Source organism: Aulonocara sp. 'chitande type north' Nkhata Bay, linkage group LG22 (genome assembly GCF_057382095.1).
Source record: "Aulonocara sp. 'chitande type north' Nkhata Bay isolate Kocher_YH1m ecotype deep benthic linkage group LG22, A_spYH_male_GT1.1, whole genome shotgun sequence".
NCBI lineage: Eukaryota > Metazoa > Chordata > Actinopteri > Cichliformes > Cichlidae > Aulonocara > Aulonocara sp. 'chitande type north' Nkhata Bay.
Window position 1 is genome coordinate 26,512,738 of NC_141364.1, and position 116,083 is coordinate 26,628,820.

Genomic DNA, 116,083 nt, shown 5'->3' on the forward strand with positions numbered 1-116,083 from the left:
TTGAACGGTTTTGAAGGAGTAGGATTACAAAAAACGTACGGAATAGATAAAATATAATAACTAGAAAGTGCATTTTCTGAAGAAACTGCAGTGTGAATGCTTGAATCTGAATGTATGCACTGAAATGAATTAATTACTGAATTTTGAGTTAAAAATATTGAATGAGATAAAAAAAAAAAAACGAATTTAACCTGAAAACAAAAGTGCTGAACTGCTAAAAGCTGAAGGTTACACAGAAGAAGAAGTTGGAAAAAAGCTGAAAATGTTTTAATTGTAAATTAGAAAACCCTAAGAAATGAGAAAAGAACATTTAGAGTCAGAAAACATCTGAAAGAATATTAAAAGGTCATATTCTTTGAATCACTGAATGACTCAAATGTGATCCCTCCACTTTGATCCACACAGTTTAAAAAGTTTAAATGCCTGAGCTTTGAAAGACACGGTGTTGGAAAGAGAACAATAATGGCGACAATTTGAGGGTAAAATGATGGCTGTAACACTGTGGACACAGCAGCAGTTGAAAGAGAAGTGTTTAAGATGAATCTTGGCAGAGTGGCAGGCAGAGCTCGTTAAGCAGGCAGGTGTGAGCCTGGTTGCTATAGTGACTGCACCCAATGGCTCCATACACACGTACACAGACATGCGCCTCACTTTTGCTGCTTAAAATGAACAGAAAAGTCAGGCCCAAACAAATCGCTCCCAAATGAAAAGTATAGGTCGTATTGACGAAATTCTTTCACCGTGAGCGGCAGCAATGTCTAGTCTACCTAATTCTCAGTTTTCATGCCTGTGGAGTTTATTATATGGACGTGGTGACAGTGTAAAAACACCATGCTCTTCTGATTTTCAAACCAACCTTCTGAGCCGTTTTAACATTAGAGTCTATGGAAGAGTTGGAGGGAGGAGGCTGTGCATTGGTGACATTTATGAAAGAACCATAACACCTAGTACAATAGTAAACACATTGGATGAAAGAGGACAGCGATGGCTACGTTTTGAGGGTAAAATCATACCTGTAGAGCAAACGCTGCGGACACAGCAGCAGTTTTAAAAAAGATTTTAAGATTAATTTTTTTGCTCCTCTCACTCTAGCAGTTGAGCTGCCTCACTCTAGCCCCAACATTCCGTCCCATACACACCCATTATAAACTCTGAAACGGGTGAAAAAACATCATGAAACTTAAACTGGAACTGAAGAAAAAGTATAATAGATATTGAAAAGATAAATACAAGTTGAATAGTTGAATGTCTTGTCTTCGTTTTAAAGTTTGAATGGTGGCTCTATGTCAATGTATGTGGAAGTAGTAAGAGTTTAAAAATGAGTAAGTTGAATGAGAATTTGAAGGGTCTCCCCATTGAAATACATGGGAAATTTTTGTTGAATAAAGTTGAATAAAATTAAAAATATAAATGTTAAAAATATGAAAAATAGAAGCAGTCATGTCCAAAAGAATAGGAATCTAACGGTGTTTGAATGGTTTTTCTAAGTTGAACGGTTTTGAAGGAGTTAGATGCCAAAAAACGTACGGAATATATAATAATAATAAAGATTCGAATAACAATACTGTGAATGCTTTTCAAGCATTCACACTAATAATAATAAAGATTCGAATAACAATACTGTGAATGCTTTTCAAGCATTCACACTAATAATAATAAAGATTAGAAGAACAATACTGTGAATGCTTTTCAAGCATTCACACTAATAATAAAGATTAGAAGAACAATACTGTGAATGCTTTTCAAGCATTCACACTAATAATAATAATAATAATAATAAAGATTAGAAGAACAATACTGTGAATGCTTTTCAAGCATTCACACTAATTAGGTGATGTGCATGTCTGTAATGAGAAGGGGTGTGGTCTAATGACATCAACACCCTATATCAGGTGTGCATAATTATTAGGCAACGTCCTTTCCTTTGGCAAAATGGGTCAAAAGAAGGACTTGACAGGCTCAGAAAAGTCAAAAATAGTGAGATATCTTGCAGAGGGATGCAGCAGTCTCAAAATTGCAAAGCTTCTGAAGCGTGATCATCGAACAATCAAGCGTTTCATTCAAAATAGTCAACAGGGTCGCAAGAAGCGTGTGGAAAAACCAAGGCGCAAAATAACTGCCCATGAACTGAGAAAAGTCAAGCGTGCAGCTGCCAAGATGCCACTTGCCACCAGTTTGGCCATATTTCAGAGCTGCAACATCACTGGAGTGCCCAAAAGCACAAGGTGTGCAATACTCAGAGACATGGCCAAGGTAAGAAAGGCTGAAAGACGACCACCACTGAACAAGACACACAAGCTGAAACGTCAAGACTGGGCCAAGAAATATCTCAAGACTGGTTTTTTTAAGGTTTTATGGACTGATGACATGAGAGTGAGTCTTGATGGGCCAGATGGATGGGCCCGTGGCTGGATTGGTAAAGGGCAGAGAGCTCCAGTCAGACTCAGACGCCAGCAAGGTGGAGGTGGAGTACTGGTTTGGGCTGGTATCATCAAAGATGAGCTTGTGGGGCCTTTTCGGGTTGAGGATGGAGTCAAGCTCAACTCCCAGTCCTACTGCCAGTTTCTGGAAGACACCTTCTTCAAGCAGTGGTACAGGAAGAAGTCTGCATCCTTCAAGAAAAACATGATTTTCATGCAGGACAATGCTCCATCACACGCGTCCAAGTACTCCACAGCGTGGCTGGCAAGAAAGGGTATAAAAGAAGAAAAACTAATGACATGGCCACCTTGTTCACCTGATCTGAACCCCATTGAGAACCTGTGGTCCATCATCAAATGTGAGATTTACAAGGAGGGAAAACAGTATACCTCTCTGAACAGTGTCTGGGAGGCTGTGGTTGCTGCTGCACGCAATGTTGATGGTGAACAGATCAAAACACTGACAGAATCCATGGATGGCAGGCTTTTGAGTGTCCTTGCAAAGAAAGGTGGCTATATTGGTCGCTGATTTGTTTTTGTTTTGTTTTTGAATGTCAGAAATGTATATTTGTGAATGTGGAGATGTTATATTGGTTTCACTGGTAAAAATAAATAATTGAAATGGGTATATATTTGTTTTTTGTTAAGTTGCCTAATAATTATGCACAGTAATAGTCACCTGCACACACAGATATCCCCCTAAAATAGCTAAAACTAAAAACAAACTAAAAACTACTTCCAAAAACATTCAGCTTTGATATTAATGAGTTTTTTGGGTTCATTGAGAACATGGTTGTTGTTCAATAATAAAATTATTCCTCAAAAATATAACTTGCCCAATAATTCTGCACTCCCTGTAAACTCATTGACTCTAATCCTCATTCAATGTTTTTAACGGTGGTAGAAGAAAAGGAAATCATTGATATTGTTGGGAAATCACAAACAAAAAATTCTACAGACTCTGATGACATTGATATGGAAATCGTTAAGAAAGTGATCGATGGCATCTCCAAACCCTTAACATACATTTGCAATTTGTCTCTACAAACTGGTGCATTCCCAACACAAATGAAAACAGCTAAAGTAATACCACTGTTTAAAAATGGAGATAGACACCAATTCACAAATTACAGGCCTGTTTCTCTACTTTCACAATTTTCAAAAATACTGGAAAAAGTTTTCAATAATAGACTTGACAAATTTATAGATAAACACAAAATAATAATGGACAGTCAGTATGGTTTCAGACCAAATAGATCAACATCTATGGCATTAATTGAACTAATTGAAAATATCACCAACAATATAGATCAAAGACAATGCATAGTTTGTTAGGTTAGCTGGATTACACAGATGGATTACGTGGCAGAAACACACACGGACGCAGAATAGTTGGTGATGCAAGTTTTATATATACACAAGTAAGGGGGAATATTTACAAGGGAAAGGGGCTATATACAGTAATAAATAAAAATGTGCCAGCAGGAAAACACCGAGGCGATGAGATGGAGCCGAAGCATACAGGTAGGTAGCAGACGCACCGGAGTTACCTGACAACAGGGAACAAAACAGGGTTTATGGCATACCGTTGATAGCCGAACGTTAAACACAAGTGGACGGAGAGAGTTGGAGAGCTTACTTGACCACCCAAACCACAGCCGCTGCGGTGATCGCCGCCTGATGGTACGTAGCACTCCGTCGCGGATCCAGAATAGCCAACACAAAATCCTAGGTAGGCGGGCAGGCGATGGAACAGGCTAAGACAAAGAAAAGTAGGCGAAACGTGGATCCTTTAAAACATACAGCTCCACAGCGTAAAATCAACAGATGCAGCCTGTGCTAACTCGTTACCACTTGTGACAGCGATAATACTCCGACACCAGACGTCCGTGACTCTGCTCCCTAAAAGCGCTCACTGATGACGTCCGATGCGTCGCAGGTGTGTTGGAATGCCATCAAGCCCCGCCTCGCCTACCTATAACCAAAAGGAAAACAAAACCCAAACAACAACAGTACACCTACCCACCACCTCCTAACAGTATCCCCCCCTCAAGGAACGCCACCCGGCGGTCCTCCAGGCTTGTCAGGATGCCTCCTGTAAAAATCCACAATAAGCGCTGGGTCCACAATGAAGGCCCTCGAGACCCAAGAGCGCTCCTCCGGGCCATACCCCTCCCAGTCCACCAGAAACTGGAAACCTCGGCCACGACGGCGCACATCCAGCAGCCGCCGGACTGAATAGACAGGACCCCCGTCCACCACCCGGGCGGGCGGAGGAGGTTCCACGGGTGGGCACAGCGGGCTGTGAGAGACTGGCTGCAGTTGAGAAACATGGAACGTAGGATGAATCCTCATAGAAGCCGGTAGTTGCAGCCTCACAGAAACAGGATTGATGATGCGTTGGATGGTGAAAGGACCCAGGAAGCGAGGGGCAAGCTTCCTGGCCACGCACTTCAAAGGAACATTCGCAGAGGACAGCCAAACCTGTTGGCCCACGGTGTATGGAGGCGCAGGCGTTCTCCTCCGATCAGCAGCCCGGCGAGTGTGAGACACGGTCCGGAGCAGCGCCGCCTTGGTCCGGCGCCAAATCCTCCGACTGCGACGTAGATGATCCCGCACGGCCGGAACCGCAATCTCCGCCTCCTGAGAAGGAAACAACAGCGGCTGATATCCCAGACAGACCTCAAACGGAGAAAACCCCGTAGCTGCCGAGGTGAGAGAGTTATAAGCATACTCAATCCAAGCAAGATGACCACTCCAGGAAGTGGGGTCAGAGGAGGCCACACAGCGCAAGGCGGACTCCAGCTGCTGATTGGCCCTTTCAGTCTGTCCATTAGACTGTGGGTGATAGCCCGAGGAAAGGCTCACCCCCACTCCCAACGCGGTACAAAAAGCCTTCCACACCCGAGAAACAAACTGAGGCCCCCGGTCCGACACAATGTCCAAAGGAAGTCCATGTAACCGAAAAACATGATCCACGAGCACGCGAGCAGTCTCCAGGGCAGAAGGAAGTTTAGACAGAGGGACAAAATGCGCCGCCTTGGAGAACCTGTCCACAATGGTGAGGATCACCGAGTGACCAGCAGAACGTGGCAACCCGGTAACAAAGTCAACTGCAATATGCGACCAAGGTCGACCAGGGACAGGCAGGGGATGCAGCAACCCGGGGGGGGGCCAGGTGACGGCTCTTATTGCGCGCACAAGTGTCACAGGCCAGCACATACTCGCGGGCATCCCTCGCCAAAGCGGGCCACCAAAAGGAGCGCCGTAGCAGGGAAACCGTACGACGCACGCCAGGATGACAAGCAAAACGAGACGCGTGCGCCCAGTGCAAGACACGCGCGCGCACGGCCGCCGGAACAAACAGTTTACCCTGCGGGCCCGAACCCGGGTCCGGATCCTGCCGCTGTGCCTGGCGCACCAAGCTCTCGATCTCCCATGTCACGGCCCCCACCACGCAAGACGAGGGGATGATCGGAACCACCCCCGTAGACTCAGACGCGGGGGAAAACTGACGGGACAAAGCGTCCGGCTTAACATTGCGAGAACCCGGGCGAAACGAGATCGTAAAATGGAACCGGCTAAAAAACAGCTGCCACCTGGCCTGCCTGGAGTTAAGCCGCTTCGCACTCCGAATATAAGAGAGGTTCCTATGGTCCGTCCAAACCACAAACGGCTGTTCCGCCCCCTCCAACCAGTGACGCCACTCCTCCAAAGCCAGCTTAACCGCCAGCAGCTCACGATTACCCACGTCATAGTTCCGCTCAGCCGGAGAAAACCGCCACGAAAAAAAATGCGCACGGATGGAGACGGCCATCATCGGGCGAGCGCTGCGACAACACCGCCCCCGCACCCACATCAGAAGCATCCACCTCCACCACAAACTGTCTGGCACCATCCGGGTGGGCGAGAACGGGCGCGGAACAAAACAACTTCAACCGAGCAAACGCCTGCTCGGCCTCAGGAGACCAACAGAAAACTCGAGCCGAGGACGTAAGCCGGGTGAGCGGAAGGGTGATCTGACTGAAGTTCTTAATAAATCGGCGATAAAAATTAGCAAACCCCAAAAACCTCTGCAGGTGTTTGCGCGAGGAAGGAGTCGGCCAATCCGCAATCGCCCTGATTTTGCCAGGATCCGGCCCCACCCGCCCCTTAGCAAAGACATAGCCCAGGAACGACACAGAATGAGCATGAAACTCGCACTTCTCCGCTTTCACAAAAAGTTTGTTTTCCAGGAGGCGCTGCAAGACGCTGCGCACCTGCTGAACATGGTCCTCAAACGACCGCGAAAAAACAAGGATGTCATCCAAATAAACGAACACACACCGATTCAAAAAGTCCCGAAGCACATCATTAATCAACGCCTGAAACACTGCCGGTGCATTCGTCAGACCAAAAGGCATTACCAAGTATTCGTAATGTCCACGGTGAGTGTTAAAGGCCGTCTTCCACTCATCTCCCTGGCGCATGCGCACCAGATGGTACGCATTGCGAAGGTCCAGCTTCGTAAAAATGACCGCGTCCTGTAAAGGTTCAAAAGCAGAAGAGATCAGGGGAAGAGGATATTTGTTCTTCACAGTAATGTCATTAAGACCCCGAAAATCAATGCAGGGTCGGAGAGATCCATCTTTCTTATCCACAAAGAAAAAACCCGCCGCCAACGGCGAAGATGATGGACGAATCAGGCCCGCCTCCAGTGACTCCGTAATATACCTCTCCATGGCTGCCTTCTCTGGACCAGAGAGGTTATACAGCCGGCTGGTGGGCAAAGGAGCTCCAGGTAACAGTTCAATGCCACAATCATAAGGGCGATGGGGAGGAAGCGAGAGCGCACAGCGTTTACTGAAAACCGCCGACAGATCACGATATTGTTCGGGTACAGACGAAAGATCCACCTCCTCGGGCGCCAGCTTAGACGAGCAGACAGGCGAAGGCGGAAGAGCAGACTGTAAACAGTGAGACAAGCAGTGGCTACACCAACTCTCAATGCGACGGGAGGACCAATTGATATGAGGATTATGACGCTCGAACCACGGATAACCTAAAACGATGGGAGACTCCGGGGAGGAAAAAACAAAAAAACGAAGAACCTCACGATGATTACCAGAAAGAATCAACGAAACCTGTTCAGTCTCATGAGTGACGGAGGGCAGTAACTGACCGGTGAGAGCCACAACAGAGACGGGAACCCGCAAGGGTATAGTCTTAATCCCGAGGCGCCTCGTGAGACCGCCATCAATAAAATTCTGCTCAGCGCCAGAATCCAAAAGCGCGTTAGTAGAGAAAGCGCCAGACGCGGCATTCACGACAGCAGGAAGTTGCATGCGGGGAATTTGGGAAAGAGAGGAAGTGCCACCCACCAGTACCCCCACAGTTACTGGTGGGCACCGCCTTTTGACCGCAACGGGCAGGTGGACACAAAATGGCCCGACTGGCCACAATACAAACACAACCGTCCCTCAAACCGCCTCCGACGCTCCTCCAGCGTCAGCCGTGTACGACCCAACTGCATAGGCTCCTCAGCGGCGGACGCTGGAGGAGACCGTGCGTGGGCCGGACCGGGAGGAGGAGGACGGAATATTGTGCGCACCGCGGCGCGCTCAGCACTTCCAGCACAGACCCGGCCACCCCTCTCCCTCTCACGCTCGCGAAGGCGATTATCGATACGAATAGCCAGATTAACTAGAGCCTCGAAACTCTCCGGTTCGTCACGAGTGGCGAGCTCATCCTTCATGCGATCGTCCAATCCAATGACGAAAGCCCCGCGCAACGCGTCCTCACCCCACCCCGTCTCCGCGGCTTTAACCCGGAAATCAATAGAAAACTCCGCCACCGACCGGCCCCCTTGGCGGAGCCCGTGCAGTTGCCGCGCGGCCTCATCCGAGCGCAGGGGGTGGTGAAAAACCGCCTTAAAATCCTGAACAAACTGCTCATACGTGACAGTCTCCACGGGATGCAAAGCGAGATAAGCCTCGGCCCAGTCCAAAGCACGATCACGAAGGGCACCGATAACATGAGAAATCTTAACAGCATCATTGGAAAACGCTTGGGGATAACGCTGAAAAAGCAAAGAAACCTGAATCAAAAAAACCCCGCAACGGCCCAACTCTCCCGTAAAAGGCACCAGAGCCGGGGGAGCAGGAACAACGGGAGCAGTAGGAGGAACTAGCCGAGCCAAAGTCTCTTGAATGGCCGACAGGGTCTCATTAACTCGGCCTGCCCATTGCTCGGACGCCGCCAACTGCCGAGACAAACTAGACAAAGACTCCTCGTGTTTCTGGAGTAAATCGCCGGACGCGGGACCTGTGTGTTCTGCCGAATCCATCAAAAATGGTCGGAGTATTCTGTTAGGTTAGCTGGATTACACAGATGGATTACGTGGCAGAAACACACACGGACGCAGAATAGTTGGTGATGCAAGTTTTATATATACACAAGTAAGGGGGAAATATTTACAAGGGAAAGGGGCTATATACAGTAATAAATAAAAATGTGCCAGCAGGAAAACACCGAGGCGATGAGATGGAGCCGAAGCATACAGGTAGGTAGCAGACGCACCGGAGTTACCTGACAACAGGGAACAAAACAGGGTTTATGGCATACCGTTGATAGCCGAACGTTAAACACAAGTGGACGGAGAGAGTTGGAGAGCTTACTTGACCACCCAAACCACAGCCGCTGCGGTGATCGCCGCCTGATGGTACGTAGCACTCCGTCGCGGATCCAGAATAGCCAACACAAAATCCTAGGTAGGCGGGCAGGCGATGGAACAGGCTAAGACAAAGAAAAGTAGGCGAAACGTGGATCCTTTAAAACATACAGCTCCACAGCGTAAAATCAACAGATGCAGCCTGTGCTAACTCGTTACCACTTGTGACAGCGATAATACTCCGACACCAGACGTCCGTGACTCTGCTCCCTAAAAGCGCTCACTGATGACGTCCGATGCGTCGCAGGTGTGTTGGAATGCCATCAAGCCCCGCCTCGCCTACCTATAACCAAAAGGAAAACAAAACCCAAACAACAACAGTACACCTACCCACCACCTCCTAACATAGTTAGTGTTTTCATTGACCTAAAAAAAGCTTTTGACACAATTAATCATGACATATTACTTGATAAACTGGAGTATTATGGCATTAGAGGAGTGGTGTTAGAATGGGTAAAGAGTTATTTGAGAGACAGGCAGCAATTTGTGAAGATTGGTGAATATCAATCAGAGTGCCTGGACATTGTTTACGGAGTTCCACAGGGGTCAGTATTGGGACCAAAGCTGTTTATCCTCTACATCAATGATATATGTAAAACATCTGATATATTACAGTTTATTTTATTTGCAGATGATACAAATATTTTTTGTGCTGGAGAGAATTCACAGCAGCTTTTGGAAATTGCCATACAAGAAATGATTAAACTGAAAACATGGTTTGACAGAAACAAGTTATCACTAAATTTGAAAAAAAAAAAAAAAACTACATTTATGTTATTTGGAAATTGTAAAAAAGATGCCGGAGCAAAATTGTTAATAAACAATGTTGAAATAGAGCAAGTTTCTGATACAAAATTTCTGGGTGTGATAATAGATAACAAAATCTGCTGGAAACCTCACCTAAAGCATATACAAGCTAAACTGTCAAGAAGCATCTCTGTACTGAGTAAAGTTAAACATTTTTTGCCTAGCAAATCACTTCGGGTACTTTACTGTTCACTTATATTGCCATATTTGGAATACTGTGTGGAAATCTGGGGAAATACATAAAAAACTTCACTTTAACCACTATGTAAAATTCAGAAAAAAGCAATCAGGATGATTACTAAAGCAGGATTTAGAGACCATACTAACATCATGTTCTTGAAATTAAAAATTCTGAAGTTTATGGATCTTATAAAATATAAAACTGCAAAAATTATGTACAAAGCCAGATACAATATGTTACCAGGAAATGTACAGAGGATGTTTTTTGACAGAGAAGGGGACTATGAATTGAGGGGAAAATTAAATCTGAAGACTCTTAAAGCACGGACAAAGGTTAAAACCTTTTGTGTTACTATTTATGGGGGAACAGTTTTACTGTGGACCTACAGCAATGTTCAAGCATTAGTCAGTTTATAAAGATGTTTCAAAAACTGCTTTTGGAAGAATATGAAACTGATAAAGTTGATCACCCATTGTATATATAACTATGCTAAATTGTATCTAAATTATATCTATCACTGTAGCTATGTTTATACATGTTCTCCTTGTTTATTGTGTGGGGTAAGTGATGATGGGAATTAGGTGAATAGTGGGATTCAATAGAATGTTGAGCATGGGGTAGAGATTAATAAGTATGTTATACTTCTTCCTACTCCATTTCAGACCTAATAATTGTCATTTCGTGTCATTTAGACTCTGTTTTATTTTATTTATTTTATTTTTTTTGTTTTATCTGAGCACATACGTGTGTGTATTTACATATATATTCGTATTTGTAAATGCAAGTATGTGTACTTGTGTATATATTGTTTTTTTTTCTATATATGTCTGAAATAAAGATACAATACAAATACAAGTTTCATTGTAATGTGTGTAGGGTTAGTATAGTTAATGCATTTTCTGTTTGTGTGTGTTTTTGTGTACCTCTCTCATTTTGTGGTCCAGACTCCTTCTCAATTTCCCACTTAAACCAGTCAGTTTCCTTTTTCCCAGGATTGCTAACCCAAATTTTGATTTCCCACACTAAATAACAGCATTCCTCTGTGTTGTCACCTGCTTCCTCCACTCCGTTCTCCTCTCCCACTTTGCAGTCCAATGGCAGTCAGTTCTCTTCAGCTTTGTCCTGTATTCTTGCCATTTTACTCCAAAAGTGGCAAATGTCACTTAGACAGCCTCCTCAAAAGTCATGTTCACACACAGTGAAGTTGCAGCTTGCTGGAAACGCATCTCCATCCATCCAGGTGATGGGTTTTCTCTCTCTCTGATGCCGTTTGCACACACTGCTGCTGCTGGTTCTCTCACTCAGGACACTGCTGTTGACTCTTGGCTTTGGCCTGCTGTCAATTGTTGATGTTCATGCCTGTGCTTCTGGAACTGCACTCCTTGTCTTCAGGCAGAGGTTAGCTTCCATGGAGCTTGCTTTTTCAGGATGAGGAACACAGAAGCGAAGCTGTAAAACAATTCAGTGTTTCCTGAGTGTTTCCTGATGACGTTTAACCTATAATTTTCGTCCAACTGCTGCATGTGGAAAATTGATCCAGATCTGCTCTTCACCTGCAAGTGAAACACTGAGACATTTTCATCATTCTCATCACTGCTTAAGCAATATACATCTCCTCTCTCTCTGGTTTTTGAACTCTCCTTTCTTAAAAACAGAAAGTGAGATTGTAGTTGTTTTAGGCTGAGAAACACCAAACACTCTTCATATTATCGTCACTTTTCTCCATCCATCCATCCATCTTCATCCGCTTTATCCGAGGCCGGGTCGCGGGGGCAGCAGCCTAAGCAAAGAGGCCCAGACCTCCCTCTCCCCAGCCACCTCCTCCAGCTTATCCGGGGGAATACCAAGGCGTTCCCCGGCCAGCCGAGAGATATAATCTCTCCAGCGTGTCCTGGGTCTGCCCCGGGGCCTCCTCCCGGTGGGACATGCCTGGAACACCTCACCCAGGAGGCGCCCAGGGGGCATCCTTGTCAGATGCCCAAACCACCTCAGCTGGCTCCTTTCGATGTGGAGCAGCAGCTGCTCTACTCTGAGCCCCTCCCGGATGGCCGAACTTCTCACCCTATCTCTAAGGGAGAGGCCAGCCACCCTTCAGAGGAAGCTCATTTCTGCCGCTTGTATCCGCGCTCTCGTTCTTTCGGTCACTACACTCAGCTCATGGCCATAGGTGAGGGTAGGGACGTAGATCGACCGGTAAATTGAGAGCTTCGCTTTTACACTCAGCTCCCTCTTCACCACGACGGACCGGTGCAGCGTCTGCATTACTGCAGCTGCAGCCCCAATCCGTCTGTCGATCTCCGGCTCCCTTCTCCCATCACTCGCGAACAAGACCCCAAGATACTTGAACTCCTCCACTTGGGGCAGGAACTCATCCCCGACCCGGAGTGGGCACTCCACCCTTTTCCGGCTGAGAACCATGGCCTCAGATTTGGAGGTGCTGATCCTCATTCCCGCTGTTTCACACTCGGCTGCGAACCATTCCAGTGCGGGCTGGAGGCCATCTCCCGATGAAGCCAACAGAACCACATCATCCGCAAAAATCAGAGATGAGATTCTGAGGCCACCAAAGCGAAAGCCCTCCGCCACTTGGCTGCGCCTAGAAATCCTGTCCATAAAAATTATGAACAGAACCGGAGACCAAGGGCAGCCCTGGCGAAGCCCATCACCCACTGGGAACGAGTCCGACTTATTGCCGGCAATGCGAACCAAGCTCTTGCAACGGTTGTATAGGGATCGAATGGCCCGTAGCAATGGGCCAGACACCCCATATTCCCGCAACACCTCCCACAGGACACCCCGAGGGACACGGTCGAATGCCTTCTCCAAGTCCACAAAACACATGTAGACTGGTTGGGCAAACTCCCATGCACCCTCAAGTATCCTCTGCCACCAAGGAGTTGTTTAACTGCCTCAGTGACCTCGCCCCCGGAAATTGGCGGGTCATTCCCCTCATTCCCCTCACGTTCCCAGCAAACCCTCACTACGCATTTAGATGCACCAGGTTTGTCCAGCGTCCTCCCCCGCCACCTGATCCAACTCACCACCAGGTGGTGATCAGTTGACAGCTCAGCCCCTCTCTTTACCCGAGTGTCCAGAACATATGGTCGCAGGTCTGGTGATACGATTACAAAATCGATCATTGACCTACGGCCTAGAGCGTCCTGGTGCCACGTGCACTTATGGACACTCTTATGTTCGAACAGGGTGTTCGTCATTTTTCTTTTTTTCTTTTTTAATCAACAACGCAACTATTTTCTTTCTTTTGTGTCCACCGGGGTAGTTAGTGACGTGCAGAATCACCTCTTCCCCAGTTGGAGACTGCTTCGCACACACTGGCCATGGGAGGAGGTGTTGGCCGTCCCATTGGGATCTGACACATACAGTGACGTCAGACACATTCACACTGACTTTTTCTACTTTGAGCCTTTTTTCAATGATCTACATACTACGTGCTGCCCGGTGAATACTTTGCAATGTATTCCATCCTGTTTCAAGGCAGACTTATCCAGTTTATTCCCCATTACAAGACAACAATCAATTCAGTTCAATTCAATTTTATTTATATAGCGCCAAATCACAACAAAAGTCGCCTCAAGGCTAGATACAGAGAAAAACCCAACAATTATATGACCCCCTATGAGCAAGCACTTTGGCGACAGTGGGAAGGGAAAACTCCCTTTTAACAGGAAGAAACCTCCGGCAGAACCAGGGTCAGGGAGGGGCGGCCATCTGCTGCGACCGGTTGGGGTGAGAGAAGGAAGACAGGATAAAAGACATGCTGTGGAAGAGAGACAGAGGTTAATAACAGATATGATTCAATGCAGAGAGGTCTATTAACACATAGTGAGTGAGAAAGGTGACTGGAAAGGAAAAACTCAATGCATCATGGGAATCCCCCGGCAGCCTACGTCTATTGCAACATAACTAAGGGAGGATTCAGGGTCACCTGGTCCAGCCCTAACTATATGCTTTAGCAAAAAGGAAAGTTTTAGCCTAATCTTAAAAGTAGAGATAGTGTCTGTCTCCCGAATCCAAACTGGAAGCTGGTTCCACAGAAGAGGGGCCTGAAAACTGAAGGCTCTCCCTCCCATTCTACTTTTAAATATTCTAGGAACAACAAGTAGGCCTGCAGAGCGAGAGCGAAGTGCTCTAATAGGGTGGTATGGTACTACAAGGTCATTAAGATAAGATGGGGCCTGATTATTTAAGACCTTGTATGTGAGGAGCAGGATTTTGAATTCAATTCTGGATTTAACAGGAAGCCAATGAAGGGAAGCCAAAACAGGAGAAATCTGCTCTCTCTTTCTAGTCCCTGTCAGGACTCTTGCTGCAGCATTTTGGATTAGCTGAAGGCTTTTCAGTGAGTTTTTTGGACATCCTGATAATAATGAATTACAGTAGTCCAGTCTGGAAGTAATAAATGCATGAACTAGTTTTTCAGCGTCACTCTGAGACAGGATATTTCTAATTTTAGAGAAGTTGTGCAAATGGAAGAAAACAGTCTTACATATTTGTTTAATATGTGCGTTGAAGGACATGTCCTGGTCAAAAATGACTCCAAGGTTCCTCACAGCATTACTGGAGGCCAAGGTAATGCCACCCAGAGTAAGAGTCTGGTTAGATACCATATTTCTAAGCTTTTCAGGGCCGAGTACAATAACCTCAGTTTTATCTGAATTAAGAAGCAGAAAGTTAGCGGCCCTCCAGGTCTTTGTCTTTAAGACATTCCTGCAGTTTAACTAATTGGTGTGTGTTATCTGGCTTCATGGACAGATAGAGCTGGGTGTCATCTGCATAGCAGTGGAAATGTATACTATGTCTTCTAATGATGCTGCCTAAGGGAAGCATGTATAATATAAACAGAATTGGTCCTAGCACTGAACCCTGTGGAACTCCATAATTAACCTCAGTGTGTGAAGAGGACTCTCCATTTACATGTACAAACTGGAGTCTATTAGATAGATATGATACAAACCACTGCAGTACAGTACCTGTAATACCTACAGCATGTTCTAATCACTCTAATAGGATATTATGGTCGACAGTATCGAATGCTGCACTAAGGTCTAGCAGGACAAGCACAGAGACGAGTCCACTGTCAGAGGCCATAAGAAGATCATTTGTAACCTTCACTAAAGCTGTTTCTGTGCTGTGATGAGCTCTGAAACCTGACTGAAACTCTTCAAATAAACCATTCCTCTGCAGATGATCTGTTAGCTGTTTGACAACTACTCTTTCAAGGATTTTTGATATGAAAGGAAGGTTGGAGATTGGCCTATAATTAGCTAAGACTGCTGGGTCTAGAGATGGCATTTTGAGTAAAGGTTTAACTACAGCCAGCTTGAAGGCCTGTGGTACATAGCCAATTATTAGAGATAGGTTGATCATATTTAAGATCGAAGAATTAATTAATGGCAGGACTTCTTTGAGCAGTTTTGTAGGAATGGGGTCTAAAAGACACGTTGATGGTTTGGAGGAAGTAATTATTGAAGTGAACTCAGAAAGATCGATTGGAGAAAAAGACTCTAAGTGAATATCAGTGGTACTAAGAGTAGCTGTAGATAATATTACATCTGTGGGATGATTATTGGTAATTTTTTTCTCTAATGATAAAAATTTTATTTGTGAAGAAGTTCATGAAGTCATTACTAGTTAACGTTAAAGGGATGGTTGGCTCAAAAGAGCTCTGACTTTTTGTCAGCCTGGCTACAGTGCTGAAGAGAAACCTGGGGTTGTTCTTATTTTCTTCAATCAGTGATGAATAGTAAGATGTTCTGGCTTTGCGGAGGGCTTTCTTATAAAGCAGCAAACTATTTCTCCAGGCTAAATGATAATCCTCTAAATTTGTGACACGCCATTTCCTCTCTAGATTACGAGTCATCTGCTTTAGGGTACGTGTTTGAGAATTATACCACGGAGTCAGGTACTTCTGATTAGAGACCTTAGTTTTCACTGGAGCTACAGTATCCAGAGTCGTACGTAGTGAGGAGATGAAATTATTAACAAGATCGACCTCTGTTGGGGTAGCGTTCAGATAGCTGCTCTGCTCTGTGTTGGTACAGGGCATTGAAGATGATAACCGTGGGTGGATTATATTCTTAAACTTAGTTACAGCGCTTTCAGAAAGACATCTACTTTGATAAAGTCTACTCTCCACCGCTGTGTAATCAATTATTGTAAATGTAATTGTTATCAGGAAATGATCAGACAGGAGAGGGTTTTCAGGAAACACTGTTAAATGTTCAGTTTCTATGCCATATGTTAAAACAAGATCTAGAGTGTGATTAAAGTGGTGGGTGGGTTCTTTTACATTTTGAGAGAAACCAATTGAGTCTAATAACAGATTAAATGCCATGTTGAGGCTGTCATTTTTAGCATCTACATGGATGTTAAAATCACCCACAATAATTACAGTAGTTTGAACCAAGACTTACAAATTTAAGTACAATAATGGCAGCATTTAACAATTTGACTCCTACAAGTGCATTGAACACACCTCTGTATTTCTTATCTCCAGTAGAAAAGCATTATCTAAAATCATTCGTCATTATCTCTTTAATCACTCTAGAGATATTTCACCCCTTACTTTGTGCTTTCCAAGACCATATATCTTCTCTGGAGCAGTGTTTCTGAAGCAAGCACCTGTAAAGTGCAGCCATCAGTTAGAGGCAGAGAGTCAGTGAGTGAGTGGGAGTGAACACAGCTAATGGATTAAATGAGCAGTTGTGGGACGATCTAAAGATTCTTTTTTTTTTTTTTTTTTTTGCCTGTCCCATGTGGTTCTTTAGCCGTCAGAATTGTTGTCTGAAGACCAACAAGGATACCCAATGGATTTACTTTGCCAAATAGATCATCACGGCCTTGACGTATTGGTCCATTTGATCTACCTTTGTTGTTATTATTTATTTTATTTTATTTTCAGTTGTTACAGACGGGACAGACATGACTGAGGGATAGGAAAGGGAGAAAGAAAGATGAAGGAAAAGAAAAACAGAAGGGAAGAGGGACAGTGAGAAAGGGCACTTAAAAAGAGAAAGAAGAGAAAAAAAATCTCCTGCATCACCTGTTGAGAGAAAAAGAAGAGAAAACAAGCAAAAAAACAGAGCAACATACTAAACACAACACCATCACGTTAATCTAGCTAAGTGTAAACAGCAGTAAATACTAAATATTGAATGTTGTTGTGTAGCAAGCAGGACCGACAGCGCACAATGTGCTTGGAAATAGCAGCCAAGAAAGGTGTAGTTTATGTCTATGGACAGTGAACACCCGTGTGCACACCTGTGTGGATCAGCGCGCTTGTATTCAAAAGGTTTCCCCATTTAATGGTCTGATAGAGGATGTAGAGAGGCATAGCCCCGTCCCCCAGGGCATGAAGCAGGCATGGAGGAGATCCAGGCTCCAGACATCCAGAGGCCCCAGAGCGCGAGAGCCCAAGGAGGACCACCGGGGGGGCATCGTGCCACCCTCCTGGGAAGAGCTGAGGAGAGCCCCAGATGAGGGGTCACCCAGTAGCCACGGAGCAGAAGCCAGAGGGGGCTGCAGTGGCGTGCCCGCCGGCTCTGCCAGCAGCCAGCTGTGCCCGAGGGCCCCCTTTGCCCCGGAAGAGGCCTGACTGGGCAACGGGCACCAGGCCCCACCAAGTAGTCACTGGGAGTGAGCTGGTACATACCTGAGCGCCCAGCCCCGGACACCAAGAACCACCAACGCACCGACCCCTGAGGGCATCAGTTACCGGCAGGGAGTGTGGTGAGGGGAGATAGGCCTTTGGAGGGCCTGGGAGTTCCCAGAGAGGTGGAGTGTAAGACCCGACCTGACATATAGACACAGACAAACAGGCACACACAGATACAAACATGCATTCCCACCCTCATGCACACATATACAAATACTCAGCACTGACCCAACCTAGGGATAGACATACATGGACACTGTACACACAATCACACTCCCCAAACAAACTCTATACCCCGGGTCCAGGTACCCTTGCCCCTGGAGGGGGAAACGGCACCTACACCCAGGAGATGTTACGCAGACCGCCCCAGGCTCCGCAGCAGCAGGGAGGCCCCGCATCCCAGATCCCAATGGGACGGCCAACACCTCCTCCCAGCCCCCCCCCGCCCTGATGGCCAGCAGAAAACAGGGGTGTGTGAAGACCCCAAACCTCCCTCCTCTCGCTCATGTGTAGTGTTGCTGCGTGTTGTTCTAAGGTGCATTTAAAACACGGGAGAGCATGGTGCTGCTGCCAGAGAGTAGCAGGTGTTAGCACGGCCCCTCCCGAGAACCCTCAATGTCTACATGGATTTAAAATTGAGAGGTGGGCACCGGTGCCAGAGGTAGGGTTGAATACACAGACTGTCCACTGGACGCCGTTAACGTGCCCACCCTCAAATGTATGTGTTATGAGAGTGTCAGTAATGTGGAATAAAATTGAAGCACAGGTGGCCGGAAGGGGACGGGGGGGGGAATGCCTTCCCTGCACCCAGGTGACACACCCGCACCCCAAGGCCCTACTTGTGTGGGTGGGTGTGTTAGAGCGGGAAGAGGGAGGCAGCCAGGGATGGGGAGGAAAAGAAGGGAGGAGCAAGATGCCCCTCCCTGGGGACAGCTCCCCCAATGACCCCAGTAGGCTCCCCTGTCCTTCGGCACCCACCAAGGCAAGGGAGCCCAGGCCCATCCAGATCAGGGCCTGCGGCAGCAGGACCGCCCAGGCCCACAGGACCCGGGGCAGCCCACCCGACCCCACCACAGAGGAAACTGTATCCACCCTAACATTCAATCATCTCCCAGACTGCACAAGACAGTAGACACCCAGGTTAAGTTTATTCTCCACCTCTCCTATGACTCTCCCCCACCTGCAGAGTGGACTCCTGCAAGGATGGAACAAACTCCTGTCAGTTGAAGAGCCCCCTAGTTAGGCCAATGCGCCAGAGGTGACACACCAACAAGGACCTAAGGCCCCAAGGCCCAGCCAGAGCCCTAACACGGAGGCGAAGCACCCCCGAACCCCAAGCCCCCACGCATGCCCCGGATCCACTCAGGAGCAGCCAAGCTACCAGGCCAGTAACCTACGTCCGCCAACACAGACCGTCCCCCAGCCCTGCTGCACGCAGCCACATGGAGAACACCCTCTAAGAGCAACCAGAGCCACTAACCAGGTTATGACCACAACCCCTGAGTTGGGCCCTCCAGGGATCTAAAGATTCTACATGTCTTTAAAATGTTAAAATGATTATCTATGGATACATTCTCCAGGACTGTTAACTAGGGATGGGTATTGATAAGATTTTCACGATTCTGATTCCATTTTCGATTCTGTTTAACGATTCGATTCTTTATCCATTCTCTTATCGATTCTTTTTTTTTTAAAAAGGAGAACACTAAGGTCGATTAGCTTAGAACTTTGTTTTATATCTTCTCTTTGAACAAGATAGAAATTTAGGAGTAGCATGGCCTTACAAACCCAACAGTGAGATCTTAAGAGATCCTTAAGAGATCCAGCCTATGGCTCTTCAATAGGGTGTCACAGGGTCCCCCGGGGAAAAAAATTGTAAATGTAAAATAATAAAATAAATATTCTTCTGTAGCAATAAAAAGTATAACATAAATTATTCTGTAGCAATTACACAAGAATATCCAGTAATGTCCCTGCCTACAATTAAACACATTCACTTACTGAAAATCGAGGGCATCTACTGTGGCAAATGGGTGCAAACCTTTTACCACAAACTTAGTCACTGCTCGGTGACATTCGTCTATCCAGGCCTGAAAGGAGACGCTACCGGTAGACTGCAGCGAGAACTGCCAGCATCTGAGCCAGCCAGACTCTGTCTGTCTCTCTCATCATGGTCACCTAAATGCACAGTAATGGCAGGTTTTGTAATAAGGCAGATCGCGCTAACATAATATTGTTGCGATTCTGTGTTGTCAGTGTTTTGTTTTAGGCGTGACTGTTATGTGTTTCCTGCTTTACTTTGAAAGTCTGTTGTATCTCAGTGTGTTCAGTTCACCTTTTTTTGTCTCGTCAGGTCTGATTTGCCCCAGCTGTGTTTCCCTCCTGTGGTCCATTCCCTGATTGCTCCCTCTATGTATTTAAGCCTTGTGTTTCAGTTTGTGATGGTCGCGATCTTCCCCTCCCGGTTGTAAATAGTTTGGTGTTTTGATGTAAATAGCTGTCGATACTTTCGTTTTGGGATATTTTTGTGGAAAACCGTAGTAGTTGTTTTGTTTTTTTCCCCGTGTTGCACGCCGGTTGCCTAGGCCGGGGTGTAACATAATGGGGGCTCGTCCGGGATCCGCTGGAGGGTCCGAGGGACCGCTCCAGCCTTCGTCTACCTTCGCTGGAGGGTCCGAGGGACCGCTCCAGCCTTCGTCGTCTTCGCTGGAGGGACCGCTCCAGCCTTCATCTGCCTTCGCTAGAGGGTCCGAGGGACCGCTCCAGCCTTCGTCGTCTTCGCTGGAGGGTCCGAGGGACCGCTCCAGCCTTCGTTTGTCTTCGCTGGAGGGTCCGAGGGACTGCTCCAGCCTTCCGTTTCCACTGGAGGACCCAAGGGGCCCGTCCAGCCATCAGCGTCGCCTGCAGAACAGCAGCCGGTGCCGTATGCGCTGGGCATGAATCAAACATTTTCTTTGGGGTTACATGTTTTAAATGTTTGATTTTTGGGTGGGGGGAACTGTTACGATTCGGTGTTGTCAGTGTTTTGTTTTAGGCGTGACTGTTATGTGTTTCCTGCTTTACTTTGAAAGTCGGTTGTATCTCAGTGTGTTCAGTTCACCTTTTTTTGTCTCGTCAGGTCTGATTTGCCCCAGCTGTGTTTCCCTCCTGTGGTCCATTCCCTGATTGCTCCCTCTATGTATTTAAGCCTTGTGTTTCAGTTTGTGATGGTCGCGATCTTCCCCCCTGGTTGTAAATAGTTTGGTGTTTTGATGTAATTAGCTGTCGATACTTTCGTTTTGGGATATTTTTGTGGAAAACCGTAGTAGTTGTTTTGTTTTTTTTCCCCTTATTTTTATTTTTTCCTGTGTTGCCTAGGCCGGGGTGTAACAATATGCACTGTTAGTTGATTATTTACCTGCCGCATTAATGGGAGAGCACGTGCGAACGTTACCGCTGCTGCTGGGTTGAGATTCACGAGTCCGGAGCGGAATTAAAAACACGACATTCATCACGTGTTTTGTGAGCAAATGTTTTTGCATATTCGTAGTGTTTCCTCCCTTAAATGAAATCTCTACTTTGCAAGTATTGCAAGTTGCCCTGTTGTCATCCGTTCTTGTAAAGTATAACCAAGCTTTTGAGCGTTTGAGCCGCCATGTTTCCTGCCAGGTAAATGACGCTCCGCAACGTGGTGACGTCATTCGGGGCAACTGGAATCGATAAGGGAATTGTTTGCAAAAATGGCAAACAATTCCAAGGAATTGAAACAGTGGGAACCGGTTCTCAACAAGAAGGTAAGTATATTTTATTCCTTCCTGGCAATGGCGTGTCCAGCGGGGTGGCCTGGGGGGGCACAGGCCACCCCCCAAACCAGACTGGCCACCCCAGGTGCCACCCCAAAGGCAAAACAATAAAATTCAATCAAATATCAAATGTCCGATTATGTTTTCACGGTGACGCTCAGATATCCGAGTGTAAGTGAATGCAGCATCGCTTCTGCGCTATGCGCATCACGTTAGCAAAGGTAGGAGAGCCAAGCGCGAAAGACGGCACTGCAGGAAACAATTTTTCGGTGAAAGAAAATGAGGACAGAATAAATGTCCCGGTAAGTAATATCAAGTTTGTTGAGTTTAGTAAACTTCGGTGAAATTAGAATACCAAGGAAAAAAATAACACTTAAAGAATTATTGCAGCTGTGGAATATTTCAGACAGTATGCTACTGAGGGCAGCTAACATAAGAGTTATGCGTTATAAGATATAATCTAAGTCGTAACATTGCTGTATGGAGCTGCAGATTTGGTTGCAGGTTAACATAGCTGGACTGGCCATCGGGCATACCGGGCATATCCCCAGTGACTTATTTTTTATTTTTTTTGTAATGGCATGAACAATGAGAGGTGGTGGATTGGCCAGATGCAGGTCGATGTGTAGAAATAACTCCGTTGTTTGGTGGTGGCTATGACGGGGCTTCCACAGAGGCAACAGGTGGATGAGGGAAGGGGAGGCAGGAGGAGAGACCCGAAGCAGCCACCAGTCCGAGTGTCAGGTGAACTGAACTTCAGGTAAGAAGTTATGACCTGCAGTCTATCTGGGTCAGATATAAACCAAGTTTAGGTGGAGTTTATTTTCATGTTGCTGACTTTTTACTGTCAGTTGCAATAACTCATACTGCGTTCTAGCCAGTTTGATGGAGTTTTTATACAGCTGGGTGGGTGCTATGATGTTACTGATAGTGAACTTTATTTTATTCATAAGGTTAGTAGAGTTGCCAACGGCTCCTTAAAAAAATGGAATGGTCCCTCATTCAGAGAAAATATTACGCGTTTCGTATTGAGCTGAGAAGAGACGCAGTTTGTCCCGGACTTTAGCTAGAATGGAAAAAAGACACAAAGCTGGAGTTATTCTGTCGTTACACTGCACAGCTGCCTCTTCTCTCATTCTCTCCCCCTCCCTCTCCTGTTGCTACTTCAATCATGAAACTGATCAATGATCAGCTGATCGGCTTTTCTCTCTTGTTTATCGCCCACTTTGCGCCAGAAAGAGGAAACCAGCAGATGTTGCGCTAAACAACAGCAGCACGTTTAAGCTTGATCGGCTGTTGTTAGAATGTATTTAATATTAATTTCTAGTATCAGCTGATGTTTGCTGGAGCCACAGCTGTAAAGCTGCTGGTCATGATGTCTGTTTAGATATGTGGTGAGAGGGAAACATGAAGATGAAACCAGGAGATGTCCTTACTGAACCATCAGAGCTGAACAGGTGATGGAGAAACAGGTTTACCTTTTAGGTGACATGAGTGAGTTGAAGGGAAGTTATGAACTGTTTCTGAGAGACAAATAACACCAGGATCCTTTTTTATGTAGCTGACAGCTGGTAACTGTGCAGGGGCGGGTCTAGCAAAGTTTTGCCAGGGGGCCAGGTAGAGCATTAACAGGGAAAGGTGGGCACAAAGAAATACTTTTCTTTCTTATTCTCATTTAAAATACCTAGTTTTTATTAAATAATTATCTAAATCTTACAACCAAAGTTTTTATCTGACGTAAAATGTATAGAAATCATACATATACCAACAAGACTGTACATCACTGTCACAACAGGGTTTGTTTTCAGTCAAAGTCTTTATGGCTTTACTACCTGGTGGGTCGGTCTGTAGTAAAAATGCCCAATTTTTTTTGTCCCAGTCCAGCCCTGCAGGTTAATACTGGCAGTGTCACCATGCCAGCTGACTGTATTTTATCATCAGCCAGTGTTGTTCTTTATCAATATTACCAAAGTTTACCATAAGGCAGCATAGAAAGTATTTACTTGCTTTCAGGTTTTATTCAAATGTTAGTCTTTTCAGTTGTTTCCCCACTTTTTTCCTGTTTCAAAATCAAACACCAGTTTGTGAGAAGATTATCTTCTTTTTTTAACAGGCAGATAAAGTTTTGCATTGGCATTGGCTAATTTGTCAATTGTTTGTTACAAATGTTCGTATTTTAATTTTCAAAAATGTTTTTGCCCAAAACATATGTGCACTATATGTCAGTAAAAATACTATGCAAATATTGCTGTCCTTGACTGCTGAGTAAACACTGACAAAGCACTGATTGTATCTCTTGTACTTTATCAACGCAGTATCTAAAAACTTTGCACCGTAGTGGTTAAAATCTCATTCTAATAAGAGTTAAAAGTGCATTTGGTTATTAGGTTTATAGGATTATTGAATTATGGTTAAGGGTTGGTAGTTTTTTTTTTTTTTTTTTTTTTTTTTTTTTTTTTTTTTTTTTAAAACATTATCTGCCAATTAAATCTGCCACCCTTCTCCAAATCTGTGCCCCTACCTGGCCCCCCCAACAAAAATTTTCTAGACACGCCACTGCTTCCTGGTTAAATTTACCCTTTTTAATTTTTCATATTTATTTCCTATCTTATTCATAGCCTTTTCCTTTTTTGTTTTCTTTAGGTCACGAGCAGTTGTCCAAGCATTTCACTACATATCGTACTGTGTATGACTGTGTACGTGACAAATAAAATTTGAATTTGAAAGAACCGGTTTTCAATACCCATCCCTACTGTTAACAGGAATAGAGAATGTATGATTCACACGTGTGATTTGCTATTTTTACATTAATTTATTTTTCTGATTTCCTGATCGTCTGGAGAGGTTCAATCATTCTGGAGTAAAAAGCTCTCTCACTGCCTTTTAACAATGCTACAGATTTTATGAGCATGTGACTGTAAAAGCGCCTACCATCTGTTGTGTTTTCGCGGCTGGCCTTACGGCGTATGTATTTGTAAGCATTTCACCTTTGGGAGAAGAATATTTAAATGAATCACACAAATGTTAATTAAAGTCTGTGACTCACAATTTACTGCAGATTGTACGTGTCGGTGCAGTCATACTACGGGGAGGAATACTGGTCTAATAAACACATTTCACGGAGGAATAATAACATGTGGACTCTGTTGTTGGTGGAACACTGAAAAAGACGCCACTTTATTAGACACGTCCTCACTCAAAGTTGCTCGCTTTTTCTTGCCTTTTCTTGTAACACAATCCGTGTTTCATAGTTCCTTTTAAGCACCTCAACACACGTTTAGTTGTTATCCAGTGTTGTTCTTTTGGGTCAGATAGGTATTGTGATAGTTTGCTGACAATCTCACGATATTTCTTTGAATCAGCAGGTTTTGCATCACCATCAAAGTCTAGCTTTTGTTCACATGGAGCTGATCTACCCTTGCAGTCAGACATTTCAATCCTCTCCAGTATCATGGTTATGTACCACATAACCTTGCAGTCAACTGGAGCATGCAGATAAGCTGTTTTAATATCAGGTGGAGCTCCAAGTCATACTGGGCAGTCAGTTGCATTAAGCTCCATATTGACGTCCTATTCACATTGGGGAAAAAGTCTCCTTATACTCTGTTCTTGCCACTTGGCTGTAGCCTTTTGCAACATATCTAGCCTTATGTGTTTTAGTCCCATATGAGTTTTCTTTAATTGTATGAACCCACTTGGCCTCCACTGTGCGTTTGCCTTCTGGATGTGTGATCAGTGTGAATGTGTCGTTTACTCTAAGCAAATCCATTTTCCTGTGGTTTGAAATCTCTTGTGATATTGCAAGTTCAGGCAACTGCTACCACTCTTTTTGATCCATGCTCAATCATCCTGGTAAGTAAATCCCAAAGGTTGATTCTGTTCATCTGGACGTAGCGTTTTCAGTGGGAGAAACATTTTGTGAAGTGACTTCTCCAGGCTATGTTTACACTGGCCCAGATACAGTGTAAACATTACACTGGCTCCACGTCCACACTATCGTTTTCAGTTGTTTTACAGAGTTGTGTGTCGACATTGAAACAGCCAAAAACGCTTACGTTCCAGTACTGTGCATGCATTTACTTTCCAGCTCTTTGAGACATCGCAGCAAAATGTCGAGGAAAAGCACAGAGTTTTTTTTAAATGGACTAACAGTGAGGTGGAGTTGTTGCTGCGAGTAACACAAAAGTACAAAGTTGCAAAAGCGAGTGAGAATTAAAGAATTTGAAGAAAAGCTATCTGGAGCATGCACAGACTGATATTAATCTTTAATAGGGCTGTCAAAATTGAGTGCAAACAAAACATCTGCTATCTTAATTTAATTGGTGACAATACTGCATCACATGACTAAAATGTGTCAACGTTTTCAAAAAGGCTCTGGGTTCGCTCTCCACACTGCAACGCGAAAACAGCGTTTTCAAATGTATCCACTTTGGAGAGCGTTTTCAAAATGCTGCGTTTTCCTTGATGAAACGTTTCTCCCTCTGAAAACGCTACGTCCAGATGAACAGAATCAACTTTTGGGGATACTACCACTCTTGCTAGATTGTATCACGTCATCTCAACAACAATAAATTTAACAAGTGTTAAGTTGTTGAATTTAATGCAGATCGTACATGATTTAATTACAATCAATATAGAAACATCAAATTATTTTCTAAAAATTTAAAAGTTAGACTCTTGTAAATGTAACAACCATCCAGTTTCACTCTTTTGAGTGTAGATGAGTTAGCAAAATATAACATGAGAAGACAATGTCAGAAAATAATTGTACAAAGGCCCCGTAGTTACGGTTTATCGCTGTTCAGTTGGTAGTTTTTTAACGTGGCCAGTAGAGGTCAACCCACCGCTATGTATGAGAGAGACTACGGGCAGTGAAAAACGTGGGCAAGGCACCTGAGCTTTTCTGCTCCAGGTTATGGCAGAGAATTGGCCATTCCTTGAGCAGTGTTGTCAACTTAGCAACTTTGTCGCTATATTTAGCGAGTTTTCAGACCCCCTTTGCGACTTTTTTTTCTAAAAAGCGACTAGCGATAGTGATGGCCCGCTTGAAGCTGGCGCTCCGGTGCATGTGTCACAAAAATGAACACACTGCTTCAGAAGCACTGTGTCGAAGCTTGATTCGTTTGGCCAGAGTCACGTGATCAGTGACGTCCGAAGCTTCATTTAGAGCCTAACTGCTTCGGTGTCTGATTCAGTGGTTTATAAGGAAGCGGATCATTCGCAGGATTTGTGGAGTGTTTGGTGGTGACAGATAGCGAACCACTGATATTTCTACTGAAAGATTTGGAGCCAGTGAGGAATAGAGGGGGTTCTGTTGTGTGGGAGTATTTTGAGTTGATTTTGGTCGATCGGGTGGGTTTTACAGCTTTGTGTTCTGGCTGTTTGCTTTTGTTTTGTGCGTGTTTATTTTATCTGAAAACGGGAAAAACTTAAAATGTCAAAAATCTGATTTTCATATTATAAATATCATTAAATAACTTTAGAAAAACTTCCATTTGACTCTTTACATTTAATGTTATAAAAATATATCTTATTTTTTTAATTAATCTTAAAATGTTAGTCTGCAAAATGTGCAGCAATTTAATTTATTTATTCTCTTTAGCTGATAGTTTGTGGGGCCCAGGTAGACTGTATAACTGCATCTCTACCAGTTTTTCTGCACTGCAGCCTCCTCTGTGCCATGTGAAGGGATTTTCCTTAATGCAGGAGAAATTATCTCCACGAAAAGGAACAGGTTCGGCCATCGCACAGTAGAACAAATTCTCTTCTTAAATAAAAATGAAAAAGGGTTACCTTAAATGTATCATGTTTTTAATTTGCAAGTTAATAAGCATTTTTCCTTTCCATTTCACAATCAATTCTACCCCCAGGTCACAAATATGTATAGGAAAATGTCCCTAATATAATATTATTTATAAATATACCCGTCTAGCACTTGCACAAGTGCATGGTGGCAGGACCTCACAGCAGAAGCATACTCCATAATGTGTTGTACATTATTATATGTATATTATATGTAATGTGGTATTTTTCAATTATTGTAACCAACATCAACAAGCAAAGAAAGACCAAACCATGGTGCATGTTTAAACAAGGAGAGTTTACTGGTCAAAATTATTTATTAAACAAATAAACCACATTTTTTTCACCCCCAAAAATACATGTTTAAAGTAACACAACAGCGGCCCAATATCAGACAGAACTCCACTCTGTCGAGTGGGCAGTCATAATGAAGCAGTTGGTTTTATTTTGTGGATTCAAGCTGCTCTTCATATTTTTGGCCACCAGATGTCACCAGAGAGGACTGTGTTGAAAAGCTTCGAGTAATGAACCGTTTTTCAATACAAGCTTCAGTGTTTCAGAAAGCTTCATTTGGCCATCACTAACTAGCGACAAATCTGGCGACTTTTTCTGGTGTTATTGGAGACTTATTTATGACGACTTTTTGACGTGAAAACGCGGATCGCTCTTACTCTCACCAAGCAGCGGTGCTGCCGTGGGCACCTCACCCGTGCCAAAGCGCTCACAGGCGGAGGATAGTCCTCCCCCAGCTGCTATCAGAGCAGGAGACGTTCACACCTGTGCGTCCAAACGGCAAATGAATCGCGCAGGAACGAAGCCGCTGCTCCCACACTGACTGTAACGCAGTCAGTTCTTCTTTTACTGTTATGCTGTTTTGTGGATCACAAGGTTTAAAACTACTTATAAACACACACTCTCACACACAAAGTGACTCCACCAGAGTGCCAATTTCGGGTCACTTTTGCCGGTCCAGGCCTGGATAAAGGAGCAGGGTTGGAATTGTGACATTAAAAAACAATAATTGCTAAAAGAAATTTAATTTGTAGTTCTAAATAAATTCAAACTGCATTTAGGACGTTTTTTACTCACTTCATGTCTCTTCCACGATGTTATTTCTCTCTCCAGCAGCGTAGGTTACAATTACATTAGCATGACCAATTATGCAAATTAGGCGATGACGTCATTTGGAGACTTCTAGCGACTTTTAGGACAGCTCTCTCACTGCCTTTTAACAATGCTACAGACTTTATGAGCATGTGACTGTAAAAGCGCCTGACACTCATCTAAAGTTGTTAACCACTGCTTAATGTAGTAGTACAGAGCAATGTATTCTAGAGCAGGGGTGTCAAAACATAAGGCCCGGGGGGCCAAAATCGGCCTGCCAATGACTCCAATCTGGTTCACTGGATGGCTTTGGAAAAAATGAAGGAAGAGATACATATTGGACTTTTGACTGTGTTTGTTTTGTTTCTTCCTGATATAAACCTCCCTCATGGCCATTAATACTACACAGTAATATATAAAGTAACAGATAAGCAGGTAAAATCTTCTTTTTTTCATTTTTCACAACCTTAAAAAACAAAACAAAATCCCGTCTTTAAATTAAAAAAAAAAACTTGCTCCTTTATAATCACCGGGCAGTCTGGGTACTTGGAGCTGCCAGAAGTTATTCTGTGATTTTACACATGTATTTCTTCTAGTTTAAGCCCAAAGAGTCGTGCTGACAGGTTTCTTTCATTTACTACAGCAGCATTTGTTTATCATGTAGTAAAACTGGGAGTTCCTGTTGAAGTTGTGCTTCTTTTTTTTGTACTGAGGGATTAAATGTGCAGTGAAACCTCTTTACACTGAGTGAAATTATTTCCTCACTCTTTAGTTTTTTGCCTCTTTGCTACCACCTGCTGGAATATTTGTGGCTCATCCCATAAGGTGAAGCGTCACTAAGTTGAATCACTGAACTGCCTCAGCTTCTGCTACTTTGAAGTAAGATATCCTTGTTCATACCTCAAACCTACCTAAGCTGCTGTGTCAGAAAGGATTTGCTGGATCTCAGCACCAAACACAATAAACCTCAGCTTAAATAGTTTCTTCTTTATATCAAATATTGTTTTACCGTAAAACGTGTCACCTCAGTCTGTTTTAAAACTTCTAATTGTTAAAAACAGTGGATGGATGCTGTCAGGGTGAAGTGTTTCCTCACAGTCTACATTTTTGTCCCTTTTGTTCCGCCTACTGGAGTATTTGTCCAATGACAGGTTCTGTGAATGCAGCATGGAACCACAGTACAAGAACAAATCGGTTCAGTCTGGACTAACCCACAGAGAGATTGTTGATGGCTTCTTCATTAAAACTGACCACAACCGTGATGTGTTCAAAGTCATTTAAATCATCTTACTTCCTTATTCTGATGCTCAGGCTGAACTTTAGCAGGTCGTCTACAGGCCTAAATGCACTGGGCTGTTTCTATGTGATTAGCTGATTAGGTATTCGTGTTTGGACAGCTGTAACTAATGAATGTTCGATGAGCCTATAAATCACTGAACACTGCAGTGATACTTGTTGACTGATCACGTGTGCAGGGAGACAGCACGGCCAGTAGGGCGCAGTAAAGGTCTGTGTTGTGGTGATGGGCGTCTACTTCAGTTAATCAGAGACTATACAAGATAAACATCCTTCTCCAGATAGTCCAGACTAAAAGCAAATCAAAGGCCCACAAATAGTCATTAATAGGAAACAACCTATATGCAACGGACAACCCTAATACTGCAAAAAGTACACAAGTGTGCATTAATTTTGTGAATGTCACTGATATAATACCCGGGCAGATCCACTTTTTCCTCTTTTTCCTTTTCTATGTATTAAACAGGCATTCAGCTGACCACCGAATGGCTTACTCATGAACAGTGACCATATAGGCACCTATTTCTATAGATTCAGGGTCAGAGTCACATTTTAAGAAGATTTTATGTTAAATATAAAATTCAGCCCGAAACCAGGGCTGAAGTGTGAAAAGGTCGCCAAAAGTTCGTGAGATATTTTCATGGCTAAGCTTCTGTGTACAAGCATGTAAAGCAGTTCTTATTTATTAGGGTGATTTTAATCATTATTTATTTCATTAGTCTTTAACATAACTTAAAATTCTGGTGTGTTTTGATGTAAAGAATGTATTTTACAAGAATAAAATGGGCAAGATGTGATGAGTGTTGTTTTGGATCGCTCTTTAAGTACTTTTTTTGTTCATATTCAGGACAATATGGAGAATGATCTTGTTCATCTATCTTATTCCCAGCCTGCAAAGCAAATTATGTCTTTAAGACCTTGCTAAACTCCTTTGTCCTCCCTTAGTTATGCCGTGAAAGGCCCAGGCTACTGGGGGCTTCCCATGATGCACTGTGTTGCTTTTTCACTCACTATGTGTTCATACACCACTCCCCTCACCCGAGCCGGTCATGGCAGATGGCCACCCATCCCTGAGCCTGGTTCTACTGGAGATTTCTTCATTTAAAAGGGAGTTTTGTCTTCTCACTGTCACCACGTGCTTGCTCATAGGGGGTCTTGTGATTGTTGGGGTTTCTCTCCATTATTGTGGGGCATATACCTCATAATATAAAGTGCCTTGAGGTGTTGTTGTGATGAAGTGCTTTTTAATTAAAATTGAATTCAATATTGCAAAGTGAATCCAAGAGAAAGTACGTGCAACTTCTTCACGCACCACTGCAGAGGATTATTTTATCTGATCTCTTTTCATCGCTGAGCTGACCACCAGGCCTCACTGTGTTTCTTTTAGCAGAGGAGGGGAAGTATTGGATGATGTCACTGCTACCTGTCTGAGTGAGTGAGTGATTAATCACCAGGGGGCTCACAGTGGGTGGAGAGGGCGAGGGGGATCGGATTGGAATGAGAGAGGGAGGGGCGCGAGACTGATCAATCTCCATGATTGGCAGGCGTGATCTGAGGACCTGCCTCCCCGGAGGATACTACATCAACCAAAGTCAGGCGGGAGGCATAAACATGCAAACAGGGGCACACACTTGGGAACCTCGCATAGACATAAGCGAACAGTTACACACAGCCAGCACGCGCTGACTTAAAAACATGCAAAAGTGCACACAAAGAGACTCAGGCACATACAAGCAAACTGCTGTAATCTCACAGACCCACCCATGATTATCATTTCTACCTCCAACTCCTCGCTGAGAAAGTGTCAAGGCTGTAAAAAATATTCCCAGGTACAGGCTGGATGATAACAACCTGACCGTGGGTGGATTTACTGCCATCACACACACACACCATCACACACACACACACACACACACACACACACACACTTTATGTCAGCAACACAGTCTGACTGTAGTTGCTCCATGTAGGTAGAAGGGAGTGGAATTGCTAAAGAGAACTCAAGGGAAACCATGTAAACTGCAATGCTGGATTTACCATCACCACATCTAAACACGTGCACGGATAAAAATGATAGCCTCACACGTTTTTTAAATTTTATTTTAGAAAAGATACATTAAAATTTGCAACAACAATGACCCTCCCCCCTACACACTTTTCATCTCTCCTTCCTGTTGTAAACGCCCCTCCTCCTGCTGTTACAGTATCGCCTGATGTTTAGTGGCTTTAGTTTTCCTGTTTCAGAGACAGAGAGCAGCATCTGTCACTAGCTAGGACTGACACATGGAATCCCACCCAGAGCCCCGAGGCGAGAGCCTGCCACCTGAGAGCCCACCATCAGAGAGCCTCTCCCTGGGGGCCTGATGACCCCTTCCCCCGTTAGTCACTTTATCCAAACTCAGCACTTTTGATCCATCCTTGTCTCCTTTTTTCCGAGCTTGCTGAATTTCTTTATTGCCGCCTTTTCACTTGTTTCTGCTCATCAGTCACATTTTCACAGATATATATATATTTGGCCAGAAACTTTAGAATTTTTCTGTTTTTCCAGTTAAGATGTAACACATGCCTCCCACTTAATTAAACCTGATGAGTTTAATAAAAAGCATGCTTACAGAGGCTCGCACAGTCTCCACGCTTTCCACCGCTCGAGCTCAACAAAGTCAAGGCTGCTTTTTATGTTTTAGCCAGTAGATTTGAGCTAATGTTGTATTTATTAAAGCAAATTTCTGTGCATCTCTACGCCTATTGCAGCACATCATAGAACACATGATGCTTTATGTTAGCAAATAAAGAAAGCATCATGCAAAAATGTAATCACCTGATGTGTAATATGGTTGTGTCATGCACACACCTAAATGCTAGTTCCACCATAAGATAACAATTATTTTAACTCTCTTTCCCCCCATAAACACGACATTTGACGACCTCACTGCTACACTTAACAACAAATTCTGACACCTCAATAAAGACGTAGTTTGACAACCGTTAGTACACGTTCCTGGTTTTTCCAAAGGAGACCACTCTCAGTAACTTCTGATACAAAGCCAATCATTTTTCTCTATAGGCCGGTCTAAAACATGACAGGTTTTCAATGGGTAAAGAGTTAAACTCGTTGAATTGTGCAAAGATAAAGCTGGTGGTGTGGATAAAATTGTTGCCTCACATCAAGAAGGCTCCTGTTTGAGTCAGCTGGAGCCTGGAAACTCGGGCTATCTTGCGAAGACATGCGTGTTAGATTAATTGGTACTTCTCAACTGGCCGTGAATGTGAGGTAGATAAAGTGCCTGAAGTGTATAGAATAAAGTGAAGTATGAATGTATGGTTAGAAAATGTGACTTGCAGTTAAAAGCACCTTGAGTCATCAGCAGAAACCGGAAATGCGGCAAATAAAAGTGAGCACCATACATGTCCTTTTAAGCACTATTACCACGAAGCTGGCTCACAATAAATTCTACTAACGAAAGAAAATAAACATAAAACAGGGCCAAGTATAAAGTATCAGAAAATGGAAATAGCCTGTGTCTATGAGCTGTACTCAAAGCTGCAATGATTCAATTACTGGATGTAATTATCTAGATTATATTCTAACTTTAGGGTTTCCCACAGCCTGAGAGCATATTTCAGATTGACTTATATTTCATGTGTTTGTTTTGAATTTTAGTCATATTTAATCAGCCTCAGTGTCGCTCCTCTTATGTGTGATATTTCCAGTTTCCCGTGGTTGAGCTGCACAGATGTTAGATGGTACACATAGTGTAGCATTTCCAGCTGTTTTCTCATTTTACTGGAGAAAAAAACAAAGCTAAAAGAAGAGTGAGAACTGGGCAAGCATCATGACCCTAAACACTTCTGTAATCCAAGAGATTGAGGCTAACATGGCTAAAATCTGAGTGCATCAAACAATCCAAAAAGATCCCATCTGAATGAATGCCCTTGTGTGCCTGCGCTTTCAAGTACGGGCACTTTAAATTTGTTAAGGGAAAAAAGAAAAAAAGGAAGATTCCCAGAATGATTTGAATTCCTTTTAGGCACTGACCTTCTGCCTGTGATGTCAGAAGGCCATATGCTCCCCACACACAATGAGCCAAGGATACAAACACATTCACGCACAGACAAAGTGGCTGCCTGGTTACATTGTAGCAGGAGCTGCCTGAAGGAGGTATTGTTAATGTTAACTATTGTGTCTTCCTCAGCAGGGATAACGGGGGTGTGTGTGTGTGTAGGGGGGAGGAGGGGACAATTGCTACTTCTGGGGTTGCTTCTGGGGGAGTGGAGGAGGATTTGGGGGGGTTGAAGGATGAGCAGGCAAGTAAAGAGCCAAACAGATTAAATGAATATAAACAGAAGACTGAACAGTGTGTCATTCAGAAGATGCTTTAAGGCAAATTTTGGACAATGAAGAAAATCTCCCCAAATATAAGACTTTTTATCAAGAGTGGTATATTTTTTAAAAAGCATCACAAATATTACAGTATATACTGTTGCGTATATGCTACTGTTTCAACTACACGATGTTCTCGCCCTCAGCACACCTTCTCTGACTGACTGTGGGGACTACCATCACACTCACGCCACGGTTTTGTTGGCGAGAAGAGGAAGTAAAAAGGATTCTCCTCTCAATGATCAGCTGCCATTACTGAAAGAGAAAATTGGATTTTCCTCAGGCTGCTTGCTGAAAGAGATTGGAATTTTTTGATTTGAGCTGGCCTCTAGTCTTCCAGCGTATGAAAACGGGAACTCCGTCTGCTCTGTACTACTACCTCATATGGGGCGATCGTGGCTCAAGAGTTGGGAGTTCGCCTTGTAATCGGAAGGTTGCTGGTTCGAGCCCCGGCTTGGACAGTCTCGGTCGTTGTGTCCTTGGGCAAGACACTTCACCCGTTGCCTACTGGTGGTGGTCAGAGGGCCCGGTGGCGCCAGTGTCCGGCAGCCTCGCCTCTGTCATTGCGCCCCAGGGTGGCTGTGGCTACATTGTAGCTTACCATCACCAGTGTGTGAATGGGTGGATGACAGGTTGTGTAAAGCGCTTTGGGGTCCTTAGGGACTAGAAAAGCGCTATACAAATACAGGCCATTTACCATATGCATACTTGAGTTATCATGGACTCCGAGCAAATCATACAAAATAATAGACCTCTTTTCTGGGTAGTATTATGTTTTAGAAAAGTGCACCGGAGTTTTCTTGGTTTTTGGACCGTCTTTATGAAACCACTGAAGCAAGAAACGCAGGATTTTAAACTATTTTAAATATGTATTTTAATCCGATTAAAGGCTGTACCTAAAAGATGGCTATAGCTAGCGTGACATCACACATGGAAACTTCCAGTCAATAGGCAAAACTTTTTATTCCACAACTAGTTTGCAAGTGGTGCACCACAAACGTCCAAGACGCTGACCTGTCTGCAAACACTTATTAACTAACCACATAATGGCAGTGAAACTTGAAAACGTGCAACCTTCGAGTGAAAGTTTTCCTCACGGCTCAAACCAACATACTTAAACAGGAGCAAACTTTTACTTTGAAGGGGAACTCTCTCCATTTCCGGTCTGTGTCATAGTCCGCACAGTTTCATTAGTACTCAACGAGCAGTTAAGCAACTCACTGTCTTTCATACAAACTACTAGTAATCGCAACAGCCTGATATTTACCAGAGCAATCCCAAGGAGCACCACATACCTGTTTTCAGCCAATTTCACCTAGCAACAGCAGCCAACCTCTCACAACCACTTGTCAATTAGTTGGAGAATATTTTCCAACTGACTAATGGCTACAAGGGATCACTGATTGGTCTGTAGGCCAGTATAATCCAGGTTTTTAGCAGCTGATTTCACAGCAGCTGCCAGCCACCTACAGCAGCGACCCCCAACCTTTTTTGTGCCACAGACTGTTTTATGCCCGACAATATTTTCAGAGGCAGGCCTTTAAGGTGTCGCAGATAAATACAACCAAATAAAACCAGTACCGGTACCAAAAAAAAAGAAGATTTATTCATAACACATGGGAAAAGACCCAGGGAAACAATTAAAAAATAACGCTAACGACCGATAAAAACCCTTACAAACATGAAATTCACACCCGAGCCGCAACTCTTGCCGCCCGGTACCAAACGAGTCACGGATGGGTACCGGTCCGTGGCCTAGGGGTTGGGGACCACTGACCTGCAGCAAGCACTCACAACCAGTCTCTGTGTGAGTGGGGACTTAAAATAAAGACAGTGTAAACTTCATGTGAGTAAAAATTGCAGTTATGAGACCTAGCAGAGAGCACATTAGCCCCAAAGATTGCTGCTTGATCCCAGTGAGTACAATTCATACTTCAAAGAGGGCCGTCCAAACTCATATAATCTGGAATGACCTTTCAGACTAATAAAATGATCCTGATGATGTTGTCAGGGTTAAAGCCAAGTTATTGAAGCCTGCAGATCTGCCAGTTCAGTGAGCAAACAGTTGCTCTATTCATCCAGCAGACACAGAGAAAAGTCTGCATGCATCTGAATCATTTATGTGAGCCTACAGCGTCTGTAGGCTCACATAAATGCATCGGTCAAAAGCATATGGGGAAAAGCCTATATTGTTTAGCTACATCTAGTAGTCCCTGACTTAATTTCCCTGCATTTGATTAAGAATGTACATTAGCTTTTTTGCTTTTAAGAAAAAGCAGGGACATCTGTAAAGGAGGTAACTGAAAGAGTAAAGGTGTGGCAGCTGCAGCGCTGTACAGCTAAGCTTTTAAGACTCAAGCAGTATCCACTGGTAATATACAAATATTGATTATTAAATAAAACATTTGTGCCACTTGGTTGCTGCTTACCTTACATCTGTAAATATGCTTCCATTGAACGACTGCTAAAAAAAGACTTGCAGAGCTCAAATAAATTAGGCGGAGAAGTACGAGAAAACACGGAGGAGATTGGTGTTGACAGTCGTGTTTTATTTGGAATCATCGCTGTGTGGGAAAACACAGCTGCAGGGCAAATAGGCATCACCATTCCTCTCCAAAATGCAATTAGTCCTAATTAGAAATGATTACGAGGAGCGGTTCCTTTCTTCTCTGCCCATCTTCCTCTGCTGTGTAGCCAGCTCTGGTTATAGTTTCTGACATAACCTGTGGAAAAATCTCACTTGATCTGGTGATCTAGAAAATGAGATTTCAAGTGTTGCTACACTGCTGTTTAGAAGAAAAAAAACACGACGTTTACTGCTTCCAGTTAATTGAAAAAGCAGTGAAGAAGGTATTTTTTTATCCATCCATCCATCCATCTTCATCCGCTTTATCCGGGGCCGGGTCGCGGGGGCAGCAGCCTAAGCAAAGAGGCCCAGACCTCCCTCTCCCCAGCCACCTCCTCCAGCTTATCCGGGGGAATACCAAGGCGTTCCCAGGCCAGCCGAGAGATATAATCTCTCCAGCGTGTCCTGGGTCTGCCCCAGGGCCTCCTCCTGGTGGGACATGCCTGGAACACCTCACCCAGGAGGCACCCAGGGGGCATCCTTGTCAGACGCCTTCTCCCATCACTCGCGAACAAGACCCCGAGATACTTGAACTCCTCCACTTGGGGCAGGAACTCATCCCCAACCCGGAGTGGGCACTCCACCCTTTTCCGGCTGAGAACCATGGCCTCAGATTTGGAGGTGCTGATCCTCATTCCCGCTGTTTCACACTCGGCTGCGAACCATTCCAGTGCAAGCTGGAGGCCCTCACCCGATGAAGCCAACAGAACCACATCATCTGCAAAAATCAGAGATGAGATTCTGAGGCCACCAAAGCGAAAGCCCTCCGCCACTTGGCTGCGCCTAGAAATCCTGTCCATAAAAATTATGAACAGAACCGGAGACAAAGGGCAGCCCTGGCGGAGCCCATCACCCACCGGGAACGAGTCCGACTTATTGCCGGCAATGCGAACCAAGCTCTTGCAACGGTTGTATAGGGATCGAATGGCCCGTAGCAATGGGCCAGACACCCCATATTCCCGCAACACCTCCCACAGGACACCCCGAGGGACACGGTCGAATGCCTTCTCCAAGTCCACAAAACACATGTAGACTGGTTGGGCAAACTCCCATGCACCCTCAAGTATCCTCGAGAGGATAAAGAGCTGGTCCAGTGTTCCGCGACCAGGATGAAAACCGCATTGTTCCTCCTGTATCCGAGGTTCGACTAGCGTAGGAACTCTCCTTTCCAGCACCCTGGCATAGACTTTCCCAGGGAGGCTGAGGAGTGTGATCCCCCTGTAGTTGGAACACACCCTCCGGTCCCCCTTCTTAAAAATGGGGACCACCACCCCGGTCTGCCAGTCCACAGGTACTGCCCCTGATCTCCACGCAACATTGCAGAGGCGTGTCAACCAGGACAGCCCTACAACGTCCAGAGCCTTCAGGAACTCGGGGCGGACCTCATCAACACCAGGGGCTCTGCCACCAAGGAGTTGTTTAACTGCCTCAGTGACCTCGCCCCCGGAAATTGGCGGGTCATTCCCCTCATCCCCAGACTCTGCTTCCTCCTCGGAAGACGTGTCAGTGGGATTAAGGAGGTCCTCGAAGTATTCCTTCCACCGCCTGACAATTTTCTCAGTCGACGTCAGCAGCGCTCCGCCAGCACTATACACAGTGCAGGTAGAGCACCGCTTTCCCCTCCTGAGACGTCTCACGGTTTGCCAGAATCTCTTCGAGGTAGTCCGAAAGTCTTTTTCCATGGCCTCTCCGACATCCTCCCACACCCGAGTTTTTGCTTCAGCCACTGCCCGAGCCGCATTCCGCTTGGCCTGTCGATACCTGTCGGCTGCCTCCGGAGTCCCACAGGCTAACCAAGCCCGATAGGACTCCTTCTTCAGCCTGGTGGCTCCCTTCACCTCTGGTGTCCACCATTTGGTTCGGGGATTAGCACCACGGCAGGCACCAACCACCTTGCGGCCGCAGCTCAATGCAGCAGCTTCGGCAATGTAGACGCTGAACATGGTCCATTCGGACTCAATGTCCCCAGTCTCCCTCGGAATGCTGTTGAAGCTCTGCCGGAGGTGTGCGTTGAAGATCTCGCGGACTGGGGCCTCTGCTAGACGTTCCCAGCACACCCTCACTACGCGTTTAGGTGCACCAGGTTTGTCCAGCGTCCTCCCCCGCCACCTGATCCAACTCACCACCAGGTGGTGATCAGTTGACAGCTCAGCCCCTCTCTTTACCCGAGTGTCCAGAACATATGGTCGCAGGTCTAGTGATACGATTACAAAATCGATCATCGACCTACGGTCTAGAGCATCCTGGTGCCACGTGCACTTATGGACACTCTTATGTTCGAACAGGGTGTTCGTTATGGCCAAACTGTGATTAGCACAGAAGTCCAATAACAAAGCACCGCTTGGATTCCTCCCAATCACGCCCCTCCAGGTCTCGCTGTCGTTACCCACGTGAGCATTGAAGTCTCCCAGCAGGACAACAGAGTCTCCAGGTGGAGCACCCCCCCCCCCCCAGGGACTCTAAGGAGGCTGGGTACTCTGAACTGCCACTCGGCGCATAAGCGCAGATGACAGTCAGGACCCGTTCCCCGACCCTAAGGCGCAGGGAACAAACCCTCTCGTCCACCGGGAAAAACCCCAACGTACCGGCAGCAAGCCGAGGGGATATTAGGATACCCACCCCAGCCCGCCGCCTCTCACCAGGGGCAACTCCAGACTGAGACAGAGTCCAGCCCCTCTCCAGGAGACTGGTTCCAGAGCCCAAGCCATGCGTAGAGGTGAGCCCGACTATATCTAGCCGGTACCTCTCAACTATGTGGTATTTTTTTATATTCGACAGATATTTTTGTTTGTTTTTTGTCCTGGCTTTTGTTTTGACAGCTCCTTATCAGGTTGTCAAGGTTACATCTTCCATTGTGTTCAAAAGCCAGATGAAGTGCTTGTCCCCGTCAGTGAGCGGAGCGCAGGTTCAGCTTCAGTTTTCAGGCTTTTCTCTGTAAGTTCTTCAATAAAATTGTACTTGTGTTGCAGTGTGCGTAGGCTAATTCAATAGTTAAAACTGTGTTTTCTTTAGCCTTGACAGCAGTTTGGCCTTTTGTGGTTAGAGCTATCCATATTTTGTACACGGCTTATAAAACACAGAGCAATGGACGATAATGCAGCTGAATGCATTGGGGAGGGGGGGACATGTAGGCTAAACAGAATTGCTGTCTCTCTGCATTTTCAACTTCAAGGCCAGTGATCCAGTCAGGTAGTCACGAGTCAGAACATCAGTTCTCACCACAAGATGTCTGAGTGCTGAAAACTATGTGGTGAGTCGCTGCAGAGAGGAAACAAACCAAAGGACACATACAAAAAGCTGCAGTGGCACAGAAATGATATATATGACGTGTCTAAGTTTAACATGAACTCATTTTACCCATTTACTGTACTCTGCAAAAGTCTCGATCCACCCTTCGTTTCTTTATGTTTTGTTAGAGAAATGGAAATGAGGGCATACAGAAGATGATTTGTGTGTTACCACAAAGCTGACAGAAAAGTTGGTTGAAAACAGCTGATAGAGCATTTAGCAGAAAAACATTATTGTGACCGTGATTCTAGGTCAGGAAAAACCACGTGTAGAAATAAATGAAAGAAATAAAAACAGCTGCTTTGCCGGAGTTGACATACACACACACTTGAGTCTCATTCTGAGTCTGAGGATCTCCAGCTGCTAGCTTTATGTTAGCATTATGAACTGTGTACAAGTCTGGCATATTGTGTTCACTGTAGCTTTTAGTTTTTCTATAATGTTCATAGTGACTGTTTACTCTTTGCCAACACTTGTGATTACTTTGGAATGCATTACAACCCTGGTCACAGTAGACTGTATGTAAAAGATGGACATAACCAACAAAGTGACATCAGCCATTCATTCTTAGATGATGGATTTTCAAGCCTCAGTATTAGTATTTAGGCTGGCACCATGTTCGTTTTTTTGAATCAGTATTTATGTTTACTTGTCTGCAGAGAAATGAAAGATTATTCAGCTTCTGTGTTGCCTGAAGCTCTAGAGGTTGCCACTTGATTGCAGTGCACTTGTATTATTGACATAAGCAACTGACACTGAGCATTTCTGCATCTTAAAACTGATCTATCTGGTATGGTATATTAAAACAAGGTTGAGTTACTAAAGTAACTGTACAAGTTTTAGTTTGATATCTCTTTATCTTTCCTCTGCCTTTCTACTCTTTCTTTTTTTCGCTGTACGCAAATTCAAATTTTTGTTTCAAATTTGCATTAACCAGCTGTTATTTGAGAAAACCAGGCATTCATGTGATGAACAGGCAAAACCGTGATGGGCATCGGAGCAGAAGGCCAGAAACGTTCAAAACAATCAGCTGTGTTGATTAGAACACAGAAAGAACTTCACACTCACACACATTGACAAATTCCTGACAACAGTTACGTAGCACAGACACAAAAACAGAAGGTGATTTATCAGCAAAAACACTCGCAGGCTATTAGCGTGTATTTGTTTACTTCACTTTGTGTGCATCTATGCGATATAATCTGTCCTCTTGTATTGACTGACTGGGTGTGCAAGATCGTGCGCATGCCAGTGTTTGTGGTTGTGTGTGTAGTTGTGAGTGTGAGCAACGTTTCAAGAATGCTCAGAATCACAGCCCTGCCAAATCAGTTATGCAATTGCATTGTTTTCTCTTCCTGTGAACTGCTATCACATCGCATCCCTGATTTCTCATTTTCTCTCCCCTCTCTCCCTTTCCTCGCTCGCTTGATGGATAATAATTTTTTTACCCGATCGCTCATTTCACCCAGTCCTGTCTACATTCCTCCCACCCTCCTGCTAACTCTTTATTTTGCACAGCATCTTCCCCCTCCATCCCCCCACTCCTTTTATACTCTTCTCCTGCAGACCCTTGTTCATTCCCTTGCTTTCTGGCACATCCCGTATACCCCACTCTCTTTGTAACACTCATGCCTTCTCGCGTTTTTTCTGTGTGCGTATCTTTCCCGGGGTACAGTCTGTGCTGACAGGCTGTTCCTCCAGAATTGATTTTGACCAAGAATGCAATAAAAGTCACTGAAGAAAGAAGAGGAGCAGCTGAGTAACAACTGCTTGTCAATCAGTGCGGATGGCTTGCAGGGAACAGACGAATGTAAGGAGCAGAGTTCATTTATCTGTCCACGCGTTACACCTGAGAGTACCTTTGGTATTTGTATTATAGCCTCACAAGGTTGTATGGATTTGCTGTCACCTCCATACCTTTTCTGTAACTGATAATCATTAGCTGTGCTGCCATGTGATTAAAATCAATTTCTCATTTGTTTACGCAAAGTTGCTGTTTTTTTACACACTGCTGTGGTTATATGGTGACGGGCATGAGACACAAACAAGATGTTGTGTAATTTACTCTGTCAGTTAGTGAAAATATGATGCTTCGATTTTCTAGTTGAAAGGAATTCATTCTCGCAATCACTGCTGGAAAGTCCACAAATACACAGGCCATGTGAGTGTACCAAATCCTCGTTCAATGTAACTGTAGGTATTCACAACTGAATGAGCAACCTAAAAATAAAGGTCATAAAATAAAATCTTAATGGGCCTTTATGGAGTTTAACACTCAGAAACTATTCAAGATGAATGTGGTGGTAGATTGATAAGGAATGATAGACACATTGAGCAGTGTGAACAGGCAGCCCTGGAATTATAATCAGATTTTGATCTAGCAGCTAAAATAGTCCCATAACCTGATGCAGAAATGCTAAAACTGCAAAAAGTGACTCAAGACTCACACACTCCCATAGCGTTAAAAATATTTCTTTAACTCAGCCATTCATTCAAACTGCATTAATAAGGCTTAAGTTATCTATGATTAAAGCTGTGGCTGCACTGGCCAACCAATGGTTGTGTATTTATATGTTTATGGCCCTAACACAAGCAGCTGGTGCTGCTAGCTGTCTGCTTTGAGTCTTTCAGCAGAGCCATTTCAAGCGTGTTTGTGGCATCCGTCTCTTCTGCAATGTTTTTAAATACATATTTTTCAAATAAATAAAACTGACTGCTGCGATATAAATTGCACTAAAGAAGTCTGTGAAATGCTTGCATAGCTTTAGTTCTATGTTAGAATCATCTGTATGTGCAATGTGCTTATGGATGCTAATTGCTAACCAGGCCAAGAAGTGTTAGTTGGCAAGTTAGCACCTTACCAAGTACAGTCAGAACTACATGAAAAAAATAGTGCTGTCAATGTTAATTTCGTTAAAATGACGTTAATGCCATAACTGGATTAATGCGGCAAATCTCCATTAGCGAGTTAGCTCGGATCGCCCCGTGCATGGGGCTGCACGGCGTCAACGTGTTAGCGCGGTTAGCTCGTTAACTCTGACAACACTAAAAAGAAATTTAAAAAAAAAAAAAAAAAAAAAAAAGGCTAAAAAGTTAAACACGGAAATCTGGTCGTTAAGTCTGACGTCACAAGCCGTGTCTGGGCCTAAACTCCACTGCAGGTCCATATATCAAACGATCACTATGGCATTACTGAGAGTTGAAAAACTGTCTAAAGTCTTTCATCTTTAATAAAATGATCAGCTTTCTGCTCTACCAGGTGTAACAATTGAGTTTAACATCCAGGCATCCATGAAAACGGAATTTATGACAATTAACGGAGTTAGAAGTTAGCAGGAAGTTAGCTCGCTAGCTTCTATCTAAATACAATATAGCATGTCCTGACTGCGGGGTTTTGGAAACAAATGAAAACGTACAGCTCTGCTATCACTTCCAACATAAATGAAGACAGAAAACTAAACAGCAGTGATGTTTGTAGGGTTACTGAAGTTTGGCTAGCTGGTATATAATGATGTGCTACGTGACCGCTAGCGACACAGCTATGTTAGCATAATATAAACAAGCTAACTTTTTTTCCACTCGATAAAAGTTAAAGTGAGTGTTGTCGGTGGTCAGGAACAAATGTAATCGCATGGCAGGATGCTGTAAAAGGACCAAACTTCAGCCAGGAGAACAACTGAGATAATCCATCCACAATACGAGGTTAGTCATTCATATACTGCTGCATGGGCTGGGCTGTAGTTACAGCCTAAGGTTTTAAAAACTGAACTTAAATAAATGATTAGCGGTAATAAAAGCCGAGGGAGGTCAACAGTGATCACTGACTGTTTTAGGAGCTTTTTGAGATTAAATAGAAGAAAATACAAAACATTAAACATGTTAACAACACAAAAGCCATATTAAACGCAGACTACTTTAGGCCCAGAAGTAGGATTTGTCACGTCATCACTTAACGACCGGATAGGAAATCTGCACAATGCCAAAAGGGCTGCTTCTCCCTTTAGCAGTCTGTAGCCCACTTTAGCATTCACACTTAGCCACCTGGCTTACAGTTAGGCCAGTTGAGCAAACAGACTTTCATCAGATATGAAAAGCCAATTTAAATGTTGCATCATTACTTTTATTATTATCATTATTATTATTATTACATAACCATGCCAGAATATTGTTTGATCTGTAGTTTTAGTTAGATTGTTGCTAGCCACAGTGACTTCATAATATATCAAGCATAAAATATTTCTAGGTGCTTAAAAATTACATGTCGCAAAACTGAACTGACAACATGCTTTTGTAAAGTGTTACACATTAGATAAACTGCAAATGAGTAATTTTAGCTCATTGGTAGGTGGTTGCCGGACACATATAGTAAATAAGAACCTTCAGTGGTCTAAGATGTATCTGCATGCCAGGTTTGGTTCCTCAGCTCCTCATCCTCCTCCTGTAGGAGGAGTTCACAGACAATCAGAAAAATTGTGCATTAAAGTATTAACCCTGGAGAACCCATGGGGTCAGATCCAACACCATTGGTTTACTAGGGAAACCATGGGGTCAAATTTGACCCAATGGGTTCTCCAGGGTTAAAGATTTGAGAAGATTTTCTGTATATACACTTTATGGACATATGTCTCTGTAGTTCAATGTAATGAGCATCTGGACCAAAAGGCAATCCACGCACTCTGTATTGTGTGTGTTTCAGCAGGAGGTCAACACCATCCAGTGGGTAGCAGCTGTCACTTTTCCTCTCCTGTCTCACAGATTACATTAAGTGAATTTGCGGACGCCACAGACACACTGATGGTTGGAATCCAGACTAGGTGCTCACTGATCAGTCTGGAAAGAGTCGAGTGCAGTGGGGGTGGTTACAGAAATGACGGGAAGGGTGACCCAAGAAAGGGGGGTGGTGGTGACTTGTTTTCCCGTCTCTATGCTCACATTCCTGGCCATCATTCGCTATCCAACTCCATTTCATTTTTTTCACTGGGGTGTTTTTCTTTTACTTTTCTTTCTGCGATACAATAAATCCTTCCACTGACATAATTATCTGTTCCATAAATAATCGTATTCATGACAGAAGATGACTTGATTGGTGTATTTAGTAAAGAACCCAAACCAATGTGTTATTTTCTGATACATCATTGCCAACTGCTAGGAAACTGAGTATATTGCAGCAAACGTATCCATGTGTAAATCTAATAAGTTCAAATAACACAAGTTTATTTAAGGTAGCCTACGCTGATTTATTCACATCCCACTAATATTCTACTAAAGAAATTTTCTCGCTCTCTTTGCATATTAAGTGTCATCGTTTTAATAATCTGCATATTCTGTATGATAAACTCATATCGTTTGCTGCTGCTCCAGCAACCCCATGGGGATCGTTGCGGCTTTATTTAATCCAATTTAATCTAATGATTAGAAGCAACCAAATCACATTGAAATAATACCCTGTTCTATGCACAGTATGCCATAACAAAAGCTGCAGGGAGCGTTTGAAGAAAAAGAATCAGATGTATATGCACTAGTTATGTGCATGAAGACTTACGGGAGGCGATGCAATGGGTAACTTCACTATTCTTTATGAGTCCACAGTACATAGATGTAATACTTCATTAGAAGTCAATGCAGAAGGCCCGCCCACCTGTTGTTTAAATTTATGAGTGCAAGGGGAAGCCAGAAAGATGGCTTTAGGGGGGAGAGGCTAAAATGAAGTTTTTAGGTGGTGGGTACTTGATAACAGTGGAAGTTTCCTCATTGTTTACTTTAATGTTTAATAACCTGATTTTATTTTCTTCAGGAACTGTCTTAAAAAAAACACTGTTTTTGAGCACTTTCCAAAGCTGTTAATACAATAATTCTCCAACACAAATTACTCCAAAGTGTAGATTTGTCTCTTCCCTGCTGACGCAAGCCATAGGCACTGATCCCGAATCAGTGGCCGTGCAGGCTTTAGATAGCTTTGGGCTCAAAAACAGCTTGGTTATGTACAAGAAAACATGCTGTTTTATATTAATATGTAAAGTGCATCGCAACACTATGAGTGTCCCTATTTTGGGAGAAGATAGCACTTAATTGGGACCTCGTGAGTAATAACATTTCAGTAATCCTATGAGACTGTCTATATGTATCAGTAAGATCAGTGCGCATCACAAACTACCCCTCCTATTTTCATGCAAAAAGCTTCACAGATCCATAGGGGAACTGGTGCAAATGAGTGTTTTCCCACTGAGCCTCACCACAACACATCCATGTAGGGATCTGCCTTTTCCCCAAATCAAATTTACATACTGCGATTAAATGTTGTCTTTGAATAAGACAATTTCTTGTACATGTAAATGATGAGAACCACAGGGACTCCTTAAACTCACTTACTTATTTTATCTAAAAAGACATTTCTTTGTACACTTTAAGGAGCGGGTTCTTGCTCTTATTCACGTTTGATGATTAATTCAAAGAGGGGAGGCAGATTAAACATTTCAAAGTAGGAAACAAGGCAGAGGGCAGAGAGGAATGAGATGAAAGCGGCAAGAGAAGGAGATATCAGGGCTAAGAGAGAGAGAGAGAGAGAAAGTGATGCAGATGGGGAAAACTGAGAGATTGCGGCCTCTGTTTCTCCAGTCTGTTAGTACTGCGTCTTTGTAGGGAATCTTCTGGGAAAACGGAGATATAACCCTCTAAAGTCTCCCGGCTTCATGTAGGGTCAAAATCTTTTGATCAGAGGTGACTGGGAATAAAAGGATGAAGGAGGTCATAGTGAAAAGTAGGCAGGAAGAACTGAAGACAGATAAATAGAGGATGAGTGACGGAAGATGGGGTTTGAGATAAAAAAAAAAAAAAGAAAAATGAGGAGGGTGGTGTCTGCTGTGTTTGATGGGATGATGAGGTGGACAGACTTGGATTTCACGCTGTCTGCTTCAAGCTGGAGGGGCAGCTGAAGAGGGGCAGTTATGGGAAGGATGTTCTTCAGTCATCGTGCTAAAGAGAGAGTGTGCGGGATGGTTTACTCCAAAATGGCACTAGCGAGTTGGTTTCATATGGCAAGAAAAACAAGTGTCAGCAGTTGTCCGTGTGTGTGTGTGTGTGTGTGTGTGTGTGTGTGTGTGTGTGTGTGTGTGTGTGTGTGTGTGTGACACTCTCAGAGGGGGGGCTTTACATCATAAGCTTGATATTGATTACACAGACTGTCAGATGCATGGTCGACACCAGATACTGCAGCCATATGTCCACATGAAGGAAGTGCACACTCAGACGCGCACACACACACACACACACACACACACACACACACACACACACACACACACACACACACACACATCAATAACTGCTTGCCCTTCACTGTTGCTGAACTTGCCCATCCATATTATAGCCCTTTATTTTTTTAACCAGTGGATCTTTTTTACATCCCAACACATGAATCAAGATTTCATACAGCCATACGATCTTACGTTGTGATTCACACGGTTTCGTGATCTCACAAAGCAGCTGTACAGCATCTGCTCTGGCACAGTGCACTGACAGGCCGGTTGGTAACCAAGTCAAAGCCAGAAGTAAAAAAGGAGAAGGAGAGTTTTTCTCAAAAAGTCTGAAAGCCAAGGAAGCTGTGACTTTAAAAGTGTTCTGTTACTTTAACCATACTGTAAAATTGGACAAACAGCTTTTGCCTCGAAAACAGTAACATCAAAATTGGAGAGCAAAATTATGCTAGCTTTTTTGTTTTTCCACAGTACCAAAGTAATGAAAATACTTAATTTAAAGTTAAATTCAGAGCAGCTGGTTGTGCGACCAACAGGAAGTTGCAGAGTGCCCTCTGGTGGACAAACTATGCAGCTTCAACACTCATAACACTGAAGGGTGTTTCCTTTCTCTCTTCTGTACTATTTACATTTTCATTTATTAGCAAGACTGAATTGGATGGATGGATGGATGGATGGATGGATGTGTTTACTTGGTTTAAATCTGACCCCCAGAATTTAGAACAAATGCATAAATACACAACAACAAAAAACATTTAGAACCAGAGGTATTAGTTAGGGGGGTAAAAAAAACAACCCAAAGCTGCTGTGACATTATTCAGTGAGGCAACAAAACCACCGACAGTGACTCCCAAAATATGATGATGAATTATGAGTTGATACACCACTGAATGATTTGTGGTTCACGAAAGTAAACACGCACAGTATCTCCTTCACCCCTCAGTTCTATAACCATGGAGAAGAGAAGAGATGGAAAAGGGTTATCACAAAGTGCCTTGTGAGCCAAATCTTTCAAGCAGTGTTGTTGCTAATTTGTTGTCAGTCATAGGAAGTGTTACTGACCGTCAGGTTTTCAGTCAGACATGAAAAGAACACTGAAATATACATGAGTCCTTGAAATCATCACAGATTTCAACGTGCAGAAAGCTTTGAACATAAGCTCAGTGAAACACTAAGAGCTGGGGGGTTACAAATCCACCCCCCATCCAACAGCTGGAGCCTATCCCAGCTGCCATATAGGGCAAAAGGTGGGGAACACCCTGGCCAAACAAACAATTACACAGCTGTTTATTAACTGCAATAAACCACACGATCAGCTGCCACCTGTTACTTCCAAAGAGAAACAGACACCTTAGCAAAGGACCGTCAACCTGTTCGACTCCAACTTCCATGAGCCAAGCAAACAAACAAAAGAGGAGGAAACAGCAGCCTAAATCGTGCTTGTGTGTGTTTACGTGTGTGTGTTCACTCAGCAGGCAATAGCATTTAAAAATTCTAAAGCTATGCAAAATGCCTGAGAGCCTCACTGCACTACACTCCAGCATATGGTGTTTTCTCTGTTTTCTTTTACACATGATGCAGAAAATCAACCCTTAAAGCTCTCCTTCCCACGCACATGCAAATGCTTGTGCATGTGCACGGACACAAATAAACACGCTCTTATTACGTGTGCGTAATTATTGCAAAAGCAGCGCGCTGTCACCTTACGAAATCTGTGTCATAACACTCAGCTCGCACTCTCGCTTTTGCGCTCCGGGCTGTTATTTTTCAGTGTGCTGCACCTTTAAACGGCGGGCGTGGCTCTCCTACTACGACCCGCCTCTTATGCAGAATAGCCAAGAGTCCTTCCCCCGGATCATATAGTGCAGCAGTCTGCAAAGAAAGTGACCACAGCCGAAGCCTATCCAGCCCTCTGAGCGGTGGGACCGCGACCAAACGGACTCGTTCACCCTCGGTGACTGTTTACCACCTGAGAGAGACACCGAGCGCAGCAGCAGAGGGAGGGAGGGACGCTCAATTTGGGAGCAGATTGCTTGTAAAGGAATCACTGTGGCTGCTTTTTCTGTGTTTTGTTTTTCTTAGTGGTGTAATTACGCACAGCGGATCCATGAAGACGCAGACAGGTTTTTCACTTTGGGCACCAGGTAAAAAAAAACTCCTCACAGCTGACACCCAAACGCACACGTGGATGGTTTAGATAATAAGTGAACCGCTTAAAGTTTTTATTTTAATTTTATTCGGAGAGGGGTGTGTACTGGGGGTTTGACGAATGGAAAAGCCGCATCTCCAGCGCGCCCGCTGCTTAATTAACTGATCGGCTTTTTAGACGCAGCTGAATTCCTTGAGCTTGATAAGGAGTCGAGCCGAGGAGGAGCCAAATAAAGTGCTTTACGCGCGGCTCTCCGGTCTGAGCAGCCTCACCGGGAGTACCGGGGCTGCTACCTGCTGCCTGTCTGTCCAATTAATCTATTTTCAGTCCCATTTTAATCGCCTTGTTTTCTGCTGAGCAGTCAGCGGAACACCCCCGCCCCTCCCTTCAGTATCCTACTACTAAAACAGTGTTATGTAATGAGACAGTTGCGAAACTTTGAACTTCTCAACAGCTGCAGCAAGACTGGTGTTCTGGTTTTGGTTTGTTTTTGTTTAAACCTTGCGGCATGTGAGCGGAGAATCTTTATGCCTGAAAGTCAGTGTCTTCACCTCCACTACCACTCTCTCCAAATACTGTCTTATGAAGTCTTTACCGATTTGCAAACAAGGTTCTAGTGATTTAAGTCATCTGTTACACCTTCTTTTTTTAAGGTGGAGGTTTATTTCCTCAAAGGCAGGTCGCTGTTTACGAGGATAAACTGCATCATTATCTAACAGGCAGCGATGCATGAAAATAGATGCATTATGCATTTACCACAGGGTCGGACCCCCCGCCCCCCCCCCAATAAATAAACAAATGATTAAAAACAAAATACGCACAGCGGTGTTATTTCTGATGCGAATGAGGCTCAGTTCTGATCCAGCTGTCGGCTCTGTGTGTGTGTCTCAGCAGACAGCGGGAACAGGGAGTGATTCACCCCGCTGCCTCCAGCCACCCATGCCGGGCATTAGCTCCACCGCGCCTCGTTATGAAAACTGGGACATGGACCACCTCGACCACTACCAACATTATTTCTACGACGACCACGACCCGGACGAGGATTTCTTCAAGTCCACTGCGCCCAGCGAGGACATATGGAAGAAATTCGAGCTTGTGCCGACCCCGCCCATGTCCCCTATCCGGGCGGTGGAAGGGTCGGGCAGGGTCGGACTGCTCTACCCGTCTCTCGGAGACAAGCTGGAGTGGGTGTCCCAGTTCTTGGGGCAGGAGGATGAGCAGCAGCATCAGCAGGATGTGCCGTGCAAGCTGGCTACGACCGGCGACTCGTTCGGGAACCTAAGCTCTATCATAATCCAGGACTGCATGTGGAGCGGCTTCTCGGCCGGACAGCAGCTGGAGAGAGTTGTAGGGGAGCGGTACTCTGCCTGTCCCGGGACCGGAGTGGCCGCTAAAGTCGCAGCCGGGTCCGCTGTCACCTCCCCCGGGAGGGTGCAGAGTGGCCCCGGTGACACTGTTGCCCTCGGCGGCTTGGCTGCGGACTGCGTGGACCCCACCGCGGTTCTCACGTTCCCGATAACAGGCGGATGCAAGAAACAAGTGTCTTCTGGTTCCGAATCACAGAGCGACTCTTCAGGTCAGTAACAGGTGAAGCGCACTGATGTACAGCGTGAATGGTAGCTCTTTCTCTGTGCAGTTGTGTGTCACAGTGACGTTGAACAGGTAGTTCAGTGGCCATAGTTACTTGTTCTGTTTCCACCACATCCCTGTCGCGCGCACACACACACACACACACACACACACACACACAGTACTTAACACACTGGAACTTCCAGACCCGCCCAGTCATGTTTTATTTAAGTCTCCTTCATTTGTTTGCTTGGATCAGTGACTTTTAGGTATTTTGTTTTTGAACTTAGTCATTTTTATTACATTTTTATTGCTTTGGTCAGCCATCTTGGCAGTAATGGCTGGCATGGCACATGATGGTGACTGCATTGCGTTACCTTTGGTGCATGCAACACATGCTTGAAGCCCAGAGAGCGACACACCCATCCAAACATCTGCTGCTTGGCAGGGATCCAGCAGACCAGCTGCTACTTCTCCCTGCTCCTCTCCTCCAGTCTGACTTATGATAACAATATCCTCTCTGCCGGCTCTCCCTGACCTCAAATTTGACATGAATTCAATAAAGAACACTTATTATTGGAACTTTATGTAACTGGGAGGGATTGAGAAGCCCCCCCCCCCCCCCCCACACACACACACACACCTTAGTTATTCTGTCTCGCCTAAATTTTCCCTGAGACAAGACCTACTTTTTCCCAATTTTGTATTTTTTTTTTTTTTCCCCACTCCCCCGAACCCATGTGATCGAGTCTGGTATGTGGGCTGCCATGTGATGTCGAGCTCGGAGCGTGTGTGGAATGCCACAAAGGGAACTTGTTGCTGCATTCCTCCGCTCAACAGGCTCCGGCGCCAATTGTGTTGGGGGGTGTATTTGGGCCGAGCCAGCCCGGGCTGTGAATAGGAGCAGTGGGGGATTAGCCCGTTCAGGAGGGTTCAGGCTGGGCCTGCACAGTCCTTTTTTTTTTTTTTTTTTTTTTCTTTTTGACAGTGTTGAGCATTTCATGGAGAGACAGGAGCTCTGAGAGGAGGAGAATGAGCCAGCCCGGGAAACAGATGTGTGTTTAAGCTTCAGTAAAGAGCTATTATAGGGTTACTCTGGAGAGTCCGTCCTGTATGCTTTTGTAATATGAGACTTGCTTTTCACATGAGTGCTGCTGAGGATAATAGCTGGGGTCGCCTTACTCCCAGCTTTGTGTCTGTCCCCTCTTCTTGCTGTGATCTTAGTTACTTAAGAGTGTGTTTTAATCTATAAGAGTGCTGAAAGTCTCCTGGGAGTCTACTCGATTTGCGGGAATGGAGTCAAAATTTTTATTTTATTTTATTTATTTATTTCTTTTAAACCCTGTTTCCACTCTAGTAAATAGAGGAACAAATGGGTTTCGCAGCGCTGGATATTAGTCGGCTCATTTTAACAAGTTGAAGAAGCACCTGAGTGCTTCACAGCCTAACCTGTCTCTCCCTCTCATGCTCACTCTGTGCACATGAATGAAGAGGGGGAATTTCCACTCAGGGAGCTGAACTAATGCAGTGATGATTCAGAGCCTTGGTGAGAGTGTGTGAGTGAGGGAGATCATGCAGGTTTCGCGAGGCTCTGTGAATATCTTTTTCGCAGAAGCATTTAATTGGCCTGAGGAGGCGGGAGGCTAGAGCGAGCGTGTCAGTCAGGCTGCTCACCTCAGCTGGCATTTTAAGTCTTAAACGCTTCACTCTGTGTCTTTCTTCTCTTTGGACACACATTTATCCAGTTTCTTACCTTTTTATTTTCCCCTTCAGATGATGATGATGACAAAGATGAGGATGAAGAGGAGATTGATGTGGTCACGGTGGAGCACAAGCAGCAGCGTAAACCTCGCCGACTGGTCAACACCCGCAAGCCAGTGACCATCACAGTGCGAGCTGACCCCTTCGACCCCGGCATGAAGCGTTTCCACATCTCAATCCACCAACAGCAGCACAACTACGCCGCTCCCTCCCCGGACACTCTGCCGACAGCACCCGAGCCGCCGCGGAAGAGGGTTCGGCAGGAGAACGCATCGGCTCAGGTGACGCCGCCGCCTCCCCAGAACTCTAGTTCCCACCAGCCCCGGCCCGGCCACGCACCAGTGAATTTGGACAGCAGAAACCCTCACATGACCGTGGCCAGGTCGGAGTCACCTAACCTCAGCGCCTCCTCTCCTACCTCCTCCGCCTCGCCGTCATCTCCTTCATCCTCCTCATCTCACCCCCAGAGATCCCCTTCAAAGCCCCCCTCCTTCTTGCACCTCTCCAGCCCGCAGTCGTCCGACTGCGAGGACACCGACAAGCGCAAGGCGCACAACTTTCTCGAGCGCAAGCGGCGGAACGACCTGCGCTCACGTTTTCTGTCGTTGCGGGACGAGATCCCGGGCTTGGCGGACTGCCCCAAGACTCCCAAGGTGGCCATCCTGACCCGAGCCACTGAGTACCTGCAGCAGCTGCACGCCAGCGACCGGCAGAAGGCTCAGGAGAGGAAGCAGCTGAAAGCCCGGCAGCTGCAGCTGCTGCAGAGGCTGGCGCAGCTTAAGCGCTCCTGAATCTGACCCGGCACCTCACACGTACACTCACAGGACTGAACGGGACTCTGTGAGGATGAAAAAACACTAATGTTCACTTGGAATAGTGCGGGTGGATTTCTTTTTTTTTTTTCCTTTTCTTTTGTTTGTTTTGTGGTTTGCACATTAGCTTCTGAGTGACTGACGAGGCCACAAGCAGTCATGACAGCAAGCTTAGGGACTGGTGATCACACGGGGGTATCCGTGGATTGGTGTATGCGTGGGCTTTCAGTTTTAGGTTTGTCCAGCCCCCCCCCAAGCCCACACTGTCGCTTGTTACGGCCTGCCGCGTTTGTTTGACGAAACTGCCGCGACTGTGTCGTTAACTGCTGCACCACCTCCTCGATTATGACAGACTCTTGTTGCGCTTGCACAGCTGCGACATCCCCCCCTGAAATGTCTTTGTGTACTTTCCATCACATGGCCTCCAAGTTCTTGATATCCAACATGTTGACCCTTTGTTTTTCTTTTTATCTGTCATTGTCCTCAAATCTCTTTCCCTTTCTTGTTTTCTTCACACTACTTCTAACCTCTGGCCAGCCAGAGACGCGGAGCAGTGTTATCATGTCCGTCTCGAGCAGATGAAGTCCCGACTCCTCTGCCTGCAGGTTCCAGATTGCAGCTTTCGGTGTCTTACCCCCTCAATCGTCAGACGTTTCAAAAGCATCGGCTTTGCCCTTCTGTTTCGTTGCGTTATTTGGAGAAGATACAAATTTAGCAAAAATCCCAAGAATGTTCCCGCCTGTCTTTTCGTATTGTGCCATGGAGACCAGCCAGAAGATGAATGTCAGCATCCCTTAGTTAACTAAGAGAATCTTTTAGGACCTGATTTGAAATCTTTGTCCCCCCCCTCAAAAAATGCCTGTAGATGAAGCCCACTGAGGTTCAGCTGTATGTTTTTTCATCTTGCTGTCTCATGAAGTCTTTTTTTTTTTTTTTTTTTTCCTGTTTTTTGCATTGATGTAATGCCTTTAGAAGCCTTTCAGTGTATGTAGACTGTCCAGTTGGATGTTATGTATATAGTACACTTCCTGTACAGTCCCTTCCAAACCAAAACCAGAGCTGTCTACTATACTCGCCCTAGTTGGTTTTTTTGTTTTTTGGCTCAAGCTTGCTGGCTTTTCAGAGACAACTCAAAGCTTCTATTTTTGTTAATAAAATGATTATTAAAAGGAAAAAAAAGTAAAAATAAAACACTTTGAACGTTGATCACACTAGTCACTTTGTCACAATGTTTTTCATTTGTTACTGTTTTCAGAGCCTCCTTGTTTTCATACTTGTGTGTTTCTGGGGTTTCTTCATTTGTTTAAATAATAAATCAGACCAGTCAGAAGTTTTTATACTATATTTTCCTACCAAGTTGTGTTTCAGTGTGAGCTAATGACTGTTTTTTGGTTAATCGCAGTGGACTGGGCTTTATTGGTGGTTTATGTGCTGAAAGTTGTGTATCTTGATTGGATACCCCACCACAAACAATTCAATCACTATAGCTGTAACGCTCTTAGATCTAGTGCAGGTGTTATGGATGGTGTGTGGACTTAAGAGGATCTACTGATGAAACTTTCGGCTGTGTGTAGCCTTGATGTCGATGCTTTCTGCTTTTTCTTTTTCTTTTTTGTGCAAGCCTGGTGGTGCCTGTTGTCCTGTAAGCCATGCAATAGGACACTGTAGCCCCGGATCGAGTACTGTAAACGATGAGTTTTATTTCCAGCTTCACTCGCTCTCAGGAAAATCCATGTAGACTGCAGCTTTCGTATCATGGCTGTAGACTGTGCTTTTGGAAGGGGGGGTAACCTGTTATTATGCTGTTTGTAACAACCTCAGGAGCCACCACAGATGGGAGAAAGTGAGCTTTAAGAGCAGGAGATGAATGGATTTGGTTGAAGAATTGTGTGCTTTCCCCCCCCGCTTCCTCCTTAATGCTCATTAATTCAGCACAAACCACCAGTAAACCCAGTCAGGTTTTTCCCCCAGCAGGGTACACCCATGACAGTGGTTTACATAGTAGTAGTTGTTGTTGTTGTTGTTGTTGTTTTTGTTTCGTTTGTTTGTTTGTTTGCTTGTCTCCCCCCCCCCCCCCCCCCCCCTTGTGTGATGGTCACTGGTTTCTGCTGTAGCACAGTCATAGTAGCAGTGAATTCGTTTTTGTTTTTTTTTTTTGTTTTTTTTGTTTGTTTTGTCTCAGCACTTTTCTTTTTCCTGTACCTCATAAGCCTCAGTGTATGAAGAGTAAGTCAGAAAAGTAAATAAATTCCATGGTTTGACTTCATAAATCAATCATTTGTCTCTCTTTCTTGAGTATATCACAGAAATCAGACAATCAACAGCAGAAACGGGAAACCTATTTGCCAGTCAGTGTTGTTGCACTGACGTATGCGCACGCAGTAGCGCTTCACAACATAGTCAGCTGGGAAAAAAAAAAACCTGAATGGCCATGGGGAGGTCTTATCAGCAGGAAAAGCTGCAAAATTTGAGAAAAATAGAATTAAAAGTCCAAAATTTATGACATCCTTCACATTTTCCAAAGCTGTCTAGTGGGCCAATTCTGGCCCTCAGGCCTTGTATTTGACACCCTTTCTTTAAAGTTTTATTCTGGGGGTAAAGCTGTAAAATTTTTGAAAAGCTTTTCCTTTTGTGAGGTACAAACAGCATTGCAGTTTTCATAATTTTGGACTTCTACACCACCACAACAGGCTTAAAATGAAACAAGGATTCAATTAAAGTGCAGATTTGCACTTAAGCAGAGATAAAAGATCCTAGGGTAATTTGTGAACCCACAATATGAGCTCGACATGTGCAGCATCCAATTCTATTACACACAGACACTGTGAATGAGTGAACACAATCCCCCCACTCCTCATCCAGTGTTTCTTCTATGCGGTCTCCAGGGTAACTCTTGGTAGCATCTTCACCATGGCAATAAACATCTTTGCTCACTACTGCAGAGCGCTGGCAGTTTCCATAGAAACAGTGCCAACTATGCGGTTAAATGTATCTGCAAAAAGCATCGCACGGGTACCCTGAATGTAGCAACGAGCGATCTGATTGGTGCAAAAATACAGCATCAAAGCCATCTACCGTTATGATAACTTGGTTGCTGGTTAATTCGGAACTGGACGGAACCGGTTACTGCCAGTAAAACCGTTTAATCCAGTCAATTTAATTTATACCAGCGACAAGACTGAACCAGTATAGTAGTAGTAGTAATAATAATAATAATAATGTTACAGCAGTAACGGCTCCCCGTTGCTCGGCAACAGAACCCTCCTCCTGTCTCCTGTGCTCACAGCGCATGCGCGCGGTCGTCAGCTGGGCGCCGATGACGCAGCATCATGGCGGCTTCCACTCTGAGCGTGCAGGGTGCTCTGCGGAGAGCAATGGTCCCGTCTTTAGTAGTGATTTTGGGAGCTACCGGCACCGGCAAGTCTAAGCTAGCGATCGAGATCGGAAAACGGCTTCAGGGGGAAATAATCAGCGCCGACTCCATGCAGGTAGGAACACGAGGGAATGCGCAGGGAGTCCTTGACATGGCAGCCATTATGCTTTACATGACCCTCCGGTTGTTGAAATATTTGGAGAAAGGGAGAGCAAAACGTGAAAATAAATAAATAAATAAACTAGATCCGAATTCAGAGAAGCAGCACGTCATATAAGGTGGTGCTGACTAATAGAGAAGACGTAGAAGGCCAGATCAGTGCGCCAGATAGCAGACAATAGGAAAATAAAACGTCAAGACGTAAAATATGAAACTTCGTCAGACGGTCATTATAGCATAGTTTAACAGATGTAACGCTTACCTTAGAGGTCTTCGAGCAGCGGAGGGGTAAGTGTTTCAAAATTTGTCTGATCTGCTTTAGCTTTGGTTTGTAGCACCCACAGACTGTATATAAAAGATGGACGCAACCACCTTGATGTTGGTTTCTAGTTGCATTTTAAAACATCAGTGTTGGTACTTTGGCCCTTTTTGGAGGCAAACTTGACCGTATTTATTCTTCTATGGCTGAAGTGCACTGTCATCAGCTAAAGCTAGCAAGCGTAGTTAGCATAAACTGTGCAGGTGCAAACACAAAAACCTGCTAATTCAAGCTTATTAGCAGGTAGTAGCATTTCACCAAAGCTAGGTGCAAATCTGTCAGTTCTTTTCTGCCTCACATACCTCCTCTGAAGTTGCTCTGAACGTTGAGATTGTCTACAGAGAAACCAAAAGTTTCTTCATAGCCACTGTCACAATTTTGTAGCTGAATTTGAGAATGAGTTGGTTTTGGAGCCAACTTTAGATCATTAGAGTAGCTGTAGTTTTCTGAGGTTAGCTCTTAGTTGTTGGATGGTATTATTCAGTAACATAAAATACATATACATATGGATCTCTGTATTATCAAGCATGAAAAATACATATAGGAAGTGCTTAATAGATGTCAGGACTTCACTCAACTATCACCATTTTTAGTGAGGTGTTCATTTTTACTCATTTATTTGCAATAAATAAGTAAAAATAAAAATCATACTTGTGTAGCAGTGAAGACTATGGTAGAGAAAGACTTGTCAGAGTGATATCTTTGGTTGGAACCTGTGCAGTGTTGCACAGCGTAAGCATGAATATAGATGAGTCACACCTGCAAGCCAAATCTGGCCAAATTTCTGACCAGGCACCAGAAAGTTTTGTCCCTCCTTGCTGCAGCAGCAACTTTACTGCACCTTCAAGCTAACAAGCTAGCTATCAGAGGATAACATCAAAAATGAAAAATGCTAATGGAGGCAGTCAACCTTAAGAGAGTTGGGAGACAGAGTAGTTTGTTTCATCATTTGGAATACACACCAGCACCCATAAAAAGTTATTGGTGTAGCTAAGGAGTGAGGAGTTTAAAGCGGAACTTGTACAAAGTGTGTCATTTGAAGTGGAGACGATAGGTTAAGGTAACACTTAAATATCATCTGGTTATTTACTGAATTCATTTTAATCTGATGTGACCTCAATATAGACTAATCAATGTTACGTCATTATAACTAAAAAAAGTAAAAACAAATATTATTTATAAGAGCAGAGCTACAGATTAAAAATGTCCAAGGCGAAGCGGTCAAAAGTCTGGCTGTACTTCACAGCAAAATATGCAAACTCAGCAGCCTGCAACAAGTGCTTTAAGCTGATACTGTGATACTGTCAAAGGAGGTAACACCTCAAATCTGATGAGACACCTGGCTACGCATAGCGTTTTTTTTAAAAGCCGAGAAATGCACCATATTTGATAGCTTGCTGTGAGACCTCACACCAAGCACATCTACTGCGGGTGTGGTCCCTGTTATCGGACCCAGAGTTAGCAACATCCCCCAAGAACCCGAAGAGTACAGTCCTGGCCCCTAGTCCTGCTAGTGTAGCAGAAATGATGACGGATGATGATGGCAGCAGCAGCCGTTCTTCTCTGCGTGAGTAGCCTAAAGTTGTTCGTGTGTAATTTACGTTGAGTAGGCTAACCACGTTATTACATTAACGCATGTAAGGTGAACTAGCAAACACCGTCGTAGTTACATGCGGCTGTCTTCTTGTTTGATGGCAGATACTCCCTTCACCCTGGCCAAAAAGGCTAAAATGACCAAAGAAAAAGTGGAAAACAGTTAAACATGAGAGGTTTTTGGACAAAGTTTGTGTTTTTTCCATTGTTTAAGCACTGCTTCCAGCCAAGAGTGATGCCATATATGCCCCATAGCTGCAGAAAAGGCTAACATTGTTATCTTTTTACAAAAAACAGCTGAACATGAGAGGTTTTTGGACCAATTTTGTGTTCTCCGTTCTTTAAGCACCGGTTTGAGCACCGTTTAAGCACCGGCACCGTTTCAAAAGTACCGGTTTGGCACCGGTATCAGATAAAACCTAAACGATACTAGAGATGGCACGATACCACTTTTTTATGTCCGATACCGATACCGATATCATAAATTTGGATATCTGCCGATACCGATATGAATCCGATATAGTGTTTTTTAATCAACAAAACTGTTTTTTAAATATCTTGCTGCATTTTGTATAAGTTCATACTCAAGTTTAAAACAACTACACTAAAGCTATTCTGTTATACCTGTATGCAAAAAAAAAAATTTTCATAGTTCAGCAATACTGATCAATCTAATAAACTTAAACCTACACCATCCTCCCTATTCAGGTATTTTAAAGAGTACTTAGCATAAATATTAAGCAACCTAACTAATAGGGTTTCAACTCCCAACAACAACAAAAATAAATAAATAAAAAATAGGGAACCACCCCTCACGCTCCACCTCATGATGCTTAATCGACGTAATCAACCTTAATTTGATGCAGTGTGAAAAAAAATGCACAGAAATCAATTATTTTTCAAGAAATATTAAATAGATTCAACATCTTTCTTCAACAAAATTGCAGACTGCACAGATGGTACCTTCCCAAAGGAAAAAGTACTATAGCTTACTAGGGTATATATATTAGACTTAATAGTTACTATATACAGTAATTGACTTCTATTCATTTTACATCAAATTAAAACTTTGGGTGTCAGATAATTATTTATTAAAAGCTAGACATTTTAAATGAGAATAAGAAAGAAAAGTATGTCTTTGTGCCCCCTTTTCCCTGTTAATGCCCTATCGGCCCCCCTGGCTAAACTTTGCTAGATCCGCCCCTGCACAGTTACCAGCGTCAGCTACGTAGAAAAAGATCCTCGAGTAGAAAGTAATAATAAATAAATTCTAACAACAGCTTATCAAGCTTAAATGTGCTGCTGTTGTTCAGCCGCTGGTTTCCTCTTTCTGGTGCAAAGTGGGCCAAAAGCAAACTAGAGACACGGACTCGCGACAGAAAAGCCGATCAGCTGATCGTTAAGCAGTTTCACCATTGAAGTAGCAGCAGGAGAGGCAGTCGCTCCATATATCGCTTGTTAAGCTTAACGCAGGAATGCTTTACAAACATTCAGAGATGGACTTACACACTTGCTTTACTTCTCTCGGGATAACTTTGTCGGAGATGAAATGCCGGGTTGCTAGCGAAGCTCCACATGCTATCCAGACCACCGACAGGTCCCGCATGCCACAGCCGCTCTATCACGTGATGCATACTGCTCCGACGTGCTAACGTTCTGAGGTGAGTTACGGCGTGTTGCAAGTTTTGTGAGGTGCTTTCGTTATATTTAATGGATCGGATTACATTTTTTTATTTTTCTCCGATATCCGATCCAGTAATTTAGGTCAGTATCGGACCGATACCGATACGTAATATCGGATCGGTCCATCTCTAAACGATACCCAGCCCTACATAACAGTCAGATAAGTCAAAATTTACTCAGCTCATTCTTCTTGCTTCCTCCACTTCCGTACCATTGATTCATTAATGTTGAATTCTCTCGCAGCTGCTCTATTCCCGTGTGGTTGCAGTATGTTAATAACTAACCTTGTAATGTGGATGGATTACAGTGGGGCAAAAAAGTATTTAGTCAGCCACCGATTGTGCAAGTTCCCCCACCTAAAATGATGACAGAGGTCAGTAATTTGCACCAGAGGTACACTTCAACTGTGAGAGACAGAATGTGAAAAAAAAAATCCATGAATCCACATGGTAGGATTTGTGAAGAATTTATTCGTAAATCAGGGTGGAAAATAAGTATTTGGTCAATAACAAAAATACAACTCAATACTTTGCAACATAACCTTTGTTGGCAATAACAGAGGTCAAACGTTTACTATAGGTCTTTACCAGGTTTGCACACACAGTAGCTGGTATTTTGGCCCATTCCTCCATGCAGATCTTCTCGAGAGCAGTGATGTTTTGGGGCTGTCGCCGAGCAACACGGACTTTCAACTCCCGCCACAGATTTTCTATGGGGTTGAGGTCTGGAGACTGGCTAGGCCACTCCAGTACTTTCAAATGCTTCTTACGGAGCCACTCCTTTGTTGCCCGGGCGGTGTGTTTTGGATCATTGTCATGTTGGAAGACCCAGCCTCGTTTCATCTTCAAAGTTCTCACTGATGGAAGGAGGTTTTGGCTCAAAATCTCACGATACATGGCCCCATTCATTCTGTCCTTAACACGGATCAGTCGTCCTGTCCCCTTGGCAGAAAAACAGCCCCATAGCATGATGTTTCCACCCCCATGCTTCACAGTAGGTATGGTGTTCTTGGGATGCAACTCAGTATTCTTCTTCCTCCAAACACCACGAGTTGAGTTTATACCAAAAAGTTCTACTTTGGTTTCATCTGACCACATGACATTCTCCCAATCCTCTGCCAGAGAGCACATGGATGATACAGCAAACTTCAGACGGGCCTGGACATGCACTGGCTTCAGCAGCGGAACACGTCTGGCACTGCGGGATTTGATTCCCTGCCGTTGTAGTGTGTTACTGATGGTGACCTTTGTTACTTTGGTCCCAGCTCTCTGCAGGTCATTCACCAGGTCCCCCCGTGTGGTTCTGGGATCTTTGCTCACCGTTCTCATGATCATTTTGACCCCACGGGATGAGATCTTGCGTGGAGCCCCAGATCGAGGGAGATTATCAGTGGTCTTGTATGTCTTCCATTTTCTGATGATTGCTCCCACAGTTGATTTTTTCACACCAAGCTGCTTGCCTATTGTAGATTCACTCTTCCCAGTCTGGTGCAGGTCTACAATACTTTTCCTGGTGTCCTTCGAAAGCTCTTTGGTCTTGGCCATGGCGGAGTTTGGAGTCTGACTGTTTGAGGCTGTGGACAGGTGTCTTTTATACAGATGATGAGTTCAAACAGGTGCCATTCATACAGGTAACGAGTGGGGGACAGAAAAGCTTCTTACAGAAGACGTTACAGGTCTGTGAGAGCCAGAGATTTTCCTTGTTTGAGGTGACCAAATACTTATTTTCCACCCTAATTTACGAATAAATTCTTTACAAATCCTACCATGTGGATTCATGGATTTTTTTTTCACATTCTGTCTCTCACAATTGAAGTGTACCTCTGGTGCAAACTACTGACCTCTGTCATCATTTTAAGTGGGGGAACTTGCACAATCGGTGGCTGACTAAATACTTTTTTGCCCCACTGTATCTCAGTTGTTCTCCTGACTGAAGTTTGGGCCATTTACAGCATCCTGCCATGCGATTGCATTTGTCCATAACCCTCGGGAACCGTCACGGTACAGCTTCCTAGCTTACCCAAGTTCTACTAAAACATTTTTTGACAGATTTTTGAGCGCCGTGTACCACATAAAATCGGTTTGAGGTCAGTAAGTACAACCAGAATGCGAATTTGCCTTATAATCTAGTGCACCAGATTATAAGGCGCATTGTTGATTTTTGAGAAAATTAAAGGGTGATATTGCAAGTTTATTATTTTCTAGTGATTTTGAAGTTTGTTTAATCTTAAGGTTGAATGGAGATTTGTAGAAATGAGTGCAAGGACACAATTAAAGAGTGACTGTTATTCTTTTACATCAGGAAATGCTCCACACACACTATGAGTGGCTGTCGTGTTCAGGCTTATATGTCCAGGTGGCAGCCTACTTGCAGAACTGTAATCGCATTGCATGCATTTTATTGACTTGGTGGCGTCGTGGAAAAGCAGCTGTTTTTGCTGACTGCTTTAACCTTTATGTGGACTGCATTGTACGTGAGTAGACTGAGCCGGATTTGCATTTTCAGGAAAATTGAAGCGTGTCAGAAAGTTGTTTTATGCCAACCTCTGATTCAGTTAGTCATCCATCCATTTTCTTAATTGCTTATCAGGGTCGTAGGGAAGGAGGGGACTGGACCCTATCCCAGCTGTCATAGGGCGAGAGGCGAGGCACTCCCTGGAAAGGTCACCAGTCTGTTGCAGTGCTGGTGTGAGTCTCATGAGTTTGCCAGCCTTTCTCCAACGTGGCTTTAAGACTGTTGTTCTGTTGGTGTCTTTCATGGTTAATACAGTCAGTATCACAGCATTGTATACTACACAGATATACCTGTTCACTCGAGTTGTTAAACTTCAAGCAGAGTAAAGGTTAGGTGGAGGTAGGGGTCAGGTAGAGGTTACAGGCTGTGTCAGTTTTAGGGAAATGAATGTAAATTAGTGCAATGTTCTCTGCAGCGATGGAGGCACGCCTCTTTGTGCGTGTCTCTGTGTCAAAGCAGTGACATTTAAAATCTCTCACACTTGTGTCATCCCCTCACCTCTCTCTCAGCCCCACCCTGCCGTTTGGTTCCCAGGCTCTGTTACCACAGCAACCAGAAAGGCACATTCACTTCTCACAGAGAAAGCTGGGTGCTGGTTTGAGTCTGGTTCATGTTATAGAACAGAAATGCACAGAGGGGGGAAAAAAAATCCAGCTATCCACAGATGCCGGTGTCCTGCGGGGCTTTCTCTTATTTGGTAACTAATCACATCTTCCATCACCTTCCTTCCCCAACCCCCGTCTACCTGCTTCTTGATGTGCATTGTCCTTGAGAGCGTCTGTCCCTGTGGGGAGTTGCCTCTTCCAGCAGTCACCTGGTATTGGGCAAACTGGGTTACACTAATAACATTTCAGCCCAGAATATCTCGGCAACCAGCGACCCTGGTTGGAGAGAAATTGTGGCCTAGTTACAGCACGGCAGCCCCGTCCGCAGCCTCCTTACAGTATCTGGCCTTGTTGCCTCCTGTCAGTGTGTGTGACAGCGAGAGAAAGCCGGAGAGACACGCAGACACGGAGCGAGTGAGAAAGTGGCTGCTTATGTGAGAATGGGGCTGTGTATAGGCTAGAGCTGGCCTGTGTTGTCTTTGGGATAGGAAACAGTCTGGGCTTGTTTGGGAGAAAGCAGCATTGTGCTGAGCTGGTGCATATTCAGCGCCGTGCTACGCCGGGCCCGGCAGCTGAGAGTGAATGGGCACGCTGTGGCCACTGGGAAGTGCCTATTGTCCCGTGGAGAATCGGTTCCCACACTCCCTAACACTCCTATTGTGTTCCTTCACCCCCCCTCTCCTTCCCTCCCGACCACAGCCCCGGCCCCCAGCCCACAGTTCATTGGACATGCAGGGGGATATTATTCACTCATTAAACGAACATGCTATCCATGGCAAACGCACAAGTGGCTCGCTGTACTGTCACTGAATGAGGCTCTGACGAGCAGCGTAAACCCTCGGTTCCCAAAGTGGGGTCCAGGGACCAGCAGAGGTCCTTCAGTAAGAGCATTTGGAATTGGAACAACTGATTTTAAGTTTCACAACCTTCATTGTTCCTGTCATCGCACCGGGTGTCTGCAAGTCTGAGCTGTGTTAAATAGGCAGTTATTTAAAGCTCCTGATGGTGCACAGAGAGAGAACCTCAGGTGCACATGTTCACTATTAGATTATTCCGGAACTGGGTTAGTAGTTGCATTACAGCATATCTTTAGCTAAATTTAACTGGACTTGATGCCCTTTTGCGTTTAATTTTCTGTAATTCCTTTTCTTGTACTGGTTGCAGAGATTAGATTGTACCATTTTTCTCCTTTTCCTTTTCTCTCCAATTTACAGGTTTCATTGACCTTTGATTCAAGTAAAGGTTCAATTAAAAAGGTCTTTGGGGGGGACTTAAGTTTGGCTGTTTTAATTTGATCATTGATCCACTGTGGCAAGGGGATGTGTATGTGTGCACACATGGTTTCCTAAATTAAATTTGAAAAAAAAAAAAAGCTCTTTATAACAGAACCTTTATCTGCAAATTCTTTATTTATCAGGTAATTTGTGATAAATAAATGGTGATGCAGTGCTGGCTGGTAGTCTTTATTCTTCTCTGCAGTGCCAGGTGAGCTTTTGTTCAGCCACACATGAACCAGTTCCCCAGCTGATGTTATGTCTGGTTCCACTTGCATGTCCTCCAGTTGGAGCAAGTCTCCAGAACTGAAGTCGTCAGTAGCTGCAGTACAAAGCAGTGGAGCTGGAGCTCGTCCCACATTGAGACGATACACTCTCAATACAGCGGATTGTTCACTAGTAAATTTGTCACGAATGGCGTCCTTCTCTCTGACTGGGGGAAAATGGAAAATAAAAATGCATAAATGAGCAGCCAGAGTGACAGATCCACTCAGGCTGCTGTTACTGGTGACGCAAACGGCAAATCTTTGATCAGTTGTACATTCTCGGGAGGCTGCTGAAGGATGCGACTTAACGGAGGTGGTCATGGGGGAAAACTGTCACACAAAGATTCTCTTTGAGGGAGGGATGACTCCCAAATAAATCCGAAGCACCGTTTGACCAGATTTAAGTCCTGAACTCAGATTTCATTGAGAATTTTTGGACTCAGCTGGCATCAGTTTGAGTTGAAAAAGGCAGCCTGCAGTTTGATGTTTTGTCAAGGTTTTTCGAATCTCATTGTTTTGTGTGTTCTCATTGTTCTGTGATTTGTGGATGTTTGTGTGTACAGCTGTTTAAGGGGATTGAACCGAAGGCCTTTGTTCCTTTGTGGGGTTGACTGGTTCCAACTTAACAGCAGCCTCCTTGTAAATAGTGGCGTCCACAGATGGTTGAGTAGCAGATTGTCGCCAACTGCCCTTGATTCCTTCGAATACACATCCAGGCAGCGTCGTGCTCTGAGTAAGAGTTTAGGTAATAATGTTGCTCTAGTCTTCGGTGTATGAATGAGATTGTGAAAAGGCAGACTGTGCAGACGTTTCCCTCTAGAGAGGAGAGATGTGTTCACGCACTGCCGCCGCGCTGATTGGACATGATGCAGAATTTGGTTGGCTCAGACGAGCTTTTGATGAGCTGCGACAGACGGACATTTGTTAATCAAGCATCACCTTGAGAGAGAGGATGATTTGTCAGGGCATCGCTTACTTACTGACAGTGCTTTGCAAGACATTATTGTTAATAACAAACTGTTGAAAGGTACTCTGTGGATCCCTCACTTTATTTGCCACTGCCCATATTTTCAGTTGTGATTCAGGTTTGTGATATCTGATAGTTTGGGCTTCTTGTACAACAAACACATGGGATATTTTGTTTTCCCAAGAAAATTTCAGGACATCAGCAAATTTTAAGAGACATCTGAGACATAAGTGGAAAATTGTGGATGAGCGTGTCTGTAAAGACCCAACAAGGATCCAAACTAAGAAACGTATGAGCCTGTTGTGTTGTTTTTGCAGACACATGCAGATAGTAGGGAAACAGGTCAAGACAGTTTCAAAAGACTGGTGGCAGGTAGAGCAGCTCGTTGTTGTCATAAAGCTGTAGTTAAGTGCTGTCTTTGTTGGGTATTAAGAGTTGTCCACTCAGGAAGCAGAAGTCCGGATGGATGCAGTGAATGAGGGCATGCGGATGGTTGTTGTTCCAAAAGAAGATGGTAGGGTTAGGGCGCGATGGAGGCAGATGATCTGCTGTAGCAGCCCCTGAAGCTAGTAGCTGACAGAAGTATTGGTAGTAGTAGAAGAAGACCACCTAAGTACAAACATGCAAAACCAGCAATACAGTTTTGTTAATACTTCAAATTCAAAGTTTGTGCACATCTTGCGATATTTTCTCATGCTTTTGTTTATTTCCCACTTTTTTGTGCCAAGGAGACCAAGAACTCCACTCAATTAAAAAAAAAAAAAAAAACGAAACAAAAGTTATAATGACCGACCTGTTTGAAAGGCTTTCGGCTCTTCGTCACACGCTAGCAAAATGGAACAGATGACGCAATAGTTAAATGCCAAGCCCTGCACACGGGTAAATATGAAGATCAGTCAGCAGCGGTTGCATCCGCTCAGATTAGATCAGATTGTCTTTTGTTTGTGTGAACAGATTTTTCTCGCTTACTCACAGTCGCACGTTGAATGGATTTACTAACAACATATTCATCTCCAGGAACAGCGTAAAAGCACAGCGCTGGACTGTGTGAAAGGCGTGCCTCGCAGGGGTGGGGATGGGGTCGATTTACAACAGGTCGTGCACATGCGCGCCGTATATCTTGTGACCCTTCGCTTTATTCGCGTCTGAAAGAAGGTGCCGCTGTGTTTCTCTTAAGGACTGCATGAGCGGCGAATGGGTGGATGATTTGTCAGGCTTACTCATCTGCTGCCGAATGCGAAAAATGGGCCCGAGCAGCGGGAAAGCTGCCTTGTGTCATCGTGGCTCTTATACTCCTATGAAAGTGGAGGAGGAGGGGGGGGGGGTCTTTTGTAGTGAAAAACACCAAAGGGCTTATTTGCCTTTTTAAGTTGTAAATTTAGAACGTGATGGTTGTGTCGCTGTGATTTCACTCCTGTGAGGCAGCTTGCTCGTTCACAGGCTATGCTTATTACCGGCCAGAGCTTGTTACACTCACACACACGCTACACATGCATGCTACGCACAGAGGCATGGTGCTTGTCTACACATCAGACACATCCTACACTCTTATATCCCTCTAATTCTCAAGCAGTCATCCCTTCCTCCCCCTCCTTCGCTCTCATTGTGCGTGTCTCTCTCTGTGTGTCTGCCGAGCCTGTGACCTGTCTGGGCTTTGACAGATCGGTGTGCATTGGAACTTAGGCAATGCTTCCTCCCACATCCAGTTTATTATGTACCTTTAGAAGTAATCTAAGCCAGTGTAGCAGAGCTCTAGAAAAACAACACAAAACTGACAAACTCCTATTTTGTGTGTCTCTGTGTGTGTGTAAGTGAATTGCAGTCTGCGGGTGTGGTGATGCGGTCAGGCACAGTCAGGCAGCATGGGAGAGGAGGATAGCAGGATGGAGGAAGAGGAAGAGAGGGGGCGGTGGGGCTACGCCATGAATGATTTATTAGTCTGGCATTACTGGGCCATTCCCCACAGAGAGACAGAGGAGAGGAAGATGGAGGGATAAATTGTTGAAGGATGGTGCCTTGAGGGGAAGGAAGGAAAGAAGGGGTAGAAAGAGAATGGGCAGTATTCATTTGTGAGCGTAACCGAGGAAAGGATTCCTGGAGACAGAGCTTACAGTCTATGTGCCGGAGCATGTGCCGCGGCCTCGAGGAGGCTGAACCGTGCCATTATCGACAGCTTCCCTCTGACCACGCTGTTGGTTTTTGATCAAAGCTTTCGGTATTTTAGTATTAAATGTTTAGCACGCTGTCGCTTTGCTGTTTGAGCGCTGCAGTGTGATTTAAATCATCATCGTGGGCTCGCTGAAATCGGAGCTCATGAAATACAAACTGCAGCACAAACACAGATTAGATCTGCGTTTGATTTGCAAAAACACTCGTGTGTTACTAAATAACATGTGTTGATCAGACAGTGTCCAATAGTTTTTTTGTTTTTTTTAAGCAACATATGGTATTGATGTGACGAGTTATCATTTTCTTTTTTTGTAAAATGTAACATTTATTAGCCTCTCACTGGGACTATGAGCATGAACGTGCATCACTTAAATGTCATTTAGACTTTTGCGAACTTTAATTATAGCCTAAGGATTATGAGATTACACCAATCAGCCACAACATTAAAATCCACGCCTACCTTGCACAGTAGTGCAGGTCCCCTTAATGTGCCTAGAAGAGATCTGGACTCATGGTAGTACCCTGTGGGTTGTGGGGTGGGGCATGTTGGTCATATTCCTTCAGCCGTTCTTGGACATGTTTTTTTTTGAGTGGACTTTACTTTGTTTTGGAGCCAGGTGCAGAATAAAATACATCTTCTATTACTTAAAGCTTCTGTTTAATTGAAAACGGGATGAAAATAACAGATTAAAAGTTTAAACTGAGAAGTTTGACTGCTGTTTGAAAAATATGTGCTTGCTTTGAATTCAGTGGTAGCAACATAGTTCAGAAAATTTGGAACCGGGCAGCAAATTGTTGCAGAAACAGTGCCATGGTTAAAAACTGCTTGTGTCATCTCACAACTAGGATTGGAAATGAAAACATACAAATTGCATTATTGGTGTCTTTCAGGCAGTTTGGTAGTTTAGTTGTGACACACACATATGGCGCTGTCAATTAACAGCATTTACCATAAATCCAAAGCACATCCAAAGCACAACCTCAGTCTGCGACTGGGGAGAGTGCCCGCCCTATGGAAGACATCCTGCATCGTCCCGGTCCCCAAAAAGAACCGGCCCAATGAGCTGAATGACTTCCGACCGGTGGCACTGACGTCACATCTTATGAAGACTCTAGAGCGGCTCTTCCTCAACCTCCTCCGACCACAGGTACAACATGCCCAGGACCCACTACAGTTTGCATACAAGGCGGGTGTCGGAGTGGAGGATGCCATCCTGTACCTCCTACACAGAGCCCACTCACACCTGGATGGGGGAAAAGGAACGGTCAGGATCCTGTTTCTTGACTTTTCCAGTGCCTTTAATACCATCCGGCCCTGTATGCTTCAGGAAAAACTGAACAGGATGGAGGTGGACCCCTGCCTGGTCGCTTGGATCTCCGACTACCTCACTGACAGACCACAGTACGTCAGGCTGAAGGACATCACGTCTGACACAGTGGTCAGCAGCACAGGAGCACCACAGGGAACTGTGCTGTCCCCTCTTCTCTTCACCCTGTACACCTCTGACTTCTGCTACAACTCTGAATTATGCCACATTCAGAAGTTTGCAGACGACACAGCCATCATGGGGTGTATCTGGGATGATCAGGAAGAGGAGTACAGAAGTCTGGTGAGGAACTTTGTCGCATGGAGTCACACAAACCACCTGCAACTCAACACCTCAAAGACTAAGGAACTGGTTGTGGACTTCGGGAGGTCTAGAGCAGGTCCACTGCCGGTTCAGATAGAGGGGGAGGAGGTGGAGGTGGTCAACAAGTACAAGTACCTCGGGCTGTGGGTGGACAATAAACTGGACTGGTCATGCAACACAGAGCACCTGTATAAAAAAGCCCAAAGCCGACTGTACTTCCTCAGGAGGCTGAGGTCTTTTAACATCTGCAGGAAGCTCCTGAGGATGTTTTACCAGTCGGTGGTTGCTGGAGTCCTTTTCTATGCTGTGGTGTGCTGGGGGAGCAGCACAGCAAAGAAGGACTCATCCAGGCTGGAAAAACTGATCAGGAGGGCTAGCTCTGTGGTCGGCATGAAGCTGGACACTCTGGTGACAGTGGCAGAGAAAAGGACATTAAAGAAACTGATGGACATTATGGACAATGCCAGGCATCCTCTGCACACGGCCATTAACAACCAGAAGAGTCTGTTCAGTGACAGGTTGCTTCTCCCAAAGACAAGAACTAACAGACTTAAAAACTCCTTTGTCCCACACGCCATCAGACTGTTTAACTCCTCTCTGGAGGGGAGAGGGAGGGGAAACAGGAGGACAAAGGAGGGGGGAACAACTAAGCTGTAGTGCCTCTTCACCTCACTGTACAATACCTTTTGTGCAATACTTTTGTAAATAGTCAACAGTGCAATAGACCTCAATACTTGAAATGTGCAATTCATTCACTTGTATTTTTATTTTTTATTCCTATTTATTCTATTTATCCCCTTCGTATATTTTATTTATATTGTCTCTGTATATATATATATATATATATATATATATATACATATATAATATTCTGTAACTCTGTAACTTCTGTCGGTGCTGTGCTTTTTTGGAAATCGAATTTCCCAGAGGAACCCACCCGAGGGATTAATAAAGTTCTATCTAATCTAATACAGGGAATGATGATGATTTGAGTGACGAGCTCTTTGCCCTCTACTGCGTCAGGCTTTTGAATTTTATGGTCTGTTATCTCTGGTATGTCTGGCTTTTAAAGGAATTTTTTACATTGAGACTACATCCGGGAAATTTTAAGCAGCGGGTTGTATGGAACAGCTGTGATTGGCACATCATCAGATAGTAATTTAAGGTGTGATTCATATGCTTTTGCTTTGTGGAGTATACATTTTCTGTATCTGTGGCTCGCATTCACCAGATAAAAGCCGCGGGCCTCTCAACTTGCGCAGCTCCAGTCATTGTTAGTGGGAGATGGACATGCCTTTATAACAGAGACAGCTACAGCATCCTATAAGCAAAAAGTAAGCGTAGCTTTCAGCAACAAATCAGATTGTGGCCACAAGAAGGAAAGGAGAGAGACCGATTTACTTTGGTACATTAACTTATGTCTGTATTTAGCTTCTCGTGATGGAATGCCACAGGTCAAGCCTAACATTAACTGGCATAATGTTAGCTTATGATCCTCTGCTCTTGTTGATTATTCAGCGCTTGTCTGTTGTTAGGAGACGGGAGGGTCACATGTTTAATGTGCTGACAATATGTAAGTGCAACATTATCTTGATGTTCATGCCCATTTGTTAGAGCCTTAACTTCATTTCAGGAGATGAGGTTTGAGATGAGGAGGAAGAGGATGACGTTTTATCCAGATGCTGGTTGTGCTCTCTCAGGTTTTCACTTCTTTGGTGAAAGATGATAAAACATAGCTATTATCTTTCATATCCAGAATGTGAAGCTGCAGATACAAATTTGTACCATGGTGGTACATAGTGTGTCATACATAGTATGTCATGCCTTTGTGACATACTTTGTCTGTGGCCACTCTCTACATAAAACATGATTGGTGGAACAGTGATGTTCATCTCGGCCACTGTATTCAATACAGCAGGCAACATGACAGCTTCCACAAACTGGGGCTCAATCCTGAGTATTTAAATGGATCAATTCTTTATATTTATGAATAATTACAGAAGCAGGGTTTGATGTCCAGTGCTGCACATTGCTTTTTGATTGCTCTCACTTGCCAGTCAGCAGTCTGGAGTGTTTTCATGTAAGCTTTTTTAGTATTGTTTTATGCTTGCCTCAAACTTTAAGTGAGGTGCTTCCAAAAAAAAGAGAAAAAGAGTGAGCGGAGTCGGGCCATGCTGCACAGTGAAAATTAGACTTTTAACTACCAAGATGAGCTTTATCCATCATTTGCTCCTAAATGGACTCATCTAATTTAGATTAATTCCTGCCACAGAAACAAATTCAGTGGATCCGAGTTGTGCGTTCCCGGGAAATTTGGAAAATGTCTGTATTTTCATTTTTCCGGCAGCTATCATTACAGAGTGAAATTCTGAGAGCACATTATTGAAATGCCAATACTTTACAGTCATTACATTGGTCCAACAGTAGTTTGAAAGGTCTGTTTCATTTCCCTTCACCCTTTTCTTGCTCTTTGTGTGTCTTATTTTGTGTCTCACCGAGTGATTGTGTGTGTGTTTCTTTATTCTTTCCTCACCCTTCTCTGTTTTCTTTTTGCCCTCTTTCATTTGCCCGTGCACCTCCCCTTTGCCTTTATGTGGCAGAGGAACAGCTGTCTCGTGCAGGGCATAAGGTTGGCCAGGCAGTCCGGCTGCAGGCTCCGCAGAGCTCAAACACTGAGCTCATTGTCTCACATACAAGCTCGCACACACACTCCCCTGTCCTACTCACACACAAGCCACATGCTCACATCCATTTAAAATCGAGGCAGGAAGGAGTAGGCAGCTGAACCCACATTAGCTGGGTTTCCATTGAAGTGCATCAGCGTGAATTATGACATCTGAAATTGGAAAAAGCTGAAAGTGAGGAATGCAATATGTGAAACATTTCATCAGCAACTTCTCAGAAAATGCCCTTTACAGTGTGTGCGGGGTGATCTAACACTGGGATGGTTTGGAGTAAAAATCACAGTGGTCTCTTTATAAGTAGCTGTAAAGTGTGCATGTGGTCGTTTCTATGAAGATGCTGGACTTCAGTTTAAAACTCCAAAGAGGATTTTCTGGTGTGGTCTTCAGCTGGTGTGAGATGTGACCAGCATTAGCTGCAGGCAAACAATTTGCTCACCTCAAATCTATCCTTTACCTTTTGTCAGCCTTTTGTTTCTCTAACAGCGGCCTCTTCTTTTCTCTCTCCAAGCCAGCTGAGAAAGGAAATTTTTTTTCTCCCCACATCATTTCAGATGCTTTCTTAAAGAAGGCGCCCGATTGTGCTAGTCACCCAATCTCAATTTTATTGTGACATCTTCTTCCAGTTTCCTCCAGAAGACGTGTAAACACGATTAGGCGTGTTGATTTTTATCTTTGATTCCTTTATGACTCTGAGCTTGAGCATCGCTCCAATTTGTAGTTCATTTCCACCGCCTCGACTGGAAGTCTTAATTTATTTCTGATTTTATTTCCTCTCATTTGCAGCTCCCCCTCAAATTGTTTTTCCTTCTGTTCATATCTTCCATTCAAGCAGTTCTTTTCTCTTTTTTCTTGTTTACACTTCTACACGTCTGCCAGCTCTTGCTCTCTGGGTGTCTTTGTCCTCTTTAAGGCGAAATTAGAATCATCACCTGCTTTTGAATGAATGAATGGCACAAACTCACTTCATACATACATATATATTCATTCATTCATTCATATATATATATATATATATATATATATATATATATATATATATATATATATATATATATATATATATATATATATATATATATATATATATATATATATATATATATATATTAGGGGTGCAACGATACACAAGATTCACGGTTTGGTTCGGTTCGATACTTTGGTGTCACAGCTCGATATTTTTTTGATACAAAAAATGTTCATGCTTTTTTAATTTGTCATTTATTAAAATTATAAATATATATTTTAACTCAAAAGTACAGTTTTTAAATTTAGTGTTGCTGAAACAAAGTAATAAAAAAATAAATCTATCTGATCGAGAAATCACTCATCTTTGGAAAAGAGAGTTTATTACAGAGAAATGGCTCTTTCCAAAATAAAAGCTATACTATACGCTTCTTCTGGGCTATATTCTCAGCAGCATATTAAACATATCAGGTCCCCATAAGGAGAATCATGTGCTAACGGCTGTCTAAATGACTCGGGTAAAGTTTGTAGCATGCGTGCTTGTTGTTTTTGTCTGCTTCCACTTGTCTTTGCACTAGGATGATGTTGGCAATGTGCAGTCATATTCATTTTGTTCCCACTAGTGCTGTCAGCGTTAATCTGAAATGACGTTAACGCCACAACACGGCAAATCTCCGTTAACGAGCTACCGCCGATCGCCCCGTGCGTGGGGCTGGACGGCCAACACGTTAACGAGCAAACTGCGCTAACGCAGTAGTTCCCACCCATGTAATTGAGCATTGCGTGGCACATCCAACATACTGTTTTACCTTTGTCCATGACGCGCTTACCTTCAGGGTCATACTTCACATGAAGACCAAAATAGTTCCAAAGGCCAGATCTGAATGAGGGTGGGGGAGGTTCAATTTGCCATGTTGCAACGAGCTTAACTTCTGTCTTGCTAGCTTGTGCTGCGCTCAGTGGATCTGCGCTCACAGTGCAGCCTAGGCGGAGTAGTCGAACGCAGATCCACTGAGCGCTCAACACAGACAGCATCGTCAGAATAAAAGTTGATAAAATAAATTAAACTTTGTATTGTATTGTGATGTTAGTTAAAGCAGGGGGGGATGCTAAATTGACCATACAGAGCTGTTTCAAAGTTGTCTTTGGTTTTTTCACCATGTGACTAACAAAGTTGTGTTAATATGCTAGGTGGGGTGGCTCAAAATGAGACACACAGCCATCCCTGTATGTCTTTCTCTATAATTCTATCTACTATACACACAGAGAAATACCAGCTGTCTCTCTGAGCATCTATCAGTCTTTCTTTCACCATTCATGCTGCCATCCTTCTAACCATCATCCTGTCTCCTCTCGGTACAATCTGTGTGAGAGTGTCTGTCAGAGACAGAGCAGGAAGGCTGCTGGTAGATAATGTGTGCAAATTTGTGAGGGAGCATCCTGTTCTCTGTAACAAGTACACAGCACTGTTCTGTCTCCTCTTCTGCCCGTTCATCTCCTTTCATCTCTCTAAAGCTGTTGTCCTTCCAAAAAAAGAGAAACCCCTTTAAATCTTCATCCTCCTTGATTTGCTCTTCATATCCTTCATCCATCTATCCATCCATCCTTCCATCCGTTCTTGCATCCAACTCTCGCTTGGCTGAGGGTGGTGTCGTGCAGAGAAGCCGTAAATAATTTATCTGCCTTGGTTGTTCTGCCCTGCACTGCTCCCCTCTTTTGGATGAAGAACATTTTGAGAGGTACACGCAATCCACACAGGCTCTGACAGAGGATTTGATCAATAGCCTGCACAGCTCTATTGATTAACACGTGTAGTGTATGTCAAATTATAAACAGTTGTATTTTGTTGCTGACTTTGAATGCTACAGGAATACAAAAAGATGCTTAGTAGCAATGTCAGGCAGGTTTCAAGAGGATGTGGGCAAGGCGTGCACCACAAAATACTTCCTAAAAAGAAAAACAACTTTGAGATATTACAAAACAGCAATCTTTGGTTTGTGCTGACTTAATCATTCTGAGCTTAATCTGACTGGGTGAAAATCACAATATAAGACGAGTAGATTTGGAATATTTTACCCCAAATTAATGCAGAACGATTGGAAGCAGCATCATGCAATAAGCTAGTTATTGAGACACGCTCATGAATACAGCTTACAGATGCAGTTAAATGGAAACAGAAACAGCCCCAAAACTCTAAAAATTGCAAAGGTAAGGAAGTTAGAATGTAGTTGTTTCACTTCTTTATTTCTACCTTATTTAATGAGTGTGTCCAGTTACAAGAACTCGAGAACATTTGTAATGTGTAGGGTTTTTTGTTTTTTTTAACTTGTTTACACTTTGCCTGATTCTTGCTTGGTTCCCTCTGGTGGGCAAACTGTGGCGTGCCAACACTCAAAACTTGGATTGGGGGTGTTTCTCCCATCTCTTCTTTACTTTTTAAATTTTGGTTTATCGGTTGTTATAAATCCAGACACTGATACATCGGAAAACGGCTAATATGTATTTGGGGCGACCGTGGCTCAGGGGGGTTGGGAATCGCATCTGTAACCGGAAGGTCGCCGGTTCGATCCCTGGGCTCTCTGTCCTGGTCGTCGTACTGGTGTTGGCCAGAGGGGCCGATGGCGCGATATGGCAGCCTCGCTTCTGTCAGTCTGCCCCAGGGCAGCTGTGGCTACAACTGTAGCTGCCTCCACCAGTGTGTGATTGTGAGAGTGAATGAATAGTGGTATTGTAAAGCGCTTTGGGTGCCTTGAAAAGCGCTATATAAATCCAATCCATTATTATTATTATTATTATTATTATTATAATATTGTCTCACCAATAAATCGGTGTGGTTATCAGGAAGGAATAGCTTTGGGGAAAAATGGTATTCCGACCCTATAGCAGATTTCCAAAGACTTTAAGATGTGGTTGCCTAACACACATTGGAGATGTTCAGATACTCAGAGTTGGCTTTGCCTTTACGTTGCCACACGTTGGTATACCAGTAGTGGTGTATATGTCTGCTGATGATGAACAGTACATATATGGCAAACAAGCTTTCACGTAAGACAGAGGCAGTGGTGGCTAATATCATTCCTCCCACACGCCATCACCACTTTATCATATAAATACAGCCCTGAGGCCACGTTCTGCACAGCATCTGTGTGTAGTCTACTGTCATCCATTCAGAGTATGTGATTGTAGCTCAGAAAGTGAATCCCCCTGAAGATGCCAGGAAAACTTTGTGAAACCCTTTCAAGTCAAAAATTACCAGTGGACCTAAATCCTGTCCACATAAAACCAGAAGGCTGAGTTCAAAAAATATATATATAAATAAAATCTTGGTGAAACACACTATTATTCAGTATTTCAGCATAGGAAAATGCAGCCTTTAATCAAAGCAGACAGCCAGCTATTAAGACTAAAGCACCCTCCCAAATGGACACACAAGTGTTATTTGTTTAGCATGAATGGACAAATGGATAAAGTCACTCTTTACGTTCACTTGGGAGCAGTTTTTTCCTGCCGTGAAAAATGATGAACGTTACAAAACCAAAGATTTGCTGTTGAACGAGTCGGAGTAGTAAGAAAAAGAGAAAAGAGAAGAAAAGATGAGACAGCTCAGAAGTATAGGAAACTTATGTGAAAAGTCAATGTATCTTTCAAGAGTTCATCAATCATCCATACACCAGCCTATGCATTCTTTATTCCTTTTTCTTCTCTTTCCCCTCTGCTTTAGAGGGAATATCTGCCCTGATCACCCCAAGTTTACCTTCCAGTGGCAGTCAAGGAGTACTCTTTGTCCCACCAAGCACTCCTGAATGCAATTTGTGGTCCATCTGCGTTCAGGTTTTTGTTGGGACAGCGTGCAGAAAGGGGGTTTTCACCCTCCACAAACGTGCTACCGTGTAGTCGTCCAAAATTCCAACCACATGTTGTTGGATGCAGATGGCCTATGCATTGGTTGAATGCTGGTTGTGTGATAAGTAGGTCGTAATAAAGAAGGGGCGCGCCAGCGGCATTCATCGGGGACCAGAGAAGCATTAAAAAAATCATCAAATATCAAAAATGAAAAGCAAAAACAGTGGCCGCAGTAGACGCTTTATTGTTTTTGACATTCGGTTTAACTTTAGCTGTTTGTAAGCTAGACCGGTTGTCAGATGTTTTTGCCACTGCCCCAATCTGACAACAAATACTCGCTGCAGGTAGATGCCGAATGCCTTCCCCGTAATTCTACTCAAGCGTAAAGGAGGTCATGTACGCCCACTGTGAATGACCATCATTCAACAGAGATTGTCGAGCACCAGCTATCACCCACCTATAGCGCAGTCTTGAGATTCCTTTCCAGGTGCATGAAGATAATGGTGGGGTGTGTGATGGTGAGGTTGGGCAGCGTTAGCGTTTAACACCTTGGCCCCCAGGACGACCTCCAAGGAGACAACCACACTAGGGGTTAAGTACCTGGGACTTCAGGTTCCATCAGTTGTTTTGGAGCTCAAGAAACTCTTTGGATAATAAGAGGTTAAACATCTTCTCTAACCTGAAGGTTGCTCTTTTCAAGGACTCAGACTACCATGACCTAGATGACTGAGAACCTAAATGGACATTAGCTCAATTGAAAACCCATTAAAATGACATTTTTAACCGTGTCTGGGCTTGCAGCACAGTCAGCCAGGACAGGACAAATTTTCTTCACTTAAAGTAATTCTCCAAGAAAACTTTAAAATGTTAAATACTATTAGACCTGACAACTCTCTAACGAACAGCAAACCAAACTGCATCATTCAGGAGCTCCAACTCTGCTGAACGATAAATATCATGAGTTACTTTTCTTTCAGGGCATTTTATGACTTGATCCGGTTGTAATGATCTCTTGATCTTTTGTCTCTTTTTTGTGTCTGATTATTACCGAGCTTAATGATACACTCCAATTTCCCTCCCACTTGTGCAATGGATGAATTCAAGTTTCTTTGTTTCCTTATTCTGTGATCCAGAAAATATTAGATATTATGTCATCAAATGACTTCTGTAACTGAACTGTAATTGCAAATGGGGGGAAATAATTGGTTTGTACAAACATATGTGAAGGTGAACATATTCAGTGCAAATTAAAAACATCTCAGTTCATGTAAAAAGTAACTGCAGATGGAGTGCACATGAACACCGAAAGGGAGCGCATCAGCTTTTGATGTGTGTGATCATCTCAGACATTTTAATGCTGGAGAAAACGACTTTGAAGTTTAAAAGGCTGAACACAGCTTCTAACAAGAGAAGCCTAGCAAGAAATGTGCTCTGTATCCCAAGATATCCCTTTCTAAAACTCTCAACTCTGTTCGAGTGTGAAAATCATGACGGACAACTGTGTGACACCCAGCTGTCACATTCCAAGAGGGAGCTCCATCGCTGGGTGATGTAAAGCTGACGGGAGATGCGTGTCATAATTTGCAGGGATGGCCAGAGCAATTTGACATGGAAGACGGACAGCACTCATCCTTCCTTTCCCTTAATAGCTCTGTGACCAGCTTCTGACATTGAAAGACACACGCACAGTCTCATACTAGCCCAGATTTCAATCCCCGACCCTATTTGTTTTATAGAAGCTATTTTTGCTGTGTTGCCCTGGGTTTTATAATTTCTCAGATTGAGAACATTCAATAAACATGCGGTCTTACAGCACATAATATAGCCTGAAATACTGTTTTCAGCATGCTCTATGTAACTTTTACATAACACACCCTTTTATTGTAAATGTCTGACTAGATTGTAAAGTAACTTTAAAAAAAAGAGAAACCTTTCCAGACTCTCACTGTGACTTCTGACACCCTGTGGACTAATTTCTGTGGGAGAGACTTTGGCTGTGGTGATGTGGTGCTTTTCAGTGCTTTGCCTCATTGCCTTTCTCCTGCTCCTTAAGTCAGCTGTGACCAATGCTAGCAAATGTTAGCTTTGAAATGGAGTCCACTAATTACCAACTGGTACCCAATGCAGACCATAACACAAACTCCAAATTAGGAGAAGACCCCCCCCCACCAAACACTTATGCGTCATGTACTATTTTGCTAATTATGTTAGCGGGCAAGCAGGCTAAAGTTAGCCAGCTAGTTGCTGCATTGGTTATCAAGCAATTTCTTAGCATTAGGAGTTATTACCTAGGGTTTTTAAACATAATACTACTCTGTAATTACGTGAAACTATTCGACCATATTCAAAAATAGTCTTTCACCCCAAGCTACCCTCAAATGTCTTTTTTGCACTAGGTCAGATATAAAATCAGAGTTACATTTATTGCTCAACAAGGATGCTGTCAGCTGGCTAGCTGTAACTTAGCTAGACAGCAAGTATCTGAAATGGGTACCTTCATGAAGAACAAAAGTATGTGGCAATCGTGGCTCAAGAGTTGGGAGTTCGCCTTGTAATCGGAAGGTTGCCAGTTCGAGCCCTGGCTTGGACAGTCTCGGTCGTTGTGTCCTTGGGCAAGACACTTCACCCGTTGCCTACTGGTGGTGGTCAGAGGGCCCGGTGGCGCCAGTGTCCGGCAGCCTCGTCTCTGTCAGTGCGCCCCAGGGCGGCTGTGGCTACAATGTAGCTTGCCATCACCAGTGTGTGAATGTGTGTGTGAATGGGTGGATGACTGGATGTGTAAAGCGCTTTGGGGTCCTTAGGCACTAGTAAAGCACTATATAAATACAGGCCATTTACCATTTACCATAACGCACGAAAAGACCCAGAGAAACAGAGTTAACGATAAAAACAATAAAAAATAATGATATAAACAGATAAAACCCCGTAAACCCTACATTTCACACCCGAGCCTCAACTCTCGTGGCCCAGTACCAAATGACTCATTGACTGGTACCGGTCCATGGCCCGGGGGTTGGGGACTGCTGGTATACAGTGCTTTGTTTTGGTCGCAGGCAGATTACCCTATTTGATCGTAGTTTCCATGGGGGATTACTTGTCTGCAAACAGAGACTGTTCCCTTCAGAGTACAAGGTTGTTCCTTTTGAATGACTTTGGCTGCATTCTCAGTTTCCAGTTTGTGTTGCACTTTTTCAAGCTTTACTGAGGGTAGGTTAGTAGTCAGTGTTTGTGGAGATGTTGGTGTCTTCCATGCAAACTGCAGGTGATCGCAGCAGTCTGATAGTAACTAAAGCTATCGCAAGGAGGTTTTTGGTACAACCTATTTCACCTAAGAACCTCCAGCAACCACCAGCCAACTGGTCAGGGAACACACATTTTTCCCTCAAGACCGGTGGTTGTATGTGCATGAGCAATGTGCACATGACGCTAAACAAGAAACCTCAATCATGCTAATTATGTTGCAGTACTAATTATCTTCCAGGAATTTTAACTTCCCCTTTTGAATTATTCTGTAATAGCTCCTGTAATGGTTTTTGTAATGGCTAATTATTTATATTTTTATTTTATGTGGTAGTTTTTCCTGCCTGTTGATTCCTTTCTTTGTGTGCCTTCAGGTGTACCAGGGCCTGGACATTGTCACTAATAAGGTGACAGCTGAGGAGCGCAACCAATGCACACATCACATGATCGGCTTTGTGGACCCATTAGTGAGCACCTACACGGTGGTAGACTTCAGGAACAAAGCGGTGGCACTGATATCCTTTTTGGAGCCATGTGAAAGCATGGGAGCAGTGTTTTCCATAACACCTCTTACCGCATGTTACAACAATGCCCCACCCCAATTATCAAGTACCGGTAGTAACTGCAGAGAAAGAACTGATTTCACTCTTAGTAATTGATTTTTGTAAGTGTGCACGCATCCTTGTTTTGTCATTGTGTCTTGCTGCAGATGTTGCAGTGAAGATGAAAAGCGAGAGATCTCTAGAGACTGTATTTATAGAGGAGTCTCTGTGGTAAATCTACACACGGTCTGGGCAGTCACACCCTCCTGCAGACACTGGCCGTCACACAGATGTGGAGAGAGGAGGCGATAACTAGAGAGAGGGTATTAATAGATCAGGATGGGGTGCACGCACACACACAGACACTCGCTTTTCTCTCTCTCACCCTCACCAGCGCAGCGAGGGGATGCGGTAGCTCCAAGAATAGGCTCAGTGCACCGCGAGCCTGCTGGTGGGAAAGAGGGAGAAACGGGAAGAGATGAATACAGATTAGTAGAGCTGGAGGATTTTAACTGAAAATCAGGAAAAAGAGGAAGGAGTGTGCAAGATGGTTAAGACGCCTAATGGGTGTAATGACTCTTCATCAGCCATCAAGCCTTCTCTCTACATGCCGTTCACATAAACTCTCTCCTTCTGGACCTCCTCCTCTGTGGCTCTGTTTGCTCAGTTTTCCATCCCTCTTTCTGTTTTCTCCTCCCTTAATTTTCCTCGCTGTTTGCCGGCAGTCGCCCTCACTCCTCTGCAAGTGATGAGTGACGATGGCTGATGGGCCTTTATCTTGTTTGGTCGGGTATTTATTTAATCATCCCAGAGTGGAGAAAGTAGGCGACCAGAGGGAGGGAGGAGGGGAGAGAAGGCAAGGTGCAAGATGAGAGAAGATGCGACAGAAAAAGAGGGAGAAGGAATAAGGTGTGGCACACAGGCTCTGTCTGTGTGACCTGCAGGTTTTTTTGAAAGGGGACCTGTTATGCTTTTCTATTTTACAATTACAATTACAAAAGAGGTGGGACGAATTTAAATAAAAACAGAATGCAATGATCCTCTTCGCCTCAGTCCATTTTAAACAAGCTTTGCCCCAAAGAAGATGATGATGGTGCAGGATCATGTTCACATGCGGTTTCTTCTTTGCACGATGGAGCTTTAACCTGCAGTTGTGGATAGCACAGTGAGCTGTGTTCACAGTGACAGTGAGTCACTGTGAACACATTCTGATTAAGCTGAACTAAATTGCTAATATTAAGTTTACACCTCTGACATTTGTTTCAAAGCTGTCTACTTTTTGGTCTTTCAAAAGTTTCAGGTTGCCCAGGTGGAAGCATTTCTATTGCTTATATGAGTGGTTTGTCGCAAGCTGGGTGACACGTTAGCCAAAGTGCTAGCAGCATCCCCGACTAACGTGTGCTTCGCGTTAATGTGATATTTTAAGCTGGAAGTGTTCGGTAAAAAGAAAATTCCTTCTTGCACAATGTGCATAATACTTTATGTCGGTCGACTGTTCCGTCTTGTTAGTCTGTTAATACTCAAATTTCCCATCGAGGGGGCCAGTGTGCGTTTATCATCTACCAGACCCTGTGCACGAGAAAATGCTAATTTCCTGGTTTGAGACCGGATGTGGGGTTGTGCATTTCCGGTAGCTTTACTTTGCAGTCAATCGCTACTGCGAAGATTTACTCCAAAATCATGTCCAAAACTCGAAAACAGAAAGATTGCGTTAAGTTACAAAGAGCAGAAGGTGGGAACACTCACTGCTGTTGTGTCATGAAAAAAATCTAATGATCAATTTTGACGTTTAAAGAGTTTAGATCGATCAGTTGATTACGTCACTCAACACAAGCAGAACTGCATCACTGCAGCAGAAGACACATCGTCCACATTCAGAAGCACATCTCTGTATAGTGACTGGTCTTGTGATTTAAACAGGCAAATGTTCAGCATTCAAACTACAGGTGAAGAATAGTCAAACCAGATGTTTCCCGTTAAGTCGATATCAGCTAGTCAAGTACACACCTACACAACATGTTAACAAACCGTGAAAAAAAGCCACACAAAAAATGAATCATTGCTGGTAAGGGTTTCTATACATTAGTATTTACGAAGGGTATGTTGTGACTTACCTTCAAAATTACAGTGGTCCCTCGCTATAATGCGGTTCACCTTTCACCTCGCTGTTTCGCGGGTTTTTTTTTAGTGCAAGTTTGCATGCTTATTTTTTTTTATGTCACATGGTGTCCTGTGTCCTGTGTCCTGATCGCTGCAGACGATCTCCTCCGTGACGTCTCTCCTGTACAGTACAGAATCGCTGCATCGATCACTAGCAGTGTGACTCTGAAGTGCAGTGCTGTATGTCCACGATGTCCACGAAACGTTTTGCACCGTCAAAAAATAAAATTGGCTACTTGATTTCACCTATCGCTGGTTATTTTTAGAACATAACACCCGCGATAAATGAGGGACAGCTGTTTACAGATACTGAGAAATATAACATTTGAATCCCTTTTCTCTTTTGCTCGGAGGTGCGGGGGAAAAAATATCGACAAGTCGATGAACATCATTTACAGATATATTGGGTAAATGCCCAAGACATCTATAGAAATGTAAATCGCCGCTTGATTCATTCATTTGCTAAACTTGTTTTGGACCGTAAACCAGGCGCGAATAGGACACCGGAAACAAAGCTCCCCACAGGAGTTTCCGCACCGGAAGTAGCATATGCTAACGTGCACATAGTCTATTGAGCTGACTTTTTTTTTTTTTATTAGTAAAATTAACATACAGACAAAATGCACCATATATTACACATTTAGAGAATAAACATTCCTTACATATTAGCAACTTTCATACATAGGAAAAAGAAAATATAAAGATGGGGTCACTTAATTTAACAGAATATTAACTCACTAAATCAAAATCTTCCATAAAGGAAACAAAAAAAACAGCCTTTTTCTTTTTAACTAAAGTCAAAGATTTAACCAACAGGTTTAAGTCGTTTTTCCAGTACGCTAGCGTTGGTTTGGTCTTAAAAAAACGACATTTATTTATAAATTGCTTGCACAAGATTAATAACACATTAACATCATAATTAGCTTTCTTTTCTTTCAAAAACACTCCAAACATTATCATATTTAAGGTAAATGGGGTAATTTGAATCCCACTGGAATAAAGCCAGGTATGAAAATCCAACCAAAATATTTGTATGAAATTGCACAAAAAGAATAGATTGTCCAAATCCTCCTCTTCTGTTTCACAAAATACACAATTACCAGTTTCTATTTTGAATCTATCACCAAGGAGTCTATTTGTCGGGTAAATTTTATTCAAAATTTTAAATTGGACTTCTTTCCCTTTAGAAGGGATAGGGAAGGTGATATAATCAGTTCTTATTTTTTCAATTTCTTCCCTTTGGAAATCTTTTAATATGTAATTACGTCTACTATTGAGCTGACTGGTTCAGCTGCCCGTCACTACCAGATCAACTGCTCATTTGCGCATGTTCGAAGGTAACTCTACTTGGACAAACTGCCCGAAATGCGTTGACGGAAACATTTCAGGGATTTTGAGCCATTCTGCACTCCAGATGCGTTAATTGTGTTATTATTATATTTTTTTTTAAATCACGTTAATCGTGATGATGGCGTAATCTGTGATAACGCGTTAATATTTGGCAGCACAAATAAAAATACAAACAAATTTCATGTATCCATCCATTAAGTCCAATAATATTTGAGTGTTTTGAAATACTACTGATGCTGTTAACTTCAACAGTAGCATAAAGGGAAAACCCAGAATTCCTGAAATACTGGTTCATAAAGTTTTCATTAGGAATATGATGTATTCACTCTTTCTACCTCAATTAAACAATAATGATATTTTTAATTACTTTAGATTGTACATGAATGCACAACAATGTCCTGGAATTGTTAAGCCATGCAAAATACGCTGGGATAAACTTCTTCCTTGACACATTCCAACATAGATGACATGCACAAGAGGAACAAACTGCCAATCATTGTTGGAGGAACAAACTATTACATTGAGTCTCTGCTGTGGAAAGTCCTGTTGGACACTGGCGTAAGTGTCATAGATGCTCAACTTGAATACACCGCTCTCTGTCCTTTCTGTCTTTTGTACTGTTAATCTCTTAAATGTATAAATGTCTTATTATCTTTACCCATTTTACTTTTGATAACAACATTAAGCCAGAGTGCTTAAGCTTTCGCAGCTTGAAGATAATGTAATATTTCACTTTAGTTTCATTTCTTCATGCTGCATAGTCATTTACTGTTAATAAAACTGCCACGGGTGCTTTTTCTCATCTTAATCTCTGTTTTCATTGCACATTACTTCTGACTCTAGGCACCGCTCTAAACGGACCTTGTAATGTGTTAAAGATTTGGAAGCAGGAGCTTAATGGCAGTGTTCGAGGGCAGGTTTTGCAAATACAACTTGTCTCGCAGCAGGAGAACGAGGAGCCGGGGGACGGAGGGGATGGGTCTCCGAACAGGAAGCTCGAGCTCGAGAAACTGGGAGGAGCTGAGTTGCATAAACGACTGGCCGAGGTGGACCCCGATATGGCTGCCATGTTGCACCCAAATGACAAGCGCAAGATAGCCAGGTGATACAGCTGGTCAAGGGTAATCTGTCAGTTTTAGTGATGTGGATGTTGTGTTGGGGCATGTGTTGTGCTCCATGATGTGTAGCATGCACTCTGGCCTCAGGTTAAGTTACCCAGTTCTTTAATATGAGCTGGTAAGGATGATCTTTTCCTCTTAACCTGAGCACACAGCCACAAGTTTGGTTTCGATTTAAATCTCAACAGGTCGAGAGTTTTGGTGTGTTGGTTTTTGAAGCTCACTTTGAAAGTATCCTGGTGAGAAAAGGATTGAGAGATTGTTTGTTCTTCATAATTATTTGTATTTTTTCTTGTTTTATGTCTTCATTTTTCTGAAGGATATGCCCCTGGTGCAGCAATAATGAACATTCTCACCACTTTTAAATTGTATTCTTCATTTGACCGGATTGTTATGTAATTTCAGTTTACCCTCCCAGGCCTTATAAACAAGGAGTTCAATAAAACTTCATAGTACATGTGGATTTCAAGTGTTTGATTTGAACTTAAAACTTACACAGGAGTCTGCAAATCCACAAAGAGACGGGGATTCCACATAGCCGCTTGCTGGAGGAGCAGAGGGGGCAGGAAGGCGGTGATGGTCTTGGGGGGCCGCTAAGGTACAAAGACCCCTGCATCTTCTGGCTGCATGCTGACATGGAGGGTAAGGAGGGAGACTTGTAGATGTGCTCTTTGTGTGGGGGAATAAAACAAGCTTTGAAATGTGGAAAGTGTCTTTATTTCCATGCTACATTTGTCATATCTACTTCTTTCTGTCCTTCAGCTCTAGACAAGCGGCTGGATGCTCGTGTAGAAGATATGTTGTCTGCAGGAGTGATACAGGAGCTTAGAGACTTCCACATCCGATACAATCGACAGAAAATCCAGGACAACAGGTAAGGAAATAAGGTGAGGTGTCCGCTCACCTGAATGAACGCAACCAACCAGATCCTATTCATCCTGATGGTTTTTTAGGTTATTTGTTTGTTTTTTTCTCCTGTCAAAGAAATATGCTGTTCTAGATAAAGCCCACAGTGTTTAGACTTCTGTTCTTGTGGGACTAATATTATTCTAGAATGTCCAGTAATTATTAATAATAAGGGATAAGCCTATTTATGTCTGACGCTACCAGGGGAGTCTAGTATTTTCTGCTAATTACTTTAGTGCCTCCAAGAATTTTAATTCCATGCTGAAGATAACTCTATAATTGTATTCTTGGATTGTACTAGAAGAATTTTTATGATTAACAGCTCAAAATAATCCTTTTTTTATACAAGCTTTGGATTGGTTCCTTTCTCACTTGCCCCCTTTTCCCCTTTTGTGATTGGCTACCTCTCACAAACAGAAAGTTATAGATTGGTGGGGCTTCTGTTCCCACAGCTAGTGCTACAGATGTCCATAATCCTGAGATGACTATATTAATGATATGTGCTCTCATTGACATCATAATTCAATAACCATCTTCAATAAGTTAAACTCAACTGGCCCTATACAAAAATATGTTTTCTTGAAATTAGGTTAAAACAACATTCTCTGTCAGAAACAATGCCGAATTAACCCTGAATAAATTAAGGCATGCTGAAGATAATTTCCATCTGATAAACAAAAATTAATGTGGAGTAGAGTGTAGAATTCTCGAGCGATCTGTTAATATTAGCGCAGGTTAGCTAGGTTTCAGTGTAAGCTCATTTGATGCTAACTTTAGCTGAGGCTTGTTAAGAGGTAGAAAACAAAATATGTTACCATATTTGGAAAAGATGGTAAAATGGTAGTGCATGGGAGTCAACACTACAAGGGGTTGCTAGTTTACAGTATACTGTAAATTAAAAGTTAGCTTGCAGCTAGCACTGTTAAATCAATTGAGATGTTAATTTTGGGAGGGGAAAAAGGAAATTAAATTATGAAACTGAAAATTAAGAGTTGTCATTTTTTTAAGCCTTTCATAGTTTTCACCATTTTGTTTAGTACAGCTTGTGCATCATTAGCTAACACTAGTATTAGCTAGGTAGCTCATGGCTTGCTCCAGGCTAGCTCCGGGCTATAAGTCAGAGCTGATAGAAAATTAGCATACTAGTTGGCCAAGTTATAAAAACATCAGATTCTAAGGACAGCAGTTTTTGACATTTGGCTTTATTTTTTTCTTTGGAGTTGTGCTTCTGTTTTTTTTGTTTGTTTCTTTTTTGGGGGGGATTGCCTTGCAGTGTTCTCAGGTAAAAGCACTAACCTTGCTTAATTGACAAGACAGATTCTTCAGGGTTTATTTTTATGTTCAGCAACACTTTCTTTGGCAGCAACTATTCCCCACTATCTGTACCAGGACATTTTTAGATTTAGCTCTAGCAGCTACCTACTCACTGATAGGTTTGTAGCTTGAACCCATCCGCTGGAACGTTGAAGACAATATAATTACACTGCAAAGCAAGACACAAGTAGGCAAGCTTCTTCATGTTTCTCGTGCACGGGAGAGAACCGGACAGGCACCGTTCCTTCGCTTGACCCCAGTTGCTCTCGTCCGTTCTCCCGTACCACTGTTCTTTTATTGAGGTTACATGAATATGCATAAGTTCATTAACATATGACGTCTACATACACACAAAGAGTACCTTGCCTGTGTGTGTGTGTGTGTGTGTGTGTGTGTGTGTGTGTGTGTGTGTGTGTGGACTGCTGATCAAAGGGTCAAACATCCTTGGTCAGGAAGAGGGTAGCCTCCCCCTCACCCTAGATGGTTCATCCTAGATAACACGGTGAGGAAGTCCTGCAGTTCATCTAAACAAAGAGCACTTAGACTAGAACAGACGCAACTACGTTAATCCTACCATAAAACAATAAGACACGGTATGACCTCTCATGCTCCCAAAGTGCTGTCTAATACACACAAAGTTTGCAGACTATCAAGGATCAAAACCTCTACCAATCTACAACTAATTACAAAACTCTAAGCATATATAAGTAAATATTTCTAAGCATAAATGACAATCAACAATACAAATCTAACACTCACCATATGCTGCAATACACAAGATAACCTGCATTTTATTTATTGTATTCAGTTTCCATATGGTATTCGGATTTTTTATATATTGTTTCCAAGTAGGCAGGTAAAAAACGATTCATGCTATTCTGAGATTTAACATTCGTTGTCTTTATTTTGTATCTACATCACTACATTACATTTTTGTTAACTTTGTCTTTCCATGTCCTGTGTGTGACATGAAATGTGAAGACCAAAAAGAAAGAGAGATGTGAACACTGCTGTGTGTCTCTGTTGGCAGTCGATATTGATAGTGTATGATGGGGTGTGGCTGCAGGGAGTTGATGCACTGGTGGAACGTTGCCCAGGAGCCTTCCGGTTCCCCTCCCTTTCGTTTATTTCATCACCCTATCTCACCTCCCTCGTCCTCCTCCCTGTCCCTCCATCTCTGCCTCTATTGCCCTCTGAGCAATCTGATCATCCATGCACTTTACCCCCCCCCCCCCCCCCCCCTCTCTCTCTCTCTCTCTCTTTCTGTCTGTCTTTCTCTGCTTTGCCCTCATGTCTCCATCCCCAGCTGGCTGCTGTGGCCAGACATCAAGGTCAGATCTCCACCCCCTTCCCTGCCTCCCTCTCTTCCTCTGTCTTTCTTTTCCTCCCTCCATTGACTCTACATTTCCTGTGCTCAGACGCTATTCTCAAATTTCTGTCTCTGCCTGTCTAGCCAGATTTATTTTTGTTATTTCCTCTTGTTGTTTCTCTTACAAGCCTAGAAATTAGGGACCTGAAATAATCCTTTTTATTCTAATATTTGCTGTGCAGTGTATTTGAGGAAGAGAATTAGATAAAAGCAATTTTGTGTGTGTGTGTGTGTGTGTGTGTGTGTGTGTGTGTGTGTGTGTGTGTGTGTGTGTGTGTGTGTGTGTGTGTGTGTTTGTTTTATTATAAAGATATCTTATTTGCATTTCAATGTAGAAACCTTACCTGCAAATAACAAGTAAAAGGACACAAAGTGCAAAATGTTATTATTCAGTTATTAGTTCTGATATCTGGTACAAATATGGGTGGATACTCAGTTAAGCACTTCTTACATCTTCAGACATCAGCTAGTGAAGGTGAAAATTCCCATAACAGGTAGTCGCCAAAGTAGGATGCTCTTTCGCTATGTGGATTTGCTAGAATCTAAGCCCAGACTGCACATATGGAGCATTTCTAAGCAATAATCAGACATTTGTTTCATACTTGGCAACTCCGTCATCACTTCGTATCAAGAATTTGTCCTGCAGTGAAGCATAAAGCTCCACTCCACTTGTTTGCACTTCTTGATTATGTATTGAAGCTGGAGTGATGTCTCAGGGAATGTTTTCTATTTTCTATAGGATTTCTGATTAGGGCTGCTCAATTAATCGAATTTTAATCACGATTACGATCTGGGCTTTCAACGATCATTAAAAATGACTGAGCCGATTATTAGCCCCTCCCTAATTTATCCGCGACACCTAAAGGCCGGTCCGTGAAAATATTGTCGGGCATAAACCGGTCCGTGGCGCAAAAAAGGTTGGAGACCGCTGATTAAGAGGACCCGAGGGAAGCTCGGAAAGCTAAGCAGAAGTTATTTGGAGAGTGACTGCCGTTGGTTGAAAAGAGAGTTTAAAAAAAAAAAAACTTCAGTGGTGTTGCACACTATTTTATATTATTTTTTTAAAGTCATTGTTAACCCTTTAAAGCCGGTCAGAGCTGCATGCTCCGTTTTGCGTAACTATTGTTAAATCCCTGTAGAACCTGAACCGTGTAAGCTAGCGCAATAATTTGTTTTGCATATGAAACCGGAGGAGTTGTACTTACATCTGATGCCATCAGCTTGTCCTCGGTCACGGTTTCGTTCCACATATAGCTTTGCAAAAATTGCATAAAAAGCGCTTGCAGGAACAAAAACATAATATTCCAGAAACACGCTTTGCCGATCCTATCAGCTGTTCGTAACACTTCCCACAGTGAAATGATGCACATGCTGTTTTCTTTGCAAATCTGCATCATAGGATTGTTTTTTGTTTTTCCTGCAGTATATAAAAATTGCTGTATCTCCAAAATAAAACTATGAAGACACTCAAAATAAATTTCCTGTTGTTGTAAACTATTTTTTGCAACTTTATTGTATTTAAAGTTTTGAGGGATAAGCCTCTTAAATTTCTCCAAGTAGAAATATATGTAAAAAAAACAAAAGCGATTTTCAATTTTTTTTTGTAGTTTATTGCACTTTTTTGCAATTTATGTAATTACTATGGACTTAATGCATACATATTATTAAATTATGGGCTATAACAGTTGTATTGATGTATAGCAACTTGAAATGCTCCCACAAATGGCACTACAGCATGTAAAAAAAAAATATATAAGCTCTGGTGGACTTGGTTCTATAGTAGGTCTTAAAGGGTTAAATAAATATCGTCAAATAATCGTGATCTCAATTTCAGTGAAAATAATCGTGATTATCATTTTTGCCATAATCGAGCAGCCCTATTTCTGATTATCACAAAAACAAGGTCATAAAAGTTTGACACGTCACTGTTTTGTTCAGACAGGCACAAATTCATCCCCTCACACTTGGCGATGGTGGGAATGAAGAACGCCCTTTTAACAGGAATCGGTCTCACAGAGGAACGATTTTTAGTGCTGACTGCAGTCACAAGAAGTAAGATTGTAGCGTTACAAACGCTACAATCGGCGGCCTATTTTGTACTGCTTTACAAAAGCTAAAGTATTTCCGGTCAGTTTCAGGCTGCCTTGTCTAAATAAAGGAAAACTGGAAAATAATCAGATGAGAATGCATTTTACAGATATTGTCACAGCAGTTATTCTGCTACTGCTAGCACCTGGAAAAGCCTGATTTAGCCTTGAACTGGCTGCAGTGCTCAAATTGGGGTGGTGTGCTCTGACATTTACTAAAATGCTCCGTCTGGCAAGTTCACCAGAGGATTCTGCCCCAGCCTTGTGTCAGCCCTGGTCACCATACTGGATTTTTAGTAGCCATGGGTCCCTCCGTCTGCTCGTGTCATTCTGTCACTTTCTCTCTTGAAGGGCTTCACATCTGTTCGCTAAGAGTTTAGGAAGCGACAGAGAGATGGAGGAGGAAAGGATGAAATGAGTCACCAGCGAGTGTATAAATGTCAAGTTGAAGGCCGAAAGCTTTTATGTTGATGGATAATGTTTCCTCCTCTCCTCTCCTCTCAGTCAAGACTATCAACATGGGATTTTCCAGTCGATCGGTTTTAAGGAGTTTCACGACTACCTGACGGCTCCGGAAAGCAGCACCCAGCAGGAGAAAGACTCTCTACGAGACAAAGGTTAGAGAAACACCTGATCAAAGTCACTCAGATGGAGTTGGATGCACTGGCTGGTGGACTGCTGATCAACCACAACAATCAGGTTTTGTTTTTTGTTTGTTTTTTTTGTCCTCCCTTCATTTTGTGCTTCATCTAACGACCAGCTTGTTTTTCACTCACTCAGGTATAGAAGCTTTGAAGATAGCTACAAGGCGTTACGCCCGCAAACAGAATAAATGGGTCCGCAACCGCTTCCTCAGACGTGAGTACCATTCACCCATGCAGTGAGTGTGTGAGTCGGGTGTGGGGGGTGTATTGGTGCTGCAGACAGATCCTTAGCAATCAGCACTCTGTAACAAGATGAGATTCGTGCACTCTATTAGAGACACAATAAGCCTCTCAGCCCACTGTACTGTGTTCCTGGGTACAGAGATGGCGTGTGCGTGCGCCACCTTTTTAAAGCTTTTGTTTCAGTTATTGTTATTGCCCCTTCCAGGCAAACAGAGACATGTTTGCGACCTGTTTTAAAGTCTTTCGGCTCCTCATCATACAGTTTTTGAACGTTTAGTAAGCTGAAAATTTATGCGACACAGCAGAGAAACCTGAGTGAACGTTAATTAATTCCACCTCAGTTGCCATTGTTGCCTGATCGGGATATTCGACTGATATGCTGGTATATTCATAACAATTTTAATGCAAAAAGGCAAAATTAATGTTAATGTTCATCACAGTTCATCACAGTCTTCCCTCCCCAAGGAGCTGTTTTGTGGTTCCTTTCAAACAGCTGTAGAAAGGCTGACACCACTCTGACGTCTTTCACAAATAAATCACATGTAAGCACAATCAACTCATTGATTTCTGTTTTAAAAAACAAAAGCCTCGATGGAAACCATAAACTGTGGCTTCAGTTTCCTTATTTGGTGAACATCTAAATCCAAGTTTTATTTTTGCAAAATGATTTTACGGTTTGAAAACATCCCGTGTAGCTCAGCAGGGAAAACCACAGCATTCATTTAATCACTGGGACAAAGTTAGATTTGATTTTATGCAGCATGTGCGCACTACTGTGACGTAGTGATTGGATAATGTTTCAAGATCCATCCCCAGCGCACACCTGCAGCTAAGACCTGTGAAAGCTTCAACCCCCTGTGCTTCCAAATGCATAGAAATGAACTTCAGTGTTTGGTTACCTGCCAGAGCAGCTGCCACTGCAGAACGGACAAGACTGCCCACCGCAGCCAAAATCAACCTGAGATTGGAAAGTGGTGATTTGCCACCGTGAGTCAGTTTAAAGTGTAGAGAGTGCGTAAGAGCAGAGTGTGTAGTGCGTCTCTCTTCCCTTGAAAAGGAAACCTGGTCCCACCGGCAGCATGCCCTGCAGTAACCCTGCCTCCTAATCCTGTTAGGCCCAAGTGGCTTAAGGCCACGCCAGGCCCTAAACCTCAATACCCCTCTTTCTGACCGCCTGCCTACCCGCTGCACACGCCATATGGACTACATCACATGTGTGCACGCGTCTGTCTGTGTTGCAGCTATAATCATAGAAACATGCAGTAATCTGTCTAAGATTGTCTACTTGTGTTCACGTGTGTGCTTTTAAGTGTGTCCTGCCTTTAGACAATCCATATAACACTGCCCCCCTCTTACACACACACACACACACACACACACACACACACACACACACACACACACACACACACACACACACACACACACACACACACACACAGACCCTGCTTAGACTGTGCTCTGTCTGCTGCATCAGGCCTGAAAATGCAGGTGGCAGCAGAGGAGATTAGCTCTCCTCAAAGACCTCAACCTCCCATCCAATGAAGTCTCAGAGGAAATACTTTTGCTTTGTTAAATTTGTGGATGTTATGATCAGAACTTTGTTGGTATTTTTTTTTTTTTTTAATTTATGGACCATGATCGTTTTTATTCACTGGATTAGAGAAATATAAACCAGAGCAAGAACAGCGTCAATCAGGCAAACATCTATTTGAGTCAGACCAAGAGTAGCTATAAAAAGTAGTCCCTTGGAAATATGTGCAGCAGTAGTCTACTGTAGCATTTACTGAGGACTGCATTTTTGCTTGCTTTATTTATTTATTCTTTTTGTTTCAAAGAGTTGAGTGTACAAGTTACAGCAGATAACAAGAACTTTCTAAAGTTTTTAAAGTATAAAGATATTGGTCTCAATTTTAAGGGTGACTAGACAAACGGATATACTAAGAAAGTATCTTTGTTGTGAAGATAAACCATCCCTGGCGTCGTGTTTCTTCTGGTAATACACACAAATTTACCAGGAAGTCCATTTGAAGAAACACATCAGTCATTTGAAGGATTTTTGCTGCGAATACCAAAACACTGCACAGTTAAGTTATCACAAGGAAGAATTTGAAGGACAGCCTTTTTGACAGGCACCAGATAAATGGCTTGAAGAAGGCCTTCGTGTTACTAGATAAGAATGTACAAGCTCATATTTAATTACCCAATGCACCAGCCTTGTAGGGTGGCTTTGCTGCAAAAGCTGAGTCATGAGGGACTGTGTTGCCGGATGACCTTCTCTGTTTGTGTGGTTCTGGAAACATGTTGTTCTTGCTGTTGACTCCATTGACGTTGTTTTTGTCGGTGTCTGTGCAGAGATGGTAAAGTGTTTCATTGTTACAGATCAGGACAGAATTATTTGGCGAGATTTACAGTTCCACACGCACTGAAGCGTCCTCACTGCATAATACTTCCAGCACCGTGTTTCACTAAGGGGGGTGGTGTTCTTTGGGTTGATTGCCTTCTTTCTGTAAACATAAGCAGCGTCTAGTTCTAGTTTCGTCTCATCTGACCAAAGGATGTGCAATATTCCAGTATTGCATAATCTTTCTCCAGGCTGCCTTAGCTATTTCAGTCTGGCTTGAAGGTGTCGCTTCTGAGAAGGGAAGTTTTTCTTCTTCTGTAGCCTCACAGTCCATTCCTGTGCTGGCTTCTAGTGACTGTCTTTTTTGAGACTACAATTCCCAGCTAGATTAAGTCATTCACTTGTGTTTGGCATTGGTTCTGGAGTCTTTAGGCATATCTCTCACTAGTTTCCTTTCCAGATTCTTTGAAATCTTTCACTTCCTGCCTCTCCTAGGCTTGTTCTGTCCTGTGTGGCTCACTTTGAATTTCTTGATGATACTTTGACTCCTGTTCCTGACACGTGGAAACGCTGTAATAATGTTTTGTATATGTCCTACTTTTTGAGCATCACTTCTTCTTTTTCTAAAGCCCAAAAATGCCAAAAAGTCTATTTTTGGCACGATGCTTTCCCAAGTGACAGTTCAAAGACATGCTGAAGTTTTTAGACTGTTTAAATTGTAAAATAACTCTTAGTTTTAACTTGATTTTACACACTTTGAGCATTACAAAGGTAACGCGCATCAGCTTTTGTTTACAGCTGGAGTTTTTGTATCATTGGGATCCAGTCAATTCTCAGTGTCAGTAACTAGCAGAATACTGTTGGCTGTAGGGCAGCGGGGCGTTTATTGTAAAATCTGACCCAGTTCCTTTGAAAATAAATCAATCTACAGGCTGTTGGAGCCAACCAAGAGAGTTGGGGAAGGTCTGAGTTAGTCACATCTGCTCAGATAGTAAAAACACACATATTAGATTAATTAAAGATTTGCCCAAGGACAGCCCTGTAATGCTACCCCTGGTTGGGGGATGCCCCTAACCAAAGTTTTGCTCTCATCCACCTTTCTGTTCTGCATCATCTCCGTTGACCTCTCTGTCTTGCTCTGACTGCTGACCTCCTTTTCTGTTTCGCCCGAGTCCCACACATGCCCGCACAGATGCCGGCAGGCCTCAGCTGAGCAGGCTAATCTCTTGAAGCGTTACAGAGCTGCTGGGAATGTGCCCCGACCACACAAACACGGGCAACAGGGTCGCTGGGGTCTGCGCAGACCAACCCAGGCATGCAGAAACTAGTGGGTCAAAGGGAAAGACAAATTGAAAACGACAGAGCCTCAGTCAGGCTAACAATGAAGTAGATTAAAGAAGCTAGAACATAATCTGAATGCTGACTTTATATGTAGGCTGAATCACATGCCTCGAAGGCACAAGTTTAACCCAGTTTTACAGTTCACGTTTAGTAGCAAATGTCAGAGCGAGAGTTGGTGGGCGTTCAGTGCTTTAAATACTTCTCAGCAGGATACGTGGTTGTTGATGGACTCAGCTCTGGTTGCTTGCTGTGAGGATTTAAGCACCAGGTCAGCCAGCTTAGACGAAATCAAGCTTAATTTGACTTGCCTTTATTTGGGGCTGTGTGTGGGTGTACACCTATAGTGTGTGCGTGGCGAGGGGGGTGGAGTTAATTAGTTGATTTAATTACCCTTAAACTACATAGTAATCTGAGGTTATATTCCTTTTATCAGGTGCTGAATCTAATGCAGATGAGGCAGCTCCCTCTGTTTAGTAAAACTCCCACAAGGCAGGCATACAAGTGCAAACAGCACCTTGTAACCAGGTTACGCAGGTGTAGTTTGACCAAGGCCTCGTGAGCGTTAAGTAACAGGGGGATAGGTGTCTTTCAGTCCCAGGAGTAAATGAGTGAGTGAAGGATGGATGGAGGGCGACTGAGAGGAATGGCACATGGACGGCTGGGTTGGTTAAAGAAGGGAGAGTAATTTGATCCAGCTGAGGCAACAGGTGTGGGGTGAGTTTACACCCTTGTCCACTAGCAAGTGTGAAACCTTCATGAACTCTTTCTCTCTCTCTCTCACACACACACGCGCGCGCGCACACACACAAATAAATAAATGCAATCTCATACCATGGATAAAAACAAGACTGTGTTGTTGTTGCCAAAGAGACCTCTCTGTGACCTCCGCTCAGCAGACGGGCAATCAGGAGAGACAGTCATTCATTACAAAACACATCTGCCATTGTGAAAAACATAGAGTGACTTATAGTTGTGTCTGTAAGTATTTGGACATTGCCAGGTTTTTGGGGTTTTTTTTGTAATTTTGCCTCCTTTATGGGGTTTAATGGTTTATGAATTCCATCCATTTGTATTCACAGTCCCATTGTCTGAGCCTCAAAACTATCTGGGCAGTTCACTGTCTATGTCAGGGGTGTCCAGCTCCAGGCCTCAAGGGCCGGTGTCCTGCAGGTTTTAGATGTGTCCTTGATCCAACACAGCTGGTTTAAATGGCTAAATGACCTCCTCAACATGTCCTGAAGTTCTCCAGAGGCCTGGTAATGAACTGATCATTTGATTCAGGTGTGCTGACCCAGGGTGATATCGAAAACCTGCAGGTAACCAGCCCTTGAGGCTTGGACTTCCCCACTCCTGGTCTATGAACTGTGAGAGCAGTAATGCTGACCCAAAATAGTTTGCCCATTTAAAAAAAAAAAAAAAAAGTAGGTGAAGGATGCTAAAGTCTTCCGTATAAACAATTGGTGCCACTTGTTGTTTTTTTCCACTTACGAGAAGTTGATCTCTTGTTTATGCAAAGTCCAGGAACTGCTAGCCTGCACTCTTAGCTTATCTTCACACTTCACAGCTAATTAAAGCAAAGCGACTTCCGCTGCACTTTTCGGTTAATGCGGCAGCTTCTCTCGCACACTTTAATTTCTGTGGAGTGTGAGGCTGCTGTTTGCTGTTGAGCGATGTGTCAAAGAACTTTTAGGAAGATCCAACTGCATTTACAGATTTGCTTGCCACGCTTCTCCTCTCTTCTCTTTGAAACGCACTACTGTACTTTGCACTTGGACTCTGAGGTGTGTCCAGTGTTGGTGAACGGCCTGAATGATTCGGTGTAGTTTGATGATCAGTTTCAGCTTTGTGAATCTACATGACGTGTTCATCCTGCTGCAGGATAATTCTTATGATAGTTACAGCCAGAATATCAACCAGAAATCTGGGGAAAAAAACACATTACGTAAAAGTTATAAATTAATTTGCGTGTCACTGAGTGGAAAAAAACCCCAAGCAAAACACGACTCAGTATTTGGTGTTTTTGGTGCTGTGGTCCCAACTGCCTGCAGATCATTAACAAGGTTCTCCCGTGTAGTGTTGGGCTGATCCACCATGTTTCTCATGATCATTTGTAACCGATTGATCGATATGATTGTAGTCAGTCTGTGGTAGCCGGAAATGTGGGGACCTAATACTTCTTTAGAGAATGTTTATCTCTTTAAGAGTGTGCAAATAAGCTGCATTAATCACCAGTATACTGCGCTCTCATTGGTAGCGGTTTCAACTGCTCACCTTGAGGCTGAGATAAAGTTTTTCTCAAAATCTGCTTGCTTCTCATCACTAATAGATTATGTTCTGCTCCTACTTTCTGTGATCTGAGGTTACCATGTCACTGTGAATGCTTCCTGTGTGAGGATGCAGCTTAATGTATAAAGAGCTTAGATTTTAGATTCCCTCATTCCACAAAAAATCCCCAGAAATAAAGTCCACTCTTTACAGATCCCTACCTCCCAAAGGAAACTTGAACCAGCCGTACTCAACCTGCTTCAGAAATTCGATCACAAACAACAGTTAAACGACGGAGCTGAGTGAGACGAGAAGTGGAAGAGGAACTTTAGGAAAGGGGAAGGAGGCTGTTGAGTCAATAGCGGCAGCTGCGGTGTTCCAGTGTGGGTGGCAGCCAAAGAAGCACAGCTGGGCCAGGGGACATCGCGCTGAGGCTGGTAACGGAGCTTTTATAGCAAAGCACACACAGCCGCACATCCTCACTCAGCAAACACAAGGATAACACAGCAAATGACTTCTCGCCCGCTTGTTGCAACAGGTGGACGACTGTTTCAACACGCGCGCACACACCCGGCGCTGGCAGGCAGCTGCCCAGCGACAGATTCTGCTCCTTATTGTTGGCAAGGCCATCTCCCCTGTGCACTCGAAAGGCAGCGCTCACGCTTTGTGTTTTCTCCAAGTGTGCGTGCGCGCGCCCACACCGACCACCCCGCCCTTTGTCCCTTCGGCATTTCTTATCAACTCTCATTCGAGATGTTGCGGATTAGCGGGGTTAAATTTCACCAGATCCCAAACGAGAATCATTGTGGAGCATCTGGCAGCCCACCGTACAGTATCTCCCCTTTTATTTACCACCGCTCCACTCTGCCCAGGGGGGAGGTTAGCGACTGCAGAAGGGAATTGTAGGAGGGTGCTGAGAGAGATAAAAACACAAAGTAAGGAAACAGATAGTGTCAACAGGAGGGCGCAGAATGCCCACTGCTGAGGTGAAGTAAATATTAGAGAACCTGAAGGCGAGATCGCCAACTCTGCATCTGGTGCAGGTACGCCAGGTGACACTTGCTGCCGCCGCCACCTGCCTGGTATTGTGCCGCCAACACAAAAGACTTACCTCCACACTCACATGCAGGAACCATGCAAATAGAATCAGAGGCTTTGATTAACAGTAACTGCTGTTTGACAACACACAGACAAGCCCGACTGAGTTGAGGACAAAGTTTTGAGGATAAGTGGTGCACACAGATAAGAGGAGGGGAAAAAACACATGCTGTGAAGCCAAATGATGCAGGTGCAGGGTGAGATTCTGCTATTAAGGAGCCTTTTGTTTGTTTTTGCATTTGAACCTTGTGTCAGATTAATTTAAGCACAGCTGGTCTCAGCATGAAAGAATAAAATATGTCACGTGTTTAAATCGCTGACTGCAGATTAAGCCTACAATATGCAAATTTCACCCAGTGGCAGTTGAACTGCAGTTTGTACCAAGAGTGAATTGTAAGTGTAGAGCTGCCGGGTGTGGCTGTATGGGGACTCATTGTTCCCACACACACACACACAGCGCCACAGTCAGTCCTCTGACAAAGTCAACACTGTTAGTCATACAGTCAGGACTCTGTGTCTCTCTGTGATAATGGAGGCCCAGACGGCTCCCAGTGGAGTTCAGTCTATAGGATGTCTGCTGCCCTCAAATCCACAGTTGACTTTGTGTAGAAAGGATTAAGACATAATTGAGTTGGCAAACAGCGCTTTATAGGTTAATGGGATTCGCTTACCTGAGAGTGTGAGCTTAACACACATATATTCTAATCAGACTTTGAGTTACCAAAGTTGGAAAACCAGAACAACCCCAGATTCACGCGTTCTGTAGATTGTCCAGTTTGCCTAATTTAGAATGAGTTTTTCTAACCTCTAACTAACTGGGGACATAATGGAGTGGCTACAGAGATGATGTGTTATATATTATTCCTTTGTGTTTAAGGTGTCGACAGTCTAACGTTTATTTTTTTTAAATTGCATTCAATGTAAAAATTATATGCATTGCATGCAGAAGTATGCAATGTGGTTTTGTTGTGTTTTGATGGAAAAAAGGGAAACGGCTGCAGTGACTGTGACCTGCAAACATGCAGGGTAATGCAGTATATGAGGCTAAATCAGAGGTTGCCAGTGGTTGAGGTGAAAAGCAAACATTGTCCAAAGAAGTGTTGAGAGAGAGCTCCAGAAAGCCTGGAGAACCATTTCCTCGAAACCACTTTAAACAATTACACGAATGTCTGGCTCCTTGGAAGCAGATTTTTTTTATTTATTTATTTTTAATGGAAGGATTTTGCACAGTACTGTACATTTGACCCATTCATTAACATTTACCGCCATCCACCATGTTTTTCTGTAAGCTTGGCAACTTATAGACAAAAATGTTCTCCGGCTTTCCGACTTGTCGTTCCGGGCATTTTCGCAAATTTTCCCTCTCAGCCAACCGAACCGAACATGAAGGCGCAAAAGCACAACCAAATCCCCGAGCTGTAAGCTGTCGAGTTGTATTCTGGGTAATGTAGGCTCCAGTTTTTAGCATGAAGAAGGTTTGAAATAAGGTTCTGCTGCACCTGCACGTTTGTTCAGTCATGGTTGCTGCTGTCTCATCTGGAGTCAGGTTGGTTTCTTTTCGCTGCGTCGTGTCTGAGTACAGCCTCAGAGTTTGCGCTTCTCTCGTGCATTCAGACCGCAGTCGTAACCTTGATTCCTTGAAAAGATAACCATCTAGCTAGCTTTGAATGTCATTTAAAACCCTGTCTGTTTGTATTTTCTAACCATCTGGAGGAAAAACTCTTTAGTACAATAAAAGGAAAAAGTGAAGACAACTTGTGTGACAATGTGTCGTAGTGTGCACTGAAAGAGTCAAAAAATGGAGCTCAGACTCTTTTTCTTTTTTTCTGTTTTCCTGCTCATTTATTTAATCATTAAAAAGTTGCATCTGTTAGAAGTCACTCTCTGCAAGTTGCACCGATCTAAATTTCCACGGTACGCCTTGAAGGGCAGCGGCTCTGGATGCAGGCGAGCGCTGGGATAGACAGAGACAGGAGCGGGGCAAGGTCTGGTGCTGCCGTTGCGTTCCCGAGGCCTGGCCCGGAGACTGCTGACTGATGCAAAATAGAAACACGGGGGTGGAAGAGTTTGAGGGTGAGACAGTGAGTGAAAGCTGAAGCGAGACTGATGGCGGGAGAGAAAGAGAGACGGCGCACAAGACGCGAGGGTGGGAGGAAGGAGGGGGGAGACATTATCGAGCCAGTGTGAGTCAGCAGGTTGATGGAGCTTCAGGGTGCGGCTCCAGCACATCGCCGCTACTGTGCGTTACCCAGTTTGAACTGGCCTGTCTCAGCCGTTGTAGTTTGCAGACAGACCCTCCGGAGCTTCATTGTTTTATTTATATATTTATTTATTTATTTATTTGTGTACAATGAGCACTGTCACTGTCAGAGGTCTGAAAGTTTTTTTGTCAAGGCTTTTTTCCCCTCCACCTGTTTATTAAAAATAAATCGTTGGAAACACTGAATCCAATATCAAATCAAGTCCTCGTTGTCCTTGTCAAATGTATAAGTGTGTGTTTTTGACCTTTCTGTGTGTATGTGTGTACAGGACCAGGGGACAACATCCCTGCAGTGTATGGCCTGGATGTGACGGACGTGTCACGGTGGGAGGAGACGGTGCTGGACCCTGCACTGCAGATACTGGACAGCCTCAGTAAGGTGGGGCCTCAGCAGTCTAAAGTGGCAGCTTCCTGTTGGCTGCTTTCATCTGGTGCTGTGGAATCTTTCTCTTTTACTTCAGTTCCTTTCGCTACTCTTTATCATTCTTTATCTTTTCATTGCGTACTTTGTGGTTTTACATTTCCTTCCTTTCATCCTTTTGCCATTAGTGTGTTCCTCTCCTTGTTTGCTCTTATTTATTCCTCCTTTTGAGCATATGCCCTTCTTCCTTGGATTTGCCTTATTTGGGCTTTTTTTGTCCCATTTTTATTAATTTTTCCTTTCTGCGATTTCCTAATTCTTTTTTGTCCTTCAGTTGTCAAAGGGCGATGGCGTGTTGTTGCCACACCGCCAGGCAGGTGGTGTGGACACCCGAGTTTGTGAATAATATAATTTGAGAACGAGGCAACGTAGAATTTTAAAATTGACATCACGGATGAAACTATTAAAAATGTTTGAATCTCAGTGACCTCGATGTCAAAGTCTAGTTTGTTCTTTGGTTGAAAAAGGAAAAAAGGCCTTTGTTTGTATAAAATTGTCTTCTGCAACACGTTTGCTGTTAGCCGAATTTAGGTTACTTGTTTGCTTGTGATATTTAGCATTACCAAACTGCTTGTTTTTCCACGGTTCACCCATCCCAGTGAACTCCACTTGTCAACCATTCAGCATTCCGTAGACTCATACGTCTCTCCATTACAAGATCTTGGAGGATCACACAATCGGGCACATTTATGGGACCATAAATCATGCTTTACTCTGCTGCCTATCTGATGTTCTGCTTCCGTTCCCTTTTTTGTTCCCTAAAAGTTTGTTTTAGCACATCATAAATATTTTTTTCAGATTTAAAACCTTAAAAAAACCAGACTTTTTTCGCTCCACTTCTCAGCATGAGGAGCCAGCTATTGCACCAGTCAGAGCGCAGGGGGCGGAGCAGAGAAACAAGCGGAGCCACCACACGTGTGACCTGTGTGACAAAGTGATCATCGGTGACCTGGAGTGGACAGGTGAGGCATAAGCATGTGGGGGGGGAAAAAAGCTGAATGTGAATATAGACGTTTGCTAACGATACTAACATGTTCATCAAAGCACCGAGGACAAGCAAACTGAGAAGTACTAAAGAAGTCGTACCATGTTATGTATTTGACTGTTTAGCGCTGCCTTAAGATTCTGTGGAGATTCATGCCCAGTGCCAAAAACAGATTTCTTTTCTCTACATGCTCACCTGATCACCTCTGGGCCCTGTTGCACCAAGTCTTGTGACTTGGCCTCTTGGTGACTTGGTCTGTTTCTCTGTCTGTCTTGCTAAATATATCCAAGGCGTGTCGTTTATCCTCTGTACCCGCAGCTCACCTGAAATCCAAGAAGCATCACTATCATGTGAGGAAGAAGAGGAAGTGCGATCCATCCTGTGACCAGTCGCAGAGGACCAGCGCACCTTCCGACTCTGCAGCAGAGACTCTTTTAAAAGACTCTTGTGATACTGTTGCTCCGGGCAGCGGTGATCAGGACTCTTCTGGGACGACACATGAGGAAGTACCAGTGACTCTTTAAAAAGCCTGCACTGACTCTGATCCACATCCATCTTCACTCAGGTCTCCATCCAGTACTTATATGATTAATTCCTGGTTTCCATAGGATCGAATTTATTTATTAATTCCTGAATTCCAACAAAAATCCCTCCTTCATAGATGCTGAAGCCCTCGAGCTTCAGGTTCTTGCAGCATTTTTTTTTCTTTTTCTTTCCAGTAGCAACACAGACCGAAGTGAATGAAGTACATGATTTATGGCGTGTGCAGGCAAAGAATAAAAAAAACAAATCATAATTTATTTTTTAACACTGCCTGAAAATCTAATGTAAATTTTAAGAGAGGTTTATTTTTCTATTTTTTAAGACTGTGCTGTATATACCACTGCTATGGACTCTCTAGTTTGTCAGCATTTCAGGCTTCAGGACAGATTGTTAGTATTAGGCCCGGTCACCTTTATTTCAAATAAACTCCCAAAGTTTTCTCAGCTCATGCTCCGAACCTGTAATCTTGTGACATAAAATATTTTATTATTAAACATATTTTTATTAAACTGGAAAAAAAAAGTCTCTTTTTGGAATTTCCCAAAACTTTATAGAGAATTCAAATGAAATGAGCACTCAGAGCGCGCACTAACAATGAAGGTCAAGGTCAAATGCTTAGCCAACATAGATACTGTTGTCTGCTGAGGCCTAGTGTATTGTTGTGAAGTTGGTAAATGATCCATAAAAAAGATTGTGGGTAATATGAAGTTTTTGCTGATTTACTGAACAGCTCGTGCTGGTTTTGGGGTCTACCATCACGCAAAACTTGAAGATGATATCTTGAAAACTGTGGATGCTACACCGTTACAGACAAACAGAACTAATTACATACACGTTTAGGGGGCGAAATCGGGGGGACACGGACTTAACGCTATAGCATTGACAGTAAAGACAGCTGTGGACCTCCAGCCTCCACCCACTGTGGAAGACAGAGCCAAGCTGCAGCAGACTCGGGTCTTTTAGGAGACTGCAGCCATGCAGAGACCCTGATGGACTGCCAACCAACTCACACGTCACCCCATGTGGTCAGGTGAGAGACCCTCGATGACATAACGAGTCCTTCCCCAGGTTTACCTGACGATAACTTCTTTAGGTGATCGGACGCTCTCCTTCTCTCATCTTGGCTCGAGTTTGGACTTTTGGGAAAGAAGCATTTGGATCCCAATTATGTTGTTTTCATAATCCTAGGAAGTCTAAATTGTATTTATCCAAGTGACGGTGCTTTTATGCCACTCAAACGAGAAGTAGAAAGCACAAAATTGGATTTCAGGGGTCTCTCGATGTGACAGCAGCAGTTTAACCTTGGTCTCATTGAGCTCTCATTGGCCTGCTGACACAGCACTGAGCTTGGTCCTTTGTTTGCCGGCTGCCACCTCATTTTACACTCATGAAATATGTTGTTTCTGGTCTTTTGTTCACTAGTCACCTGATTGGCGTGGTTTATCTCCTGAGTGGAGCCCAGCCGAGCTCATTTCAGCCCTGACGACGGTGTAAACCACCAGCAGGTCAGGCTGTGAGAGGAGTGTGTTTTCACAGCGGTGATTGCAGGTCTTTGTTTATCCGGCAGCGTGCCGTACCACTTTCAACCCGAGGCGTGTCTTCCCCCCGCTGTAAAGCCACAATACCTGGCATCGCTCCAGAGGCTTTCTTTGGCAGTGCTTTTCCGTCTCCTCACCTTGCTCCTGCGTTAACGCTCTCTGTCTTTAAGTTTTCAGTTGCGGTCTTACAGTCTGAGGAATTACAGAGTTTAGTTCACAGGCTCCCAGAAGTTGACCTCATCCACATGGCTAAAAATATTTCCAGCAGCATAATAGCTGGAAGTGTGCGTCTGTCTGCGTGAGTTGTGTTCCACATTCTCTCTCTTTCCAAACTGGGTCAGGCCTCCAGCTTACTGGGGTATTACCATACAGTACGGGAGTCACAGTGATAGCAAAGGTCACTGTACGGCTCGTGTCTGGTTTTTATAACCACTCCTCTGTTTGGATGGTTTGTTTTTCTTTCCTTCTGTTGTCCATTTCGAATCAGCTACGGCTCTATTTTTTTCCACTGCAGTACTTTTTTCATCTTGGTGATCTCTGTAATGACAAAAAACCAACGAGAGGGATCTTTGAATGAGGAAAAAGCGTTACTGTCAGGCATCCAACGTGCTGTTGAATGCCTCGCATTTTCTTTAGTAATTTTACACATGGTGTGTAGTTATCTTGAGTGGCTCAGCAAGTCTGGCTTGGCACCTCCAAGCACCACTGAATCAGCTCACATTTAAGAGCCAAGCTTGCGCAATTCGGTGACATAAAGCACCTTGACTGGAATGCCAGTATCCACAGTCACAAGGCTAATTAGCGATGTGCACACTGTGAAGCAACGTGTCATCGATGCACGCACTGAATGAATAAAGCTTTGAAACAGGCTGGGGTGGTGTACTGCAGCTGCAGCTGCCACCCTTCTTCTAAATCTACCCTATGTATGTGCATGTGCATGTGTTTGCATGCATAGCTGCATCAGTTAGTGAGCCATACAATGATTCTCCCAGTTTCAGCACTTTTCTGCTTCTCCCTCTCTCTGTCCAGTCCTCACCATAGCCAGTCAGTATTTTTAAATGCTCTGAGCACATACCGCCCCATACATGAGGCCCAGTATAGGGGAACTGTACATGCGGTAGCCTAAAGATGTCCATTGGTCTGGCCTGTTCACCTTGGGGCCTTGGCCTTTAGTACTCCATATACTGCCTCCTGCGTGGGCTGTAAATCAACAGTATAAACCAGACTTCACACAACCTCACGCATTGGTAGCCTGACTCTCCAGAGCAGAGCTGATATTAGCCTGCCTGACAGCTCAACAGAAAGAGATTCTAAACAGTTTACCAAAGGTGGAGGCTAAGTATGTTTCCATGCTAGTTGTTCATAAGCACCTGCAATTGGCCACCTCGAATAATACCCATGAAAACATTTTGATTGGTCTACTTTTCTTTCAAGCAGTAAGTGCATTTTTACCGCTGAGGTACTGTTAATTTCAGTTTCTAGACCAACCAAACTCTTCGATTAAGGTGCACTCCATCTGTACTGTTAAGACACTGAAAGGAGGCTGCTGACCATTTAAAGGAGGGAAAGACAAGGCTAGGAAACTTTAAATACAATGTTTGGGTTTCTTCAAGGCCTCTCTCCACTAATTGGAGTCATTTAAGTCATTGAACTGGACTTCTCAACCGTGTTTTTGCTGCTAGTGCCTTTTAGAGCATTATTACTGGAATTATCTGACAAATAACCCGGCTTTATCAGCGCTACAGGCAGAAGGATTCTGCTTCAGATTTGATGACTGAAAATGTTGTACTTCATTAGGCTGTTAGCAGTAATGAGCAGGTAGGGCTGCTCGATTATGGCAAAAATGATAATCACGATTATTTTCACTGAAATTGAGATCTCGATTATTTGACAATATTTATTTAACAATAACAATGTATTGAATAATGGCTTTAAAGATTGTCAAAAATAATATAAAATAGTGTGCAAATACTGATAACAGTGCAAATGTTTGCAATATAAAAAATAAATGAAAAATGTAAACATCTATGTTTAGTGAACTTTTCAGTGTAGCTCTGTGGTGCAGCTACGACACCGTAGCAACGTTTACACACTATGTCTACGGTACTTGATCCACGTCTGACTCCGCGAACCCATAATGTTTCCACACCACTGAAGGTTTTTTTTTTTTTTAACCTCTCTTTTCAACCAACGACAGTCACTCTCTCATCTCCAAATAACTTCTGCTTAGCTTTCCGAGCTTCCCTCGGGTCCTCTTAATTGTTGTGACGTGTGTTCGAAACGCAGAGAGGTGCGCTCGATTTGCTACAGGAGCAGTGCGAGAGTAAAGCACGAGGGAGGTGCTAATAATCGGCTCAGTCATTTTTAATGATCGTTGAAAGCCCAGATCGTAATTTAGATTAAAATTCAATTAATTGAGCAGCCCTATGAGTAGGTGTCTGTGTTTTGCAGTACTTTCTGGATGCAGATGTTAATCAAGTTTGCTAGCATTAGCCGATAATTTAGCACTGGTCCTCACGTCAAAATATAGCTCTACAAAACCAACATGGTGGTAGATGAACTGCTAACATCAAGGCCTCACTTGCGCAAGCCTTGAGACTAGTCACGAATGAGTATTCTTAAACCAGTATTCTCCAACTGGTTTAAGAGTGGTCGCTGGTTGTTGCTAGGCGAAATTGGGCATTAGGCTAATTAGGTACCTTAGCTAAAAGCTTTTAGAGGTAAAAGCTTTTATCTAAGGTACCTAATTAGCCTAATGCCCAGTGCTTAGGACCAACAGTGGGTCAACTGGAGTTAGATTGGTTTCCCAGCTCATTCCTGCGGCACTTTCTGTTGGTGCTTTTCACCTATAAATAGAAGCGGCCTGTTTTCAGTCTTTATGCTAAGATTAGCTGAGGCAGTAGCTGTTTAATTAGCATAGCATAGAGATAGCTATGTGACTATTCTCAAGGAACTTCCTAATAAAAGAAATTGAGTAAACTTTCCTTTGATGATTTCTTGTAAAGTAACTGTGATACTGTCTTTTTAACCAGTCAGACCTTTATTTTTAATCATTCTCCTCATTAATTTCTCTAGTTTGTCCTCTAATTGAGCTCAATGGACGTCTGTATTTGAGCTTTGTGGGCTTCTCAGAGCTCTGCTTGTAGTAGTGTGTCACCCAGTGACTGCATCTAGGTAATTTGAAGTCCACCTAATCCTAATCTCTAATCCCGTTTGACTAAACATTCTCTGCCATCTGGCTCTGGCGAGACGAAAAAAAATGCTTGCACGTATCTACACAGGCAGACATGCAAGCATCTAATCAGATAGGTGGTAGCCAAAGTCACTGTTGAAATGAAGAGAAATATCAGTTCTGCTTGTGCGGAGAATTCTTGGAGATACCAGAGAAGGCCGAGTCTTTGCCGGGGGGGCAAAATAATAGATACCACACAGCCTTTTTAATCTCGTTTTGTGGCGTGTGAAGGACTTGTCTGAGAATGTGTATCTCTTTTGTTGACACTATAGGCGCAGACGGTTAAAACCAGCAAAAGGTCAACTATCAGGCGGTGAGCCGCTCAGTGTGCGAGCAGAGAAGATGCTAGGAGCTCACATTTGTAGCCTTTGACATCTTTTTTCTCAATAAAGATCAGTATGTGTGTGTTTGTGAATCCCTGCTTGCGAGCTGGGGCCACACTGTTTCCATGCATATAAGGATGAGGACAAAGGGAGTTTCACAAACCTGTGAGAAACACAACACTGCAAGGTGTGACTCGATAAGATAAAAGCGTATTGTGTTGTTCTGTGTGTGTGCGTGCGTGCGTGCACGAATGTGTTAGTCTTGTTTTCTATTACAAGTACCACAACAAAATGCAAGGCGGTCGCTTCTTACCTCTGTGGCTACTGCATGTGTTTGTAGCTCCTGCAGTATAGGTGTAATAATTGCGTGTTTGCACCTGTATGCATTATGAATTGCACACACATGGCCAGAGCTACTCAGTGAGGGATGAGTGTTGTTGCAGCCTAATCCTGAGATGCTGTTTTATAACATTTCAATGTGATGTATGCATCCAGAGCCAAGTGCAGACATCATTTATTTATATATGTGTGTGTGTGTGTGTGTGTGTCTCTATAGGGAGGAACTAGGTTCACTGAGTTCATGCAGCTCTCTCTCTCTCCTCTCTCTCCGTCTCTGTGTCACACTGTCTGGTTCCTGTAGTGGTCGCAGTACACGAAAGAGAGACAGAAGGAAAGGGAGAGGAGGAGATGTGATAAGAGGTGAAAAGCCTTTAAGGAAAGTGTCATAGGTGCAGCTTATGCATGGCTCCCTATAGTCTCTCTGTCTGTCCTCTCTCGCTCTCTGCTGCATATTTCCTGCCTTGGTTATGTAATGCGGGGGCTGCTCTGTACTTTTTTCCTTCTCCTTTTTCTTCTACCCTCCCCAGTGCAGAGCATGACATGCCTTCCTGTTTTTCCAGCAACCCAGTGAACTCTTTTCTTTTTTTCCCAGGGCAGTGTTTGCCCATTTTCTATTGTTACGTATTGTATGCATGGTGCTCTTATTTTTAGATAAAGCTGTTTGCACTTGATGTATTGTGTCTGGCTGGACTCATAAATGTCTCCGTCCTCACACTTCTTGGGTCTGTGTGTGTGTCTCTCTCACTCTTCTCCACACTGCTGTCCATCTTTCCTCTCTTTTGTGTGTCTGTCCACTTACTTTTCACCTTTGCTCTTAGGCAGGAAATGGGTGTGCTGGCTCATAAAGGACTATCAAAGCAGCCTAATTCTCAGTTATGTGTAAGCATGCGTGTTTGTGTGCTTATTTTCATTGGACGTATCTGTGCACTGGGAGCAATGTACTCTCTGCAGTGTACAGAGTGTGAGACAAAGGGTGTGTGTGTGCGCACATTGCCATTGTCAGTGAGTTAAGCGCTGTAGCCGGCTTTTTCCCGCCAGTGCGGTGTTTTGTGGGAGGGGTTTTGGCTGCGCTCAGCAGCAACAAAGAGCGTCCGCTTCCCGCCTGATATGCAAATAGATGTGAGGTGGGCGGAGCTGGGAGCCTCCCCTAATGCAGAGCTTAACGCTTTCACTGCCAGGGTGAAGGTCAGTCGGTGCATTGTATTAAATCGTCCTTATTCTGCTCACCAGGACTCTGTGACAGCATAGGGCTGCACCTACTATCTTAAATGAACAGTCTTTACTTTTAGTCTGAATACTATGCAACAAGTTATTTAACCCATTGTGATCAAAGGTCTCTGTGCTGGAATATTGTCTGGCTTTATATATACACTCAACTTTCCCCTTTATTGGACTTGTGGACTTTCCTGGTTGTTCATTAGGAGGACATAAACACAGCATTAATTGTACAACTGCAACCATGCACAGCTTGACCATCAATGAGCAGACAAGCAGTGTAGTCGAAGCTTTTGGGGATTCAAGGCCAATTGTTCTCTCTTCCAAAGAGGAGCATCAGCTAAAGCTTGTTGATCTTAGAGTTTGGAAAGTCTAATCTCTGATTTTGCAACTTTATTTAAAGATTTGTGTTCTGTGTTCATTTGTAAATATGATTTAATTTACTCAACTTACTCCTGTGTGAATCCTTTTTTATTTTGATTTTACTGACATCGCCACGCTTTCGGATTTACCAGTGAAGTGGTCAGAGTGGTGAGATCATATTCACTCATGGCCACAAAGATAAACATGTAGCTGTTGATCTGAAATTGGTGCAAATTTAAAATACAAATAATAATATATAAACTTTTAAACCTGCACTATTTATAAGTTAAAGAGTTGGAACTCTAGTATTAATTTACAAATGTTGTAAAACTGTGCTATTGTATGTCTGTGTGTGCGTGTGTGTAACAGCACATGGCTCTTTTATGTAAGTGTGTTATAAAACCCAGTGTAACATTAGATGGCGTGTATGCCAATAACAGCTGTTGTACACGTACACACACACACACGTGCGCTCCTTCACACGCCACTTCATGCAGTTCCTATCAAAGCGCCTTATTATATGAAGACATTAAGCATATTAAGCACAACACACACATACTTCACAACTCCAAAATATTTTGTTTCAGTACATTGAAATATAAGTTTCTGCATTACAACCTGTATCAATAAGCAGATATTCTAATACCTCTACTAACTTTAATGAGAGCCATAATTTGCAAAATGATCTTCTTAGCACGATACAAATCACTGGGACTTGAATCTAGTTTTTTGTTTTTTTTTTAACATCATAAAGTCATCGAGTCAGTGTTTACAGGGGGCACGAAGCAGAGGGGTCTTTTACCCATAGAGTTCTCTAGATTCCCCCTACTGCCTGTTAGACAGAGTTGAGCATTAATGCAACTCAACATTGACTTCTTTTACATCCCACCATGTAGGGCTGCCACAATTAGTCGACTAGTCACGATTATGTCGACTATTAAAATCGTCGACGACTAATTTAATAGTCAACGCATCGTTTGAAGCTTTGTAAGATCACAAAAGACGCAGGAATGAGTAGTAGGATTTAAGGGTGTAATAACGGACTGAAGCAGAAGATGGCAGCACTGCATGTACAAGGATGCCAGCTGCCGTTAAACCCCGAAGAAGAAGAAGCTGTGTCCCAGAATTCATAGCGCAGCCCAGCGCAGTTGTCAACAATGGCGGCAGCTAGTTAGTTTTAACTTTACTCTTATTATTCTTTCTGGGTCACAAAATAAACGTTTAACATATTTTCAGGCGAGAATGTAGCTGTGTAAACCTCAAATATCTGCTCAGTTTATCAGGACACCACATATTTTCAAAAGCGCTCCGACGTTTTCGGAGACGTCTGTTACCCACTAGCTCGTTAGCTAGGCGGGGGCAAGGCTAACTAGAGCCGTGAGAACACCGGACACCCGGCAAATCGTTTTCAAACCCACCACTGTCTTTCGCTACTCAGGTTAAACATGATATATAAGTCACTTAGATAACTTAAAATGTTATTGTTTGGCTTTCTTTAGTATTTTATTTGTTCCTGAGTAAATCGGTTTGGCTAAGATTAAAGTTATAGTTTTTACACAGCTGAATAAACTTCAAGCAGACAGCTGATCATCAGAAGTTTGAGACGCTGGATAATATACTCCGGTGTCCTGTTATATTTTAGAAAGCAAGGAGTTTATTAAACTTCACCGAAACAATCTGCAAATTTCATTAAAAATTAATAAACTACCATCTTGTCTTTATTTTTAGTTAGCACAAACACTTCAAGCTGTAAGCTAATGATAGTTATATAAGACCAGATGCTGCTGGTGCAATAAGCTGTACGCTGTACGTCCAATGGATGATGATCTGATTAGTCGACTAATCGCAAAAATAATCGGTGACTAGTCGACTATCAAAATAATCGTTTGTGGCAGCCCTACCACCATGTGTAACTCGTATATACAGCCTGTAGTCGGACCTTACTAGGACTACAGGCACTGGCCATGCACAGTCGCCCCGACTGTGCATGGCCAGCGCAGCTTAAAAATGTCTCCTGGCATTGATTGTCCGAGTTTCAGGATGTCTCTTGGCAGGATGAAACATCCGTCTAGGAATACAATGAACATAGCTGCATTGCATTCTGGTCCTGATGCAGTCACTGCAGCTGCTTTCGGTTCCACCAAATGCACCACGGCGCATTTTTATAAGCATCCCTGGAAGGTGTGCTTTGCACAGAGCAGGCGGGAAGGGTGGAAAATCAGACACGAGGGCAGCATTTTCAAAATAAAAGACCCTGTGCAGATTCAGCATACTGCTTCTGAGTTGCTCTTGGTGCGATTCAGCACAAAGACGTGCATGTTTTCCAGAGGTCAGTCTCCTAAAGATTTTCTCTGATTCTAGGTTTTTGATGACAGTGGTGGAGAGCACTGACTTACACATTGGTCCAAAATCTCCTATCTGGGTCAAAGTTTGCACACTCTACATTTAGATGGGGACAGTGTTATCCTGACAGACATCAGTCCCCTCAGGAGATGAGTCCTTCATTAAAGGATAAAGGTGATGACTTGAAGCACCTCTGTATTGGTTTCTAGTGACCTTTTCCTCCAGTGGACATACCCAGGCACAAATATTTAGATTTTTGTTTTTTGTTTTGTTCTTCCCATTAGACTTTGATATTGGTGTTGTGCAATTTGTCAGCCTGTTGCTTGAGAAATATTTGTGTACTCGGAGGACAGTAGACACAGTAATGTGCAGTGTTGGTCAAGTTACTTGAAAAAAGTAATTAGTTACTGATTACTGATTACTTCTCAAAAAAAGTAATCCCGTTACTTTACTGATTACTTGTTTTCAAAAGTAATTAATTACTTAGTTACTTAGTTACTTTTAAAAAACATGATACACTACCTGAATGCTTGATAAAGCAATAGACCTTTTGGGCCAATGCTATTTTTTCTGCATAATCCATCATATAAAAGTGAATCAAATGGAAAAGTGTCTTTTTAAAAAATTGTTTATTACTTTTAATCTTAACTTTATAAACAGTGCATCAAACAAAAATTAAATTAAATTCAACAGTCTTTGACTTTAATAAATTTGTTTAACATTTGAACATATTTCTGCACATTACACCATATTTTGAGAAAATAAAGGCTTAAACTGTATTTCTGCATACTCCAGCATATAACATAAATTATTTTTGTGTATACACACATCTTTTCATATAAATAAAGCAAAAAATAAATAAATAAAATAAATAAAATTAACAAAAACATCTTTTAACAGTTGGTAAAGTGCAGAGAGGCATAATATTGAGATTACAAAAACAGAAAATGCTATTGCATGCTACATTCAGGCTGTTAATCCAGTCTCAGTTTGTGGTAACCCTGAAAAAGACCTATGTTTTATTGTTTTCTTTTGGACTGAAACAGTGGTTATATCGCATCAGCAGAAGCTTCTCAAACCTTCTATCAGACATTCTGTTCCTTTTTGGGGAAAGCACCAATCCACCTAAACTGAACAGCCGTTCCACTGGTGCACTGGATGGAGTTGGACTGTTGTATTTCATGTACATCTTTTTGAGATTTGGGAACTGATTCAGAATCTCAAGCTCATAGCCTGACCTTAAAAAGTCAGTTATTTCTTTTTCTGCTGAGAAGCTTTCTGTGGGCTGATTCTGAAATTCAAAAAAGTCCATTTCGGCTGGGCTGGCTGGGATTTGGGACACATTAGTGTTCTCAGTTGCAGGAGCAGCTTTACGACACTCTGTTATCAGGAGCTCCTTCACATACTCTCTCCTACGCTCATCTCTCAGCCAACGAAGTTTAAACTTGGGACAAGTGGCCGCTGCGAGAAGTCCTTCTTGGCTGTCCAGAACAGCATCAAAACGAGTCTTGATGGCCTGTAACATATAATATGATGCAACTAAGAATAAAATTATTTTACTGTATAATTACCTATTGTCAATATTTTGTGGGCTTTACAGCTCTAAACCATCTATATTTTCTATTATCAATACTGTATGAGATTTAATTTTGGCTGAGGCTTTTGTTGATATTATGATTAATATTCATGATTAATGATGATCAATGTCCCTGATATTTAACAAGGGGTGAATACTTGGTCTTTTATTCTATCATTTTAATAATTGTACCCACTGCTTAAAACAAAGTATAACATCCACCCACTGTGAATGGTATAATAAATTTAACAAATCCACCCAAAGCAATTAATAATAATCTTACCTTTACAATGACATCTGGAAGGCTGGCTGTCATTCTAGAGAGGTCATCTTTCAGGGCAAGCGTCTTTGACATCAGGCTTGTGAGTGTTGGCAGTAAAGCCCCGTAGGTGCACTCATCCCCTTGTAAGATGTCCAGAGCCACTGTCAGGGGCTTCATCACAGTACAGTACTCTTTCAAGAACTGGTACTCCCTTTCATTAAGGCACTTGATTCCCAGTTTTACACACAGGGGATTAAGTTCATTCAAGGGAATTGTGATGATTCTAGAAATGGCCTCATACAGGGAATTCCACCTTGTGGATGTCGGTACCATTAGTTTCCTCCGACTGACTTCCTCCACCTGTTCAGAGGCTAATGTTGATCGACTTGCTTTAGTCCAAAGAGCAGAACATTTTGCAATGCTACTCCTATATACAGCCTTGGTGTCTGCACAGGAATTTAGATGTTTGTCAACATCGCTTGTTGAAATCAAGTTAATTGTGTGCGATGCACATCTGTAGTGTGGAGGGAGGCTGAACTGTGCATCACCAGATGCAGCTGAAAGAGCTTCTATGACATCAGTAAAGGTCGGTTCCTCGTCATCACCTTCTTCATTTTCAGATTCAGACTCCAAATGACAGGGCTGACATACTCTGAATGCTTTGGCAAAATTGGATGCATTATCCGTTACAGTGGCAATAACTTTGCCTTGTAGTCCATATGATGAATGGATTTCTTCAATCTCTGCTCCAATTACATCATAGGTATGGCTGCCTCTAATTCTCTTGCATGCTAGAGCGGCCTTGTTGTGTTGTAATGTGGAATTAATCCAGTGAACTGTTACACCCATAAAACTTTTATTATTTACCGTCCAGATGTCAGCAGTGGTGGAAACAAACTCTGCCTCTTCGAGTGTAGCCTTCAAGTTAGAGTTCATTTTGTCATATTCTCTCTCAAGGTATCCTACAAATGACTTTCTCTGGGGCAGCTTGACACCACTTTTAG

General features: G+C 43.5%; 2 protein-coding genes and 2 long non-coding RNA genes across 5 annotated transcripts; 2 read left to right on the forward strand and 2 right to left on the reverse strand.

The window, feature by feature from the left end:
• Positions 1-3,002: 3,002 nt before the first annotated feature.
• LOC147304314 (uncharacterized) lies at positions 3,003-4,936 on the reverse strand. The gene is made up of 3 exons (XR_015126905.1): positions 4,272-4,936; positions 4,060-4,177; positions 3,003-3,970 (listed from the first exon to the last, which is right to left on the reverse strand). It is a non-coding gene; the product is annotated as an uncharacterized LOC147304314 (long non-coding RNA).
• A 3,942-nt stretch (positions 4,937-8,878) lies between these two features.
• Positions 8,879-9,447, reverse strand: LOC147304315 (uncharacterized). The gene is made up of 3 exons (XR_015126785.1): positions 9,289-9,447; positions 9,077-9,194; positions 8,879-8,987 (listed from the first exon to the last, which is right to left on the reverse strand). It is a non-coding gene; the product is annotated as an uncharacterized LOC147304315 (long non-coding RNA).
• A 39,660-nt stretch (positions 9,448-49,107) lies between these two features.
• On the forward strand, positions 49,108-54,821 carry myclb (MYCL proto-oncogene, bHLH transcription factor b). 2 transcript variants are annotated; one of them, XM_086280493.1, is made up of 3 exons: positions 49,108-49,468; positions 50,365-51,049; positions 52,816-54,821. In XM_086280493.1, exons 2-3 carry the CDS (start codon positions 50,413-50,415, stop codon positions 53,592-53,594), a joined length of 1,416 nt encoding a protein of 471 aa, XP_086136619.1. In that variant the 5' UTR covers positions 49,108-49,468; positions 50,365-50,412; the 3' UTR covers positions 53,595-54,821. The 2 variants fall into 2 exon arrangements, with proteins under 2 accessions (XP_086136619.1, XP_086136621.1); XM_086280495.1 differs by having other exon boundaries at positions 50,368-51,049.
• A 1,795-nt stretch (positions 54,822-56,616) lies between these two features.
• trit1 (tRNA isopentenyltransferase 1) lies at positions 56,617-104,440 on the forward strand. Its single transcript, XM_086280674.1, has 11 exons — positions 56,617-57,103; positions 81,273-81,413; positions 85,410-85,508; positions 85,895-86,052; positions 86,568-86,710; positions 86,831-86,942; positions 92,249-92,361; positions 92,525-92,602; positions 102,209-102,318; positions 103,205-103,322; positions 103,664-104,440. The coding sequence occupies exons 1-11, from the start codon at positions 56,945-56,947 to the stop codon at positions 103,867-103,869; spliced, it is 1,437 nt and encodes a 478-aa protein (XP_086136800.1). The 5' UTR covers positions 56,617-56,944; the 3' UTR covers positions 103,870-104,440.
• The last annotated feature ends 11,643 nt before the right edge of the window (positions 104,441-116,083 follow it).

What these genes read in the sequence shown, in the direction of transcription:
- myclb (XM_086280493.1), top strand. Translation starts at nt 50,413, where the DNA reads ATGCCGGGCATTAGCTCCACCGCGCCTCGTTATGAAAACTGGGACATG. An exon ending in ATCACAGAGCGACTCTTCAG is followed by an intron (nt 51,050 to 52,815) that starts GTCAGTAACAGG and finishes TTTCCCCTTCAG; the next exon opens with ATGATGATGATGACAAAGAT.
- trit1 (XM_086280674.1), top strand. Translation starts at nt 56,945, where the DNA reads ATGGCGGCTTCCACTCTGAGCGTGCAGGGTGCTCTGCGGAGAGCAATG. An exon ending in GACAAGCGCAAGATAGCCAG is followed by an intron (nt 86,053 to 86,567) that starts GTGATACAGCTG and finishes AAACTTACACAG; the next exon opens with GAGTCTGCAAATCCACAAAG. An exon ending in CAGAAAATCCAGGACAACAG is followed by an intron (nt 86,943 to 92,248) that starts GTAAGGAAATAA and finishes CTCTCCTCTCAG; the next exon opens with TCAAGACTATCAACATGGGA.